General features: G+C 44.8%; 1 protein-coding gene and 2 pseudogenes across 1 annotated transcript; 2 read left to right on the top strand and 1 right to left on the bottom strand.

The window, feature by feature from the left end:
- Positions 1 to 30,245: 30,245 nt before the first annotated feature.
- Positions 30,246 to 31,246, bottom strand: LOC102144518 (nucleophosmin pseudogene; annotated as a pseudogene).
- Positions 31,247 to 33,008: 1,762 nt separating this feature from the next.
- Positions 33,009 to 75,313, top strand: PIWIL3 (piwi like RNA-mediated gene silencing 3). Its single transcript, XM_074004131.1, has 21 exons — positions 33,009 to 33,270; positions 34,600 to 34,732; positions 37,273 to 37,375; positions 39,216 to 39,347; positions 40,501 to 40,715; positions 41,288 to 41,409; positions 42,334 to 42,414; positions 42,998 to 43,201; positions 46,298 to 46,409; positions 47,571 to 47,697; positions 47,875 to 47,992; positions 48,387 to 48,501; positions 62,497 to 62,681; positions 64,514 to 64,586; positions 66,203 to 66,400; positions 66,848 to 66,951; positions 69,054 to 69,124; positions 69,585 to 69,735; positions 71,089 to 71,214; positions 74,770 to 74,917; positions 75,088 to 75,313. The coding sequence occupies exons 2-21, from the start codon at positions 34,622 to 34,624 to the stop codon at positions 75,202 to 75,204; spliced, it is 2,613 nt and encodes an 870-aa protein (XP_073860232.1). The 5' UTR covers positions 33,009 to 33,270; positions 34,600 to 34,621; the 3' UTR covers positions 75,205 to 75,313.
- A 17,251-nt stretch (positions 75,314 to 92,564) lies between these two features.
- Positions 92,565 to 103,515, top strand: LOC102143750 (beta-crystallin B2-like; annotated as a pseudogene).
- Positions 103,516 to 134,740: the final 31,225 nt, after the last annotated feature.

The following is a 134,740-nucleotide window of genomic DNA, read 5'->3' as shown; positions in this document are numbered from 1 at the left end:
GTCAAGACCAGCCTGGCCAACATGGTGAAACCCCGACTCTACTAAAAATACAAAAAAATAGTTGGGCATGGTAGTGCGCGCCTGTAGTCCCAGCTACTCAGGAGGTTGAGGCAGGAGAGTCTCTTGAACCTCGTAGGCGGAGGTTGTGGTGAGCCAAGATCGCACCACTGCACTACAGCCTGGGCGACAGACACTTCATCTCAAAAAATAAGAAAAAAAAAAAGAAAGAAAAATATTGACCTAGTTTTTCACTTAAAAATGAACATTTGGCCGGGTGTTGTGTCTCACGCCTGTAATCCGAGAACTTCGGGAGGGCGAGGAGGGTGGATCACGAGGTCAGGAGATCGAGACCATCCTGGCTAACACGGTGAAATCCCGTCTCTATTAAAAATACAAAAAACAAATTAGCCGGTCGTGGTGGTGGGCGCCTGTAGTCCCAGCTACCGGGGAGGCTGAGGCAGGAGAATGGCGTGAACCCGGGAGGCGGAGCTTGCAGTGAGCTGAGATCAGGCCACTGCACTCCAGTCTGGGCGACAGATCAAGACTCTGTCTCAAAAAAAAAAAAAAAAATTAAATAAATAAAATTTTTAAAAAAGGCAGAGCTTGGTGGCTCACACCTATAATTCCAGCACTTTGGGAGGTCGAGGCAGGTGAATCACGAGGTCAGGAGATCGAGACCATCCTGGCTAACACGGTGAAATCCCGTCTCTACTAAAAATACAAAAAAAATTAGCCAGGCATGGTGGCGGGTGTCTGTAGACCCAGCTACTTGGGAGGCTGAGGCGGTAGGAGAATTGCTTGAACCCGAGAGGCAGAGCTTGCAGTAAGCCGAGATCGCACCACTGCACTGTAGCCTGGGCAACAAAGTGAAACTCCGTCTCAAAAAAAAAAAAAAAAAAAAAAGAACATTTATGTCGGCCAAGTGCGGTGGCTCATGCCTGTAATCCCAGCACTTTCGGAGGCTGAGGCAGGTGGATCACCTAAGGTCAGGAGTTTGAGACCAGCCTGGCCAACATGGTGAAATCTCGTCTCTACTAAAAATACAAAAATTAGCCGGGCGTGGTGGCAGGCACCTGTATCCCAGCTACTCGAGAGGCTGAGGCAGGAGAATCACTTGAACCTGGGAGGCAGAGGTTGCAGTGAGCTGAGATCGCCCCACTGCATCCCAGCCTGGGTGACAGAGTGAGGCTTTGTCCCCCCCCCCCAAAAAAAAAAGAATTTATATCAATAAATATAGATCTAAAGCATTCATTTTCACATCTGAGAAAGGATTTCATAAGTATGGATGCTTCACAATTATATTTCTATAATTGAGCATTTTAATTGATTCCACTTTTGCTATCATGAACACTTTTGTAATTGAAGAGAACCCTTAATTACTTCCATAGGATATAATTTCAAAGGTTGAAACTGTTTAAAACTGTAACAGTTAGAGTAAATGGTGATGCAGTGAAGTATGTTATTGGTTCCTTTGGGGCTCAGACATCACTACAAATGTGAACAGAGATGCCTTGTTTTGAAATTGCACACCACTATCCACTAACATCCATGGACATGGCTGGGAGAGAATGGAGGGGCATGGGTGGTGAGGGCCTGAAGGAGGGCAGGTGTGCCCACCTCCCTGTATTGGTTGTGCCCTCAGGCTGTTTATCCTTCTGATTTCCAAAGATATTAAAACATTTTCATGGGCCCTTGAAATTATTGTGGGCCCCAGGCATACTGTGTCTAATGACTAAGTCACCCCATGAATTGTTCGCTGGCTGATTGAGAGCATCACCGACCCAGGCTTTGTGTTTTACTCCATCATTCTTGGTTTGTGGCTTGATGCCATATGGCCTCAAAATGGCTGCCACAAGTTCAGATCTCAAACCCAGTATCAGTGCAGAAGGAAAAGAATGGTATTAGTTGCATCTGTTTCTTTTACCAGAAAGCAAAAGCACTCCCAGAGCCCACTCACAGATTTCCTTTTCAGTCTTATTGGCCTTGATCACTTTTATTGCAAAAGATGCTGGATAATTGAACATCTGCTAAAGAAACAAGACGACCCTTAGCCAGGCGCGGTGGCTCAAGCCTGTAATCCCAGCACTTTGGGAGCCGAGGCAGGCGGATCACGAGGTCAGGAGATTGAGATCATGCTGGCTAACATGGTGAAACCCCGTCTTTACTAAAAATACAAAAAATTAGCCGAGCGTGGTGGTGAGTGTCTGTAGTCCTAGCTACTCGGGAGGCTGAGGCTGAGGCAGGAGAATGGCCTGAACTCGAGAGGTGGAGCTTGCAGTGAGCCGAGATCGCGCCACTGCACTCCAACCTGGGCTACAGAGCCAGACTCCTTCTCAAAAAAAAAAAAAAAAAAAAACAACAACAACAAGATGACCCTGACTAGATTTAACCAGTGATGGTTGAGCAGGTGGGGTGAGCCATCTCTGCATAAAACACAGAAATGGAAGTTTAGAGAGTATGCCAGGCCCAGAACTTCATCCATTAGCATTGGCTCTCCTGGGGCTCTTGCTGGTGATGTAAGAGCATAAGACGTCGCCTGGTGGGAGCCAGGACAGAAAAAAGTCAACATTGCAGATGCTGAGTGGTGACTGACACCAAAGTAGGTTTATGAATTTCTTTTTCAGGGCCTCCTAGGTATGGAACAAGGAGCATTTTGCAGAATGGGATGGTGATGCTGTGTGAGCATGTGAAGGAAAGAACTCAGTGGTAGGTGAATGATGTGAATATGATTTCACTGATTGCCAAGACCTGGTCATATGCAGTCATGGTGAGTAGAATCTGTGGGTCCTAAGAGTGTGGGAACCCTGGAGCCAAGGAATGAAGGTGGGAGGCTCCAGGGGAATTTTTAGAGAAAGACTGGTAGTTCCTTTTGATGAGCAGCCCTGGTGGGCAGCAGGTTGATGAATGAAGTGATTATGACCCGTTTCCAAGTCTAAAATCAAGGATAAAAAGGAACCCTGCTTCTCTCCGTAAATAGACAATCTCAACTTTTCTCTGCTTGATTTTCACTTAAGTCTAGAGTTTTTTTCTGCTTTCTCCCAGATGAGCTTCATTCATTCATTCATTCATTTTTTCAGTGTTTTGTTCAAGAGCCTACAACGTGCCCAGCATAGGGGACAGAGTGTGGATAAATCACATGATATTGTTTCTTGCATGGAGCTCACATTTGAGCCACGGGGAAGAGACAGGCAATAATCAAGCGATCACATCAGCAAAATACCAGATCGTAGTCAATGTGATAAACAAAGCATGTGAGCTGGGTGATGTGATAGTGAGTGTCCACAGGGTGAGGATACTGAGAAGGTAATGTTAGGCCCGAGATGTGACAGATGGGAAGAAGCCAGTCAGGCTTGTGGAACTATTTGGGGAGGTGAAAGCATGAATGAGTCATGAAAGGAGAGGGCAGCAGTGAGGCTGAGAGTTGGAGGAAGATCATTTTAGGTGCATGCAAGGGAGAACAGGTACGAAGTCCCCACGGTGAGGATGAGCATGCCTAGACAAAGAAGAGAAAGGGTGCAGTTATGACGGAAGTGAAGTGAGCACTTAAGGCCCTTTCAGCCCTTAACTCCCTAAAGGTAGCCAGGAAAGTCTTGATTTCCTTCCTGCACTCTTAGCCCGCATCTATCCATCAGCAACCCTTTTTAATTTATTACAGCAATATTCATATAAAATTCACCGTTTTAATCATTTTAAAGTGGACAAATCAGTGACATTCAGTACATTCAAGTGTTGTGCAACTATCACCACTACATAGTTCCAGAACACTTTCACTACCCCAGAAGGAAACCTCGTACCCATTAAACAGTCACTCTTGTTTCCCTGACTGCCATTAATCTGCTTTCCGTCTCTATGAGTTTACCTAGTCTGGACTTTCCATATAAGGGGAGCCATACAATACAACCTTTTGGATCTGGCTTCTCTCACTTAGCATTATGTCTTTGAGGTTCATACGTGTTGTACCACGTATCAGTACTTCACTCCTTTTTATGGCTGAATAATATTCCATTGTATGGCTAGATCACTTTTTTTTTTTTTTTTTTTTTTTGAGACGGAGTCTCTCTCTGTCACCCAGGCTGGAGTGTAGTGGTATGATCTTGTCTCACTGCAAGCTCCGCCTCTTGGGTTCAAGTCATTCTCCTGCCACAGCCTCCCAAGTAGCTGGGACTACAGGCGCCTGCCACCACGCCTGGTTAATTTTTTGTATTTTTAGTAGAGACGGGGCTTCACCGTGTTAGCCAGGATGGTCTCGATCTCCTGACCTCGTGATCTGCCCACCTTGGCCTCCCAAAGTGCTGGAATTACAGGCATGAGCCACCGCGCCCGGCCTAGATCACATTTTCTTTATCCATTCCTTAGCTCATGGACATTTGGATAGTTTCCATGTTTTGGCTGATGTGAATGGTGTAGCCGTGAATATTTGTGTACCAGTTTTTGTGTCTACAAATATTTTCATTTTCATTCTCATGGGTATAGACCCAGAAGTGGAATTGCTGGGTAATATAGTAAATTTATTTATTTATTTATTTATTTATTTATTTATTTATTGAGATGGAGTCTCGCTGTCACCCAGGCTGCAGTGCAGTGGTGTGATCTCAGCTCACTGCAACTTTCACTTCCTAGCTTCAAGTGATTCTCCTGCCTCAGCCTCCCGAGTAGCTGGGATTACAGGTGCCGCCACCACACCCAGCTAATTTTTGTATTTTTAGTGGAGACAGGGTTTCACCATGTTGACCAGGCTGGTCTCAAACTCTTGACCTCAGGTGATCCACCCACCTTGCCCTCCCAAAGTGCTGGGATTATAGGCGTGAGTCATTGTGCCCAGCCTGTAATTTTATGTTTAACATTTTAGGAACTTCGAACTCCCATAGTGACTACACCATTTTGCACTCCTAGAAGCAATGTACGAGGATTTCAATTTTTCCACATCTTTGCCAAAACTTTTAAAATTTATTATTATTACAGTCATCCTAGTGGGTGTGAAGTGATATCTCATTGTCATTTTGGTTTGCATTTCCCTATGAGTAATGTGTTGAACATCTTTTCATATGCTGCAAGCCATTTGTGTATCTTCTTTAGAGAAACATCTATGGAAGTCCTTTGCCCATTTTTTAATTGGATTGTTTGTCTTTTTGCCATTGAGTTATACAAATTCCTTATGTGTTCTGGATACTAAACCCTTATTACATATGTGATTCATAAATATTATTTCTTTCATTCTGTGAATTGCTTTTTTCTCTTTCTTGAAAAAGAAAGTGACCTGTTAAGATGGTACACAAATGTTTTAAATTTTCCTGAAGTCCAATCTATCTATTTTTTCTTTTTTGGGGGAGGGGGGGACGGAGTCTTGCTCTGTTGCCCAGGCTGGAGTGTGGTGGCGCAATCTCGGCTCACTACAAGCTCGGCCTCTCGGGTTCACGCCGTTCTCCTGCCTCAGCCTCCCGAGTAGCTGGAACTACAGGCACCTGCCACCATGCTTGGCTAATTTTTTGTATTTTTAGTAGAGACAGGGTTTCGCCATGTTGGCCAGGATGGTCTCAATCTCCTGACTTCATGATCCACCCGCCTCGGCCTCCCAAAGTGCTGGGATTACAGGCGTGAGCCACCGCGCCCAGCCCAATTTATCTATTTTTTCTTTTGTTGCTTTTAGCATTAATGTCATAGCTAAAGAAATTTTGCCTAGCCCAAGGTCATGAATATTTGCCTCTACCTTTTATTATAAGAGTTTTATAGTCATAGCTCTTGTATTTAGGCCTCCAATACATTTTAAGTTCATTTTTGTATATGGTATGAGGAAGGGTTTGACTTTATTTGCATATGGATATCCAGTTGTCCCAGCGCAATTTGTTATATTGTTTCCTCATTGAATGGTCTTGGCAACCTCTAGAAAATCAATTAATTATAGATGTGTGGGTTTATTTCTGGATGCTCAGTTCTGTTTAGTTTTCTATGTAGATCTCCTTCGGCCAGTACCACACTGTTCTAATTATTGCAGGGGACTGAATAATCCTATTTTGATCACCTTTTTCAAGGTTGGTTGGCTATTTGGCATCTCTTGATATTCTATATAAATTTTAGGATCAGCTTTTCTATTTCTGCAAAAATGGCTATTGGAATTTTGGTAGGAAGTCCACTGAATCTGGAGATAGTTTTGGGGAGTATCTGCCATGTTAATATTAAAGCTTTCAATCCATGAATACAGGATATCTTTCCATTTATTTGTGTCTTTAATTTCTTCCAGCAGCACCTTGTAGTTTTCAATGTACAAGCCTTGTACCTCCTTGGTTGGATTTATATTCCTAATCATTTTATTCTTTTTGATGCTTTTGTAAATGGAGTTTTTTTTTTTTTTGCAGATTGCCCATTGCTATTGTGTAACAATACTACTGATTTTTTAATGTTGATCCTGTAGCCTGTAACTTTGCTAAATGTGATTATTAAGAAATTAATAAATTGTTACAATTAATAAATTAATAAAACGATTAGCTTTAATAGTTTTATTTTGCGCTGTGGATTATTTCAGATTTGTTATATTTAAGGTTGTATTTCAGTCCGGGTGCAGTGGCTCATGCCTGTAATCCCAGCACTTTGGGAGGCTGAGGTGGGTCAATCACCTGAGGTCAGGAGTTCAAGACCAGACTGGCCAACATGGTCTCTGCTAAAAATACAAAAATTAGCCGGGCGTGGTGGCAGGTGCCTATAATCCCAGCTACTCTGGAGGCTGAGGTGGAGAATTGCTTGATTGGTTCTTGCTCTTAGGAGAGAGCACTGAATTTTCCACCATTGAGTATGAGCGAGAATCCATCTCAAAACAAAACAAAACCAAAAGAAAAAAAGAAAGAAGAAAAAAAAACCCAACAGCAACAACAACAAAAAAATAAGGTCGTATTTCATTTTTCTTTCTTTCTTTCTTTTTTTTTTTTTGAGACGGAGTCTCGCTCTGTCACCCAGGCTAGAGTGCAGTGGCGCAGTCTCGGCTCACTGCAAGCTCCGCCTCCCAAGTTCACGCCATTCTCCTTCCTCAGCCTCTCCAGTAGCTGGGACTACAGGCGTCCACCACCATGCCTGGCTAATTTTTTGTATTTTTAGTAGAGACGGGTTTCACCGTGTTAGCCAGGATGGTCGCGATCTCCTGACCTCGTGATCCGCCTGCCTCAGCCTCCCAAAGTGCTGGGATTACAGGCGTGAGCCACCGCGCCCGGCTGGTCATACTTCTATATATGCGTATCTATATTGTTTTACTTCTTTCTTTTCAACTTGGATGCCTTTTGCTTCTTTTTAATATAATATGATGTTTTCTGATTGGCATGCCTAAAACTTCCAGGACGATGTTGAATTGAAGTGGTGAAAGTGAGCATTCTTGTTTGGTTCCTGCTCTTAGGGGAGAGCGCTGAATTTTCCACCGTTGACTATGATTCAGCAAGCCTTTGGGCCTTGAACCTCTCTACTTTGCTCTATTCCCACTCCCACTCGCCAGCCCCGTACCTGGACGACTGCCACAGCCTTGTAAAGTGGATCTCCACTCTTCCCCCTGTTCTGAACCCCTCCTGTCAGTTCTCACACACGTCAATCTCTTTCTTCCCTCTGGGGTTCAGAGGATCCAGCTCCCTGCAGGCTCCCCCTTCCCATTTTGCTTCTTTCATAGCCCTTATCATGATTTTATTGTTTTTTTTTTTTTTTTTGAGACGGAGTCTCGCTCTGTTGCCCAGGCTGGAGTGCAGTGGCACGATCTCGACTCACTGCAAGCTCCGCCTCCTGGGTTCACGCCATTCTCCTGCCTCAGCCTCCCAAGTCACTGGGACTACAGGCGCTTGCCACTACGCCCCGGCTAATTTTTTTGTATTTTTAGTAGAGACAGGGGTTTCATCGTGTTAGCCAGGATGGTGTCGATCTCCTGACCTGCCCGCCAGGGACTCCCAAAGTATTGGGATTACAGGTGTGAGCCACCACGCCCGGCCTTAATTTTTGTATTTTTAGTAGAGATGGGGTTTCACCATTTTGGCCAGGATGGTCTTGATCTCTTGACCTCATGATCCACCCGTCTAGGCCTCCCAGAGTGCTGGGATTACAGGCGTGAGCCACCGCACCTGGCCGTGATAAAAAAATGTTAACAGGCTGCTGAAGCAGATCTTAGTGAACGTTCTTGCAATAGAAAAGACACCTGCTCCGACTCACTTAATGAGTATCTACTTGCTCAATTTAAGTTGATAAAAAGACATAGGGGAAGTTTGGACTGGGCACGGTGGCTCACACCTGTAATCCCAGCACTTTGGGAGGCTGAGGAGGGCGGACTGCCTGAGGTCAGGAGTTCGAGACCAACCTGGCTAACACGGTGAAACCCTGTCTCTGTTAAAAATATAAAAATTAGCTGGGCATGGTGGCAGGCGCCTGTAATCCCAGCTACTTGAGAGCTACTCGGGAGGCTGAAGCAGGAGAATCACTTGAAGACTGTCCTAAAAAAACAGAAAAGATACAAAGGAAATTTGCTAGAAAAAAAAGAGGCAGGCTAGACAGCATCCTGCAGCTTCTCCCTCTGGGCTGTGTAACGGTGTAATGGGTATCAATTTCCTTTACTAACATATGGGAGGGAGAATTACCTTCAGCTGGGCACCGTCTTCAACAGTTGCTTGCTTTCTTATTTATTTATTTTTTTAGACAGAGTCTCACTCTGTCGCCCCGGCTGGAGTGCAATGGCGTGATCTTGGCTCACTGCAAGCTCCGCCTCCCGGGTTCAAGCCATTCTCCTGCCTCAGCCTCCCGAGTAGCTGGGATTGCAGGCGCCTGCCACCACACCCGACTCATTTTTTGTATTTTTAGTAGAGACAGGGTTTCACTGTTGGCCAGGCTATTCTCAAACTCCTGACCTCATGATTCACCCGCCTCAGCCTCCTAAAGTTCTGGGATTACAGACGTGAGCCACCGTGCCCGTCCTTTCATTTTTATTATTAAAAACATGTGTTACCTTTTCACAAACTATAAAATAATAAATAATAAGAACTGTGGGGCAGAGTCTCAGCAGGAGTTGGAAGTGCTGGCCTGTTTTATGAATCTTCCTCCCAGTTGCCCCCTGATCAGCCAGACATTATCAGACAAGGAGCTGGGGTTGTTGTCTTCTGTGGAGCCTCATGCCCCTTCCATATCATTTTTGTCTATATCTGTAGAATTTTTATTTATTTATTTGTTTGTTTATTTATTTATTTGAGACGGAGTCTCACTCTGTCACCCAGACTGGAGTGCAGAGGCGCAATCTTGGCTCACTGTAAGCTCTGCCTCCCAGGTTCACTGCCTCATTCTCCTGCCTCAGCCTCCCAAGTAGCTGGGACTACAGGCGCCTACCACCACACCCAGCTAATTTTTTTGTATTTTTAGTAGAGACAGGATTTCACCGTGTTAGCCAGGATGGTCTCGATCTCCTAACCTCGTGATCTGCCCACCTTGGCCTCCCAAAGTGCTGGGATTACAGGCGTGAGCCACCATGCCTGGCCAGAATTTTTATTTCAATAGTGTGTGATAAAGGATCAACCTTACTCAAAGGGAAGTCTGAACTTTGTCCTGGGCTCATGGGGTATGATCTCTAAGCTCTTAGAATGTTCTGTCTGATAAGAGTGTCTTTGTGTACCTGGGGGCTTTGGGTCACAACAGGGAGTTCACGCTAACAGTGGATGCATGGTAGGGGCTTTGAGACGCATGGTATCATTCACCCTCTCCAGGCACTAAGGTCAGCCATGTAGATGGTCAATGACATCTATGTGAATGAGCCTCAGATAAATTCTCAACAGCACAGCTCAGGTGATCTTCTCTGATTGGCAATACTCAGTGTGTACTGTCACACACTATTGCTGGGAAGATTGGCTCCATCCAGGACTCCAGGGAGTGGACAACTGGAAGCTCCATCCTTGGAACAATCCTGAATTCTGCCCCATGCACCTCCTGTCGGGTTTTGTTGTCATTTGTATCCTTTCACTGCTATAGAGATAACTGGGCACATAACAGCTTTCGGTGAGTTTAGTGGGTCCTCACACTGAAATGTCAAACCTGAGGGTGGTCTTGGGAACCTCCAAATTCTGTAAATAGCAAGAAGTTGAGCTTTTGACAATCCACACAACACAATACATCTTGTGGGGTGAAAAGTTATCCTAACAGAATATATATGTGAATAGTAATTGACTAGATCACAGTGGGAGAAAGATCACAGAGTAAGCGCCATTTGTTCATATCATGTCAGGGGTACACGCATGGTTTTTATTTATTTATTTATTTTTAATTTTTTATTTTTTTTGTTGAGATGGAGTCTCGCTCTGTTGCCCAGGCTGGAGTGCAGTGGCATGATCTCGGCTCACTGCAAGCTCCGCCTCCCAGGTTCACTCCATTCTCCTGCCTCAGCCTCCCGAGTAGCTGTGATTACAGGCGCCTGTCACCATGCCTGGCTAATTTTTTTTGTATTTTTAGTAGAGACGGGGTTTCACCGTGTTAGCCAGGATGGTCTCGATCTCCTGACCTCGTGATCCGCCTGCCGCGGCCTCCCAAAGTGCTGGGATTACAGGCGTGAGCCACCATGCCCAGCCACAATTGAACAATTTTTCAAGTGAAAAATTGTTACAAGACAAAGAAGGACATTACATATTGTTACAAGGGTCAACTTCTTGAGAATATGTAACGATCATAAACAAATATATACCCAACAACAAATACGTGAAGAAAATGACAGAATTGCAGAGAGGAGCACACCATTAAACAATTAGAGTTGTCAATACCACATTTTCCATAATACGTATCATAACCAGAAAAATAAACATCAATTTAAAAAAAAGAGAACGTGAACAACACTACAAGCCAACTAGACCTAAGGGACATCCAAAGAACACACCACACCAGAACAACAAAACATACATTCTTCTCAATTGCACATGAAATATTCTCCAGGATGGACCATACATTAGGCAACATAACCAGTCTCGGTACATCCAAAAGTCTGAAATCATACAAACTATCTTCTATGCCCAGAATGGAATGAAACCTAGAAATTAAGAACAGAAGGAAAACTGAAATTTCAGAAATACATGGAAATTAAACACCATACCTTAAACCACCAATAGATCAAAGAATAAATCACAGGAAAAACCAGAAAATACTTTGTGATAAATAACAGCAAAAACATGACTTCCCTAAACTTCAGGGAGTCATGAAAGTTGTGCTTAGAGTGAAAGTTATAGTTATAAATGTCCCCCCTTGAAAAAGAAGAAAAATCTTATTAAAAAATCTAAAAACAATAATTTTACATTAGACCTTAAGGAACTAGGAAAGGTAGAGCAAACTAAGCCTAATCCTAGCAGAAGGAAGGAATTAATAACAAAGTGAAGACAAAGAAAATTTCAAAATAGAAAAACAATAAAGAAACAACAAGGCCGGGCACGGTGGCTCACATCTATAATCCCAGCACTTTGGGAGGCCGAGATGGGCGGATCACGAGGTCAGGAGATCGAGAGCATCCTGGCTAACATGGTGAAACCCCATCTCTACTAAAAATACAAAAAATTAGCCGGGAGTGGTGGGGGGCACCTGTAGTCCCCGCTACTGGGGAGGCTGAGGCAGGTGTGAACCTGGGAGGCAGAGCTTGCAGTGAGCTGAGATCGAGCCACTGCACTCCAGCCTGGGCAACAGAGCGAGACTCTGTCTCAAAAAAAAAAAAAAAAAAAAAAAAAAAAAAAAAAAAAAAAAAGAAAACCAAAAGTTGATACTTTGAAAACATCAAAAAGACTGAAAGCTTTCCCCTAAATCAGAACCAAGACGCGGATGCTCACTTTCTTCTTTTTTCTTTTTTTTTTTTTTTTTTTTTTTCTGAGACAGAGTTTCACTCTTGTTGCCCAGGCTGGAGTGCAATGGTGGGATCTCAGTTCACCGCAACCTCCGCCTCCCAGGTTCAAGCAATTCTCCTGCCTCAGCCTCCTGAGTAGCTGGCATTACAGGCATGTGCCACCACGCCCAGCTAATTTTTGTATTTTTAGTAGAGACAGGGTTTCTCCATGTTGGTCAGGCTGGTCTCGAACTCCCGACCTCTGGTGATCCGGCCGTCTCGGCCTCCCAAAGTGCTAGGATTACAGGCGTGAGCCACCATGCCTGGCTTTTTTTTTTTTTTTTTTTTTTTGAGATAGTCTTGCCCTGTCGCCCAAGCTGGAGTGCAGTCGTGCAATCTCGGCTCACTACAAGCTCCGCCTCCTGGGTTCACGCCATTCTCCTGCCTCAGTCTCCCAAGTAGCTGGGACTAGAGGTGCCCGTCACCACACCTGGCTAATTTTTCATATTTTTAGTAGAGATGGGGTTTCACCGTGTTAGCCAGGATGGTCTTGATCTCCTGACCTTGTGATCCGCCCGCCTCGGCCGCCCAAAGTGCTGGGGTTACAGGCGTGAGCCATGGTGCCCAGCCCCAGTTAAAGTTTTTGTATTTTTAGTAGAGACAGGGTTTCTGCATGTTGGTCAGGGTGGTCTCGAACTCCCAACCTCAGGTGATCCGCCCCCCCGGCCTCCCAAAGTGCTGGGATTACAGGCATGAGCCACCACACCCAGCCAATTTTTGTATTTTTTAGTAGAGACAGGGTTTCACCATGTTGGCCAGGCCAGTCTCAATCTCTTGACCTCGTGAGCTGCCCACCCCAGCCTCCCAAAGTGCTGGGATTACAGGAGTGAGGCACCGCACCCGGCCTAGGGATCCTACTTTCAGCCAAAGCCCCAGGAGCTTTGACAGCATCCCCTTATTGCAAGTGGGAGGCCCAACACCACCCAAAGCAAAGCAGCACTGAGATGTATGCACAGTCTTGCCTTTTGTCCTAGCAACCCTGCCTCTGGTGTGGACAGAGCAAGAAGCAGCTTTGCCTTCAGGCCTCCCTCATTGCCTGCCCAGGGCTTTGTTTGGCACAGAGGTGTTGGGCCACCAACCAGCTCATTCTCCTCTGGTTCAGGATGCACAAGCATGGGGTCTAAGACGCAAAAGTTGACCAGAAAGAACAGCTTGCTTGGGACGTAGCCAGTGTTATGTTCCCCCCATCCTGCACCTTGTTTCTGCTCTGTCTGGGTTTCCAACACAAATTCATCTCTGATCGCTGCATGCCTGTAATAAACTAGAGAGCCAAGACCTCTAAGGAGCTCTGAGGGGAAGGAAGCAGAATGAGACCAGAAAAAGTCTACCTTTTGCAGTGAGAGTTCCACTGTGGAGCCAGGAGACAGATGTGTTCATATTGTCAACCTGGTCTGTCCTGCTCCTGCTCCTGTATCCTGGGGGATCCCAGTGAGAGCATCCCTTCCTGGTTTTCACTGGAAGTTGAGCTGGCTGGAGGGTGGAGGGGATAGGATTCTCTTCCTTACATCATTGCAAGGGACCATGAGTCTCCCTAAACTTCTACCTTGCTTGTCCTAGCTATAAGAAGAGGTTCCCTTCCTCTGGCCCCCAGGGCCTGTTTGCCCAGGCTTTGCTGCATGTTCCTCATGGATGAGCACTGGGGTGGATGCCCACAGATCCAGCCTAGCACTAAGGAACAGCTCCTGAGGGAGCCCAGGGTACTGCTCCTATGGACCCTGCCCTACCAAGTATGCCACCTCTCTCCAGAGATACCCATTCCATTCCCACTACCTTCCCTGCAACCTGCAAACTTTTTCTCCTATAACCCTTTTTTTTCCAATGTATTTTCTAAATAAAGTCTTGTCATTGTTTCTTTATATAATTGCAATGCATCTTTGCTCTGTAAATCAAGTATGGAGAAATATTGACTTACGTTAAGTAAATGTGTGGCAGGTGAGCAGAGGCAGGTTTCTCGGTGTTGGAGTAAGGGGAGGATGGAATGATCCATGTGGTAATGGATTAGAGTCGGGGACATCAGTGTAAACTCATGTTTAACTTCATAAAGATACAGATGGTTACATATACCAATATTTATAGATATATATACAGTATACATGCAGGTTAATATATGCAGGTTAGCATACACTATTTTTACATTTTTAATTAATGTATTTATTTATGTAAAACCTGATCTTGCTGTCACCCAGGCTGCAGTGCAGTGGTGTGATCATAGCTCACCGCAGCCTCCAACTCCTAGGCTCAAGCGATCCTCCTGCTTTAACCTCCCGAGTAGCTAGGACTACAGGGATACACCACCACACCCACGCAGCTATTTCTTTTTTTAAATGTTTTTGTAGAGACAGGGACTCACATTGCTGCCCAGGCTGGTATCAAACTCGTGGCTTCAAGTGATCCTCCCATTTCAGCCTCCCAAAGAGCTGGGATTTTGTGCATGAGCCAAGGCATGCAGCCATATTTATTTCCTGGCTCTATCAGCTGACACAGCCTGGAAGCAACAACATCCCAGTAGCAACAACCACACCCAGCACCCAGATCCTGGTTTCTTTCCTTTCTTTTTCCTGTCTTTCCTTTCTTTCTTTCTCCTGTCTTTCCTTTCTTTCTTTCTGAGACAGAGTCTTGCTCTGTAGCCCAGGCTGGAGTGCAGTGGCACAACCTTGGCTCACTGCAACTTCCGCCTCCTGAGTTCAAGTGATTCTCTTGCCTCAGCCTCCCCAATAGCTGGAATTACAGGTGCCTGGCACCAAACCCAGCTAATTTTTTGGTTTTGTGTTTTTAGTAGAGACGGAGTTTCACCATGTTGACCAGGCTGCTGTCAAACTCCTGACCTCGTGATCTGCCTGCCTCGGCCTCCCACAGTGCTGGGATTACAGACAAGAGCCACCGTACCTGGCCAGATTTTGGTTTCTAACACCATTCTCCAAATTAAGAAACCAAGGCACCCTGGAGAACTAGTTGATCCTATGACAAGTGCAGCAAATACACAAGATGAACCTGGAGCATTATATATAGTACCAGAAAGTCAGGAAGTACAAAGAGAGACAGAGAGCGAGTGAGCGAGCGAGAGAGAACACCCACAATGAGAGGGTATCACAGGGAACCCTGCAGTCAACTAAGAGGGCCCAATAGTCAAAGCTAAAACAATTTGAGCCACAAAATAAAGTAGTATTTGATTATAACCCAAAGTATAAAACAAATATCCACGAGTCCAGGTTGATGTAAAAAATATATTGAGGCCAGGCATAGTGGCTCACGCCTGTCATTCCAGCACTTTGGGAGGTCCTCAGGATCACCTGAGGTCAGGAGTTTGAGAGCTGCCTGGCCAACATGGTGAAATCTCATCTCTACTAAAAATACAAAAAATTAGCCAGGCGTGGTGGCGAGCACCTGTAATCTCAGCTACTCAGGAGGCTGAGGCAGAAGAATTGCTTGAACCCAGGAAGTAGAGGTTGCAGTGAGTTGAGATCCTGCCATTGCGCTGCAGCCTGGGCAACAAGAGTGAAACTCCTTGTCAAAAAATATATATATTGAATAAATTAACAAACTGTAGAGAAGACACAAATGTACCATGCAGAAGAATTTTGAGTAACTTAAGTAGATACTTCACCCTTAATTACATGGAGGATAACTCCCCACTCAGTAAGTGCAGGCTGCATGCAGTGACTTCCTTCATTAGACTACAGTACGGAGGGGCGAAGGAAAAGAGAAACTTTACAGTAGAGAAACCTGACAAAGACTACATCAAGACAGGTGATCAAAGTCAATATCCACAGTGATAAACCATGCATGGCTGGGCGCAGTGGCTCACACCTGTAATCCCAGCACTTTGGGAGGCCAAGACGGGCGGATCACGAGGTCAGGAGATCGAGACCATCCTGGCTAACACGGTGAAATCCCGTCTCTACTAAAAAAATTTCGAGGCCGGGCGCGGTGGCTCACGCCTGTAATCCCAGCACTTTGGGAGGCGAGGCGGGCGGATCACAAGGTCAGGAGATCAAGACCACAGTGAAACCCCGTCTCTACTAAAAATACAAATAATTAGCCGGGCGCGGTGGCAGGTGCCTGTAGTCCCAGCTACTTGGGAGGCTGAGGCAGGACAATGGCAGGAACCCGGGAGGCGGAGCTTGCAGTGAGCCGAGATCGCACCACTGCATCCAGCCAGGGGGACAGAGCGAGACTCCGTCTGAAAGGAAAAAAAAAAAAAATTTCGATAATGTCCCACACATTTCTGAGGTTCAGAGAATTACTGCTCAATATTTATTTCTTTGTTCTTCATATTGTATCATTTCTATTTAACTGTCTTCAATTTCACTGATTATTTTTTCTCCAGTCTATAATTGAGTCCAATCAGTACATTTTTCATTTTAGATGTTGTACATGCATTTAAGATTTCCATTTGCTTCTTTTTTAAAAAAATAATTTCTTCTCTTCTGATGAGGACTTGAATCTTTCCATTAATTTTAAGAGTACTTACCTTTATTTTATAGTTTTGAGAATGGTTATAATAGATGCTTTCTCTCTAAATTTTAAATCTCATTATCACTTTAACTAGAATTAAATTTTTTTTTCTTTTTTTTTGGAGATGGAGTCTTGCTCTGTTGCCCAGGCTGGAGTGCAGTGGTGCAATCTCGGCTCACTGCAAGCTCCTCCTCCCAGGTTCACGCCATTCTCCTGCCTCAGCCTCCTGAACAGCTAGGACTACAGGCGCCCACCACCATGCCCAGCTAATTTTTGTATTTTTGGTAGAGACGGGGTTTCACCTTGTTAGCCAGGATGGTCTCAATCTCCTGACCTCGTGATCCGCCTGCCTCGGCCTCCCAAAGTGCTGGGATTACAGGCGTGAACCACCGCACCTGGCCAACTAGAATTAAATTTTAACCAAACTTCTAATTAAAGCATAAATTGTTCCTTCATGTGGGTCATTTCAAGGCTGGATTGTTGATTATCTTTTCCCTTGAGAGTTTGTCAGAGTTGTCTTATGTTCTACTGCATAATTGTGGAGAGTATCCTGGACAGTTTGCTTATTATGTTGTGAGATTCTGGTTCTTACTAAAATTTGCAAGAGAATGTTCATTTTGTTGTTATTGTTGTTGTATTGCGCATTCAACATAGTTTAGGTTAAACCACATGTTCTGTCTTCTTTTCTTTTCTTTTTTTTTTTTTTTTTTCTGAGACGGAGTCTCATACTGTCGCCTGGGCTGGAGTGCAATGGCACAATCTCAGCTTACTGCAGCCTCCACCTCCCGGGTTCAAGCGATTCACTTGCCTCAGCCTCCCAAGTAGCTGGGATTACAGGCACCACCACCATGCCTGGCTAATTTTTTGTATTTTTAGTAGAGATGGGGTTTCACTATGTTGGCCAGGCTGGTCTTGAACTCCTGACCTTGTGATCCGCCCACCTTGGCCTCCCAAAGTGCTGGGATTACAGGTGTGAGCCACTGCACCCAGCCCTGTCTTGTTTTCTTTGGCAGTTGTTCCAGTCTCAGTGCAGTTTTCAAGCCATTGCTATGCTGGTGTGTCCAAATGGCTCATGTACCACTTGGGTAAATCTGGGAGTTGAGTGGTGGTTTATATTATAGTTCAGTTCTCAAAGCCCTTGCTCTGCTTCTGTGCATGCATAGCTCAGGGTGATCGTAAGTCCATTCTGTGCATGCATAGCTCAGGGTGATCCTAGGACTTACGTTAGCTCATACATCCATTTAAGTGATCCCGTTTAGCTTTCTCCTCTGCGGGATTCTGCAGGGCTCCATTTTCATGTATCTATCAGTGTTGCAGCCCCCTGTGCTGCTGTGCAGTTACACGCATCTGGGTCAGCCTTTCAAGTGAAGTACGGGAAGAAACAAAAAGAGATTTCCCCCATACTTTTCAGACACAGAAGTCTCTTTCCTCTTCCTCTGCCCAGTGAGCCAAGTGATTTCTCAGGGCTTTAGGTCCCTCTGCCACTGTTGAGGCTGCAGGACAGCTTTGCAACTGGGGGGAGAAAAACAGAACAAACCAAGGATGATCCCCTTACTCCTTGATGTTCAGGAGACACCTTTCCCACTAGCCTAGCTAGACATTTAGGTGGTTTATCACAGCCTTTTTACTTTCAGTGCCTGCTGGACAGTTCTGACTCCACCTGCCCCCGGGTAAACCAAAAGAAAGAGGAGGAAAATTAACTTGCTGTAGTCACCCCGTTGAAACGGCCTTTGCAAAACTCATAACTGAGAAAATTATGACAGTGAAACAGATCAGACCTAGCCGACCACACCTTGCTTCTAACCCTCTAAGGTGTCTTTGTTCATTCCTGGCCATAGGTCAAACTAGCCTTGGGGAAGAATTGTTTATAGTTTAAATTCTGAAATAAAACTGGTAATAGTCCTTTCCTGAAAAAATAAAACCTTCTTGTCTGGGGACTGTCCTGCCTTTGTAGGACTAACAAACCAGCTACAAGAGGAGAGATTACGGTTTAGGCGCCATGCAGCCTCTGGCTGCAAGAGTCTGAACCTCCCCAAGGTGCTTCTGGGAATAAAATCACTGTTGCAAAACTTAAGATCAGTGCTTGAGATATTTTGCAGACCCTGAATTCCGATGCAGCAGATGACACCACCCAGACTGAAAATCTGGCCCAACCAGTCCTGTGATCCCATCCAGGAAGAGAAATCAGCAAGAACTCACTTCCACCCCCATGGTTCCATCTCCAACCCAATCAATAAGCACTCCCTACTTCCTGAGCCCATAACCACCAAATCATTCTTAAAAACTGTGATCCCCGGCCGGGCATGGTGGCTCACGCCTGTAATCCCAACACTTTGGGAGGCTGAGGTGAGTGGATCACTTGAGGTCAGGAGTTTGAGATCAGCCTGGTCAACACCGTGAAACCCCATCTCTACTAAAAATACAAAAATTACCCTGGCGTGGTGGCACGCGCCTGTAATCCCAGCTACTTGGGAGGCTGAGTCAGGAGAATTGCCTGAACCCGGGAGGCAAAGGCTGCAGTGAGCCGAGATTGCACCGCTGCACTCTAGCCTGGATGACAGAGCGAGATTCCATCTCAATAGATAGATAGATAGATAGATAGATAGATAGATAGATAGATAGATAGATAGATACATACAATAAAATAAAATAAAATAAAATGAAGGTTCTTAAAAACAATAGGAAACCTCCTGAAAACCTCTTCAGAAAAATAGCCACAGGTGCATGTTTGGCTCGTGTTTTTCCCAGAAACAACCTAAATCTGGCTTGATAAACCTCAATTGATATATTTGCCCCAGTCACTCACGTTGTTAACTAGCCAAAGGGCCCAGCTGCTCACTGCTTGTAGAAAGAAGTCAAAATAATAATGACATGTGATTTTAAAAAGCAAGAATTTTATAATCTGTGCTAGCAAGAGCAAGAGCAGAGAGCAATTCCACTCTTCCATGTGAGAAAAACACAGGTTTTTTTTGGTGTTGTTTTTTGTTTTTTGAGACGGGGTCTTGCTCTGTCGCCCAATCTGGCTGGAGTTTAGTGGTGCAATCTCAGCTCACTGCAACCTCCGCCTTCTGAGTTCAAGCAATTCTCCTGCCTCAGCCTCCGGAGTAGCTGGGACTACAGGCACATGCCACCATGCCCGGCTAATTTTTTGTATTTTTAGTAGAGACAGGATTTCACTGCGTTAGTCAGGATGGTCTCCATCTCCTGACCTTGTAATCCTCCGGCCTCGATCTCCCAAAGTGCTACGATTACAGACGTGAGCCACTGCACTTGGCTGAAGCCACCGCACTTGGCTGAAAAAAAAACCAGGTTTTTGTTTTTTGTTTTTTGGCATATGAAAGAGAGGATTTGGAAGGCAAAAGAGGCAGGGGGGCTGGAAGGTGTCAGGTGGTATGATCAGTGGCTTGTCTTGAATTATTTTTCCATCTGTGGAAATGGCCGGCGCCATCATGGCTGGAGGAGGTGCATGGTTCATATCAGGATCTGACTACTGAAACTTCTAAGGAAATATGTGACCAGATAAGTGAGTATGGTGTGTGCTTACCAAACAGCTAGGTAAATAAATGTGCATAAGGCCTGGGTACATAGAATAGGAAAAGAAAGCGGGTGGAGGTTCACAGCACATTCCAAGGCTGGATTTCTTTTTGTTGTTGTTGTTGATTTCAAGAGGCGAGGAGACACTTCTGCATTTGTCTCAAAGTTACATCTTCAGATTAGCAGGGGAGAGGAAAGCGGAAAGGAAAGAGAGTTTTAAAATGCGATTTGAGGTTAGGCTGCTAAGCTGCTGGATTACGGGTTCAGTTTATATTTGAGCATGTGGGGTATGGATATTTATTTTAAAAATCTAGAGTATCTTGGTCAGACACAGTGACTCATGCCTGTAATCCCAGCACTCCGGGAGGCTGAGGTGACTGGATCTTGAGGTCAGAAGTTCAAGACCAGCCTGGCCAAGATGGTGAAACCCTGTCTCTACGAAAAATGCAAAAATTAACTGGGTGCAGTGGCGAGCGCCTGTAGTCCCAGCTACTTGGGAGGCTGAGGCAGGAGAATTGCTTGAACCCAGGAGGCGGAGGTTGCAGTGAGCCGAGATTGCACTACAGCCTGGCAACAGAGTGAGTGAGACTCCATCTCAAAAAAAAAGAAAAAAAAAAATCTAGAGTGTCTTGTACATATCCTTTAATAACCTACTTTTCAAAACTTAATATGTTTTAGATACATATGTATATGTGTATATACTTGCATCCTTAAAACCGACTGGCGGTGATAAATAAAACCAAGGAATTTCTATCAATATATAAACGTTCTTCTCAGAAAAGGCGGGCTCTTTTCTCCTCGGGTTGATGGGAATGAGGCAGATGGTGGCAGAGGCTTCCATTTTTTGAGCATTTGTTGTGGGACCTGCCTGTGCTTCAAGCTCAATACAACTTCTCCCACTTAACCATCACAGCTCATGAGGGGATCCTGCCGGGACCTCCGCTGCAGACAGCAAAAGAGGAGAAAGTTGGTATCTTCTGAATTCTCCTAACAGAAGGAGGAGGGTAGAGGGCTCCTGTGCAGGGCGTGCAGGAATGCAGAAGGAATGTGGAGCAGGGGGAAAGGACAGTGTGTAGTGCCCCATCCCTGCTGAACCACATGGTTGGAATGGAGCATCACAGCAGAGATGGCAGAGCCAGAAACCCTGGGATCTGGTGTCAGAGGGACACAGGGCCCAGCTGCCAATGTGTGACCCAGAGCAGTGGAGGACACCTAGGTTGTGCCCTGGCACAGAGCTTTCTACTGTCCTGGCATCAGCCCTGGGGACTGGGGCAGCGTGGTCAGTGCCCTCAGCTGGACACAGACACGTGGAGCAGAGCTTGAAAAAGAAGGGCCCCTGAGCCCATAGGATCCAGAGGCCTGAGAGAGGGAGAAGGACGCCCTCGGCTAGCACATGGGGGCTTGAGGTCCTGATGACTGTTAAGGGACCTCCTCTGATCTCCCCACTGGGGACACCCAGCACGTGCAGGCCTCCTTCCTGACTTCTCTGCCAACCTTTTCCCCAGCCTTAAAATTTCCTCGGCTGGGCACAGTGGCTCATGCCTGTAATCCCAGCACTTTGGGAGGCTGAGACGGATGGATCACGAAGTCAGGAGCTCATCCTGGCTAACACAGTGAAACCCCGTCTCTACTAAAAATACAAAAAATTAGTTGGGCGTGGTGGCGGGCACCTGTAGTCCCAGCTATTCGGGAGGCTGAGACAGGAGAATGGTGTGAACCCGGGAGGCGGAGCTTGCAGGGAGCCGAGATCGTGCCACTGCACTCCAGCCTGGGCGACAGAGCGAGACTCCGTCTCAAAAACAAAAACAAAAACAAACCAACAGACAAAAAAAACTTCCTCTTCCCAATGTTATTGTGACACCTCATCAGTTCTCCTTCTAGTCCACTAGATGCTGCTGTGTACTTACCTAAGCACCACCATCTCTAATTCCTGGGATCCTAGTTTGGGAAAGACAGGGGAGCTGATCAGCCCTTCGGATTTCTCAGTGGGGAAAATGGAGACTGCAGCGTTTGCCAGGGCTCTTCACCATTATGGTAGTGATTTTAACTCCAGTGGCTGTAACTTCCTGAGCACTCAGCACGTGCTGAGCTCGTTGCACAGATTGACTTCCGTACCCCCACAGGCCTCTGTAATGTGAGTTTTCACCACCCAACATACTAGGAAACGGTGTCAGAGAGATGACGTGACCTGCTCAGGGTCACACAGTGCATACCTGGACAGGCTGTGATTCAACAAAGGTGTTTGTCTAAGTCCAAATGCCAGGGACATAATATTGTCCTGTTGCTCATAGAAGTTGCTATTTACTGAGCTCTTATTACGCAGACTTTATCTATTCCTTCAATATAAGATTTACTTATATTGTGAAATATACAACTACTTAGTACTTAATACTTATATTGATAAGATTTATTTCTCTTTATTAAATATATTAATCATATATTTCTCTATTTAATATATGATTATCAAATAATCCAAGGGCTTAATCTTTCATTCTATTTAAAATTTAGCACTGCTTCTTCTGTAATTGCTGCAATTATTCTGTTTGGTGCATTTATGATACACACTGTGTTATCGGATGTATTCCAGTAAGAGTAGGCTACCAACACAGTTCTGTTGGCCAAGTATGAACCTGAATGTCCTCCCAACTGAGCACTATAGCTTGTTCATTAAGAGAAATAGGCCGGGCACAGTGGCTCACGCCTGTAATCCCAGCACTTTGGGAGGCCAAGGCAGGTGGATCATGAGGTCAGGAGTTGGAGACCAGCCTGGCCAACGTGGTGAAACCCCGTCTCTACTAAAGATATAAATATTAGCCAGTCATGAGGCAAGAGAATCGCTTGAACTGGGGAGGTGGAGGTTGCAGTGAGCCAAAATCATGCCATTGCACTCCAGCCTGGGCGACAGGGCAAGACTCTGTCTCAAAAAAAAAAAAAAAAAAGAGAGAGAGAGAGAAAGAGAAACAGTCTTCAATCCTGAATCTTTTGGGCCTGAAAACTGGAAATAAAAAATTATAGAATAGTACATTTTAAAATGTTGATTATGAAGGACAAGAAAACCTCACACATCCACTGTCTCAATTATTTTCTAAAAGAAAGGCCATCTTTTGGGAGGCCGAGACGGGCAGATCATGAGGTCAGGAGATTGAGACCATCCTGGCTAACATGGTGAAATCCCGTCTCCACTAAAAATACAAAAAAAAATTAGCCAGGCGTGGTGGCGGGCGCCTGTAGTCCCAGCTACTCGGGGAGGCTGAGGCAGGAGAATGGCGAGAACCTGGGAGGCGGAGCTTGCAGTGAGCCGAGATTGGGCCACTGCACTCCAGCCTGAGCGACAGAGAGAGACTCCGTCTCAAAAAAAAAAAAAAAAAGAGAAAGGCCATCTTAACGTAACCGAACACAAATCTGGCTGCTCACCAGTCAGGAGCCAAAATGCAAGAAGTGAAGCGTGGTGAAAGGAAAGTAATTTTCTTTAAATGTTAGCAGTTAGGAAACGACCACGCTCATGCCTCCCAGAGACCATTTTAAGTTTTAGGGCTGAGTGAAGGGGTTTAAAAAGGGAAACTTGGCATGGGGAGCACGCAGGGGTAGTGAAGGGTACAGAGTCTATGTGTCTTCTCCCGGTGGCTATTTTGAGTTATTGTCCCCCAGAGCACAGGTGGGGGCCATCATGTCTGGCTGAAGTGTAGCTTATCCACCTTGAGACTATCCCCCTAGATAGGGGAGAATTCTGTAGCTGGATCTTCATGCCTGGTTTATTTTCCTCCCTCCCTCCCTCCCTCCCTCCCTCCCTCTCTCCCTCCCTCCCTTCCTTCCTTCCTCCCTCCCTCCCTCCCTTCCTTCCTTCCTCCCTCCCTCCCTCCCTCCCTTCCTTTTTATTTATTTGAGACGGAGTCTCTCTCTGTCACCCAGGCTGGAGTGCAGTGGTACGATCTCGGCTCACTGCAACCTCCGCCCCATGGGTTCAAGCGATTCTCCTGCCTCAGCCTCCCTAGTAGCTGGGATTACAGGTGCCTGCCACCATGCCTGGCTAATTTTTGTGTATGTGTGTGTATATATATATATATATATATATATATATATATATATATATATATATATTTTCTCGTAGAGATGGGGTTTTGCCATATTGGCCAGGCTGGTCTCGAACTACTGACCTCAGGTAATTCACCCTCCTCGGCCTCCCAAAGTGCTGAGATTACAGGCATGAGCCACCACGCCGGGCCATGCTTGGTTTATTTTCAAATTAGCCCCCCCTGGAGTTTCTAAACAGGCACATAATGAGATAAGCTAGCATGGTACAAGGAGTATCTGAGGGGAAGAGAGTGAAACAAAGGGTTTCAAAGTACATTTCTTTTTCTTTTTTTTTTTTTTTTTTAGACGGAGTCTCGCTCTGTCACCCAGGCTGGAGTGCAGTGGCCTGATCTCGGCTCACTGCAAGCTCCGCCTCCCGGGTTCACGCCATTCTCCTGCCTCAGCCTCCCGAGTAGCTGGGACTACAGGTGCCCGCCACCTCGCCCAGCTAGTTTTTTGTATTTTTTTAGTAGAGACGGGGTTTCACCGTGTTAGCCAGGATGGTCTCGATCTCCTGACCTTGTGATCCACCCGTCTCGGCCTCCCAAAGTGCTGGGATTACAGGCTTGAGCCACCGCGCCCGGCCTCAAAGTACATTTCAAGGCTAAGGCTAGAAAATTTTTTAAAAAAAGTTTAAAATGTATTTTAAAGCTGAGCTACTTAGTCATATTAACACCGAAAGAGTAAGAAGGACATACTTCAGAAAAACCTATGGCTCTGTCCAGGCAGGGACCAGTTGATGTCCTCACACTGACACTTTGCGGAAAACTTCTGACGGATCGGAGTCTTGTCTTCAATACTTGCTAGCTGCGTGACTTTGGCTAAGCAGCTTCATCCCTCGGTGCTTCACTGTCCTTTTCACAAAGCTGTTACGATGAAATGCTTTGATCTACATAAAGCGCTTAGCAGAGTGGGGCGGCAAGCCACAGTGGTTAGAATACAGTCGGTTCTCTGTATCCGTGGGTTCTGCATCTGTGGATTCAAACAACCAACTGAACATGTACAAACACTTTTTTTTTGTCATTATCCTTTAAACCAAGCTTGTCCAACCCACAGCCCTGTGGGTCTCATGTGGCCCAGGACAGCTTAGAATATGGCTTTGAATCTCATAAACTTTCTTAAAACATTATGAGATATTTTGGGGATTTTTTTTCTTTTAGCTCATCAGCTATCATTAGTGTTGGGGTATTTGATGATGATGATGATTATTATTATTTTTGAGACAGAGTTTTGCTCTTGTTGCCCAGGCCAGAGTGTGGTGGCATGATCTCGACTCATTGCAACCTCCTTTTCCACGATTCAAGTGATTCTCCTGCCTCAGCCTCCCAAGTAGCTGGGATTACAGGCGTGTGCCACCGTGCCCGGTTAATTTTTTGTTGTTGTTGTTTGTTTTTTAGACGGAGTCTCGCTCTGTTGCCCAGGCTGGAGTGCAGGGGTGCGATCTCGGCTCACTGCAAGCTCCACCTCCCGGGTCCATGTCATTCTCCTGCCTCAGCCACCACGCCTGGCTAATTTTTTGTATTTTTAGTAGACATAGGGTTTCACCATGTTAGCTAGGATGGTCTCGATCTCCTGACCTCATGATCCGCCCGCCTCGGTCTCCCAAGCTGCTGGGATTATAGGCTTGAGCTACGGTGCCTGGCCGTGTTAGTGTATTTTATGTGTAGCCCAAGATTCAATGTGGCCCAGGGAAGTCAAAAGATTGGACATTCCTGCTTTAAACAACACAATATAACAACTACTTACAAAGTATTTACATAGTATTAGGTATCACAACTAATCTAGTGATGATTTAAAGGTATATAGGAGGATGTGCATAGGATGTATGCAAATACAATACCACTTTGTATCAGGGACTTGAGCATCCACAGATTTTGGTATCCGTGGGAGACTGCGGAACCAATCCCTGTGGACACCTAAGGGATACCCAGTGTTTGACCTCGTTTTTATTAACCTGAGACAATAGCACCACCTCGTGGCTCTTTGTCCCCAGCACAGACAAGCTGAGCCCGTGGAACAAAAATGATCCTTCCACAGATGGTGAAGGGGAAACTTTGTCTCATGGCCAAGGCTGAGGCTGGAGCAGAGAGAAAAGTCCTATTTGTTCACGTAAACATTCCAGGCTCAGACATGCCCATCTCCTTGAGAATAAAGTTTGTTTCTAGGAAACTACTGTCCAAGCTGTCAACCCCTAGACGAGGGACAAAAAATGAAATCTCTCTCTTTGGGCCTCCTCTACCTGCAGAGCTCCATTCTTGGGGCAGGTAATGCTGTCTGTTCACAGTGGCTGGCAGGACAGTGGGGCTTTGGCCCCATCACCCATAGAGGTAAGGGCTGAGGGAGACACTGCTGTCAGCCACAGCCCTTCCTGCCTCTTGTTTTCCTTTGATGTCTGCAGAATGAAAAAGGGAAAACAGGCCAGGCATGGTGGCCTGTAATCCCAGCATTTTGGGATGCTGAGGTGGGTGGATCACAACGTCAGGAGTTCAAGACCATCCTGGCCAAGATGGTGAAATCCTGTCTCTACTAAAAATACAAAAATTAGCCAGGCATGGTGGTGTGCGCCTGTAATCCCAGCTGCTTGGAAGGTTGAGGCAGGAGAATCACTTGAACCCAGGAGGTGGAGGTTGCAGTGAGCCGAGATTGTGCCACTGCACTCACTCCAGGCGGGCGACAAAGCAAGACTCCATCTCAGAAAAACAAAAAACAACAACGACAACAAAAATGAAAGAAAAAAGAAAAAGGGAAAACAAACGGAATATGGGACTCTTTTTGTGATGGTCACAAAACAGTGGCAACTGTCAGCTCTGTATGGTTCTCAATAAGAGTTTTACACTAATGAAGGCATCAGCCATTGGAAACAGCAATTTGTCCTCCAAAAAGTAGTTGCAGGAGAGTCTATCAGACCTGAAAGTGAATGTGAGCACTCCTTTTACCTTCCTTCCCCAGAGTGGGAGATGGACAGGGATTTTTCTCTCCTGACTCAGTTTGCAGGCTTTTGGCCTGTGAGCTTGGGAAGGAACCCAGGTGAGGGGCAAAGGAGGTTGGCTCTGGGGATAGGTAAGCTTGCCTTCTAATCCCACTTCTGTCACCTGCTGACTGTGTGACCTTGGGCAAGTCACTGTCCTTTCAGTTTGAATATTATGCCTAGACTATAATTTTTGGTGTTTATCTTGCTTAGTGTTCTATGAACTTCCTGGATCTGTGATTTAATTTCTGTTTTTAATTTTGGAAAATTTTCGGTCATTATTATTTCAAATACTTGTTCTGTTCCTTTCTCTCTTTCTTTCCTTATGCTACTCCCATCGTGCACGTTACACCTTTTATAGTTATCCCAGTTCTCGGGACATATTCTGCTTTGTCTTTTTATTCCTTTTTCTCTTTGCACTTTGTTTTTTTTTTATACAGAGTTTCACCTTTGTTGCCCAGGCTGCAGTGCAATGGCTCGATCTCAGCTCACTGCAATCTCTGCCTCCCAGCTGCAAGCAATTCTCCTGCCTCAGACTCCCAAGTAGCTGGGATTACAGGCATGCATCACCATACCTGGCTAATTTTTTTTTTAAGTAGAGATGGGGTTTCACCACATTGGCCAGGCTGGTCTTGATCTTCTGACCTCAGGTTATCCGCCCGCCTCGGCCTCCCAAAGTGCTGGGATTGCAGGCACGCATCACCACACCTGGCTAATTTTTTTTTTTTTTTTTTTTTAAGTAGAAACGGGGTTTCAGCATGCTGGCCAGGCTGGTCTCGAACTCCTGACCTTCAGGTGATCCACCTGCCTCAGCCTCCCAAAGTGCTGGGATTGCAGGCCTGAGCCACCCCACCCAGCTGGCCAGGAATTTTCAAGTGCTTAGCAGGTTCAGGCTTTTCAAATATTTTCAAGATATAGTAAACAAATATGTTACTGCTGCCCCACAGACAGTGCAGAATTTTTTGAGACAGAGTCTCACTCTGTCACCCAGGCTGGAGTGCAGTGGTGTGATCATAGTCCACTGCAGCCTTGAACTGCCAGGCTCCTCCTGTCCTCCTGCCTCAACCTCCCAAGCACCTGGGACTACAGGTGTATACCACCATCCTAGTTAATTTTTTATTTTTTATTTTTTTTAGAGATGGTGTCTTGATATGTTGCCCTGGCTCGTCTTGAACTACTGGGCTCAAACAATCCTCCTGCCTCAGCCTCCCAAAGTGCTGGCATTACAGGCATGAAACACTGTGCCTGGCCAACAGTGCACAACTGAGTCTGGAATTCAAGCTAAGAACACGTGGAGATGTCTATAGGATAATGGTGCAATTTCAAAGCAACAAGACAAAGATTAGTCAAGAAACGGTGCGAGATAACTATTTCTCTCATGATTAACAGGTATTCAGTGTGTACATCAAGGATCTGAATGTAACTGTGATAAAATATTAAAGAATTGGTGATTTTAAAAAATATATCGGCCGGGCGTGGTGGCTCACGCCTGTAATCCCAGCACTTTGGGAGGCCGAGGCGGGCGGATCACAAGGTCAGGAGATCGAGACCACGGTGAAACCCCGTCTCTACAAAAAATACAAAAAAATTAGCCGGGCGCGGTGGCGGGTGCCTGTAGTCCCAGCTACTTGGGAGGCTGAGGCAGGAGAATGGCAGGAACCCGGGAGGCGGAGCTTGCAGTGAGCCGAGATCGTGCCACTGCACTCCAGCCAGGGGACAAAGCGAGACTCTGTCTTAAAAAAAAAAAAAATAAAAAATAAAAAAAAATAAAAAATAAAAAATATATCTAGGCTAGGCCGGGCGCGGTGGCTCACGCCTGTAACCCCAGCTCTTTGGAGGCTGAGGCAGGCAGATCACAAGGTCAGGAGATCGAGACCATCCTGGATAACACAGTGAAACCCCATCTCTACTAAAAAAAAATACAAAAAAATTAGCCAGGCCTGGTGGCGGGCGCCTGTAGTCCCAGCTACTCGGGAGGCTGAGGCAGGAGAATGGTGTGAACCCGGCAGGCAGAGCTTGCAGTGAGTGGAGATCGCACAGCTGCACTCCAACCTGGGCAACAGAGCGAGACTCCGTCTCAAAAAAAAAATCCTGGCTTGGCATGATGGCTCACACCTGTAATCCCAGAAATTCGGGAGGCTGAGGTGGGATGATCACTTGAGCTCAGGAGCTCAAGACCAGCCCAGGCAACATGGCAATACCCCGTCTCCACAAAAAATACTAAAAAATTAGCCAGGGATAGTGGCAGCGCCTGCAGTTCCAGCTACTCTGGAGGCCAAAGTGGGAGGATTTGTTGAGCCCGAGAGGTTGAAGTGGGAGGGTTGTTTTTCTTTCCCCCATTAAGTTGTAGGAATTTATTTTAAATAACCTACAGTTGATTAAAAGGGAATTCATGATAAAAATAGAAGAAACTTGAGGAAAGATGTAGGAAATGGACTCTGCACACACACTAAACTAACAATGCCTCTAAAACTAGTGATTAGAGCAAAAAAGTCTTCACATTAAAATTCTGCTTTGTATGTTTTTTTTCCATTTTTTACACAATTACGAAAGAAAAAATAAAAGCCCTAAAATCTTGATTATTTTTCCTTTTTTTTTTTTTTTGGACCAAATACTCATTTTCCTCTAAATTTATTGACCTGTAGAACTTTTTATACAATAAAATCTTTCAAGTGAAAGATTAGGGTTAAAAAGAAAAAGATGGATATCTTAAAGTACAGCAAATGCTCAGAAAAAAGGATGATGGGAAAATGGTTTCAGTTACTGATTATTGCATTATCCTTAGACTCACTCACCCTTCATCCCTCCCCAAACCCAATCTACACGATCTTTAAGATCAAGAAAAAGGTTTATATATATATATGTATTTATTTATTTATTTTTTTGAGACGGAGTCTCGCTCTGTCGCCCAGGCTGGAGTGCAGTGGCACAATCTCAGCTCACTGCAACCTCCGCCTCCCTGGCTCACGCCATTCTCCTGCCTCAGTCTCCTGAGCAGCTGGGACTACAGGTGCGTGCCACCATGCCCAGCTCATTTTTTTTGTATTTTTAGTAGAGATGGGTTTCACTGTGTTAGCCAGGATGGTCTCGATCTCCTGACCTCGTGATCCACCCGCCTCGGCCTCCCAAAGTGCTGGGATTACAGGCATGAGCCACCACATCCGGCCTCAATATTTTTTTAAATTGATTCATTCAAATATTTATTGAGCAGCTAAGGAGATACAAAGGCAATTTAAAACATTGTCAGAGGTGAGGCAAATGCACAAGTAATAGAAAGCAAAGGGCAAGGTTCACTGAACCACAGCAGTCAGAAGAAAGTGCTTTAGGGAACCAAGAGTGAGATTGTTTCCAGCCTGAAGAGGCATGGGTGGCAAATCAGAAAAGGGGATTGAGATTAAACTAGAAGACTTCAGTCTGGATTGTTGATGACACTCAAAATGGACTATATTTGTCTCTCCTTTTCCTTTCTCCCCATCTTTGGGCTTAATTTACATGTAGTGCCCAGGGCTGTTCAATGTGCTTTTTCTACACTTGCTTGCATTTTTGCTTTAATGTCTTCTACAGAACCAGGTCCTTTTGGTGTTTTAGGAGTTTTTTTCCTGTTTTTTTGAAGGATTCTTGTCCTTTTGATCTTGGTGTTGATGATGGTTTTGCGTCTTTTCCATTCTGATTTGACTTTTGTGCATTTTTGCCTGAGTATCTAGTATAGATTTCTTCAGTGGTGCTTTTTCTTCAGCTTCCTCATCATCAAAATCATCATCATCATCTTCATCATCATCATCATCTTCATCAGCAGCAAGTTTTACTTTTTTCTGTGGAACCTTGCTACCACCTCCAGTAGCAGATCGCTTTTCAGATATACTTAAGTGTTTCACGTCCTCCTCCTCTTCATCTTCTGACTCTGCATCTTCCTCCACAGCTACTAAGTGCTGTCCACTAATATGCACTAGCCCTGAACCACACTTCAACCTTAAGACCACTGGGGGGTTATTTCAAAGCCCCCAAGGGAAACCATTGGCTGTACAGACATTTTCAAAGTTGCCAGTGTTACTTTAATTGGACTGCCTTCGTAATTCATTGCCTCTGCTTCAACAACGTGCAATTCATCCTTTGCACCAGCCCCTAAACTGACCGTTCTTAAAGATAACTGGTGCTTATTTTCGTCATTATCCACCTTAAAGTGATCATCTTTGTCGGCCTTTAGTTCACAACCGAAAAGATAGTTCTGGGGCCTCAGGGGGCTCATGTCCATGTCCATTGAATCTTCCATCAGGAGGCGGCACGCACTTAGGTGGGAGAGAAAGCGGATGGAGATAAACTAACGCTGCTCCAGAGAACAGCCGCGCAGGACGGCATCACACCAGGGCTAAATATTTTAAAATAATTAAAGAGAAATAAAAATTCGCATTTAAAAAGGAAGACTCAAGTCAGGAAATAATTTCCCATCATGCTTTTCTGTGAACAGGTGTCTGAACCAAAACACTGCCAAAGCCATGACTGCTTCAAGTTTAATGAAAATTGATCCCCATGATAATAGAGTGATGACTCTAACAGATGCGCTGGGGTTTTTGTTCTACTTAATTTTAAATTCCTGAAATGGGGGAGAGGGGAGGGAGTTTAGGAATTTATTTATATTAAAATACAGAAGTTACTGCAAAACCCTAACTGTAAAAACGCACCAATATAATCGGACTTTGCATACAGTAGCTAAGAAAATTCAAACATTTCAGTGAAACAGTGAATTTGCCTGGTAGAACGCTGACAAATTCCCATCCACTTGCCCTCTTGAAAATAAAAACCAAATTCCAAACAAATCATACAGCTAGAATTTTGACATCTGAAATATTTTTAAATAAGTTGTCCATAGGCCAACTGGCTCAGCTCTCCCTTATATTATTATCTCCAGGTTTATCTTTTCTCAAAGATGTTGGTTTGTTAAGACTTGCTGCCTCTCTCCCCCACGCACGAGGGCAAGCGAGGCTCAGTTTATCCATTTTTCCAAACCACACCGTTCCTTTTCACAGAACTCTGCCCCTTGAGACTGGCTAAAACTCGTAGTCTTCATCAGCCATGTCAATGGCAGGCAAATTTTCCCGCTGGGTTTTGTTGTAAATCTTCTCAACTGGGACGCCCGGAAGACGGAGGATTTCTTGAGCCCGGGAGGTTGAGGTGGCAGTGAGTGGAGATTGCATTGTTGCACTCCAGCCTGGGCCAAAGAGACAGACCCTGTCTCAAAACACACACACACACACACACACACACACACACACACACACACACACGGCAAGGCCAAAAAGAATGACAGAAACCTGGAATAAGCCAGGTGTGGTGGCACACTTTGGGAGGCAGCAGTTTGGGAGGCAGAGGCGGGTGGATCATGAGGTCAGGAGTTCGAGACCAGCCTGGCCAACGTGGTGAAACCTCATCTCTACAAAAAATACAAAAATTAGCCAGCTGTGGTGACGCGTGCCTGTAGTCCCAGCTACTCGGGAGGCTGAGGCAGGAGAATGGTGTGAACCCAGGAGGTGGTGCTTGCAGTGAGCGGAGATCACGCCACTGCACCACTCCAGCCTGGGCGACAGAGTGAGACTCCGTCTCAAAAAAAAAAAAAAAAAAAAAAAGAAAAGAAACCTGGAATAAATAGATGAAAAAAGGGATACAAGAGATAAGGTTTTTAAAATTTTATTTATATTTATTTTTATTTTTAAGAAATACTGGAAAGCTTACCCATGACAGTGGATCCACTTGTAGAGATCTGTGCTTATGAGATGAGTAAGGGTGCATCTAGGTTTGAGTCCATGGACGGTCATAGCAGCTGCATTTAGTTACACAGGCCACACCAGGGAGTTGGTTAAAGCTACTAAGTGGTAATGGCTGCATCCTGGGGCTCCAAGTGCACATCATTTTGTAAGGGCACCTGGCAGGTAAATCCGGGAATGGTTAATGGGTGAGACATGGTGAGGCAGGAAGGCAGGGCGAGCCGGCCCCACTCCTATCCCTGGGAGACTTGGCGGCATCTCTGAGCCCGCCAGGTGCAGTTCATCGTGGCCTCTTTGGGCCGGACGGAGGCGGCGCCAGAAAAGGCCGGGACCCCAGGGTTGAAATTGAATTGGGGCGGGGGCGATGCCTGCCTTCCTGAGTGTGCGGCACGTCTTGCTCGGGAGGCTGGGCTGGTCAGTCTGTTTCCCTGGGCCCTTTTAGTGACCGGTGCGGCGTACGGGACTGCGTGCCCAGAAAGGCAGGAGGCTCTCCCTCTTGGAAAGGGGCTTTGCGCCTCTGACCCCGCGGAGATCAGCGCCGGCACGCTGAGGGGTAGGAACCAGGGACTCGAGGCCATAGAGCACCAGTGCGTAGCGCACAGATCTCCCTAATTCTTGTGAAAGGAGGGCAGGTGAGCTGTGGGAGCAGAGTCCAGAGGGCCCAGGCCAGAGATGGGTGGGCAGAGGACCCACTCAGGATGCGGGAGCTCAGGTTTAAGTGTAGGGTGGGAGGGCCTGGGGGCACCTGGGCTCCTTGCTGTGCTTGTGGCGATGCCTGGGAGGTGAGAAGAACCCATTACTCACCCGACTCATACAGACAAGTGTAGTAACCCCCAGTGTCTTGTGAGTCTGTGTGTGGAAGATAACCATAGTTTCCTTAAATTTCTAGAAAAGTTTGGCCGGGTGCGGTGGTTCACGCCTGTAATCCCAGCATTTTGAGAGGTTGAGGCGGGTGGATCACCTGAGGTCAGGAGATCGCGACCAGCCTGGCCAACATGGTGAAACCCCGTCTCTACTAAAAATACAAAAATTAGGCCAGGCGTAGTGACGTGAGCCTGTAATCCCAGCTACTCAGGAGGCCGAGGCAGGAGAATCGCTTGAGCCTGGGAGGTGGAGATTACAATGAGCCAAGATTTCACTACTGCGCTCCAGCCTGGGCAACAGAGTGAGACTGTGTCTCAAAACAAAAAACTAGTTGGGTGCGGAGGTGCGTGCCTGTAATCCCAGCTACTCAGGAGACTGAGGCAGGAGAATTTCTTGAGCCAGGGAGGCAGAGGTTGCAGTGAGCCAAGATTGCGCCATTACACTTCAGCCTGGGTGACAGAGCAAGACCCTGTCTCAAAAAAAGTTTTACTAGGTCTCCTGTCTTTTATTACAGGATGCTTCTCTGCTGACTCGGGGCAATCAGTCTTTTTGGTGTCCTAGGAGAATGTGTGTCATTAGTAATCAGATGCTTTATTGAAAGTAATAGTCATATAGGAAGAAAAACGTTACCAGTTGCTATGGTTTGGATATGGCTTGTCCCCACCAAAACTCAGGCTGAAATTTGATCCCCAATGTGGCAGCATTGGAAAGTGGGGCCTACTGGGAGGTGTGTGGGTCCTGGGAGTGGAATCCTTAAGAATAGGTTAATTCCCTGCCTTGGAGGTGAGTTGGATTAGTGCCTGCCTGAGCTGGTTGTTAGGGTCCAACTTCCTCAGTTTTTCTTGTTTCACTTCTTGCCATGTGGTCTTTGTCCACACCTCTTCCCCACTTTTGCTTTCTACCATGAGTTGAAGCAGCATGAGACCCTCACCAGATGGGCTGCCCAGTCTTGGACTTTCCAGCCACCAGAATGATGAGCCAAACACACCTCTTCCTTTATAAATTACCCAGCCTCAGATACTCTGTTGTAGCAGCACTGAAAAGAGTAAGACACCAGGCAACTCCACAGAGATGTCTAATATAACTGTGTTCTTCAGAGTCATCACCTTCAGGACCACAATGCCTGGTAGGGCCAGGACTCGCGCCCGAGGCAGAGCCCGCCGCAGGGAGAGCTACCAACAAGAGGCACCTGGGGGACCCGGAGCACCTGGATCAGCTACAGTGAGCCCTGTAACATTCATTGTTTTCTTTCTGCAAGAGATACGTGCCTGTACTGAAAAGAACATAGAATTGGTGGTTGAGCCGAGCTAGTTCAGGTATAGTGCTAAGTGAGGACTAATAAAAGTTCGTAAGAAAAGTCAGGCTCTATAGATGGCAGCATGGGGAGGCTTTACTCGGATGTACTCTCTACCGCTTCCTTCTCACATTTTCACATGTGCAAGCAGACTGACTTGCAGCCAAAAGTGGATGCAAAGGTTTCTAGATCTCTTGGCTTCAGCCAGTGTCTCCTCTTTGGAAGTGACCCAGAATGAGTGACTTCCTGAATGTCCTGGCACAGCCTGAGTTAGGCAGAATTTCCAGTCGTGTTGAAAACTTGTTATGCCTGCTCTGTTTTGTCTTCTCTTACTGCATATCCACTTTGCATTGACACAATAGGATCCATGGTGGCACTGAGGGGCCCCACCTCACAACCTCCAGGGCGACCCTATACTGCATGGAAGCAGCATGACGCCCTCCAGGTCCACTTATTCTGCTGTGTGATTGTTGCTCCTCTCTCCTTCTCCTAAGCCCTCCAACCTCAATTCCTCCTCCTGGTCCTAATTCTCAGTTTTCAACATCGACTTCTGCGTCACTGAGATAAAGCATCCAGTGAGAGTGTCAGTGGCTCCCCGTCTTGTCTCCTCACTCATGAGCCATAGTCCAACCCCTCACCGGAGATCCTAGGGCACCATCTTTGTTCCTACCTAAAGCAAATCTCTCTACTTAGCCCCTTAGCCAGTCCTCTGTCTAGGGCATGTCTCCTGCAACTTTCCTTTCTGTCTCCCAAGTCAGCAGGTGTGTTCTCCTAAATCATTCCCATCGTCTACAGACTCACTGAGTTCACTCCCATTCATCAGGAAACCTTCCCTGGGCCCTTGCACTCTGCCAGATTCACAGGGCAGCTCTCCTCAGACTTGCCCCTTCACATTTCCTTGGCACATTTGCGACCTCTTTTCTCCTGATCAACTCCCTCCGCTTGGCGTTTAGGTTACCTCCTTCATCACTGACCGCCCGTACTTGCTCTCCTTTGCGGAGTTCTCCTCCATGACCTCTTTTTTTTTTTTTTTTTTTTTTGAGACAGAGTCTCGCTCTGTTGCCCAGGCTGGAGTGCAGTGGCCAGATCTCAGCTCACTGCAAGCTCCACCCCCGGGTTCACGCCATTCTCCTGGCTCAGCCTCCCGAGTAGCTGGGACTACAGGCGCCCGCCACCTCGCCCGGCTAGTTTTTTGTATTTTTTAGTAGAGACGGGGTTTCACCATGTTAGCCAGGATGGTCTCGATCTCCTGACCTTGTGATCCGCCTGTCTCGGCCTCCCAAAGTGCTGGGATTACAGGCTTGAGCCACCACGCCCGGCCCATGACCTCTTGATATTGCAAGACCCAGCCCTTGAGCCACATCTTTTTTCTCCATATTCTCACTCCCTTGGTGAAGTTACCCAGTGTCCAAATGCTATCTGGTGTGTGGACAGATCCCCATATTTATCTCCTTGGCCAGAACCTCTCCTGCACCACCCAGCACCCCCACGGGTGTCCATGAACACCTCACACTCCCAACCCACCCTATCATGCCATATCCACCTCATCAGAAGGACTTCCATTCTTCTGTATGCTCAGGCCAAAAGTCTATGGTTTCATCCTATCTCCATGACCTCAAGCCCTTCTCAAAAACCACCACAGGGTTTTTCTCTCCAAAATTTTTTTTTTTTTTTTAAAGACAGAGCTTCGTTCTTGTTGCCCAGGCTGGAGTGCAATGGTGTGATCTCAGCTCACTGCAACCTCTTGCCTCCCGGGTTCAAGTGATTCTCCCGCCTCAGCCTCCCGAGTAGCTGGGATTACAGGCATGCACCACCAGGCCCAGCTAATTTTGTATTTTTAGTAGAGACGGGGTTTCTCCATGTTGCCAGGCTGGTCTCGAACTCCCGACCTCAGGTGATCCGCCCACCTCAGCCTCCCAAAGTGCTGGGATTATAGGCATGAACCACCGCACCTGGCCTCTGTCACAGCTCATTTTATCAGTCAGAAGCAATTTCCTTAAAATGACCTTCCCTTCATCTCACTGACATCTCTCTCCATTTCCTTCTTCCAGCCATACTGGCTGCCTCATTCTTCCTTGAACATTCCCAGCTGCAGAACTCTGCTCTTTTTCCTTCACCTCTGGCTTGGGTAACTTTGCTAATTCACTCAGCACTTCTAAGTCTTGGGTTCAATGTCACTTTCTCACTGAGGCCCTCCTTTGCCCTCATCAGCTAGTGAAACCTGCCCCTTCACACCCCACCTTCCCAATAATTTTTCTCCTCGGTTTGTTTTGTTCTTTTTTTGTTTGTTTCCTTAGCAATTACCACACAAGGTGCTATGTATGTTGCTTATTACAACTTAGTTTCTGTCACTGGAATGTGAGCTTTGCAGAGGAAGTTCCTTTGCCTTGTGCCCTGAGAGTGCCATTTTGAGGGAGAATGAACACAGTGGGGCGCACTGCTCTTTATTTCTATTTCCAAAAACATGCAGATCCAGGAGCCCACTCAGTTGCAGCGGACGCCCCGGCCACTGCGGGAGGAAGTCCCAGTGGTTAGACCTCTGCAGCCAGGAGGAGCAGGAGGAGCAGCACAGTCTCAAGGTGAAAGGAGGCAAGGAGGACATGAGGGGCAGGGGATGCTTCATGTGTGAAGGGCCACCACAGCAGTAGAAGGTTCTAGACAGAGCCTCAGGACCCCTGTGAGGTTTGGTGGGATGGGAAGTGTGTGCAGCTTGCAACTGTCTCTCTTCATGCAGTGAATTATCTGATGGTGTTTTCTTCACCTATGTCTTGTGGAAGAGAAATGGAAGTCACTGTTTATTGGCCAGATCAACATAATTGCTTTTCAAATTTAGATGACACATTTGCAGATGATAACTCTAAGTTAACTTAATGGAATCTTAAGAACACCATTTTCTTGCCTTTTTAAATTGTGGCATTAACAGGTTGAACTTGTTACCTACATTGCAGGCTGACAGGTTATCCTCATTTATACAAGCGCTCATGCACACAGGCTCAGATATTGTCATTTGCTTAGGATTTGGCTAATGTGATTCAACTTTAGTGTGGATTCTCCACTTTGCTTTCTATAGCAAAATAGCTTGTGATGAGTCAAAACTTGAAACACTAAAAAATTGTTTTATAATTGATTATAAATATTAAACCAAAACAAAATCCAGAACCTATAAAATGAGCTTATATATTTGAATATATAAAATTAAAACATATGTTTAATAATCAGATCCTATCTGAAGGGTTGTTATATTAAATAGTATGTATAAATTACATGGACTGGGTGTGGTGGCTCACACCAGCACTTTGGGCGGCCCAGGTGGGTGGATCACTTGAGGCCAGAAGTTTGAGACCAGCCTGGCCAACAGGCAAAATCCCATCTCTACTAAAAATGGACAAGTTAGCCAGGCATGGTAGCACGTTCCTGTAATCCCAACTACTCATGAGGCTGAGGCAGGAGAATCGCTTGAACCCAGAAGGCAGAGGTTCCAGTGAGCTGAGATGGTGCCACTGCACTCCAGCCTGGGTGACAGAGTGAGGTTCCGTCTCAAAAAATAAAAGTACATGGTTTGTAGCAAGTGCCAAGGTGCCAAGCTAGGATAACCTGTTTTTCTTTTGCTGACATTTTAATATGATGAATTTGATTGCTGGATGGGTCAGGAACTAGTTGGGAGTTTGATAAAATTGTTTCAAATTTTATGTGTAAAATGTAGTTAGTCTGTCATAGAAATGGAGACACTTACTTTGTAAGATCATCATAAACTAAAAAATAGCCTCCAGAAGTAAAATTTTGAGGAAAACCATTATTGTAACCCAAGGCACAGACGTCCTGGCCATTCAGGGGTACAGGATTTACAACAATGTGTGCATATTCCTTCAGGATACCTCTCTTGTCACTAAAAGACTGTGTTGTGCTGTCATTTAAATGTTAACTTCGTAGAATACCTACATCAATATGAACCTTAGAATGGAAGTTAAAATAGTGTGATCCTTTCCTAGTTGCTCTTAATAGAAAGGATAGATCAGTTTTGTGTTAAAAGCCAGTTTTATAGATTTTTTAAATGATTGGCTTATTTGGCATTTTATGATGCCCACTAGGGGGCAGTGTAGTGCCAGGAGATAGGCTTAGAGACAGAGTCAGAACCAAGGTTTCTAGAATCTTGTACCATGAACAAATACACAAAGAAATGGGGCAAATATGTAGCAGGAATGAACAAAGTGCTGAGGCAACCACGGATGTGAATTGGGGACTCCTTGGGAAAGGTTTCTGGGTAAGATTACGCTTTTGTGGCAACACGTCACTGAAATGTGTTTTGGAACCTTGGGTGGCATCTTTTTAACCTCCAACAAACTTATGCTGGGTGTTAATACTGTCTTTTCTATTCTTCCCTTTTTATTGTTTAAACTTCTGGCATTTACATTTACGCAGGAGTGAAGGAACCTGGACCTGAGGCTGGGTTGCATACAGCACCCTTGCAGGAGAGGAGGATTGGTGGAGTTTTTCAGGACCTGGTGGTGAACACCAGGCGATATATGATGCATGTTAAAGACTCAAAAACAGGTATGTTGGCCTAGAACTCAATGTTTATGGAGCTGTTGGTTTTTAACTTTTTTTTTTTTTTTTTTTTTTCGTTGAGAGACAAGGTCCTGCTGTGTCGCCCAGGCTGCAGTACAGTGATGTTCACTTCAGCCTTAAACTCCTGGGCTCAGCTGTTCCTCCCACCTCGAGTAGCTGGGACTATAGGTGGGCACCACCATGCCCAAATAGACGTTATATATTTTTTAATTTTGTAGAGACAGGGTCTTGCTGGTCTAGAACTACTGGCCCAAGCCATCCTCTCACCTGGGCCCTCCAAACTGCTGAGATTACAGGAATGAGCCACCACACCTGGCCTATTTTAAACTTTTGATAAAAGCTTTGTTTAATAAATTCTGGAAAGCTTTCTGTCATCACTGTAAGTAGAGGTGCCTCCCACCTGGCCCAGGCTGGTCTGGAACTTCTGGCCCAACCCATCCTCCCACCTGGGCCTCCCAAAGGGCTAGGATTATAGGTGTAAGCCACCATGCCCTGAAGGGTTGTTATTAAATAGTATGTATAAATTACATGGACTTTAAAAAGTCTGTGATGAGACTTTTTAAAAAATTACATAAGGTGGCACTTTTTCTCCTTTTGTAAACCACCAATGTTGTAATTTTTAATCTATTGTTCAATATATTAAACTTCCTAAATGTATGCTTGCATAAGGGCTCACTGAAATTGATAGGCATTCTGGACATAGGTACATTACAAATGTTATTTATTTCCTTGTCTGACCTAACTTTGGCTTTTTTTTTTTTTTTTTTTTTTTTGAGATGAGTTTAGCTCTTCTTGCCCAGGCTAGAGGGCAGTGGTGTGATCTCAGCTCACTACAGCCTCTGCCTCCTGGGTTCAGTGATTCTTCTGCCTCAGCCTCCCAAGAAGCTTGGATTATAGGCACCCGCCACTGTGCCCAGCTAATTTTTTGTATTTTTAATAGAGACAGGGTCACCATGTTGGCCAGACTGGTCTGGAACTCCTGATCTCAGGTGATCCCCCTGGCTCAGCCTCTGAGTGTTGGGATTATAGGCGTGAGCCACTGTGCCCAGCCCTAACTTTGGCTTTTAATATTGTACTGTCCAAACTGTTTGGGCCCAATCAGTCTGTTTCTTTATAGTCACGTGGCTCAATTTTTCAGGTTCAGAGGGTACAGTGGTACAGCTACTCGCCAACCACTTCCGAGTGATTTCTCGTCCTCAGTGGGTTGCATATAAATACAACGTTGACTACAGACCAGATATAGAAGATGGAAATCTCCGTACAATTTTACTTGATCAACATAGAAGGAAATTTGGAGAGTGCCATATATTTGATGGAAACTCTTTATTGTTATCTCGGCCACTAAAAGAGCGGGTTAAGTAATGTTATTTCACATTTTCCTGTGTTCTTTCTCTTGTTTTTACTTTATTATAATAAAATACCTATTTTTGTGCAGTTGTTTGTTGAGACGCCCCAAAGATCTCTTGCCCATATGACTTGTAGTGAAACCTACGTGCCATGTTTGGTTATCACTGATATTCAATAATGCCTCTGATTTTAATGCTTAAATGAAATTTAATAGCACAACATGGCTCACAAATGCTGACAAAGTTTTAGATCCTTTTTTTTTTTAAATTCTATTTGTTTCCTTTGAAACTTCAGCCCCCCACTCCTAGCAGAAAAAAAAATTAGAGAACTTATTTTCTTCTATAAATTTCTGTATTAACTGAACAATTAAATTTCAGGAGCTTAAGTAAAATATTTCAACTTAAGTGTTTAATTCCAACTCTTCACTCTTGCGACTCATGTTTTCTACATGCACGTACTTCTGTGGGAAATACTGCTCCATCACGATGGTGTTGGATAGCCAGGTGACATGGTGATTTGCCATGCAGGCAAGCTGAGTTTTTTGGAAGAATATCTGGACTTTCTGTTTTTAATCTCAGAGAGTGGAATGGTTGAGCATGACCAAAGACAAAAAATTTGTGAAGATTACAGTTGAGTTTTCCAAAGAAATCAGGCCCACGTCGCCAGATTGCCTACGCTATTACAACATCCTCTTTAGAAGGTATGTGACCGGGGTTGAGTTTCTTTGCTATTCATTCGGTTGTTTCACTGTGTAGTGGTGTGGAACACGGCCATTTGCTTCCAGCACTTTGTGTTCTTCATAGCCCTCGTGTATTAAGAGAGTGAAGGGTCTTGGAGACGAAATGATACTTGAGGCTCAACTAGCATATGCAAGTTCATGGCTTATCCTCAATGTTCTCCTCCTGGCCTATCCCTGCTCTTTGTCTCATACCTGCCTAGAAAGAGTAATAGACATCAGCTATGCACATCTGTGTATATCTCTGTAGGATATACATGTTTTATTCCGTGGTCACTGCGATGACTAAATATTGAAAGGTAAAATTTGAAAGGCAGAGTTTGAGGCCGGGCATGGTGGCTCACGCCTGTAATCCCAGCACTTTGGGAGGCTGAGGCGGGTGGATCATTTGAGGTCAGGAGTCCCAGACCAGCCTGGCCAATATGGTGAAACCCTGCCACTACTAAAAATACAAAAATTAGCCAGGCATGGTGGCGGGTGCTTCCGAGAGGAAGCTACTCGGGAGGCTGAGGCAGGAGGATCACTTGGTCCCAGGAGGTGGAGGTTGCAGTGAGCAGAGATTGTGCCACTGTACTCCAGCCTGGGTGACAGAGCAAGACTCTGTCTCAAAAAAAAGGCACAGTTTGAAAAAGATGCCTTAGTTCAGTTTTGAGAATGAAGAACATTTTGATAACCTTTCTATAATATTGTGTTTATAAGGAGATGGAACAATTGAGGTTAAATGAACCTTAATATCCACCTCATAATGTAACTTAGTTATCAGGTACTTTGTGTTCATTGATAATATAAACAGTCATGGGCAGATTTTTTTCTTTCCCTTATGTGTCTTACCAAATGCTTAATGATGTACCTGCTACTTTCAACAAAGTCTATTCTTTCCATTTCTAGAACTTTCAAGCTGCTGGATTTTGAGCAAGTTGGTCGCAACTATTATACCAAAAAGAAGGCAATTCAGTTGTACCGTCATGGGTTTGTATAAAGTAGAAAATTTCATATTCTGCAGACTTCAGCATAGGATTTTTTGAGAAAGTTATTCATTTCACATCTGAAGTGGTATGCCTTAAAAGTGATGGCCTTTTAAATAATATCCACTAACCATGAACAATTTAGTATAATGTCAACTCAAAGTAAGGGTCACTTTAAAAATCTTAGCATGATAAATATAAACCTTGAGGTATTCAGTTGTTGCATACACATTGTTAAGCCTAAACAATCATCCAAAATGGGTAATTTGTCTTTGAAAATATCTTCAACCATAGCAACTATATCTCTCTATATTACTCATGGGTATATGTGTATATTACATGTAAATTATGTTACAGATAAATATGGATGTAATACTTTAAGCCTGTGGGTGATAAAAAATAGTTTAACAAAAATGGTATAAATAGCACATCCAACAAATGTTTATCTGAAAGTCCTTCAGAAGACTAAGAACAAATACTTAAAACTGACTCTTAAGTACCGATTTTTAGACCCAGAGCTTAGGCCCAGAAGCCCTTGACTTTATGTGAAGAGCTCGGACTTAATACTCTCATGTAATTTATTCTAGTACCAGTTTGGAAATCTGGCTTGGTTATGTGACTTCTATTCTTCAATACGAAAACGGCATTACCCTCTGTGCCGATGTGAGCCACAAACTGCTCCGAATAGAAACTGCTTATGATTTCATAAAGAGAACATCTGCCGAGGCCCAGACGGGAAACATCCGAGAGGAAGTAACTAATAAATTAATTGGATCAATTGTTCTGACAAAGTAAGTCTGTCTTTTAAAAACCTATCCAATCACTTTAACTCCCCCCCCACCCCCTCCCAAGATATGGTCCTATAGTTTTCTGATCACTAAATGTTGAAGTTCAGGAGTAGAAATGGCAAGAACAACTGGTCACGTCTCTCCTCTGGTTATACAACTTGGGAGAAGAATGTGTCAATTGTAGACCTCACTCTCTTGTAATCCCAAATGCCAGTCCATTTGTTCTGAACCCTTGCACATAACACTAAGCTGTTTCTGAATTTCTTTCCTTTTCCTCTTTGTTGTAGGCATTTAGCTAGTTTAAAAACCAGTGCTTAGTTATAATCCATCAGCCATTTCCCATTTGAAGGAAGTTTTAAAATCTTTCTACAACAGAAATCTTAAATTGATGAGAGAATGGATTTAAAGAACCAGTTAGTTAGCCAACACAATCTTACATGGACGCAATTGGAGGACTCGCACTTCTCAATTTTAAAACTTACCAGAAAGCTCTAGTAGTCAAGACAGTGTGATGTTGGCCTAACGATAGACAGAGACCAATGAAATAAGTCCAGAAGGTTAACCCTCCACTTAGTTGACTTCTGACAAGTATGTCAATGCAATTCAAAAGGGGAAAGAATAATCTTTTCAATCATGTTGCTGGGACAACTGAATATCCACCTGCTTCTTCCTCATGCAGTTCACACAATTCCAATTTAATTCAAAAGCCAACTCAGTAGATCTAGATTTAAGAATTAAAAGCATAACATTCTTAGAAAATGTAGGACTGAGTCTTTTTTACTTTGAGCTAGGCAAAAACTTAGATAAGCCACTCAAAGCAGAAGTGATAACGAAAGAAACATAGATACACTGGACTTCACCAAATTAAAAACTTAAACTATACTATCAAAATTGTGAAAACACAACTGGAAAAAGTGGGGAAAATGTTTGCAAATCACATAAGTAACCTGTATCTAGAATATACAAACAATACTTAATCGAGAGACAACATACTTTTTTAAATGGACAAAATATTTGATTAGATACTTCTCCAGATATATTTCTTTAAACAAAATGTGCAAGTGGCCAATGCATGAAGGTGTTCAACATCAGTAGCCATCATGGAAATGCAAGTGAAAACCACAATGAGATATCATTTCATACCCACTACGATGGTTAAAATTAGACAGATGTTGACAAGTGTTGGCAAGGATGTGGAAAGATCAGAAGCAACCCTAGTATGCTGCTCGTAGTAACATTAAATGGTATGGCTTCTTTGGAAAATAGTCTGGCACTTTCTTAAAATGCTAAAGATGTGCATTACTGAAGTGGCCTTGTTTGAGGAAATTTACTAGGTTTGTTGTCTCACACTAAGGAAAGCAAAGATGCAGATGCAGGAGGTGTGGGTTTAGGAGCAGAAAGCTGAGTAGGTTAAAAAAGAGAAAATCCCCCCCTTGCAGGGGGAGGGGCATTCCAAATGGGTCTCCCCCTTTGCAGAGGGATGAGGTTGGTTTCATAGAGGGGCTTGAGGAGGTGGTGTCTGATTTACGTAGGGCCCAGAGGATTGGCTGGACCAGGTGTGCTATTTACATAGCCTGCAAAGAGGCTGGCTATCCCACTCTAATCTTTAATGTGGATGTGGTCTCCACCTGGCCGGCACCATAACACCTGCGTACGTGGCAACAAGGAGAAGGGAAGAGAACCTCCACGTTGGATATACTGGCTTCTGGCATAACTGCTGACATTCAACTATGCAAGCTTCCAGCTTGCTTACCTATGCTTGCAGCTTGATTTTTCAGGCTGCGTTTTGTTAGAAAATAAATGGTTTGGGGGCTGCTTTCTTAAGAGAAAATTCCACCGAGAACTTTTACTAACCACCTAAATTCCTTATTAACTCCTATATCATCACCATATGAACCAGTAATTTTATTCCTACTTAAATACACAAGAGAAATGAGAACATGTTTACTAAAATTGGCACACAAATGTTCGTAACCTTGTGGTAACCAAAAGTACATAACAACCATAATGTCTAGCTGGTGAATGGATAAACAAAAGGTGGGATATCATACAATAGAATACTATTTGGAAATGAAAAGGAATTAAGTGCTAAGACTTCAGCATGGACAAACCTTAAACATGATGCTAAGTGAAAGAAGCCAGTCGGGAAAGAACACACGTTGCGTGACTCAGTTTAAATGAAATGAATGAGCAAATGTGTTGAGACAGGAAGTAGACTAGTAGTTGCCTGAAGGCTGGTGGATTAGGCTAAAATGGGAAGTGACTGCTTATGTTTCTTCTTTGTCTTGATGATTGCACAACTCTGGCTATAGAAAAAAACAGGTGATCGTATGCTTAGGTGGGTGAGTTGTGTAGTATGTGAATTACATCATAGTAAATCTAATATATCCTGCAATTCCTTGCAGGATTAAAAATGTCTTATTTTCGGCCGGGCGTGGTGGCTTACACCTGTAATCCCAGCACTTTGGGAGGCCAAGGTGGGCGGATAACAAGGTCAGGAGATCGAGACCATCTTGGCCAACACAGTGAAACCCGTCTCTACTAAAAATACAAAAAATTGGCCGAGCGCGGTGGCTCAAGCCTGTAATCCCAGCACTTTGGGAGGCCGAGACGGGCGGATCACGAGGTCAGGAGATCGAGACCATCCTGGCTAACACGGTGAAACCCCGTCTCTACTAAAAAATACAAAAAACTAGCCGGGCGCGGTGGCGGGCGTCTGTAGTCCCAGCTACTCGGGAGGCTGAGGCAGGAGAATGGCGTGAACCCGGGAGGCGGAGCTTGCAGTGAGCTGAGATCCGGCCACTGCACTCCAGCCTGGGCGGCAGAGCGAGACTCTGTCTCAAAAAAAAAAAAAAAAAAAAAAAATAGCCGGGCGTGGTGGCGGGCGCCTGTAGTCCCAGCTACTCAGGAGGCTGAGGCAGGAGAATGGCGTGAATCCGGGAGGCGGAGCTTGTAGTGATCCGAGATCATGCCACTGTGCTGCAGCCTGGGCGACAGAGTGAGACTCTGTCTCAAAAAAACAAAAGTCTTATATCCTGTGTGGATGGTTCCATGCAATGAATAAGTCGGAAATAATACCATATTGTAATTATTCCACAGATACAACAACAAAACCTACAGAGTGGATGATATTGATTGGAAGCAGAATCCTGAAGACACATTTAACAGATCAGATGGCAGCAAAATCACCTATGTAGACTACTACAGGCAGGTATGAAACTGTATTTCTTTAAATATATTTAAATTGGAAACCTTCATGTATTTCAGTTTGTCTTATTTAGATACTTGAACATATTTGTCATATAAACATACGTATTTTCCTTTTAGAGGATTATAGCTTGACTGATCTATTATCCATGCGTCCAAGTGCCTTGTATAGAGGATAATGTCACATAACTGGAATGGTGCCAGTGTGACCCCTTCTTTCCCTTCTTCCAGTCTTAAAAGTGGCTACTATCATACTCTTTATTTTTTATTTTTCATTTTTTGAGTTGTAGTCTCGTTCCATCTCCCAGGCTGGAGTGCAGTGGCATGATGTCTGCTCACTGCTGCCTCCACCTCCCAGGTTCAAGCAATTTTCCTGCCTCAGCCTCCCAAGTAGCTGGGACTACAGGCGCCTGCCACCACACCCGGCTAATTTTTGCATTTTTGGTAGAGATGGGGTTTCACTATATCAGTCAGACTGGCCTTGAACTCCTGACCTCAGGTGATCCATCCGCCTCGGCCTCCCAAATTGGGTGAAATGAAGAGTAATGCAAAAAAAAAACTGAGTCTCAGTAATGACTACGATTGCTGTTCCCTTTCCAGACTGCTCATTCTTTCTATATTGAGAGAATAAGAAACACCAAGCATGTAAGGTGCTTGGCACATAGTAAGCTCTGTATTATGTCTAGCCAATTAATATTCTGGACACTTGCTCATGGCATTTGTGGGTACACAACGTGAACCTGTCCTGCTGATTCCTCAGTTGTGCTACATGACAGGTACTGATGGCTTACAGCCCTTCTTTAAACTGTCCTCTTGACAGTTTTCAGTATGCTTTGAGAGTTTTCAAGGCAAGCCTGGTGAGAACTACAGATCCTGTCTCACCCACTCTCATATACAATGTTAGAGTAGCTTGACGATTCCAGTGTCATGTTTCATGGGAGTCCTGTCTTTGGCCACGTATGCTCACAAGAAAAGATCCCCGGCGTATCAAAGGTAAGAGAATTTTGAGAGTATTCATAGTACACTATTAAACTTGGGGAAGCTATGTCACCAGCACGCCTGTGGCCTTCATTTGTAGTCTCACATATGCACTTGTGAACCTGTGTGTGTGTGATGTTTCTGAGGTTTCACTGGTGGTCATGCTGGTCTCTTGTTTGTTGAGCAGCAACATAAAGAAATTGTCACTGTGAAGAAACAGCCACTTTTGGTCAGCCAGGGCAGATGGAAAAAGGGCCTAACGGGTACACAGCGTGAACCTATCCTGCTGATTCCTCAGCTATGCTCCATGACAGGTACTGATGGCTTACAGCCCCTCTTTAAAGTCAGGTATAACTATGACTTAGTGCAGGCTTTTCAGGGAATTCGAAGTGTGTCTCCTTGGTAAGGTAGTAGGTTCCTCCAGCTGTTATAATTTAGTCCTCACACAAATTCATGCTTGTTCAGATGTATCTTTTGGATTTTTTTTAAAGGTCTAACAGATGAAATACGTAAAGATTATAGCACTATGAAAGAATTGGCTAAACATACAAGACTGAGTCCGAGAAGAAGGCATCACACATTAAAAGAATTCATCAATACTATACAAGAGTAAGTGCTGCTTTTCTGGCTGAGTGTTTGTGTGTGCATGTGCCATAGTGTTGCAATGAAGCTGATGGCATCTCAACCCTGGCATCTCAGTTTCTTCTATTAGCAAGTGACAATGGGAGGAATTTTGTTGTTGTTGGGACACGACTCTAGCTTTTCTGTCATTGCAGTTAGGAGGCTAGGCAGGGAAGAATGAAATCGAAAGGCTCTATGTACCTTTATGAACATGAGAGCAAAAACTAGATGTCAGAGTTTCACGGAAGGTACTGCCGCATCTCAGTGCTGCGGACAGGTCATCATGAACCTTGGAATAGAAGGAAATTGCCTTGCACAAATGGCTAACTGCTTTTGGTTACCTTACTTGGTTTGATCATCTTGGCGATATTTTAATTTTCAGTAATAAAAAAGTACGAGACTTACTTCAACTCTGGGATTTGAAATTTGATACCAACTTTTTGTCCGTCTCAGGAAGAGTTTTGAAAAATGCAAACATCGTGCAAGGCAGAAGAATGGTAAGACAGTTTCAAAATCATCATGTCATAGTTGGGTCAAATGAAGAGGAATGCAAAAAGGAACTGAGTCTCAGTAATGACTACGATTGCTGTTCCCTTCTTAGACTGCTCATATTTTCTATGTTGACAGAATAAGAAACACTAAGAATGCATGTAAAGTGCTTGGCACATAGCTCTGTATTATGTCTATCTAATTAATATTCTGGACATTTGCTCATGGCATTTAGAAGATCCATTTTTCAAATATATCCTGAAGAGTCAAGTACCTAGAATCAAAGTAATTCACTAACCTATGTAAAAACAAAACAAAACAAAAACAAAAAAAAAACTTTATTTAAATTTTGTTATCTTTCAGTTTTTGTGGGTACATAGTAGGTATGTATATGTATGGGTTACATGTGGTATTTTGATACAGGTATGCAGTACATAATCACATCAGGGTAAGTGGGATATTTGTCCCCTCAAGCATTTGTCCTTCGTGTTACAAACAATCCAATTATATTCCTTTAGTTATTTTAAAATGCACAATTAAATTATTTTTGACTTTAGTTACCCTTTTGTACTAGCAGATACTAGGTCTTCCTCATTTCTTCTATTTTTTGTACCCATTAACCATCGCCACGTTCCCCTCCAACCTCCCACTACCCTTCCCAGACTCTGTAACCATCCTACTCTATCTCCATGAGTTCAATTGTTTTGATTTTTTTTTTTTTTGAGACAGAATCTCGCTCTGTCACCCTTGCTGGAGTGCAGTGGTGTGTTCTCAGCTCACTGCAAGCTCTGCCTCCCGGGTTCACGCCATTCTCCTGCCTTAGCCTCCCTAGAAGCTGGGACTACAGGCGCCCACCACCACGCCCGGCTAATTTTTTGTATTTTTAGTAGAGACAGAGTTTCACCATGTTAGCCAGGATGGTCTTGATCTCCTGACCTCGTGATCCGCCCGCCTCGGCCTCCCTAAGTGCCGGGATTACAGGCGTGATCAATTCAAGCCATTTTAATTTTTTGATTTTTTTAGATCCCACAAATAAGTAAGAATATGCAAAGTTCATTTGTCTGTGGCTGGCTAATTCCATTTAACACAATGACCTCCAGTTCCAGTCTTGTTGCAAATGACAGGGTCTCATTGTTTTTTGTGGCTCAGTAGTACTCCATTGTGTATATGTATCACATTTTCCTTATCCATTTATCCGTTAGACATTTAGGTTTCTTCCAAATCTGGATTATTGTGAACAGTGCTGCAATAAACATGGAAGTACAGATATCTCTTCAATATCCTAATTTCCTTTATTTTGGCTATATGCCTAAGAGGAGGATTGCCGGATCACATGTTAGCTCTGTTTTTAGTGTTTTGAGGAACCTCCAAACTGTTCTCCACAGTGGTTATAGTAATTGACATTTCTACCAACTGCGTATAAGGGCTCCCTTTTCTCCACATCCTTACCAACATTTGTTATTGCGTGTCCTGCATAAAAGCCATTTTAACTGGGGCGAGATGATACTTCATTGTAGTTTTGACTTGCATTTCTCTGATCATTGATATCAGCACTTTTTAATATGCCTGTTTGCTATTTGTATGTCTTCAGAAATGTCTATTCAAATCTTTTGTCCATTCTTCATTGGATTATTTTTCCCCTATAAGTCATTTGCTTTCCTTAGATTTTGGTTATTAATCCCTTGTCAGACAGGCAGTTTGCAAATATTTTCTCCCATTCTGGGATTTGTCTCTACGTTGTTTCCTTTGCTACATAGAAGCTTTTTAACTCGATGTGATCGCACGTATCCGTTTTTGCTTTAGTTGCCTGTGCTTGTGCGGTATTGCTCAAGAAATCTTTGCTCGGCCGGGCGCGGTGGCTCAAGCCTGTAATCCCAGCACTTTGGGAGGCCGAGATGGGCGGATCACGAGGTCAGGAGATCGAGACCATCCTGGCTAACACGGTGAAACCCCGTCTCTACTAAAAAATACAAAAAACTAGCTGGGCGCGGTGGCGGGCGCCTGTAGTCCCAACTACTCCGGAGGCTGAGGCAGGAGAATGGCGTGAACCCGGGAGGCGGAGCTTGCAGTGAGCTGAGTGAGATCCGGCCACTGCACTCCAGCCTGGGCGGCAGAGCGAGACTCCGTCTCAAAAAAAAAAAAAAAAAAAAAAAAAAAAAAAGAAATCTTTGCTCACTCTAATGTCCTGGAGAGTTTCCCCAATGTTTTCTTGTAGTGGTTTCGTAGTTTGAGGTCTTGGATTTATGTCTTCAAGCCATTTTAATTTTTTTAATATATGGTGAGAGATAGGGATCTAGTTTCATTCTTCTGCATATGGATATACAGAAGAGACTGTCCTTTCCCCAGTGTATGTTCTTGGCTCCTTTGTCGAAAATGAGTTCACATTAGATGTATGGATTTATTTTTGGGTTCTCTATTTCTGATCCACTGGTCTATATGTCTGTTTTTATGCCAGTACCAGGCCATTTTGGTTACTATAGCTCTGTAGTATAATTTGAAGTCAGGTAATGTGATTCTTCCAGTTTTGTTCTTTTTGCTTAGGATAGCTTATGCAATTCTGGGTCTTTTGGTTTTAAAATAAGTTTTAGGATAGTTTTTTGTTTCTGTAAAGAATGTCCTTGGTATTTTGATAGGGATTGCTTTGGATAGTATGGTCATCTTAATGATATTGATTCTTCTAATTCATGAACATGGAATACCTTCATTTTTGTGTGTGGCCTCTTCAATTTCTTGCATCAGTGTTTTGTAGTTTTCATTGTAGAGCTCTTTCACTAATTTGGTTAGGTTAATTCCTAGGTATTTTATTTGTATCTATTGTAAATGGGATTCCTTTTCAGATTGTTCACTGTTAGCATGTAGGAATGCTACTGATTTTGTATGTTGATTTTTGTATCCTGCAACTTTACTAAATTTATCAGTTCTATGTGTGTGGTTTTTTTTTTTTTTTTTGAGTCTTTGGATTTTTCCAAATATAAGATCATATCTTTGCAATTTGAATTACCTTAATCTTTTGTCTGATGGCTCTAGGACTTCAGTACTATGTTGAATAACAATGGTGATGGGGCATCCTTTTTGTGCTCCAGATCTTGGAGAAAAGACTTTCAGTTTTTTCCCATTTAGTATGATACTAGCTGCGAGTCTGATGTATATGGCTTTTATTATGTTGAAATATGTTCATTCTATACCCAGTTTTTGAGAGTTTTTAATCATGAAGGGATATTGAATTTTAATAAATGCTGCTCAGCATAGGTTGAAATGATCATATGAGTTTGTCCTTCATTCTGTGGATGTATCGCATTGATTTGCCTACATAGAACCATCCTTGAATCCCTGGGATAAATCCCACTTGGTCATGATGAACTTTTTTAGTGTGTTAGTAAATTTGGTTTGCTAATATTTTGTTGAGGATTTTTTGTATCTGTGTTCATCAGGGCTATTGGCCTGTAGTTTTCTTTTTTTGATGTGTCTTTGGTTTTAGTAATACTTCATGAAATGACGTGGAAGCATTCCCTCCTCTATTTTTCAGCATAGGAGTAGGATTGGTATTAGTTCTTTAAATGTTCTGCAGAATTCAGCAGTGAAGCCATCAGGTCCTGGGCTTTTCTTTGGGAGACTTATTACGTCTTTGATCTTATTACTTGTTATTGGTCTGTTCAGGTTTTGAATTTCTTCATGGTTTGATCTTGGTAGGTTGTATATGTCTAGGAATTTTTCCATTTCTTCTAGATTTTCCAATTTACTGACATACAGTTGCTCATAGTAGCCAGGAGTGATCCTTTACATTTCTGCAATATTGGTTGTAATGTCTCCCTTTTCTTTTCCTTTTTTTTTTTTTTTTTTTTTTTTTTTGAGACTGAGTCTCACTCTGTTGCCCAGGCTGGAGTGTAGTGGGGGTGATTCTGGCTCACAGCAGCCTCCACCTCCCTGGTTCAAGCAATTCTTGTGCGTCAGTCTTCTGAGTCCCAGCACCTGGGATTTTGCCATGTTGGCCAGGTTGGTCTTGAACTCATGACCTCAAGTAATCTGCCTGTCTCAGCCTCCCAAAGTGCTGGGATTACATGTGTGAGACACCACATCTGGCCTTGCATTTCTAATTCTTTAAGATGCATCATTGGGTGGTTTGAAGTTTTGCTCTTTTGATGTAGGCACTTATAGCTATAAACTTCCCTCTTAGTACTGCTTTCACTGTATTCCATAGGTTTTGGTATGTCATGGTTTCATTATCATTTGTTTCAAGAAAAGTCTCAATTTCCTTATGACCCATGACTGGTGGTCATTCAGGAGCATATCGTTTAGTTTTCATGTGTTTGTATAGTTTCCAAAATGCCTCTTGTTTTTGATTTCTAGTTTTATTTCATTGTGATCAGAGAAGATGCTTTATGTTTGTCTTTTGAATGTTTTAAGACTTCTTTTGTAACCTAATATATGGTCTATCTTTGAATGATCCATGTACTGAGGAAAAGAATGTCCATCATGCGGCTGTTGGCTGAAACATTCTGTAACTATGATGTCCCTCTAGTGTGTAGTGCAGATTAAGGTCAACGTTTCCTTTTTTTCTGTCTGAAAGATCTGTCCAGTGCTGAAAGTGGGGTGTTAAAGTCTCCAACTATTATCATATTGGGGCCTATCTCTCTTTAGCTCTAATACTTGTTTTATATATCTGGGTTCTCCAGGGTTGGGTGCATATGTATTTACAATTGTCATATCCTCTTGCTGAATTGACCGTTTTATTGTTACATAGTGGCCTTCTTTGTGTCATAGTTTTTGTCTTGAAATCTATTTTGTCTAAGTTTAGCTATTCCTGTTTTTTCTTTTTTGTGTGCTTTTTCATGCCTTTATTTTCAGTCTATGTGAGTCTTTATAGGTTAAGTGTTTTTTGCAGGCAGACCTTTTTTTTTAAATTAATTCAGTCACTCTTTCGATTAGAGTTTAGTCCATGTACATTCAATGTTATTATTGAGAAGTAAGGATTTACTCCTACCATTTTATTATGTGTTTTCTGGTTTTATGGTCTCTTCTTCCTCCTTTCTTTCCTGCCTGCCTTTTAGTGAAGGTGATTTTCTCTAGTTTGATATAACTTGTTTTGTTTTGTGTATCCATTGCATATTTTTGAAGTTCCCATAAGGCTTGCAAATCCTGTCTTATAACACCTTCTTTTAAGGTGCCAACAACACTGATTGCATAAGCAAACAAGCAAAAAGAAAATGAATAAACTCTATTTTACATTTGTCCTTTGCTTTTTAAAACATTTTTCTTTTTTTAAAAATTTTATTTCAATAGGTTTTTGTGGAACAGGTAGTTACATGGATAAGTTCTAGTGGTATTTGTACTTTTGGTGCACCCATCACCTGAGCAGTATACACGGTACCCAACACGTAGTGTTTTATCCATTACCCCTCCCACCCTTCCCCGCAGTCCCCAAAGTCCGTTGCATCATTCTTACTCCTTTGTATCCTCATAGTTTAGCTCCCACTTATGAGTGAGAAGATAACAATGTTTGGTTTTCCATTCCTGAGTTACTTCATTTAGAATAATGGTTTCCAACTCCATCCAGATTGCTGCAAACCCTTTTTATGGCTGAGTAGTATTCCATGGTGTGAATATACACCACATTTTCTTTATCTACTCATTAACTGGACATTTGGGATGGTTCTATATTTTTGTGATTGCAAACTGTGCTGCTATAAACTTGCATGTGCAAGTATCTTTTCCATATAATGACTTTTCCTCTGGGTAGATACCTAGTAGTGGGATTGCTAGGTCAAATGGTAGATCTTTTAGTCCTTTAAGAAATCTCTTCACTGTTTTCCAGAGTGGTTGTACTAGTTTACATTCCCACCAGCAGTATAAAAGTGTTCCCTTCTTGCCACATCCATGTCAACATCTGTCTTTTGATTTTTTTTATTGCCATTGTTGGAGGAGTAAGGCGGTATTGCACTGTGGTTTTAATTTGCATTTCCCTGGTCATTAGAACATTTGTTCATGTTTGTTGGCCATTTGTATATCTTTTGAGAACTGTCTATTCATGTCCTTGCCCACTTTTTGATGGGATTATTTTCTTGCTGATTTGAGTTCCTTGTAGATTCTGGATATCAGTCCTTTGTCATATGCATAGTTTGGGAATATTTTCTCCCATTCTGTGGGTTGTCTGTTTGCTGATTATTTCTTTTGCTGTGCATAAGTGTTTTAGTTTAATTAAGTCCCATTGATTTATCTTTGTGTTGCATTTGCTTTTGGGTTCTTGGTCATAAAGTCTTTGCATAAGCCAATGTCTAGAAGAGTTTTTCCGATGTTATCTTCTAGAATTCTTATGGCTTCAGGTCTTAGATTTAAGTCTTTGATCCATCTTGAGTTGATGTTTGTATAAAGTGAGAGATGAGATCCAGTTTCTTTCTGCTACATGTGGCTTGCCAATTATCCCAGCACCATTTGTTGAATAGGCTGTCCTTTCCCCACTTTGTTTTTGTTTGCTTTGTCAAAGACCAGTTAGCTACTAGTAGTTAGCTTTATTTCTGAGTTCTCTATTCTGTTCCATTGGTCTATGTGTCTATTTTTATACCAGTACCATGTTGTTTGGGTGACTATAGCCTTGTAGTATAGTTTGAAGTCAAGTAATGTGATGCCTCCAGATTTGTTATTGCTTAGTCTTCCTTTGGCTATGCGGGCTCTTTTTTGGTTCCATATGAATTTTAGGATTTTTTTTTCTAGTTCTATGAAGAATGATGATGGTATTTTGATGGGAATTGCACTGAATTTGTAGATTGTTTTTGGCACTATGGTCATTTTCACAGTATTGATTCTACCCATCCATGAGCATGGGATATGTTTTCATTTGTGTCACCTATGATTTCTTTCAGCAGTGTGTTGTAGTTTTCCTTAGAGAGGTCTTTCACCTCCTTGGTTAGGTATATTCCCTTTTTTTTTTTTTTGGCAGCTATTGTAAAAGGGGTGGAATTCTTGATTTGATTCTCAGCTTGGTTGCTGTTGATGTATAGCAGTGTTACTGATTTGTGTACATTAATTTCGTATCCTGAAAGTTCACTGAATTAACTTCTCAAATCTAGGAGCTTTGTTGGATGAGTCTTTAGGGTTTTCTAGGTATACAATCATAGCATGAGCAAACAGTGACAGGTTGACTTCCTCTTTGCTGATTTGGATGTCCTTTATTTCTTTCTCCTGTCTGATTGCTCTGGCTAGGACTTCCAGTACTATGTTTCATAGAAGTGGTGAAAGGGGGCATCAGTGTCTTGTTCCAGTTCTTGTGGGGGAGTGCTTTCAACTTTTCATTGTTAACCCAATGATCATTCAGAAGCAGGTTATCTAATTTCCATGTATTTACATGGTTTTGGGTGTTCCTTTTGGAGCTGATTTCCAATTTCACTCCACTGTGGTCTGAGAGAGTACTTGATATAATTTTGATTTTTCTTAAATTTGAGACTTGTTTGTGTCCTTTGCTTTTTAACTTATGTTTCTATTTATATCCTATGGCTTTTATTACCTTAAGGTATGTCCCTTCTATGCCGATTTTGCTGAGGGTTTTTTTTTTTTTTTTTTTTTTTGAGACAAAGTGTCACTCTGTCACCCAGGCTGGAGTGCAGTGGCAGGATCTCGGCACACTACAACCTCTGCCTGCCAGGTTCAAGTGATTCTCCTGCCTCAGCCTCCCAAATAGCTGGGACTACAGGTGCATGCCACCAAGCTTGGCTAATTTTTAGTAGAGACTGGGTTTCACCGTGTTAGCCAGGATGGTCTTGATCTCCTGACTTCGTTATTGGCCCACCTGAGCCTCCCAAAGTGCTGGGATTACAGGCGTGAGCCACCATGCCCGGCCATGAGATTTTTAATCATAAAGTGATGCTGGATTTTATCAAATGCTTTTTCTGCATCTATTGAGATAATCATGTGATTTTTGTTTTTAATCCTGTTTGTGTGGTGTATCACACTTATTGACTTGCATGTTTTAAACCATCCCTGCATCCCTGGTATGAAGCCCACTTGATCATGGTGGATTATCTTTTTGATATGCTGATGGATTCATTTAGCAAGTATTTTGTGAGAATTTTTACATCTATGTTCACCAGGGATATTGATCTATAGTGTTGTTTTACTGTTTTCTTCTTTCTTGGTTTGGTATTAGGGTGATACTGGCTTCATAGAATGATTTAGGGAGGATTCCTTCTTTCTCTGTCTTTTGGAATAGTTTCAGTAGGACTGGTACTAACTCTTCTTTGAGTATCTGATAGAATTCAGCTGTGAATCCACTTGGTCCTGGATCCTTTTTTGGTGGCATCTTATATTACCATTTCAATCTCACTGCTTGTTATTGGCCTGTTCGGAGTTTCTGTTTCTTCTTGGTTTAATCTAGGAGGGTTGTATATTTCCAGTTCCAGGAATTTATCCATCTCCTCTAGGTTTTCCAGTTTGTGTGTGTAAAGGTGTTCATAGTAGCCTTGAATGATCTATTGTATTTTTGTGGTATCAGTTGTAATATCTCCAGTTTGGTTTTTTTTTTTTTTTTGAGATGGAGTTTCACTCTGTCACCCAGGCTGGAGTGCAGTGGCATGATCTCAGCTCACTGCAAGTTCTGCCTCCCAGATTCATGCCATTCTCCTAACTCAGCCTCCTGGGTAACTGGGACTACAGGCACCCGCCACCATATCTGGCTAATTTTTTGTGTTTTTAGTAGAGATGGGGTTTCACCGTGTTAGCCAGAATGGTCTTGATCTCCTGACCTCATGATCTGCCCGCCTTGGTCTCCCAAAGTGCTGGGATTAAAGGCATGAGCCATTGCGCCCGGCCTCCAGTTTCATTTCTAATTGAGCTTTTAGAATTTTTTTTTTTTTTTTTGAGACAGTCTCCCTCTGTTGCCCAGGTTGGAGTGCAGTGGTCGCATGATCTCGGCTCACTGCGAACTCTGCCTCTCTGGTTCAACCAATTCTCTGCCTCAGCCTCCTGAGTAGCTGGGATTACAGGCACCCGCCACCACTCCTTTTTTTTTTTTTTTTTTTAGACGGAGTCTCCCTCTGTTCCATAGGCTGGAGTGCAGTGGTGCGATCTCAGCTCACTGCAAGCTCCGTCTCCCAGGTTCACACCATTCTCCTGCTTCAGCCTCCTGAATAGCTGGACTACAGGTGCCCGCCACCACATCTGGCTAATTTTTTTGTATTTTTAGTAGACACGGGGTTTCACCGTGTTAGCCAGGATGGTCTCCATCTCCTGACCTCGTGATCAGCCCACCTCGGCCTCCCAAAGTGCTGGGATTACAGGCGTGAGCCACCACGCCTGGCCACGCCTGGCTAATTTTTGTATTTTAAGTAGAGACGGGGTTTCACCATCTTGGCCAGGCTGGTCTTGAACTCCTGACCGTGTGATTCACCTGCCTTGGCCTCCCAAAGTGTTGGGATTACAGGCGTAAGCCACCATACCCAGCCCAATTTTATTTAACTTTTAAAAGAATCAGCTTTTTGTTTCATTTCTCTATTGTGGGTTTTTTGTTTCAATTTCATTTAGTTCTATTCTGATGCTGATTATTTCTTTTCCTCTGCTGGGCTTGGGTTGGTTTCTTCTTGTTTGTCTAGTTCCTTGAGGTGTAACCTTTAGACTGTCTATTTTTGCTCTTTCAGACTTGTTGATGTAGGCGTGTAATGCTATGAGCTTTCCTCTTAGTACTGCTTTTGCTGTATCCCGGAGGTTTTCATGAGTTGTGTCACTATTATCATTCAGTTCAAATCTTTAAAATTTCCATCTTGATTTCATTGTTAACCTAGTGATCATTCAAGAACAGGTTATGTAATTTCCATGTATTTGCATGGTTTTGGGTGTTCCTTTTGAAGTTGATTTCCAGTTTTACTCCACTGTGGTCTGAGCGAGTACTTGATACAATTTTGATTTTCTTAAATTTGAGAACTGTTTATGTCCTTTTGCTTTTTAACATGTTTCTATTTATATCTTATTGTATGTCTTAACGTTGTTGCTATTTTTGATTGGTTCACCTTTTAGTGTTTCTACTTAAGAGTAGTTTACACACCACCGTTACTGTGTTTTTCTGTGCACTTACTATGACCAGTAAGTTTTGTACCTTCAGATGAATTCCTATTGCTCCTCAACATCCCTTTCTTTCTGATTGAAGTACCCCTTTTAGCATTTCTTATAGGGCAGATCTGGTGTTGAAATCCCTCAGCTTTTGTTTGTCTGGAAAAAGTCTTTCTCCTTTTTTGAAGGATATTTTTACCGGGTATATTATTCTAGGGTAATTCTTTTTTCCTTCAGCACTTCAGATTATCTCTCCTGGCCTGTATGGTTTCCACTGAAAAGTCTGCTGCCAGATGTATTGGAGCTCCATTCTATGTTGTTTTTCTCTTGCTGCTTTTAGGATCCTTTATCCTTGACATTTGGGAGTTTGATTATCAAATGCCTTGAGGTAGTCGTCTTTGGGTTAAATCTACTGTAACCACCTTATACTTAGATATTGATATCTTTCTTTAGGTTTGGGAAGTTTTGCTATCTCTTTGAGTGAATTCTGTACCATTATCTCTTTACCTCGTCTATAAGGACAGTAACTCTTAGATTTGCCCTTTTGAGGCTATTTTCTAGATTTTGTAGGCATGCTTCTGTGTTTTCTTTCTTTTTTTATGATACTTTAAGTTCTAGGGTACATGTGCACAACGTGCAGTTTTGTTACGTATATATACATGTGCCATGTTGGTGTGCTGCACCTGTTAACTCGTCATTTACATTAGGTATATGTGTTTTCTTTTATCTCCTCTATGTATTTTCAAACAGCCTGCCTTTGAGCTCAGTAATTCTTCTGCTTGATTTAATTCTGCTCTTAAGAGACTCTGATGTATTCTTCAATATGTTAATTGTATGTCTCAACTCCAGAATTTCTACTTGAATCTTTTTAATTATTTCCATCTCTTTGTAGAATTCATCTACTAGAATTCTCAATTCTCTGTTATCTTGAATTTGAGTTTCTTCAAAATAGCTATTTTGAATTGTCTGAAAGGTCACATATCTATTTCTCCAGGATTGGTGCCTGGTGCCTTATTGAGTTCATTTGCTGAGGTCCGTGTTCTCCTGGATAGTCTCGATGCTTGGGGAAGTTCATGAGTGTTTGGGTGTTGAAAGTTAGGTTTTCGTTATTGTCTTCGCCGTCCAGGCTTGTTTGTATTCATCTTCCTTGGGAAGGCTGTCCAGGTGTTCAGAAGGACTTGGGTATTGTGATCTAAGTCACATCTGCATCAGGGGACATCCCAAGCACAGTAATACTATGGTTCGCGCAGATTCATAGTGATATCACTTTGGTGATCTTGGTATGATCCGGAAGATTTCTGGATGACCAGGCAGAGAGTCTTGTTCGCTTACTTTCTGTCTCTCTCTCTGCTGAGCCACCTGGATCTGGGTTTGGGGTGACACAAGCACCCCTGTGGTGATGACCAATGGGACTGCACTGGGTCAGACCTGAAGCCAGCACAGCACTGGGTCTTTCCCAAGGCCCACTGTGACCACTACCAGGCTACCACCTACGTTGGATGAAGGTCCTAAGGCTCTGCAATCAAGTGGCAAAGCAGCCAGACTGGTGTCCTTCCCTTCAGGAGCAGTAAGTTCCCCCAGGCCCTGGGCAGGTGCAGAGAATGCCATTCAGGGGTCAGGGACTGGAGTCAAAAATCATAGAAACCTACCTGGTATTCTGTTGTACTGTGGCTGAGCTGGCACTCAAACCACGATGCAGACCTTTCGCACTCTTCCCTTTCTTTTTTTCTTTTCTTTTTATTCATTTATTTTTTGAGACAGTCTTACTGTGTCGCCTAGGCTGGAGTGCAGTGGTGCAATCTCGGCTCACTGCAACCTCCACCTCCTGGGTTCAAGAGATTCTCGTGCCTCAGCCTCCCAAGTAGCTGGGATTGCAGGCGCCCACCACCACAGCCAGCTAATTTCTAGTAGAGATGGGGTTTCACCAGGTTGGCTGGATCTCCTGACCTCAAGTAATCCACCCGCCTCAGCCTCCCAAAGTCCTGGGATTCTAGGGGTGAGCCACCGCATCCTGTCCCCTTCTCTTTCTACACATAGAGGAGCCTCACCCCATGGCCACTACCACCACAGGCCCATAGGGAGTACTGCTAGGCTACTGCCAATGTTCCTTTAAGGTCCATGGGCTCTTCAGTCAGCTTGCGGTGAACGCTGCCAGGCCTAGGAATTACCCTTCAGGGCAGCGTGCTCCACCTTGGCCCAAGGCAGGTCCAGAAATGCCATCCACGAGCCAAGGCCTGGGATTAGGGACCCCAAAAGCCCGCTTGGTGCTCTACCCCACTGTGGTTGAGCTGGTACCTAAGGTGCAAGACAAAAGTCCCCTTTACTTTTCCCTCTACTTTTCTCAAGCAGGAGTCTCTCCCCATAGCCACAACAGCTGGGAATATGCTGGTTCTCACCTGAAACCAGCATCTCTGAGTCCACTCAAGGCCCTTGACATTCTACCTGGCTATTATTGCTGGTTCTTCAGAGCCCAAGGGCTCTTTAATCAGTAGGTGATGAATCCTGCCTGGGCTGGGTCCTTCCCTTCAAAGCATCAGGTTTCCCTTCTGGCCCAGGGTATGTCTAGAAATGTCATCCAAGAGCTAGGGCCCAGAATGGGGGCCTCACAACCCTGACTCTTGTCCTATCCTACTGTAGCTGAGCTGGTATCCAAGATACAAGACAAAGTCTTCACTCTTCCTTCTTTTCTCCTGAAGCAGAAAGAAGGGGCCATTTTTGGAGCTTTGAGCTGTGCTGCCTTGGGTTGGGGTGATGTAAGCACTCTCTTAGCTACCCTGACTGGTGTCTCAGTAGATCACGTCCCCTACCCCTCTACCCCCAGTTTACAAGCTCTGAGCTCAGATCAGCATTAGGACTTACCTAGGGATTGCAGTCTTTGTGGCCTAGACTGTTTCTCAGGTTCACTTAGGGCCACAGAGCACTCCAGCCCATGGTGGCGAGGCTTTCCAGAACTCGAGCTCTGACCACTGGGGTGGGCAATTCCCCTCTGTCTAGGGCCAGAATCAAATGTTCCCCCTGTGGGTGGCCATCAGCTGAGTACAGCCCAGGTCTGCTTTCTGCTGTGACAGGGCAGTGCTGATTTTAATGCAAAGCCTCACAGTTGCTGTGCTCTCCCTCTCCCAACTGCACAGATTCTCCGCGCCATGCAGGGGTGGGAGAAGGGTGACGTCAGCAATTCAAGACTGTTTTTCCCACCTTCAGTGCCTCTTTCAGCAATAGAAAGTAAAAACCAGACGCTGAGTGCTCACCTGATGTTTGGTTCCTATGAAGGTGCTCCCTTTGTACAGATACTTGTCAAACTTAGTGTTCCTCTTGTAGGGATGATCAGTGGAGGCCTCTATTTGGCCATCTTACTCTATCTTTGGTTAAATGTTTCAAGTGTCATTCCTTGGAATAGAGTTCCCACCAAAAGACTAAATTTTTAGGGAGCACTTGCTGTGATAGAACAGTATGAAGAGCCAATCTGAGTCTAACAGCATCGAAAAGCTCCAAAAGAAACTTCACATCAAATACAATTAAGTTTATTGGCACTAAGACTGATTCACAAATTGTGCAGCACTCAATCAGAAGGGGTTCAGCGAGCTCTGCTGCAGCAGTGTGAGCAGTGAGCTTTTATAGGCTGATGAGAAATAGGACAAAATACATTTGCTCTATTTAAGTGGAAGAACTCTAGTTGGTAACTGGTATTTTCTGATTGGTAAAGTCTCTGGCTTTGCTTTACTGTTTACATTGGGCTTTGCTTTGCCTGCATGGGAACCTAAAGCTCTGGAGTCATCTCCCCCGCAATGGCCTCTCAACGAAAATTTTTTGCACCTAGGATAGAATTCAGTTATGTTAACCTATATCTTATTGAAAAAAATACCTAAATTGGCCATTCAAGTTTATAATTGTAACATTTCAATAGGAGATAGCACAGATTTACATAAGTTGATCTTTAAAGTTTTATGCTAGGTCTTATAATTCTTTTCCAGGTTAAAGCCAATTCACAAGGAGACTGGTCAAGAGAAATAAGAGAATTACCGTTACTTAATGCAATGCCGCTACATAGTTGGCTCATACTCCATAGTAGGAGCAGTCACAGGGAAGCCATGTCCTTAAAGAGTCATCTACAGAGTGTCACAGCCCCCATGGGCATAACTATGAAACCAGCAGAAATGTAAGTAGAGCAGAAATTACTTCCAATTTGAAAATCAGTTAACAATCTTAAAGTATAACAACTAAAATATTGTAGGAATTGGTCACTGTATCAAAACCTTAAAAGTCTGTAAAGTCTAATCTCTAGTCAAAAAATATTAAAACAGACTTTGTGATATATGGTTTACGGCTATTAAGATACATGTTGTAGAAGGTATGAGAATTAAGAACTTGATGTGAATGGATGGAGAATATTAAGAATTCTCAGTCATGTTTCAAAAAAACTGAACCGAAACTTTCTAGAGCAGTTTTAGGTTTACAGCAAAATTAAGAGGAAGTTACAGAGACTTCTCATATATATCCTGCCCCCAATAATGCATAGCCTCCCCCATCAACATCCCCTACCAGTGTGGTACATTTGTTACAGCCAATGAGCCCACATTGAAATATCATAATCACCCAAAGTCCATAGTTTACAGTAGGGTTTACTCTTGGAATTGTATATTCTACTGGTTTGGACAAATGTATATGACTTGTATCCACCATCGGTTTCATGCAGAGTATTTGTCACTGCCCTAAAAGTCTTCTGTGCGTCACCTAATTATCCCTTTTTACCACCACCTACCCCTTGCGCCACAACCTCTGAGGACAATTTTTTTTTTTTTTTTTTTGTTTTTTTTACCATGTCCATGGTTTTGCCTTTTTAGAATGTCATCTAGTTAGACTCACACAGTATGCAGTGTTCTCAGCCTTGGCTTCTTTTGCTTCGACCTTGGATGATAAAATCTGTAGAACAAACCATCAGGGCACAGGTTTACCTGTATAACAAACCTGCATGTGTATCCCTGAACCTAAACGTTTTCTTTTTTTTAAAAAAGGGTTAGGTTCTGGTTAAGTAGCGTCTCCTGAGGGCAGGGCCTGTTAGGAACACAGGGCCCTGGTGTATTTCACAATAGTTTATTTTCTCCTTTCCTTGCTGGAAGCACGAAACAATTTTCCTCTGGTATTTATTGCGAGGACCTGGTCAAGCTCCTAGAGGTAAAACTCTCAAAATTGTGGGAGCCTCCTATGACTGGGTATACCTGGAGTTTTCAACCCTCACAGTTGTCCATGCTGAGCCTGCAGTAATTCATCAGTTACAGTTTAGATCACCTGACACAGGAACTGTTATCCTGGGAAGTTTCTTGAGTCTTTGCTCCAGCTAGCCAGGACTCCCTGTTTTGCTTATTTGTCTCTTCAATATAGGAGGCAGTGATTTGCCTTGTGTCCTCACCTCTCTTGAAAATCCTAGGAGAACTGTTCATTTTTTTCAGTCTGTTTAGCATTTGACTTGTTAGGACAGAGTAGTGACTTCAAAGCTCCTTACAAGTAGAATCGGAAACTGAAAGTCTACTGTCTTTTTTTTTTTTTTTTTTTTTTTTGAGATGGAGTCTCGCTCTGTCGCCCAGGCTGGAGTGCAGTGGCCAGATCTCAGCTCACTGCAAGCTCCGCCTCGCCTCCCGGGTTTACACCATTCTCCTGCCTCAGCCTCCTGAGTAGCTGGGACTACAGGTGCCTGCCACCTCGCCCGGCTAGTTTTTTTGTATTTTTTAGTAGAGACGCGGTTTCACTGTGTTAGCCAGGATGGTCTCGATCTCCTGACCTCGTGATCCGCCCGTCTCGGCCTCCCAAAGTGCTGGGATTACAGGCTTGAGCCACCGTGCCCGGCTGTCTTTTTTCTTTTAAACATATTTTCTACTGAAATGCATATCTTGCCTTTTTATCGTGTCTTACTTTATATTTAATTAGCTGTCTGAGATGTTTATCATGTTTCACTGGTCAGTACCTTTTGAATATGCATGCTATATTTTTTAGGATTGAAGTAGATGGGGATGCTAACTCCTATATAGACACATTACGGAAATATACCAGACCAACACTGCAGATGGTAAGTGTCTTGTTGATACATGTACAGTCTTTAGTTATTGTTCTAAACCATTTTGATAAGTATTTTAGAATTCAAAATGTTGTTGTTGGTTTCCTGAACTTGCCAACGAAAGCAGATTAACCTGCATAATATAGCTGAATACAAACTTTCATGGTTTAGCTATTCCTGAATATCACAATCTTAAGCTAATTTTCTGAGGCTTGGGGACCTGTAATTACTTTTAAAATCTCCTAACTTGAAAAAAACACACCATACAAGTGTAAAGTAGTGTGGGTATTAACAATCACCACATTCGTTAACTTTCATCCCCAGATGTAACCTGCCAAGTCTATGATCACTATCTTCTAGCCTGTGTTATTCTTCTTGCCTGGTGTTTTTCTTTTCTTTTTTTTTTTTTTTTCTTTTGAGACGAAGTCTTGCTCCATGGCCCAGGCTGGAGTGCAGTGGTATGATCTCAGCTCACTGTAACCTCTACCTCCTGGTTCAAGCAATTCTCCTGCCTCAGCCTCCCGAGTAGCTGGGATTACAGGCGCCTACCATCACACCCCACTAATTTTTGTATTTTTAGTAGAGATGGGGTTTCACCATGTTGGCCAGACTGGATCACCTCAAGTGATCCACCCGCCTTGGCCTCCCAAAGCACTGAGATTACAGGCATGAGCCACCGTGCCTGGCAATTCTTGCTTGGTATTTTTCTAGGAGCTTGTTCTTTCCTTTCTTCCATTCAGTGTCTTAGACCAAGTTGTCATTATGTTTTATCTGAATTACTACAGCAAATTCTTCTTCTTATTATTTTTTGAGATAGAGTCTGGCTCTGTCGCCCAGGCTGGGGTGCAGTGGTGTGATCTGGGCTCACTGCAAGCTCCGCCTCCTGGGTTCACGCCATTCTCCTGCCCCAGCCTCTCAAGTAGCTGGGACTACAGGCGCCTGCCACCATGCCCGGCTAATTTTTTGTATATTTAGTAGAGACGGGGTTTCACCGTGTTAGCCAGGATGTCTTGGTCTCCTGACCTCGTGATCAGCCCGCCTCGGCCTCCCAAAGTGCTGGGATTACAGGCGTGAGCCACTGTGCCCAGCCCCTTGAGCCTGTTTTTAACCCATCCTTGTCAACACGGTGATAAGTTCCTGGAAACTGAATAGGATGGAAATGATATTGCAGGCTTAAGCAATTGATGTATATTGCCAAATTGCCTCTTGCAGCAATTGCTGTAATTTATAATTATAATTTATAACATTAATGTTAACTATAATTTACATCAGTATTAACTATAATTTACAACACTATAATTTAAACACTTAATAATTTAATGTTAATTATAGTTTGTAATGTTAATTATAATTTGTTTCTTCCACATATTCGCCCTTCCAATTGTTTAATGTAACTAATAATTATAACTAATTATAATTTTCTAATAAATACATACCATATAATTGATATAATTGTTATAATTTATAACATGGCTCTAGATCCTTCACCCTCTTGGGTTCAAATATTTTCTTAATAAATTGACTCTAGCTTGTCAGTCTTCCACCTAAGTTGCCTGCTCGAGATGGTTTTTCTTTCCTGTATCACTGTTGTTGTATCTTATGGAATGTCATGTTGGCTGGTTTTCAAGGTGATTTGTATCCTGCCCAATGATGACAAACACAGATATGACAGTATAAAAAGATACCTATGTACCAAATGCCCGATTCCAAGCCAATGTGTAGTGAAAAAGACCTTAGAAAAAGTCCAGGCAAGGACCATTGTCACCAAGATCGCCCAGCAGATGAATTGCAAGATGGGAGGAGCCCTCTGGAAGGTGGAGACCGACGTACGTTGTATTTCATTGACTTCATTTAACTTATATCTAATAAAACTTAAGATTCTCTTGTTTTTTCTGTTTTGTTTTTTTTTTTTTTTTTTTTTTTTGAGACAGAGTCTTGCTCTGTCACCCAGACTGGAGTGCAGTGGCCGGATCTCAGCTCACTGCAAGCTCCACCTCCCGGGTTCACGCCATTCTCCTGCCTCAGCCTCCGAGTAGCTGGGACTACAGGCGTCCGCCACATCGCCCGGCTAGTTTTTTGTTATTTTTTAGTAGAGACGGGGTTTCACCATGTTAGCCAGGATGGTCTCGATCTCCTGACCTCGTGATCCACCCGTCTCAACCTCCCAAAGTGCTGGGATTACAGGCTTGAGCCACCACGCCCGGCCTCTTAATTGTTAATGCTTAAATTTTGCTCACGTTCTAACTCTACTACCTTTTCAAAAAAAACTTAAGGTACAAAGAACAATGTTCGTTGGCATTGATTGTTTCCACGATATCGTAAATCGACAGAAATCAATAGCAGGATTTGTGGCAAGTACCAATGCTGAATTAACAAAGTAAGTAAGCTCTGGTAGATATTGTTTAGTTGGTAGCTGACTGTGGACCAAACAGAAAAGATGAACCTAATTAATATTTGTTAACTCAAGAGGTTGGGAATTTGACAGATGAGTTATTCTTAGTCATGTGCTCTCCTGATTTTGCTGGCAAAGTTATGTTCCCAGAACATTTTTGCACGATTGGCTGCTCTACATCATTTTCCATTGCTGCCTAACATACCACAAACGTGGCAGTTGATGACAATGCCCGTCTCTATCTGCACAGTTCTTCTCACCAGACACCTGGTAGTTCACAGCTCTCAGGACCTTACAAGGCATAAATGAAGGTATCAGCCAAGCCACATTATCATCTGGAGGCTGGGCAGCCCTCCCCTTCCAAGCTCATGTCATTGTGGCTGAATCCATTTCTTTGTGGTTGGATGACAGAGGTCCTTGTTTTTTTTGTTTTGTTTTTATTGTTGGCTGTCAGCTGCAGGCCAGTCTTGATTTCTCTCACATAGCAAACCCCTCTCCATCTTCCAACCAGCCAGGGCACATTGAGCCCTTGTTCTGTGTTGAATCTGACCACCTCTTCTGCCATCAGCCAGAAAAAACATCCCTGCTTTTAAAGGAGCTCATTTTCCCATTTGGAAAACCTTTATCATAAAGTCAATGGAGCCATATAGCATAACATAATCACAGGGGTGGTATCCTGCCGTGATCACAGGCTCCAGGGATTAGAACAGGTAGAGTTCTGTCTACCATAGGCTCTGCTCAGTAAATGGGTATCACTAACACATAGTGAAATATTTGAGATGTGCGTGGGTAAAGAGACATTGAAACATAATAAGTGGTCAGAGATCTGTAAGTATAAGATCTTGTCTTCATATACTTGCATGTGATGTACTTCTGAGAGGAGACGTACGTCTATATCCCATGCTCTTGTTTTCTCCCAGGGCGCTTTTATTTTCTGTTCTCAGAGTAGAAACCACGCTGTACCTTGAAATAAGTTTGCAGTCTTAAGTTTGCCGTCCTTTGCGCATTACTTGATGTGTGACCATTGCAAATTACCTCTATGTTTAACAATGATCGTGGCCCACTAGGTATAATTCAGGAATCTTTTAAGGAAGATCCATCTTTATTTCCATAGATGATTACTTTTTTTCCAGTCATATTCTGCTTCAATATGATAACACTGTTTCGTTCTACTTTTTGTTTGAAAATAACAATCATAGGGAAAAATTATACTTTCAATTATTCAACAGATGCTTTTTCAAGTAATACACTTATTTTAATAGTGTAAAATCTGCTTTCCAATCAATGAAAGAAAAACTTCCAGAAAAATTATGAAAATAGCCAATACCTTGAACAAAGAGAAACACACATAGCTAAGTAAATATTACAATTACGTACTCCAAACCCAAGAAAGCAGAGACCATCACGAACCAAATCATTCTTGGAGCTGTCAACAGATTTTTCTGAGTGGCTGCCATGTTCCGATGCTGACACTGGCAGTGAAAACGTGGAGCCAAGACGCCTGGTCATACCCTATGAATTAAATCCTAGTGAGAAGAGGCAGACAGACAGATACATCACAATATGTCAGGTGGTCAGATGGGGTTACTCTGAAGTAAACAAGAATGCAGTAACGGGATAGAAACTTGAGACAGCATACCATTTTACTGGATATGTTGAAGTTGTCACAACAGCTGCCACCATTCCAAAGCAAACCCCTTCCTCAGTGAGGGGGAACATGTAGGAGCCACTGTTGAGAGCATTGATCCCAAAGCAGGAGCCATGGGGAGCACCGGGTTTTCATTTTATTGCACTCCCCCGTAGGCGAAACTGCAGTCGTCTTGTACAATAAAGCATGACTAATTTGTAGTAATGTGAATAAATGCTTCCATTCTATTTGACTATTTGTATGCACTCAGAATTTTCTAAAATGCCTAAGATCAAAAGAGACCAACCAAGACTTTGATCTCTGTGGCGATATGAATTGATGGTAAAATGTCCTCAACTACTGATAGTAATATTTTTTTGCTCGTAGTTTAATGCAAACTCAAAATGAGATTTTAAGAATCTTGTTTTCCAAACTGGTGGTTTGTTTTTTCTGTGAACAGGTGGTACTCTCAATGTGTCATCCAGAAAACAGGAGAAGAGCTTGTGAAAGAGCTGCAGACCTGCTTGAAAGGTCAGTGTCTTGTAGAGGTTGGGGAACCCGACACTATACAAGTAGTTCTCTACCAGTGGACCTGTTGCCTCCAGAGGACACTTAGTAATGACTGAACCTTTAGTGTTTGGGATCTCAACTGGGGTGGAGGTGGTACTGCCATTGAGTCTAGTGGGTAGAAGACAAAGATGCCGCTAAACATCCTAGCATGCATAGGTTGACCCCATCTCCACCACCTCCACCACAAATTTTCCGGATCAAAACTTCCATAGTGCTGTTGCTGAGGAACCCCGGAATAGACAGGACTCATGCAGTAAAACTGCCCTGAAAGCTGCAGTGTTGGGAATAGACAGGACTTAAACAGTAAAATTGCCCTGAAAGCTGCAGTGTTAAAAGATGGACTTAGAATTTGTCAAAAGCAGCAAAGGCTAGTTTGTTCCAAGTTACGGTTTATTTACACAAGCTTCTGATTTCCTCTCAGCTGCCCTGGATGTCTGGTGTAAAAACGAATCATCGATGCCGCATTCTGTTATTGTGTATCGGGACGGAGTGGGAGATGGTCAGCTTCAAGCATTGCTTGACCATGAAGCGAAAAAGATGTCGACCTACTTAAAAACCCTCTCTCCTAACAAGTAGGTTGTATTAATTGTAAAGTGTAGTGACTCATCCCTGTAATCCCGGCACTTTGGGTGGTCAAGGTGGGCAGATCACTTAAGCCCAGGAGTTCAAGACCAGCTTAGGCAACGTAGAGGGACCCTGTCTCTACAAAAAATAAAAAAATTAGCTGAGCCCGGTGGCGTGTGCCTGCAGTCCCAGCTACTCAGAAAGCTGAGGTGGGCAGGTCACTTGAGCCTAGGAGCACTGCACTCATACCTGGGTGACACAGTGAGACCTTGTCTCAAAAAAAATCGTACTGTGAAGATTTTAGCTTGACAGTTTAGTCTTTGAAAAAAAATCTGATGTTTTTTAGGGGAAAACACCAATACAATATGTGATGAGAGCAGGCGCTTGATATAAATAGTGGCTTCTGTGAATGAGAGTAGGAGCTTGATATAAATAGTGGCTTCTGTGGATGGGTGGAGGGAGCGCGGGGAAGACCCTTCTGCTTTGATTTTGCGTTCCACGCCCAAGTCAGAATGCAAAGCAGAATTGGACCTGGCAGGAGCAGACTGCTTCCACCATAAAGCTCCAGCTGAATCTTCCTACTTTATTTCAAGCCTTGCTTTGGGAGGGCTTGTTAACCTCAGATAATCATAGAGATCCATGAACGGCCCGGCATGGTGGCTCACGCCTGTAATCCCAGCACTTTGAGAGGCGGAGGCGGGTGGATCACTTGAGGCCAGGAGTTTGAGACCAGCCTGGCCACCATAGCAAAACCCCATCTCTGCTAATAAAAATACAAAAATTAGCCAGGCGTGGTGGCGCACACCTGTAATATCAGCTACTTGGGAGGCTGAGCCATGAGAATCGCTTGAACCTGGGAGAGGGAGGCTGTAGTGGGCTGAGATCATGCCACTGCACTCCAGCCTGGGGGACAGAGTCAGACTCCATCTCAAAAAAAGAAGAAATCCATGAACGTAGCCTGCCAACAGTTCACACTTATCCTGGACTTTTGTGTATCTCCAGACTGGAGGAGCCAGCGGGAGGGAATCTCCAGCCCTAAGACTTACAAAACCTGGAAAACTCCACTTTTGTAAAACTCCTGTTTCCTGAGGGCCCGCTGCCCAGCCAGGATTGTAGGAATGATCCTAAAGTTGTGAGGAAGGGACCCTTCCCCTGGGATGTGGGTGGCTATGAATAAATACCTCCTCATTTACTGCTTCAATTGGGCACATGGAGCTTAGACAGTAAAATTAGGGTGTAAGGAGGGCTGCTGTCCATTCTTCTTAATGGGTCCTAAATGTAAAACAGATGTTTTAATACACTGTATACTTCTGAGGTAAGACTGAGTAAACCTAGAGACACTTACCCTAAATTTTTTTAAGTTTCACTCTAGCTTTCATTGTGGTGAAGAAACGAATAAACACTAGATTTTTTCTTAAGCGTGGAAGCGATTTTCAAAATCCACCTCCAGGAACAGTTATTGACATAGAGTTGACTAGGAATGAATGGTAAGTCACCTGTATTTTTTGTATCTGGATCTATAATTTTCTCAATTTGCTTCAGTTCAGTACAATCACTTAATTCCAATAAATTTACCTTAAAGCGTTTCTGATTCTTTTTTTTTTTTTTTTTGAGACGGAGTCTTGCTCTGTCACCCAGGCTGGAGTGCAGTGGCCAGATCTCAGCTCACTGCAAGCTCTGCCTCCTGGGTTTATGCCATTCTCCTGCCTCAGCCTCCCAAGTAGCTGGGACTACAGGCACCCGCCAACTCGCCCGGCTAGTTTTTTGTATTTTTTTTAGTAGAGACAGGGTTTCACTGTGTTAGCCAGGATGGTCTCGATCTCCTGACCTCGTGATCCGCCCGTCTCGGCCTCCCAAAGTGCTGGGATTACAGGCTTGAGCCACCGCGCCCGGCCCATTTCTGATTCTTTAGAACTAATTTGGTCTGTTTTTTTACTATTGGGTAGAGATTCCTCATTTGGATCTAGAAATTGCAATTAGTCTTTTGGTTGTCGAAGTTCCTTCATCAAACATTTGTAAATGTCTGTGACCACATAAGAGTTAACTTCAGTGTGGCCCTAAAACCCTTTAAATTATGAATACAAAAGATAGCAAGTGATGTTTATATTAACAATTTGGAGTCATCACAAATCGAATTATATTGAATATATCATGACCATCAAAATGTGTATGCAGTAGCCTAAGAGGTTATCTATCTGTCTGTCTGTCTGTCTGTCTCTGTCTATCTATCTGATGGAGTCTTGCTCTGTCGCCTAGGCTGGAGTACAGTGGCGCAATCTCAGCACACTGCAACCTCTGCCTCCCAGGTTCAAGCAATTCTCCTGCCTCAGCCTCCTGAGCAGCTGGGATTACAGGTGCCTGCCACCACGCCCAGCTAATGTTTTGTATTTTTAGTAGAGATGGGGTTTCACCATGTTGGCCAAGCTGGTCTCGAACTCCTGACCTCAAGTGATCCACCCACCTTGGTGACCCAAGGTGCTGGGATTACAGGTGTGAGCCACCACGTCCAGCCAGAGGTTTCTATTTTAAAAATGTCTTTCTGCTTTAAAACAGCAGTGTGGGGCTGGGCGTGGTGGCTCATGCCTGTAATCTCAGCACTTTGGGAGGCCAAGGCGGGCGGATCATGAGGTCCAGAGATCAAGAGCATCCTGGCTAACATGATGAAACCCCATCTCTACTAAAAATACAAAACATTAGCCGGGTGTGGTGGTGGGTGCCTGTAGTCTCAGCTACTCAGGAGGCAGAGGCAGGAGAATGGTGTGAACTTGGGAGGCGGAGCTTGCAGTGAGCGAAGATTGCACCACTGCACTCTAGCCTGGGCGTCAGAGCGAGACTCTGTCCCAAAACATAAAAAAATAAAAAAATAAACAGCAGTGTGAAAAAAGAGACCAGTTTCTTTCATGTGAAACATTTTGTATGACACTTATTCTTTGTTATCCTGAACAAAGAAATGATGTGTTCAGAAAGTAATACTGAATAGGCTACAAAATAGTTTCATATAGTCAGCCCTGTTGTTCATGGATGCAAGGAAAGTAATTCCAAACAGTGATTTAGAAGTCTTTTTCTTGTTATGAGGATGTAAGTCATTATGAGTGAGAGCCAGCCTTTAAGACATTAAGATTAGACATAACTTCCAGAAGATGAAATGGTTAGAGACATTCTATATAAAAATGTACTGAAAAAAGAAAAGATATAAAAAGGAATAAAGGCCATAAGAATGTCTAATGAAAAGGTCAATTTGTATTTGAATATCTAACAAACATGAATATAGTCAAAATGAAGAAAAATCAGTGGAAGGGTTAAAAGAGTAGGTTAGACATAAAAGAAAACAAATTGTTAACTGGAACATATGTTCACAAAATTTCCATAATGCAGTGGAGAGCCATAAAGATGTGGAAGATATAAAAAAATGTTTAGAAAAATGTAAGGCAAAATAAGATTTGCTCTATATCTAATAGAAGTTTCAGTAGTAGATAAGATATGATGGGGGTGTGGTGGGGTGGAGCAATATTCAAAGAGAAAGTCTGAGATTCTGAATCCTCAGATTGAAGAATAACAAGATTTGGGCAAAGATCAGTAAAAGTTCACACTTAGAAATGTTATAGCGAAACTTCAGCAGGCATAAGAAAATCTAAAAGCAACCACAGGAATAATATATTTACAAACAATAAAAATCACATTCAGCAAGAGTAGAAACAAGAATACTATGAAATATCTTTAAAATGCTTTAAAATAGCCATCAAGCTAGAATTTGATACCCAGCTAACTTATCAAGGGTGACAGTGAAATACAAACACGCTCAGTTTGTGCATATACAGTATATACATTAGCAGATCCACCAGACCCTCACTGAGAGAACTACCCCAAAAGACTGTATTTTAGGAAGAAGGAAATCGAACAGTGAAGGGAGAATGAAATGCAAGAAGCAATGCTGATGAGTTACGATGGCGCATAAAAAAGCCTTGATTTCATAAATGACAATTTATAGGGTATATTAAAACAAGACCTGGCCGGGCGTGGTGGCTCACACCTGTAATCCCAGCACTTTGGGAGGCTGAGGCGGGTGAATCGCGAGGTCAAGAGTTCGAGACCAGCCTGACCAACATGGTGAAACCCTGTCTCTACTAAAAATACAAAAATTAGCTGGGCATGGTGGTGGGCACCTGTAATCCCAGCTACTTGGGAGGCTGAGGCAGGAGAATTGCTTTAACCCAGGAGGTAGAAGTTGCAGTGAGCTGAGATTGCATCACTGCACTCCAGCCTGGGCAACAGAGCGAGACTGTGTCAAAAAAAAAAAAAACCCTAAAATACTGGATATAACACTTACATAGAAAAGGAGTTATGAGGTTAAAGCATAATAAGATTCTTCAGTTATTAGGGAAAATGATAAAGCTTCTGGTGCTTTATACTTAAAGCAGTTACATAAATGAAAGACTTAATGTGAAACCACAGTGGAAATCATGACATTCATACCAAGAGTTAGGAAGAAATGAAGTAAAATGAAGGAAAGGCAGAAACATTTGATCAATCTAGTGCAAGGCAGGAAAGGATTAAAGGAAGGAGCAAATAAAAAGTATCATAAACATAAAGTACAACATAAGATTGTAAACATAAAAATAAATTCAATATTTATAACACACACATAGATCAATCTTATGGGTTGTATTAAGAAGTTTAAATATAGTCCAGTGATCCTCAGCGAGGCAGCAGGCCTTCATCCCAGGATCTCTGAATGGAATTATCTACGGCCATATCAGATCAAATGCGCCAATCTTGTTTCTTCCTCTAGGTTTCAGTGCATGTACTTGAAGTCAAAATCCCACAAGAGTTACTATCTCTGTCAGTGATTTAATTGCATTCTATAAATTTGATCTCTCAAATCATTGCTCAGTTAGACAGGTTTCTAAATGCAAAGGAAACTTAGTCTATAGAATAGATTTTTGTAAGCTATTTTACTAAATGTTTTCATTTCAGACATTAGGTTTACTTAACTGTACCCTCTTTCGAAAATGAGCTGATACCCACATGTCCTATATTTCCAGGTATGACTTTTTTATTGTGAGTCAGTTTGTGCAAGATGGAACTGTTACCCCCACTCATTATAACGTCATCTATGACACGATTGGCTTGAGCCCAAATACAGTACAGCGTTTAACATACTGTCTATGCCACATGTATTATAATTTACCAGTAAGTACTTTCTGTTACTTTTTTCTTCAGATTTTTAAAATGTACTATTCAAGATTGAACAATGTTGGACCTCTGAATTGGCTTCCATGAATTTAAATTTAGGGAAAGTAGATGTAAAGTGAAAAAAATTTAGTTGTGTTTTTGTTTTTGTTTTTTTTTTCCTACTAAAGGGCATCATTCGAGTTCCAGCGCCTTGCCACTATGCGCACAAGCTGGCTTACCTCGTGGGACAGTCCATTCACCAGGAACCGAATCGTTCCCTGTCAACCCGTCTCTTTTACCTTTGACCTGCAGAGGAAGACCTGATGTGATACTGAAACCACAACGTGTAAGCCTGTCTTCCTTTTGAAGCAGGATGTCTGAAATATTTTCCTAGGTCCATAGCTTTAAATTCCCATTGTTCTTGATTGGACATGGGAGAGATTCAGAGTGATATGTTCTACTCTCAGTACTATCACAGACTGATTTTTCCAGAAAGGAGAAATGACAGGGTTTGGCTTGCAGTTTCCCTTTCAAATATGTGACAGAGATCTCATAACTAAACGTGACTGAACATTTTTCACCCCAAGCAGGGCCACTCTAATAATTAAAAAGACGGGACATTTGTCACAGAGAGTACATCTGTGAACAAGTAAACTCTACTTAGAAAACTACATCTGCTTTATTTTTGAAACTTTTTTTGTTAACGGACAGGAAAGGAAGACATAAAAGTAACAACACCGAATTTCTTTCTAATATTTTGTATTTAGAATTAACCTATTACTGATGAGCTACATAGGAAGCATTGTGCTATTCCTTGTACTGGGGTGAGAATTTGGATGTATTTTTGGTGGAAAGGTCATAAAGAAAGCTTGATTACGCCTGTAATCCCCAGCACTTTTGGAAGCCCGAGGCAAGCGGATCACCTGAGGTCAAGAGTTCCAGACCAGCCTGGCCAATATAGTGAAACCCTGTCTCTACTAAAAATACAAAAATTAGCCAGATGTGGCGGTGGGTAGCTGTGATCCCAGCTACTCGTGAGGCTGAGGCAGCAGAATCGCTTGAAGCTGCGAGGTGGAGTTTGCAGCAAGGCAAGATCTTGCCATAGCACCCCAGCCTGGGCAACAGAGTGAGACTCTGTCTCAAAAACAAAACAAAAAATTGGCAGCTTAGGAACACAAATATTTGGTTTTTCCACAAAGAAGGAAAACTAAGCTCTGTTAATGAACTTGTTTAATTCATTCTATTGCATGGTCCCAGTATGTTATGTTAGCCGGATCAAAATCCAAAGTCTTCAGTAAGTTATTTAAGTGGAGCTATTATGTTTTTCTTGAAAGTGGACTTTTTTCTCTCCACCTAAAACTATCCTTAATTAGACTCAGGAAACAATTTTTTTTTTTAAATAATGTTGTTGTTGTTGTTTTATATGGAGTCTTGCTCTGTCACCCAGGCCGGAGTACAATGGCGCGATCTCGACTCACTGCAACCTCGGCCTCCCAGGTTCAAGCGATTCTCCTGCCTCAGCCTCCCAAGTATCTGGAACTACAGGCATGCGCCAACACACACAGCTGATTCTTGTATTGTTAGTAGAGACGGGGTTTTGTCATGTTGGCCAGGCTGGTCTCAAACTCCTGACCTCAAGTGATCCGCCCGCCTCAGCCTCCCAAAGTGCTGGGATTACAGGTGTGAGCCACCACGCCTGGCCTTGTTTTGTTTTCTTAGATAGTGTTATTGTGGGGGTGGGTGTAGGGGTGGGGATTAACTTCAAATAGACAAGAAAAGGTATATTTGGAAACATAATTGCTTGATTACATATTAGGTTTATAATTTGAACTGGTCTTGTAAGAAATAAAATGGAAAGACTTTAGAATCTAAACGCATTGTAATCTAAGTAATGTCCTCCTGAGCAGTTATTGCCAATGGCAATAAACATTGAGATGGGTCTGTAATTTAAGAAACACTAAGATAACATGTTCTTAAGTTAGAATCTGATTTATAATGATCAATTTCTAGAGGTCTAAAAATGGTTTCTTGGAAAGAACAAACTGAAAGTAGGTATTAAAACTTTCTGAATGTTCTCTCTAAATACAATATATCATTTATTCCTAACACTGTTAAATTTAAGATGATGTGATTCAATAAAGTTATTCATGTTAAAATCAGTGATTTTAACATGAATTAAACATGACTGGCTCTTGTTATTTTTTAAATGTTTTTAGCCTTCCTAATATACTAATTTGTTGCTTTCTAAGATAACTAGAAATACTGCTGTGACCAGGGAAATATCCAATTAGCCTATTAGTTCTTTATAAATTGGGTGAAGGAAGCTGGGTATCCAATATTTCCAGGAAAAGTCTCATTTCAGAGGCTTACAGATAAAAATGTAATGTATCACAACACCTCAGTTTCACATTGTTGAGCCAGGGTTGGGAGTGCTAATTAAAGGTCTGTCAGGGCTGGGCATGGTGGCTCATGCCTGTAATCCCAACACTCTGGGAGGCCGAGGTGGGTGGACCACTTGAGATCAAGAGCTCAAGACCAGCCTGGCCAACATGGTGAAACCCTGTCTCTACTAAAAATACAAAAATTAACTGGGCATGCTGGCACATACCTGTAATCCCAGCTACTGAGGAGGCTGAGGCAGGAGAATCCCTTGAACCTGGGAGGCAGAGGTTGCAGTGAAGCAAAATTGCACCACTGCACTCCAGCCTGGGTGACAGAGTAAGACTCCGTCTCAAAAAAAAAAAAAAAAAAAAAATCATAAGAAATCCATTTGGCCTATGAAGTAGCAATACAATAATTCAAAAAATGAACTTGACTCTGGCAATAACATATCGATCCTTGCACTGAATACAGCTCAAAGCTGGACAAAATATTAGAATGTTGAACAGCATCAAAGTGTTAGAAACAAAATGCTTGTTCCCTGGTGCTGCAAAGAAATAGCACTCAAACATAAATTTAATTTTCTCAGCAAGGCAGTTTTCATTTTCTGCAGAAAGGGTGCTCATTGCAGATGGAACAATGGTAAGAGCACACCTGGACAGGGGAGAGGAAGGAGTTCTTATTCCTGATATAGGTGGCCCCTTCTGCTGTATTGTTCCCTTATTGGCTATGGCTGGACCACACAGTCTAAGCTAATTCCAATTGGCTGTTTTTGTTTGTTTGTTTTGTTTGTTTTTTGAGACAGAGTCTCGCTCTGTTGCCCAGGCTGGAGTGCAGTGGCCGGATGTCAGCTCACTGCAAGCTCCGCCTCCCGGGTTTACGCCATTCTCCTGCCTCAGCCTCCCGAGTAGCTGGGACTACAGGCGGCCGCCACCTCGCCTGGCTAGTTTTTTGTACTTTTTAGTAGAGACGGGGTTTTACCGGGTTAGCCAGGATGGTCTTGATCTCCTGACCTCGTGATCTGCCCGTCTCGGCCTCCCAAAGTGCTGGGATTACAGACTTGAGCCACCATGCCCGGCCTGATTGGTTGTTTTTTAAAAAGAGCAGGAGTATGAACTGGAGTGGCAGGGTGAGTAGTCTGGCAGGAAGGAAGGAAGGTTAGCAACAGGTAACTAAAGGTGACTTAGGTCAGAGCAAGTGACCAGGGGTGAGTCAGGACGGAGCAGGTGACCAGGGGAACAGATGCGAACTACTGATTAAGACTGGTGGGAAAGTTGTTTACCGAAACTAGAAACAAGTGGCCAAAGGGAACCAGGAAGTTAAACTTTAAAATGGAGAATCTAAGAGCTGAACATAGTGACATATTGATTCTCTGAAGAGAAACTTGGGGTTCACTATATTTAACAAAAGGAATGGAAAAGCAGAGAAAACAGTGCCAATATCTGGCAGAAGGAAATCCAGGAATATGACCCTGGTATTTGGGACTGCTTCTTATGCCACAGATTCTGGAAGGGGCCATTGAGTGAGAAGTCAGGTTTGTTTTGACATATTTGTGAGTCTGTTTGAAAAAAAAAAAAACTGAAGTCCAGCAGCAGTATGGAGAGTTGTAGGTTACTTGCACACTCTGGTTTGAGACTCTCAGGGATACAGTATAGTAAGGAGCTTGATAAAGATAAGGCTTCCCAGGAACAGAACTTACCTTTAAACCACCTGGATCGTTAATACCCCACAGTCATCAGCCAGAAGCAGTCTCGTTGCAGGATAATAACATCTTTGTCATCAATCTAACATTTCCATGCAATATATAGTACTCGGTCAACAACAACCAATATAAGAGGACAATAAGACAAAGCCAAGGGAAGCAAGACAACAGAAATAGAACCATAGGTGCTCAGGTCATGTGAGTTATCAACAGTATTCCAAAAAGTAAAATATAAATGTTGAGCAAATTGTAGAAAAGAACCAATTTGGAGATTCCAAAACTGAAAAACATAACTGAAATAGCTCAGGATGGGTATAGCAGCATGTTTGACACAACTTAAGGAGAGAATCAATGAAATGGAAGATAGGACATGAGAGAGGCTTCTTGGCCTGGGACCAGCGTGGCCAACATGGTGAAACCCTGTTTCTACAAAAATACAAAAATTAACCAGGCATGGTGGTGGGTGCCTGTAATCCCAGCTACTGAGGAGACTGGGGGGAGAATCGCTTGAACCCGAGAGTCGGAGATTGCAGTGAGCCAAGATGGCACCATTGCACTCCAGCCTGGGTGACAGCAAAACTCCGTTAAAAAAAAAAAAAAAGAAACCAATAAACGTTTTTTCTTTCGGACAAAGCGGTGCACCTCACCTGCATAGATAAGGTGTCCTCCATATGCTCCTCAGGGGAAACTAAAAGAACACAGAGCAACAGTCCATTGGTGCTGCTGAAGAATCCTGCAGAGAGCTTTGGGGGATGTGGACTGGGGCAGGAGTGTAGGGAGGTGGGTGGTTAACAAGTGTGGACTGTGCTGCTGCTGAGCTATTCTCCTTGGTGAAGGAAGGCAAAGGAGAGGAGCAGGAAGACATGAAAGAGCCTTGGCTTTCTAGCTAGCGCAACCTCACCAATGGGAAACTGTCACCTTAAGAACCAGTTAATACAGAAAAACACTGTATGGTTCAATGAGTGCATCTCATCACTCCTCTTGTCTGTTTTGAAGCCCAGGCAAATTCCTACATTTCTTGAAATAATATGGGATCATTCAGTTTCCATGAATCTACAGCCGCTGCTCTTGCATATATCTTCTATTGTATTTTTGAAATTTTTTTATGGTAAAATAGACATCACATTTATCTTCATCATTTGCAAGTGTCTAATTCAGTGGCACTGTTGACATTCACAACACTGTACCCACCAGTATCTACACCACTCAATTTTTAATCAGACCCAATATAAACTCTGAACCCACAAAAAAATCTCCCTCGTACGGGTGTGGTGGCTCATGCCTGTAATCCCAGCACTTTGGGAGGCTGAGGAGGGGGCATCACCTGAAGTCAAGAGTTCAAGACCAGCCTGGCCAACATAGTGAAACCCCGCCTCTACTAAAAATACAAAAATTAGGCCATGCGTGGTGGCTCACGCCTGTAATCCCAGCACTTTGGGAGGCAAAGCTGGGCAGATCACAAGGTCAGGAGTTTGAGATCAGCCTGACCAATGTGGTGAAACCCCATCTCTACTAAAAATACAAAAATTAGCCAGGCATGGTGGTATCTGTAATCCCAGCTACTCAGGAGCCTGAGGCAGGAGAATCACTTGAACCCAGGAGGCAGAGGTTGCAGTGAGCGGAGATCATGCCACTGCACTCCATCCAGCCTGGGCAACAGAGACTCCGCCTCAAAAAAAAAAAAAAATCACAAAACAAAACACTCCCTCTCTTCTCTCCTTCCTTCCCTTAGTCATCTATAGTTTCCGTCTCTTTGAATTTGGCCTATTCTAGACATCTTGAAAGGTGACAACGTACTGGCGGCCCTCGCTCGCTCTCAGCCTCCTCGGCCTCAGTGTCTGCTCTGGCCAGGCTTGAGGAGCCCTTCAGCCCACAATGCACTGTGGGAGCCCCTCTGGGCTGGCCGAGGCTAGAGCCGCCTCCCTCGCTTGCAGGCAGGTGTGGAGGGAGAGGCATGGGCGGGAACCAGGGCTGCGCGCGGCGCTCGCGGGCCAGCAGGAGTTCCGGGTGGGCGCGGGCTCGGCGGGCCCAGCACTCGGCGCGGCCGCCCGGCCGGCGCCTCCGGCCCCGGGCAGTGAGGGGCTTAGCACTCGGGCCAGCAGCTGCGGAGAGGGCACCGAGTCCCCCAGGACTGCTGGCCCGCCTGCGCCGCGGGCTCGAATTTTCCCGCCTCCCCGCTGGGCAGGACTAGGGACCTACAGCCCGCCATGTCCAACCCTCCCCCCGCCCCGTCCGAGCGCCCCCTCTCTCTTGTGGTGGGCTCCCGCGCGACCGGAACCTCACCTACTGGCGCCCGCGCCCGGTCCCATCGACCGCCCAAGGACTAAGGAGTGCAGGCTGTGGCGCGGGACTGGCGGGCAGCCCCGCCTGCAGCCCTGAAGCCAGATCCACTAGGTGAAGCCAGCTGGACTCCTGAGTCCGGTGGGGACTTGGAAAACTTTTGTGTCTAGCCGGAGGATTGTATATGCACCAATCAGCACTCTCTGTCTAGCTCAGTGTTCGTGGATGCACCAATCAGCACTCTGTATCTATCGAATCTGGTGGGGACTTGGAGGACTTTTATGTCAAGCTAAAGGATTGTAAATGCACCATTCAGCACTCTATGTCTAACTCAGGGATTGTAAAGGCACCAATCAACACCCTGTTAAAATGGACCAATCAGCTCTTTGTAAAATGGACTAATCAGCGCTCTGTAAAATGGGCCAATCCGCAGAATGTCGGTGGGGTCAGATAAGGTAATAAAAGCAGGCTGCCCTCGCTGGCAGCGGCGACCTACGGGCGTCACTTTCTGGCTGTCTGGGTCTACAGTGCGTTTATGAGCTGTAACACTCGGCGCGGAAATCTGCAGTTTCCGTTCTTGAAACCAGTAAGACCACGAACCCGTCGGGAGGAATGGACAGCTCCAGATACGGTGCCTTAAGAGCTGTGTGACACTTACCGGAAGGTCTGCATCTTCACTCCTGAAGCCAGCGAGATCAGAAGGAAGAAACTCCAAACGTGTCCAAACATGAGAAGGAACAAATTTCGGATACACCATCTTTAAGAACCGTAACACTCACTCCGAAGGTCCGCAGCTTCATTCTTGAAGTCAGTGAGACCAAGAACCCACCAATTCCGGACAGAATCTCATGTAAGTAAAAACATGCAGTATTTGTCCTCTCGTTGTTTTATTTCATTAAGCATATTTTACAAGGTTCATTCATGTAACAGCATATGTCAACATTGAATTCATTTTATGGCTGAATAGTATTCTGTTACATATATACACATTATTTGGTTTGTCCATTTATTTGTTGATACTGGGTGTCAGTCAAGATTTTGTTTCCACCTGTTAGCTACTGTGAATAATTCTGGTATGAGCTTTGATATATAGATCTATGTTTGAGTTGCTGCACTTACTATATATATATTTATATACTTTGCAGTGGAATTACTGGATCAGAGTAGTTTTATATTTACAGTTTTGAGGCTCTACCAAACTTTCTCACAATGGGTAAATTAGTTTTCATTTCCACCAGCAATACATAGTTTTCAATTTCTTGGCATCCTTGTGAAAAGTTACTTTACTTTTCCTTTTTATCCCCCCACTACAACCACCCCAGAGTGTGAAGCTGTGTCTCACTATTGTTTTTGATACATATTTCCTCATGCCTAATGGTGTTGAGTATCTTTTTTTGTACTTGCCCATTTGTAGGTGTTTGGAGAAATACCTACTCAAGTCTTTTGCCCTCCCCCCACTTTTTTTTTCTTTTTTTTTTTTTGAGATGGTCCATCGCCAGGCTGGAGTGCAGTGACTTGATCTTGGCTCGCTGCAACCTCCGCTTCCCGGGTTCAAGCGATTCCTCTGCCTCAGCCTCCTGAGTAGTTGGGACTACAGGCATGCGCCACCACACTTGGGTAATGTGTGTGGTTTTTTGGGTTTTTTTTTTTTTTTGTATTTTAGTAGAGATGGAGTTTCACCATGTTGGCCAAGATGGTTTCCATCTCCTGACCTCGTGATCCACCTGCTTCAGCCTCCCGAAGTGTGGGGATTACAGGCGTGAGCCACCGTGCCTGGCCCTTTGCCCATTTTTTAACTGGGTTGTTTTCATTGTTTGAGTTATGGGGTGCTTTACATACTGCGGATATGAATTCCCTTGTGAAATATATAATTTGCAAAGGTTCTGTTCCATTGTATAAGTATAGGTTGTCTTTCTGCTTTCTTGTTAGTCCGTTGATGCACAATACTTGGCAAAAAATGTTTATCACATGTTACAATATGTTACATGTTAACAGTTACAAAAATACAGCTAATAATTCAAATATACTAATAATCACTTTAAATGTGCATGGTCTATATACGCTAAAAGACATAGAAGAGTGGATAAAAATATGCAAATATGTGTTCTCTATCAGAAACCCACTTCAAATATTAAAGACTCAGCAAAAGAGTTTTTTTTTTTCTTTTGTTTTTTGAGATGGAATCTTGCTCCGTTGCCCAGGCTGGAGTGCAGTGGCGCAATCTCTGCTCACTGCAAGCTGCGCCTACTGGATTTATACCATTCTGCCTCAGCCTACGAAGTAGCTGGGACTACAGGTGCCCACCACCAGGCCTGGCTAATTTTTTGTATTTCTTAGTAGAGATGGGCTTTCACGGCGTTAGCGAGGATGGTCTTGATCTCCTGACCTTGTGATCCGCCCGCCTGGGCCTCTCAAAGTGCTGGGATTACAGGCCTGAGCAGCTGCGCCTGGCCAGGAACAGATTTAAAAAGACTACTGGGCGTGGTAGCTCATGCCTATAATCCCAGCACTTTGGGAGTCCGAGGCGGGCGGATCACCTGAGGTCGGGAGTTCAAGACCAGTCTGACCAACATGGAGAAACACCATCTTTACTGAAAGTATAAATTAGCCGGGCTTGGTGGCACATGCCTCTGTAATCCGAGCTACTTGGGAGGCTGAGGGAGAGGAGAATCACTTGAACCTGGGAGGCGGAGGTTGTGGTAAGCCGAGATGGCGCCATTGCACTCCAGCCTAGCAGCAGAGCAAGACTCCTCAAATAAAAAAAAAAAGGCAAAGGCAACACTGTGGGCCATAAAATACCACAACTTATGTAAATGAGTAAAATTTCTTTTTTTTTTTTTTTTTTGAGACAGAGTCTTGCTCTGTCACCCAGGCTGGGTTAAACTAGAATTCAGTAATAGATAAATGGAAAACCTCCAAGTATTTGGACATTAAATCATGTACTCTGCAAAATACATGGATCAAAGAAGACGCCTCAATGAAGTTGTAAAAAGTACATACATGTTTTTTGAGATGGAGTTTCACTCTTGTCACCCAGGCTGGAGTACAGTGGTGCGAACTCAGCTCACTGCAACATCCCGCATCCTGGGTTCAAAGCGATTTTCCCACTTCATCCTCCCTACTACCTGGGTCTACAGGTGCACACCACCACACCCAGCTAATTTTTGTGTTTTTAGCAGAGGCAAGGTTTCACCATGTTGGCCAGGCTGGTCTTGATCTCCTGACCTCAAGTGAATCCACCTGCCTTAGCCTCCCAAAGTGCTGGATTACAGGCATGAGCCACCATACACAGCCGAAAAAATATTTTAAACAGAATGAAATAAAAACGTGCCTCGTTAAGATCTGTGGGATGCAGTCAAAGCAGGGCTCGGAGGGAAATTTGTAACTGAATGCCATGTGATAGAAAAGAAAGACCTAAAGTCAATAACCTAAGCTTTTATTTTTGAAAACCAGAGAAAACAGAGCCAGTGCAATAAAAAGCAGACGGAAGAATAGAAAATATCGTATAAATCAATGGAATGAAGAAAATCAACAGAAAATGATCAAAACCAACAGCTATTTATATGAATAGATTAAAAAAAAAATCAATAAACCTCCAGTCAGGCTAACCACGAAGAAAGGAAGTCATAATGTACTAATAACTAAAAGAGAAGTCATCACTTGTGATTCTATGGGCATTGAGAAGACAATGAGGGGAATACTTTGAGAAAATCTATGCCCACAAATTTGATAAACTTAGGAACTGATTCCTTCAAAGGCAGAAACTATAAAACTCACCAAGGAGAAATTGATAAACTGAATAGACCTGTATCAGTTTTAGACATTGAATCGATCATTAGTAACTTTTCCAAAAAAAAAACAAAAAAAAAAACGGCTCAGATGGTTTTACTGGTAAATCCTACCAAATTTTTTTTTTTTTTTTGGGAGATGGAGTCTTGCTATGTTGCCCAGGCTGGAGTGCAGTGGCACAATTTTGGCTCACTGCAGCCTCCGCCTCCTGGGTTCAAGTTACTCTCCTGCCTCTGCCTCCCGAGGAGCTGGGACTACAGGCACACGCCACCATGCCCGCCTAATTTTTGTATTTTTGGTAGAGACAGGGTTTCACCATGTTGGCCAGTCTGGTCTCAGACTCCAGACCTCGCGTAATCTGCCTGCTTCGGCCTCCCAAAGTGCTGGGATTAAAGGTGTGAGACACCATGCCCAGCAATCCTACCAAATTCTTATGGTAGTTTTATCACGTAAGTAAGTGATCACAATCCTAAGTATTTATCCAGTTTAATTAAAAAATTGTCTGGGCTGGGTCTCCCTCCTCAGGAGGCTGAGGCAGGAGAATTGCTTGAACCTGTGAGACGGAGGTTGCAGTGAGCTGAGATCACGCCACTGCACTCCAGCCTGGGTGACAGAGCAAGACTCTGTCTCAGGAGAAAAAAAAAATTATGTCTACTAAAAAGTCCACAGGAATGTTTATGGGAAGCTTTATTCATACTGCCCACATTGAAAGCAACCTTGATGTCCTTCAGTAGGTGAATGTACCAACAAACTTTGTTACATTGCTCAATGAAATATTATCCAGTGATAAACCATTGAGATACATTTGGATTTGATTTAATCTGTTACCTCCTATTCTGACATTTTAGGAAGGAGATAACTGTTTCTAATGATGGATAAACTTGTGCTGGTGTTTTGGATCTTATGATGCTGAGCATGTTCTACACTGATGCTAATGTCTAATACAATTTTATATTTACAAACATATCTGCTACCCAGAGATTAATTTAGTCCATATGGACTATTGACCCCTTTTGAGACTGCAACATACACACTCCTAAATCAGTGTTTAGACTTTTCAGGTATCTAACTCATTTCTAAATGTGTATCATGTTTATAAACCTCTGGATTTCCAGCAACACACGATAGAAAACACCTATTAAAACATTTCACAGCTTCTACTCAGTGTCACCCATTGCTGTTGTGAGAGACAACACAGCAATATCTCATATGTTGCAAGCTTTCAAGATAGGCGGAACTTAAAAAGTTGCTCCAGGCCGGGCGCGGTGGCTCACGCCTGTAATCCCAGCACTTTGGTAGGCTGAGGCGGGCGGATCACAAGGTCAGGAGATCGAGACCACAGTGAAACCCCGTCTGTACTAAAAATACAAAAAATTAGTCGGGCGTGGTGGCGGGCGTCTATAGTCCCAGCTACTCGGGAGGCTGAGGCAGGAGAATGGCATAAACCCGGGAGGCGGAGCTTGCAGTGAGCCGAGATCGCGCCACTGCACTCCAGCCTGGGCGACAGAGCGAGACTCCGTCTCAAAAAAAAAAAAAAAAAAAAAAAAAAAAAAGTTGCTCCATTGGTTGTATCCAATGGATCTAAATTTGCCTCCTATTTCACTTTGTGTCAAGAGCCCAAACTGTGAACCTAACTTTCTTTTACTGGTAGATAATAGAAAATATTTATTTTCATGCTCACTTTTTTTTTTTTTTTTTTTTTTTTTTTTTGAGACGGAGTCTCGCTCTGTCTCCAGGCTGGAGTGCGGTGACACAATCTCGGCTCACTGCAACCTCTGCCTTCTGGGTTTAAGTGATTCTCCTGCCTCAGCCTCCCGAGTAGCTGGGACTACAGGCAAGTGCCGCCACGCCTGGCTAACTTTTGTATTTTTAGTAGAGACGGGGTTTCACCATGTTGGCCAGGCTGGTCTTGAATGCCTGACCTCATGATCCGCCCGCCTGGGACTCCCAAAGTGCTGGGATTACAGGCGTGAGCCACTGCACCCGGCCATGCTCGATTCTTAAAAGTCATAAAAACAATCGAATAGGATCCTGGGGGGGAAAAAAAAACGTTGAGATAAAAAGGCACAAATATGAAAAAGTCATAAATGTAGATTAAGTGAAATAAGTCAATCTGAAAAAGCTCCATACTCTACAATTCCAAATCTATAAGCTTTCTGGGAAAGAAAAATCAGAGGGACAGTACAAGCATCGGTGGTTGCTGAGGGATCTGGAAAAGGGGGAGAGAAGTTAATAGCTGAAACTCAGGTAACGTTTAGGGCATAAAACTATCTTGTAATGGTAATGAATGGCATTATTAGTTTGTCAAAACCTTTAGACTACCAAAACACAGACTGAACCTTAATGCAAACTCTGGCCTTTAGTTACTAGCAATGTATCAGTAATGGTTCACTCATTGTAACACATGGACCACACCCATGTAAAAGGTGGTTAAGAAAAGAAACGGGGAGGAGGGTCTGAGAACCTTCTGTACTCTGTTCAATTTCTACGTTCGTATAAAACTGTCCTACATAAACTCTTATTTTTTTTTTTTTTTTTTTTGGAGACGGAGTCTCGCTGTGTCTCCCAGGCTGGAGTGCAGTGGCGTGATCTCGGCTCACTGCAAGCTCCGCCTCCCGGGTTCACGCCATTCTCCCGCCTCAGCCTCCCAAGTAGCTGAGACTACAGGCGCCCGCCACCACGCCCGGCTAGTTTTTTGTATTTTTAGTAGAGACGGGGTTTCACCATGTTAGCCAGGATAGTCTCGATCTCCTGACCTCGTGATCCACCCGCCTCTGGCAACACTTTCAGGAAGAGCTCCATCTCAGCTAATGTTTAATGTGAGCTAAATGTTCAGACTTTCAATTGAGATGTTTTCTGTTTAAAGTGAATGAAACTTGTAGTTGTAAATATGCCATTACTTCTATAGTTGTAGTAGTGGCAAGTGACTTAATAATTTAAAGTTGCACATATGAAATAAAAGAAATACGACACAACATTTTTAAAGTTTTGTGTAGGCCTGGCGCGGTGGCTCACGCCTGTAGTCCCAGCACTTTGGGAGGCCGAGGCAGGTGGATCACCTGATGTTACGAGTTTGAGACCACCCTGGCCAACAGGGCGAAACTCCGTCTCTACTAAAAATATAAAAATTAGCCAGGCATGGTTAATTTTTGTCTCCTGGATGACAGGCGGATGCCTGTAGTCCCAGCTACTCAGGAGGCTGAGGCAGGAGAATCGCTCGAACCCAGCAGACAGAAGTTGCAGCAAGCCGAGATGGAGCCACTACACTCCAGCCTGGGCTACAAGAGTGAAACTCCATCTCAAAATAAATAGTTTTGTATTAAATGTGAAATGCTTAACCAACTGGAATCACTCTGCTTGAATGAACTTAATAACCGCAGTACCTTTGATTGATATGCACACTCATTATTTGCCTAGTCAGAAGTTTTTGGATGGTCTGCTTCCAGGGAGAAATATCGACTGCACTGATTACTGGTGAGCGTTGTTGGGCCAGAAGTGTCGGATGCTCAGATTGGAGTCAGCAGAGGCTTTGCCAGTTCCTCAGGAATTATTTTTATGTTCGGGATGCAAGATCCTAGGAAATTACAAAAAAGATAGCTGTTGAAATCTTACAGGCAGAAGACCATAGGTAAATTAGTAATACTTGACGCACAGATCAAACTTTTTTTTTTTTTTTTGAGATGGAGTCTTGCTATGTTGCCCAGGCTGGAGTGCAGTGGTACAATCTGGGCTGAGTGCAATCTCTGCCTCCTGGGTTCAAGTGATTCTCCTGCCTCAGCCTCCCAAGTAGCTGGGATTACAGACATGGGCCACCACACGCGGCTAATAATTTTATATTTTTAGTAGACATAGGGTTTTACCATGTTGGCCAGGCTGGTCTCGAACTCCTGACTTCAGGTGATCCACCTGCCTCAGCCTCCAAAAGTGCTGGAATTACAGGCATGAGCCACCACGCCCTGCTCAGAGATCAAACTTTTGATGCAATTTTTTTACCACCTGCTTAGTACAGCCACCTGAATCAGAGTTAGTCCCTACAGAGAGAGAGACTTTCTTTTTGAGATGGGGTCTTTGTTACCTAGGTGGCAGTGCATTGGCATGCTCATGACTCACTGCAGCCTTGACCTCCAGGGCTCCAGTGATCCTCCCACCTCAGCCTCCCAATTATCTGGAACCACAAGCACACATCACCATACGGGGCTAATTTCTAAAAGTTTTTTGTAGAGGTGGGGTCTCCCTAAGTTGCCCAAGCTGGTCTTGAACTCCTGCCCTCAAACTATCCTCTTTGGCCTCCCAAACTGTTGGGATTACAGGTGTGATCCACTGTGCCTGGTCCTCCTAGAAAGACCTTGCAGTGTGGGTAGCACTTAAAATGGAACAGACTGATGTTACAGGCAAATGCCTTTCTTTAGATGAGAATGTAGAAAGGAAGCAGAGCAGACTGCCAAAAGCACAGAACCTGGTGCCTAATGAATGGCCTGGATTCAAATTCTATGAGAAGTTGTGCATACCTAGGAATGTTATATAAATCTTTCTGCTTCAGTCCCTGTTCTGAGATACACAAATGTTAGGCCGAGCACGGTGGCTTATGCCTATAATCCCTGCACTTTGGGAAACCGAGGCAGACGGATCACCTGAGGTCAGGAATTTGAGACCAGCCTGATCAACATGGTGAAAACTCGTCTGTACTAAAACACAAAAATTAGCCGGGCGTGGTGGCAGGCACCTGTAATCTCAGCTATGTGGGAGGCTGAGGCAGGAGAATGGCTTGAACCCAGAAGGCGGTGGTTGCAATGAGCCGGGATCCGTTCATGGCACTCCAGCCTGGGCGATAAGAGTGAAACTCTGTCTCAAACAAAAAATAAATGTTAATATGGTCCCTCTTACGATACAAGGTTAACATTGAATTCAGGGTAAAGCCTTAAGAAGACTGGTACCAGCCCGGAGTGGTGGCTCAGGCCTGTAATCCCAGGACTTTGGGAGGCTGAGGCAGGTGGATAATGAGGCAGGTGGATAATGAGGTTAGGAGATCGACACTATCCTGGCTAACACGGTGAAACCCTGTCTCTACTAAAAATACAAAAAAAGTGAGACCCTGTCCGGGGAAAGAAAAAAAACTTCACAGGGGGAGGTCTATATGCATAGGTTGGGGAGTTCCTGCTCTCTGGTGTCACACAACGCACCCTTCTACCCTACCTAGACTGGCGTGGGGTGATGCCCACCCTGAGGCTGATCATCCCACACTGACTGGCAGGGGGCGCTAAAACAGCCTTTTCTGTCCCACATGTTGCGCATGCGTATTCTCATCGCAGACACTGCATGGAGTGCGTGGCGTGGCGTCCGGAATGAGTAGGAAAGCGGCTCCGGTTCCTTCAGGACGCGCTTTAGGGGTCACCGCGGCGGTTTGGGGACGACTTGGAGCCCCGTCCTAGGGAGAAAACAGCTCCTGTCTGTGGCCCTGACTGCTTAGGCGGGAGCTGTGCGCGGCTCAGCTTCTCCGGGGCATTGTTTTCTACGAGGTGAGTACAGAAGCTTGGTTCCTCCAATGTTCCCTTTATTCTCATCTTCTCCATAGTTTTCCTCTTTTCTAGTATTCTGGTATTTGTCTTACCACGAGTTTTGTTCCCCTGAGGGCTTTTGAGGGTGGCAAGTGTAGCAGACTGTGGTATTTTTGGGGTTTGAGGACTTTTTCTGAGGGAACCTGTCCCGTATAGATGGGGAGAGAGGAAAGCCCCAGGAGGAAGGGGAAGCCCGGCCCAGGTGGGATTTGGGACCAGGCCTGGTGTTTGGCTGCCTCCTGGCCAGGCCTCAGACAGAAGAGAAAAGATCCCAGCGGCCTCCAGGATTTGATGAAATTTTAAATTTGCCTTCGCGCCACCGGGACACATCGGGACCCCCCCCCCCCCGGCCTTCAGGGAAGCCTGTGTCCCCTTCAGTCCCTCTGGTCACGACCACCGGGGCGGGGAGGTACACCCGGGTGCGAGCCTGACGGGGAGTTGAGCACCTGGTTCTCTCCATGCTGCTCAGTGTTATGTCCCCTGTGCAGAAATGTCTATGCTGGGTCCCTGCCCACTTTGGGGTTGATGATCTTGTTATTGCTGTTGAGCACTGTGAAGGTATTGCATATTTTTTGTAACAGTCCCTTAGGAGATACATGCTTCCCCCAAAATTTTTCCCCAGTTGTAGGATTCCTTTTCATTTGGTTCATTATTTTCTGTACCGAAGTTTTCCAGTTGGATGTAGCCCCACGTGGTTGTTTTTGCTTTTGTTACCTGTGTTTCGCTTTCCCAATTTAAAAGATAAATATATTCACAAGCCATTCCATTCTCGATGAGGTTTTACTCTGTGCCTTTTTTTTTTTTCGTTTTCTCTTGCTGCATTTCCAGCCTGTGAGCCTAGGTGCAAGTTGCCCCAAAACTTAAGTGCTCTACCATCCCCCACCCCCTTTTTTCTTACAGACGATGATGATGATCTATAATTTCAAGTCTTGTGTTCAGGTCTTCAATCCATTTCGAGTTGATTTTTGTGTATTGTATACCAGGACGGTCGTATTTCATTCTTTTTCGTATAAACATCAGTTTTCTCAAAACCATTTAATGAAGAAAATCCTATCCCCCATTGAGGCTTTGTGATCTCTGATACTGTTTTCATTTGCTTTGGGAGATATACCCAGTAGTGGGATTGCTAGATTGTATGGTAGTTGCATTTTCAATTTTTTGAGGAATTCACTTTTTTTTTTTTTTTTTGAGAGGGAGTCTCACTCTGTTGCCCAGGCTGGAGTGCAGTGGTGTGATCTCAGCTCACTGCAGTGTTTGCCTCCCGGGTTCAAGTGATTTTCCTGCCTCAGCCTCCTGAGTAGCTGGGACTATAGGCACATGCCCACCACGCGCGGCTAATTTTTTGTATTTTGAGTAGAGATGGGGTTTCTCTGTGTTACCAGGATGGGCTTGATCTCCTGACCTCGTGATCTGCCTGCCTTGGCCTCCCAAAGTGCTGGGATTACAGGCCTGAGCCACTGCACCTGGCCTACAACTTTTTTCCATAGTGTATATCCTAATTTATCTTTACACCAACAATGCATGAGATTTTCCCTGTATCCAAATCCACACCAGCATTCTTTTACATTTTTAAGATATTTTCAGTAACATTTATTCCAGTAGGTGTGGGATGGTACCTGGATGTGGTTATGGAGTACATTCTTTTCTAATGAATAGTAATGTTGAGGACCTTTTCTCTTACGTGTTTGTGCATTTTATGGCATTTTTGCAGCGATGTCAATTCAGGTTTTCTGCCTGATTTCAGTTTGGATGTGTATTTTTTATGCTATCTGGTATTTCTTTTTTTCTGTGTACATGTTTGATAACAACCAGTTATCACTTCTATGATTCCCTCCTATTTTCTCATAATCTTTCTCTTTTTTGAGACAGGTCACTCTCACCCAAGCTGGAGCACCGTGGCACATCACAGGACCATGTATATTGGAATATTGGCTACCTACAGCTTTGCAGCGCTATTTGATATCAGGAATTGTGAGTCCTCCAACTTAGTTTGTATTTCTCAGGTTCCTTAGATGTTCAGGACTATTTGTGGTTCCATGTTAATATTAACATTGTGTATTTAAACTTTTTTTTTTTTTTTTGACGGACTCTTGCTCTTTCGCCAGGCTGGAGTGCAGTGGCGTGATCTCGGCTCACTGCAACCTCCACCTCCTGGGTTCAAGCGATTCCCCTGCGTCAGCCTCCTGAGTAGCTGGAACTATAGGCGTGTGCTACCACACCTGGCTGATTTTTTTTTTCTTTTGTATTTTAGTAGAGACGGTGTTTTATCATGTGTTGGCCAGGATGGTCTCTATCTCTTGACCCTGTGATCCACCTGCCATGGCCTCCCAAAGTGCTGGGATTACAGGCGTGAGCCACCGAGTCCACTCATCCCCACCCCCACCCCCTACCCCCTGGCTTTTTTTTTTTTTTTTTTGAGATGGAGTCTCATTCTGTCAAGAGGCTAGAGCACAATATCATGACTTCGGCTCACTGCAACCTCCGCCTCCTGGGTTCAAGTGAGTCTCTTACCTCAGCCTCCCAAGTAGCTAGGACTACAGGCATGCGCCACCATGCCCAGCTAATTTTTGTATTTTTAGTAGAGACGGGTTTCACCATGTTGGGCAGGATGATCTCGATCTCCTGACCTCCTGATCTGCCCGCCTTGGACCCCCAAAGTACTAGGATTATGGCGCGAGCCACTGTGCCTGGCCTATACTTCTTAAATGTTTTGTCTATAATAAAGCACATAAACAGAGGGTATACTGGGACTTTTTTTTCCTCATCTGAGACTCTTGTTTTTGTTTCTGTCTGTTTTGAGACAGTCCTGCTCTGTTGCCCAGGCTGGAGTGCAGCAGCATGATCTTGGCTTACTGCAACCTTTGGCTTCCGGGTTCGAGTGATTTTTGTGCCTCAGCCATCCTAGTAGCTAGAATTACAAGTGTGTGCCACCATGCCCAGCTGATTTTTGTATTTTTTAGTGGAGACGGGGTTTTGCCATGTTGGCCAGGCTAATCTTGAACTTCTGGCCTCAAGCAGTCCGCCCACCTCAGCCTCCCAAGGTGCTGCGATTCATGCTGACACATGAGTCACCTCGCCCAGCCTCATCTGGGATATTTGGATACATGTGTATTTTTGGTGATGATCAAATCAGGGTACTTAGCATAACTATTTCCTCCTACAGGTGTTAATTTCTCTGTGGTGAGAACACTCAAAATTGTTCCCTTCTAGCTTTTTTGAAAAATTCAATATTGTAACCAGAGTCACCTAGCTGTGGAACAGGACACTAGAATGTGTTCCTCCCAACTAACTAACTTTGTTTCCATAACCAATCCCTCCTATCTCCCCTCCTTCCCCAGCCTCAGGAGACCACTCCTGTTCTTTCTGCTTCTTGAAGGTTAAGTTTTTGGATTCAACATAAGCGAGGTCATGCAGTGTTTGTCTTTCTGTGCTTGGCTTATTTTAACAGAATGTTTTCTAGGTTTGTTGGTGCTGCCCTAAATGAAAATTGTATTTTTTTTTTTTTTATGGCTGAAGAGTATATCATTGTATATATGTACTACATTTTCTTTATCCTTTCATCTGTGGGTGAACAGGTAGGTGGCTTCCATCATCCTAGCTATTGTGAATAGTGATGGAATAGACATGGAAAGGCAGATGTCTCTTCAAAATACCAATTTGCTTTGACTGTATAGCTAGTAGTGGGATGAATAGATAGTATAGTACTGGACTTTGAGTTTTTTGAGGAATCTGCAACTGCTTTCCATAGTGTATGTAGTAATTGACCCTCCTATGAACACTTCTTTTTTCCTGGAAATTCACACCAGCTTTTGTGTTTGTATTTTTATTTCTCATATTCATTTCAAATAAGAGATGCTTTTTATGGTTTTGATTTCCACTTTTTGCAGAAGTAGTAATGTTAACCATGTTCTGTAAAGATAGAGTCAGTCTTATAGACCGAAAAATCTATTCCGGCTCTTTGCCCAATTTTGGTTCGGTTACTAGTTTCTCTTTTGTTTAGTTTTTTTGCTAGTTACTAGTGTTAGTAGCCTGTGCCTTTTGTAAAACAAGGCCTTATCAGCTGTATGTTTCCCCAAACTTTCTTCTCATCTTTGCGATGCTGGTTTTGTTTTGTTTTTTCTCTGCCCCCTCCCCACGATGGAGTCTTGCTCTGTCACCCAGGCTGGAGTGCAGTGGCACAATCTCAGCTGACTGCAGCTTCCACCTCCCAGGTTCAAGCAATTCTGTGGCCTCAGCCTCCTGAGTAGCTGGGATTACAGGCACGCACCAGCATGCATGGTCTAGGATGTCTTCTCTCTGGATTCATTTGTTCTCTCCTGCGCAGAGGCTCTAATGTTGTACTTAGTCTCTCATGTTTGCATTTGCATTTGTTAGCAGTGATTTCAGTGTGCCATCCAAAAAAGATCGTTAAGCCATTTTATTGTCTATGCATGTTTTCCCCCTAATTTTTCCTTTTCTTTTTTCTTTTTGCAACCTGTGTACACAGGGTCAAGTTTCCCCCAAACATACACTTATCCCATGTTATCTCCTTGGAGTGTTTTGCTTTCAGGATTGAATTTAACTGTTCAATTTATTTTTTGTAAATTTTTGTGTATTGGGCAACATGGGGGTGCTATTTCAGTCTTTTGCACATGACTTACCCAGTTTTTTCAATTGTCGTGCCTTTGGTGTGATTTTGAAAAATGTGTGCCCTAAATACAATTTTGGGTTGATTACCTGGCTGCCTCATTTTGTCCATTCAGTTGTCTTTCTATGTTTATGCCAGTCCATGATTGCCTGGATAACTGTAGGTTTTGTCTATCATCCACCTATCTGTCTATAATATATCCTAATCCTGTTATGTATTTACTTTTTTTAAGACAGATTATTGCTGTGTCACTCAGGCTGGAGTGCAGTGGTACGATGTTGGCTTATTGCAGCCTTGACCCTTCCATGCTCAAGTGATCCTCCCTTCTCAACCTCCCAAGTAGCTGGGACTACAGGTGTGCACCACCATGCCCCACTAATTTTTTGTACTTTCTGTAGAGGTAGGGTTTTGCCATATTGCCCGGACTTCTCTCGAACTCCTGGTCTCAAGTGATCTGCCTGCCTCAGCCTCCCAAAGTGCTGTGATTATAGGCAGGAGCCACTGTGCCCGGGGCAACCCTGTTTCTTTTCTTTTCTTTTTTTTTTTTTTTAGATCAACTTTTATTTGGATTAAATTGCAGGCTAGTTACATGTGAACCTTTGACATTGAGGCTTGTGGTCATTGACCACATCACCCAAGCAGGGAGCAAAGTGCCAGTCAGGTGGTTCTTCCGCCCGCACCCCCTTTCTGCCTCCTTTTTTCATCTGATAGTCCCCAGGGTCTATTGTTTACATCTTTATGTTTGAATGTATTCACTGTTTAGCTCCCACTCATAGTGAGAACATGGAGTGTTTGGTTTTCTGTTCTTGCCTTGATTTGCTAAACATGATAATCCCCAGGTCTATCCACGCTGCTTAGGACAGAATTGTGTGTTCTTATGGCTGCGTAGTATTTTGTGGTGTGTATGCACCACATTAAAAAAAAAAAATCAAATCCACTGTTTCTGGTCACCTAGGATGCTTCCAAGTCTTTGTTCTTGTGAATGGCACGGCCATGAATGCAGGAGAGCATGTGTCTTTTTGATGGAAGGATTTGTTGTCCTTTGGGTAGATACCAAGTAATGGAATTGCTGGGTCTGATGGTAGTTCTGTTTTAAGTTCTTTGAGAATCTCTACACTGCTTTCCACAGTGTGAACCTTTTTTCACATTCCCCAAGAGTGTAGCAGTGTTCCCTTTCCTCTGCTGCCTCACCAGCATGTTTTAATTTTGGAAAAATGGCCATCTGACCAGTGTGGGATGGTATCTCATTGTGTTTCCGAGTTGCATTTCGCTGATTAGTGAGGTTGTGCATTTTTTCATGTCAGTTGGGCACTTGAACGTCTTTTTCTATTTTTGAGACAGTATCTCACTCTTGCCCAGACTGGAGTGCAGTGGTGCGATACTGGCTCACTGCAACCTCCGCCTCCCAGGTTCAAGCGATTCTTCTGCGTCAGCCTCCTGAGTAACTGGGATTACAGATGTCTGCCACTATGCCCAGCTAATTTTTGTATGTTTTAGTAGAGATGGGGTTTCACTATATTGCCCAGGCTGGTCTCGAACTCCTGACTTTGTGATTCACCTGCCTCGGCCTCTCAAAGTGCTGGGATTAAAGGCAATGAGCTAACATGCCTGGCCAGTGTTTTTGTAGTTTTAGTAGAGATGGAGTCTCACCATGTTGGCCAGACTGGTCTTGAACTCCTGACCTCAGGTGATCCACCTGCCTCAGCTTCCCAGAGTGCTGGGATTATAGGCGTAAGCCATGGTGCCCAGCCCCTTGACAACTGTTTCTCTAAGGACCCTTTGCTAAAGGAGAATTGCTGGATCAAGACTACTCTTCCAAAAGAGGATAATAAACATTTCCTCTTTCGTTAATAACTTAGATTATTCCTCTGAACAGCCGTTACTGCACATTGCTGAAATGTTTGCCTCTGCACTGGCTGGCCCCAGAATGCTAATCATTTTGAGATTTGTGTTTTCTTTCTTCTGTTTTCTGCCTTCCTCTATTAGCCATGCCCGACCTGAAGGCCATCCCTCCCTCTTTAACGTACTATTTTTCTTCTAATGTGGATCTACAAAACCAGAGTTTGGGCAGAGTCTAACAACAGGGACAAGAGAAGAAACAGATCCAAAGAGAGGGGTTTGGGCACAACAGAGGGGTTCTGGGTTCAGTTCTCAGTGGTGAAGGCTGACTGTGCATCTCTCTCCCCAGCTCCACTTGCAGCCGTGCCATAGCTTGAAATCTGCCACAGTGGGAGCATTTACACCATGGAAATTGGCAAACGCTGCAAATCAAGAGTGTTAATTTTTGTTTTGTTTTTTGAGAGTTGGCTGTTAACTTACCAGTATACTATTGGCTTTAGTGCATGGCCTCTATATGTTGGTATTTGTTGCGGGCCGTTATTTAGACCGCCTTCTTATTTCTTAACTGTGTTCCAGGTGGTTAAAGGCAACATAGCACTGAGTTCTGGATAACTGGGGGGACTGTGCGCTTGGATTTGCCGTGCTTAAGGTTCGGGTGGGGCTACTACATCTTGCCGGGTTGGGCAAGAGTGAACCCCAGGGGCCAATGTGAGTAGCCAGGATCCTGCCATAGGAAGCTTGGAGTGGAACTGACCTGCCCCCTTTCTCTCTGTCTCCATGGCAGCTGGGTGGGCTATGAACAGGCCAACTGCAAGGGTGAGCAGTTTGTGTTTGAGAAGGGCGAGTACCCCCGCTGGGACTCGTGGACCAGCAGCCAGAGGACGGACTCCCTCAGCTCCTTGAGGCCCATCAAAGTGGTGAGCCCCCTGCCATTCTATTTCCTCTCTCTGCCCATCATCCTACTTTCTGTCTCTGCCACCTTGGATCCGGAGGTCCTGAGACCAGGAAGGAGCCTGCCCCTCTAGCATTGTGCCCCTTCTGATTGGTGAGGAACCTCCTCCCTGGGTGACCTTGCAAAAGTCATTTTACTTCCCTGAGCCTCAGTTTCTTCATCTGTAAAATGGGCATATTGGTATCTACTGTCCTGAGATTCCAATGTGCTTATTAGCTTGAGGGTTTTCACACTGCGCAACTCCAGGGGGCTCCAATCACGAGACTATGAAATGCTCCAGAGGGCACCATTCACATTCTATTTTACGTGGTTGGTGCCCCCCACCCCGCAGGGTTGGGCAACTCCCATCACAGAGTCACTGCTCAATAATCAGTAGCCATTAGAAATACAAGAAATTCTGAGTTCAGGACTGGAGGAGAAGGTGGTTTAGCTCTTCTTTAAGACTCGTGCCAGTGTGAGTTTTCAGTGCTTCTGAGATCCCGATTCTTACTAGTGTGTGAGTGTGTAAACTGTCGGGGAGGGGACAGGGCCCATCACTGCTCAGTTACACTCCCAAACCCTCCAAGCCCAGTCTAGCTCCTCCCAGGACCTACTGGAAGGTTGGAGAACACTGGACTTCACATCCCACAGACCCAGGTTGCCATGTTGGCTGTGCTGCTCCCAGCTCTGTGACCTTGAGCACGTCATTTGACCTCTCTGTGCCTTGTTTTTCTCGTCTGCGAAATGGCATAATTATGAGTGTGCCTGTGTGTGTGTGCCTGTGTGTGCGTGTGTGGGTGTGCACTTGTGAGTGGGTGGTAGATCATAGCTGCCATTTATAAAAGAGAAACTTGAGGCATAGGAGGAAAAAATGACATTTCAGAATCAAATATTCCCCAAAGTGTAGCATTTCAGAGTGTCTGTTACATGAAAATGGCCCAGTAGAAACTTAACAAATGGCTGCGATCCAACAGCAGTTGTCATAGACACGTGGTAGGTGCACTGGGCAGAGAGTGATGTGTGGGACATGGGGATCCCAACTCTGGGGCATGAGCATGGGGTGGGAAGGCCAACCCTGGGCCCCATCACCCATACTTACTTCCCCACATCCTCTGCCAATAGGACAGCCAAGAGCACAAGATCATCCTCTATGAAAACCCCAACTTCACCGGGAAGAAGATGGAAATCATAGATGACGACGTCCCCAGCTTCCACGCCCATGGCTACCAGGAGAAGGTGTCATCTGTGCGGGTGCAGAGTGGCACGTAAGCGCATTGCCAGCCCTGGCTCACCCTGCCCCAGGAACTGAGACTCTGGGGTCCTAAGTCCTGCTCTGCTCTGTGTACACTGGTGATCTTGCACACATCAGTGTACTCTGCTGACCTCTGGCTTCCCACTGGAAAGTAAATGGGAATTCTCTGCCCACAGGGAATTCTGTGCCCCTGAATTTCTCTCTAGAGCTGCCTTTGGGGAAATGGCCTTTGGAGTGGAGAAACCTTGGCCTTTATCTCAGCCCCAGTGAGCAAGACATGTATGTCAGAGGGGCACGTTGAGGCAGAGGGAGGATTAGGTTGAGGCAGGAGGGAAGGAATGAGTTGAGTAGTCTGAAAGCTGAGAAGCAGGAGGACCAGCCCATGCTGCCTTTGACCGCATGTGTCCCTAAGTTTGGGAACAGGAGGTGTCATTTTCCTCTGAATTGAAGTTCCTGGGCACATCGACCCTGGCCATCAGCAATGGGGGATTTCTCATGGTAAAAAATTTGGATTCCATGGGGGGTCCACAGATGAGCTTTGGGCAGCGGTATGCTGAACAGCTTATACCAGCTTGTAAAACCTTTTATTTTTTTTAAATTGAAATGGAGTCTTGCACTGTCACCCGGGCTGGAGTGCAATAGAACAATCTTGGCTCACTGCAGCTTCCGCCTCCCAGGTTCAAGCAATTCTTCTGCCTCAGCCTCCCAAGTAGCTCCAATTACAGGTGCCCACTACCAAGCTCAGCTAATTTTTTGCATTTTTAGTAGAGACGGGGTTTCACTGTGTTGGCCAGGTTAGTCTCAAACTCCTGACATCAAGATCTGCCCGCCTTGGCCTCCCAAAGTGCTGTGATTACAGGCGTGAGCCACCGCGCCCAGCCTGGAACCGACTCTTACATTTTCAGAATTTGTGTGAACTGGTTGACTAATCATTGGTAGCTTGAAACCAGCCACAGTGGGTGCATTTACAGCATAGAAATCAGCAAGTGCTACGAATTAAGGCTCTTTCCCCCCAACAGAACCAGTTTAGCCAAACATACTGGCTTCTTGGGGTTTGTCAAACTCCTAAAGTGGTGTGCAAAGTTCTGTGCTCCTGTTCCCCTTCATTCCCTCATTCCCTTCATTCATTCATTCATTCATTCATTCATTCATTCATTCATTCATTCAATTTGTCAGTGCTGTCATATGCCAGGCATTGTGTTAGGTGCCCAGAGTGAAGGAGATTAAAGAGATCTGGCTTCTGCCCTGTGTAGCCAACAGTCTAGAAGGGGCAGCTGTTAATAATTTAAGAATCCACATAAGTCTAAGCTACTTCCTTGAAGAAAAGATTCTTGAGCTGAGATCTCAAGGAACAGTAGGAATTGCGGGGGTAAAGAGGCCAAGGAAGAGCGTCCCAGACAATGAGAGCAGCATGTGCAAAGGCCCTGTGGTGCATATGGGGGGAGCCTGGTAGGTCTGAGAAACTCTACAAAGGCCACTGGCTGGAATGCAGAGATGTGGGAGCGTAAGAATGCGAAGGTAGTGCTGGATATGTCCATAGAGACTGGCCAGGCAGGTCCTTGCAGGCCAGGCCTGTGTGACATTTTCTGGAGAGAAGACCAGTACTTTCATTAAGTAGCCCCTGGAACCTCTTTTCATCAGAAGACCCCTGGAACCTCCACCAACTCTTTGGCCTTGCAGCTGGGCTTGGAGGTGGAATAGGAGTGGGTGGAGATGGTTCAAAGGTCTGACTTATTCTAAACTTCAGTGAGCTTAAGATACCACCCCCTTGCTCTGACCCCAGTACCAGGCCTTCAGTCAAAATTTGCTTCAGGAGGCAGTGAGCTCCCCATTAAGAGAAGGAAGAAAGCAGAGGCTCAGTGCTGGAAGGGTGGGGTGGAAAGGGTGTCCTGCTTACTCCTGGGAAGTGGCAATGGTTGGCAGGCTTCACCGTTCCTAGTGGTTTATGGATGCTCTCTCCCCTCGCTTCTCTCGTTTCTCTTCCTGTTCCCCCGCTTCACCCTCCCCTCACCTCTGGTCCTGCAGGTGGGTTGGCTACCAGTACCCCGGCTACCGCGGGCTGCAGTACCTGCTGGAGAAGGGAGACTATAAGGACAGCAGCGACTTCGGGGCACGTCACCCCCAGGTACAGTCCATGTGCCACGTCCGCGATATGCAGTGGTACCAATGTTGGCGCCTTGCACTCTTCCAACTAGTGCCCTCCCTACCATGCCTTCTTCCCAGGACCCAGGCCTGCTGCCCAGGAACCTTCCAGACCAACCAGAGTGTGAGTGAAGTATGACTTGCAACTTGTCTGCTGTGGGTCTTTGATCTCCCCTGGCAGCTGGGGGGTGTGTGTGTGCGCGTGCACGCGCGCGCCTGTGTGTGTGTGTGATAGAAATAAGAATTGGCAAGTATCTGGGCTAGGAATAGGGCAACAGAACCCTTAGGGAGTCTTATGGTTCTTTGCAGCTGCTTAGCTCTTAACTGTGTGACCTTGGACACAGTACCCAACCTCTCTGAGCCTTTGTTTCTTCACCTGACTTGCAATTCCCTTGCCTCTTGAGTGACTGGCTGGTCTTGGGATCCCTGAACATTTGTGATCTGCCTGCCTCAGCCTCCCAAAGTACTGGGATTACAAACATGAGCCACTGCACCCGGCCACCCTTGAAGAAATTATTTCTAATCCCCAGTCACAAATTCCCTAATACATTTATTTCTGTAAACTTTTTAAACATTTGCTCTTTACATTTGCGTTCTTAATCCTTCTGGAGCTGATTCTTGTATATGGTGTATGGTAGAGATTCAGTGTTTTGTTTTTTTTTTCTCTTTGGAAGTCCAGTGTCAATTCATGAAGGAGTCCATTTGCTGCACTGCGGCGCAGTCACCTTGCTGTCCTATCCCCTTCCCCACAGATGGGGTGATTTTATGGGCTGTCTTTTCTGTTCCTGTAGTCTGTGTATCCCTGCACTCTTGCCACATTGTTAACGACTATTGCTTTGTAGTCAGTGTTGAGGTCCCTAAAACGGGGGCCCTCAAACCCTGGGCCTCCCAGGGCCTGAAATGGGGGTTGCACAGCAGGAGGTGGGCATTACAGCCTGAGCTCCGCCTCTTGTCAGACCAGCGGTGGCATTAGATTCTCACAGGAGTGCAAATCATATTGTGTGAACTGCACGTGCAAAGGATCTAGGTTGCATGCTCCAATGAGAATCTAATGTCCGCTGCCCACAGCCCGTGAAAAATTGTCTTCCACAAAATCGATCCCTGCTGCCAAAACATTTGGGGACCACTGCCCCATAACATGATTCTTTAGGAATGTTTTAGATGTTCTTTCCCCTTTAGGACTCCATTTAGAAGCGTTCCCTCACATTTGGAAAAGTGGAAAACCTTGTTGAATGAGCCAAAGTGGTTAAAATGATTATCATAAAGGTAGAAACCAGTAAGTGCTCCATATACACCGTAGAATACTATGCAGCCATAAAAAAGAATGAGTGCATGTCCTTTGTGGAAACATGGATGAAGCTGGAAACCGTCATTCTCAGCAAACTGACACAGGAACAGAAAACCAAACACCACATGTTCTCACTCATAAGTGGGAGTTGAAAAACGAGAACACATGGACACAGGGAGGGGAACATCGCACACTCAGGCCTGTCGGGTTGGGGGGCAAGGAGAGAGCATTAGGACAAATACCAAATGCATGCAGGGCTTAAAACCTAGACGATGGGTTGATGGGTGCAGCAAGCCACCATAGTACATGTATACCTATGTAAGAAACCTGCACGTTCTGCACACGTATCCCAGAACTTAGAAAAAAACAGTTAAGTGCTCAATAAATGTTACTGTCATCTATTTCTTCATTCTTCAACCAATACCTACTGCGTGCCTATTTGGATACTTGGCTTAGTACCTGGGTGATGAAATAATCTACAACAAACCCCCATGACACGAGTTTATAACAAACCTGCACGTGTACCCCCGAACTGAAAAGTTAAAAAAACAGAATCCACACAAGTCTAAGCTACTTCCCTTGAGGAAAAGACTCCAGCTGAGATGAGATCTGAAGGAAGAGTAGAGGTTGCAGGGCTAAAGAAGAGTGTCCCAGATGAGAGCGGCATGTGAAAGGCCTTGTGGTGGGAGGAGCCTGGTAGCTCTGAGAAACTCCACAAAGGCACGGTGGTGGCTGGAATGCTCAGAGATGTGGGGGCACATGGAAAACCTTGTTAAAGTGGTTAAAATGATTATCATAAAGGTGGAAACTAATAAATGCTAAATAAATGTTACTCTCATCCATTTCTTCATTGATTCTTCACCCGATACTTGGTGCCTATTTCACTCTTGGAACTGGGCAGAGTAGGGGTACAAAGTAATAGATTCTACCCCTAGAAGCTCTCACTTAGGGGGGTGGGGGTGATTGTAATAGTTTGAGAGTAGAGCACTGGTGATTATTATGGATTGAATGAGAACCTCTCAAATTCATATGCTGAAATCCTAATCCTTAGTACCTCAGAGAATGTGACCTTATTTGTAAACTGGGTCATTGCAAGTGCAATTTTTTTGAAGCGCTACGGTCTCTACTGTCCAGGCTGGAGGGTGGTGGTACAATCATAGCTCACTGCATCCTCCAACTCGTGGGCTTTCAAGTGATCCTGTTGCCTCAGCCTCTGGAGAAGCTGAGACTGCAGGCGTGCATGACCACACCTCTCTAATTTTTTATTTTATGTAGAGATCGGGGGGTGGGGGGCGGACTCACTGTGTTGCCCAGGCTGGTCTCCTGGTCTTAAGCAATCATCCCATCTCCGCCTCCCAATGTGCTGTGACTGCAGGTGTGAGCTACCATGCCTGGCCAAACGTAATTAGTTATAGTAGTGGATCATACTGGAGTAGGGTGGGCCCCTAATGGAATGTGACTGGTGTCTATGAAAATGGGAAACTTGGAGAGAGCCACGCACACAGGGAGAATGTCATGTGAAGATGATGCTGGGGTGATGTTTCTGCAAGGCAAGAAGTGCCGCAGATTGTCGGCCACCCAGCAGAAGCTAGGGGAGAAACGAGTGTCACTTGCAGCCTCCAGAGGGACCCGACCCTGCCAATGCCTTAACCTCGGACTTCCAGCCTTCCTGGGGACTTCCTAGAGAGTACCCTGCCCGTCCCCTCTCTTCCTCCCCCTCTTTCTCGCGTGAGGAGTGCTCTGTTCGTGTCCCTACTCGCCTCCCCTGGGGGCCTACAGTTTCCTCCTCCGGTCTGTGCAGGACCCGGCCGATTCTTCCAGTCGTCAAGGCTCCACTTCCTCCTGCAGCCACTAGGTGTCAGCAAAGCGTCATCCTCGGGGCTCCCGGCTGGGCGACCAGAGCTGCGCAGGCTCTGAAGCGCCGTCAGTGATGGGCGGGCAGCCCAAGCTTGGCGGGGCCACCGCACCTCCTCACCCTCAGTAGGGGAACTGAGGCTCAGCCCGGAGCCCGAACAGTGTGGCCCAGAGTCCCATGTCTTTGCTTTCCAAAACTCGGGAGGGGGAGAAAAAAAAATCCAGCAACCGTTCTTTGCCTTAGGAAGGTGATTCCAAGATTTCAAGGCCCTTTCTCACCCATGATGTCACTGGAAGCCACGGAGCAAAACCCCAGTCCCGCCACTTGGGCATCTGACAGACCAACCACTCCGTGCTTCGGTTTCCTTTAAAATAGGAGCAATAATGCCGCTCAGAGGATTGCGGTGAAGAGTCCAGAAGATGACACTTAACAAAGTTTAGGGCAGAGCCAGTCACACAGCAAGGCCCTGGGTAAAAGCACAGTGTGAGAAGTGGCTGTGGGGGCTGGGGTGTGGGCAAGGAAGGCTCCCGGGAGGAGTCGTCTTGGGTTTTGTAGGAGGAATAGGAGTTTGCCAGATGGCCTGGACGGAAACACCTTCCATATGTTCATTTACCAGTTCACTTATTCATTCCTGTCACAAAATTACAACAAATTTAGTTTAAAGGCCTTAATTGACTTTTTTTTTTTTTTTTTTTTTTTTTTTTTTGGAGATAGAATCTCACTGTCGCACAGGGTAGAGTGCAGTGGTGCGATCTCAGCTCACTGCAACCTCCACCTCCCAGGTTCAAGCAATTCTCCTGTCTCAGCCTCTGGAGTAGCTGGGACTACAGGCACATGCCACCATGCCCGGCTATTTTTATTTTTGTATTTTTAGTATAAAGGGGGTTTTGCCATATTGGTCAGGCTGGTCTTGAACCCCTGACCTCAGGTGATCCACCCGCCTTGGCCTCCCAAAGTGCTGGGATTACAGGCGTGAGCCACCGCACCCAGCCTTTAATTGACTTCTATTTGCCGTTGTAGAATTGAGCAACAACATCTCATTCTGTAAAATAGAATTACGTGTCCAGGTGAGTTGAACAGAAGAGATTTACAGACAGCAATGGGCAGAAGGAAGAAGATAGAACAAAAAAGCAGAATGGTCCTTTCAAAGTTACTTTCCCTGTAAAGGTTAAATCCTAGGGAACTTCGTTCTCCTGCCGGCTGAAACTGGAAGGCTGGGCAAACACCTTGGTTTGGGCTTGCTGGTGTGGCATGTCAGCACGAGTCACTCCATTTTGATTTGGTTAGTGGGGCCTAGGGCAGGAGCTCAGTCCAAACCAATGGTCTCTTATAAATTTGAGCGCTCCCATCTTCCTCCTGCCGCCCTTGCTCTGCTTCCGTCGTCTTCGCCCTTTTCCTGTTCCTCCTGGTCCTCTGGTTTCTCCTGCTCTGCACCCCCACTTTTCTCCAACCTCCACCTTCTCTCCTTCCTCTCCTCACTCATGGCCCCAGATGCAGCCACTGAGCCAGGCCCCAGCGTCACCCCCTAGCGTGATGGGGTGGAGGGACGGGCAGCTGGAGCAGGTGGGCTTATGAAGGTGGACAGACCACTGTCTCTAAGCAGCTGCGGAGGGCCTGCCTGTCCATCTGTAGGAGCCTTGGGTTTCAGGGGAACTAGTTCCTGGTGTTGGAGAGCTGGACTCAGCAGCCAGACTAGGCCCTGGGAAGTGGGCTGGAGTCTGGCAGAAATGGGGAGGAAGCCACAGGGCAGCCCTAACAGGCAGTGGAAACAGCCCCAAGCCAGGCAGTGGAGCCAGAGGCCCCCGAAGTCAGGCAGGGCTAGAGTCAAGTCCCAGATCTCCTACTCATTGACCCTGTGATGGCAGGCAAATGAGCTTACCTCTCTGAGACTCTGTTTCCTCATCTAACCAAGGGCCATGGGGTTTTTACCCCATTGGTAATTCTCAGACACCTGGTCACCGACCTGACACGAAGTAGTTGCTCAATAAATGACAGCCTAGTTGCCTTTTCGCTCTTCATTCATTCATTGAATAGTGATTGGGGACTCTCTCCTGTGCTGCCTGCTGCTCCAAAGCAAAGGAGCCTGCCTGTCAAGCCTGCCTTGTCACTTGTCAGGAACTCCTGCTCCCTCCTAGGGCAGCCCCTGGTTAATGGAGCTGAGAGAACGCAAGATGCTGAGCCGTGGGGTGTGCACAAGAACCGGGAGGGAGGCTTTATGAAAATCAGGGTCCAGGTGCAGCCCCAGGCCAGGTCAGCTCACAGTGGGCAGGCAGGTGAAACTGGAGGAAATTGGAGAGACAGCAGGAGGGAGGGGGAAAAGGTAAAACCTTTCGCCGCCTCCTCAATGCCTATAAAGGTCTGAAGCTTGCTCAAAGCTAAGAATTTTAAACCCAAACTCAGACATCAGCCAATACTAAATGTTTGCAAGGCTTGGAGAACAAAAACTCTAAAGCGCTTCTGCAGTGATGTACACTGGTGCCATCACTTTGCAAAAATTAGAATTTGAGGCCGGGCGCAGTGGCTCAAGCCTGTAATCGCAGCACTTTGGGAGGCCGAGACGGGCGGATCACGAGGTCAGGAGATCGAGACCATCCTGGCTAACACGGTGAAACCCCGTCTCTACTAAAAAAATACAAAAAACTAGCCGGGCAAGGTGGCGGGCGCCTGTAGTCCCAGCTACTCGGGAGACTGAGGCAGGAGAATGGCGTAAACCTGGGAGGCGGAGCTTGCAGTGAGCTGAGATCCGGCCATTGCACTCCAACCTGGGTGGCAGAGCGAGACTCCGTCTCAAAAAAAAAAAAAAAAAAAATTAGAATTTGACAGATTCTAGTAATGTTGAAGATGCAGAAATCTGGAGACCCAGCTATTTCTTCACTGGGTGTTTACCCTGGAAAATCTCTCCCACATCTGTACAGGAGATAGGCTCAGGATGCTCAGAGCAGTGTTGTCTGCACTAGCAAAAAACTGGAAACAACTTACATGTCCGTGAGAAGGAGAATGAGTAAATAATCAGCATGCAATAATATTATCATGCAACAGACAAAAGGGATACACAAGACCTTATGTATTCAACATGGGCATATCTCAGAAACATTGCCGGAGGTAAAAAACAAAAACCAAAAAAAACAGGCAAGTTACAGAACAATATTTGATGTTTATAAGAATGTTTTTAAAACACAAATTATCTGCAGTGAAGGATCAGTTTTTGTATTTTACTATTTTTGACCCCTTATGGACTGAAAAGTTAGTAGAATATAATAAAAATGACCAGAAATGCAGAATGAAAAATACAACAAACATCCCCAATTTAAAATTTTTATATTTACAATTAAAACAGACTGTCAAATTATTAAAAGTCGTCTTCTTTTTTTTTTAAGAGACGGGTTAGTAGGGGGGTGTCTCACTATGTTGCCCAGGCTGGTCTTGAACCCCTGGCCTCAAGAGGTCTTCCTGCCTCAGCCTCCCAAAGTGCTGGGATTACAGGGGTGAGTCCACCACGCCCAGCCAAAAGTTTCTAATCTTACTGTCAGTTTCTGTGTTTATCTCATCGCAGATTGATAACAAACAATTACCACCGACCAGACTTTGAGTAGGTGTTGGCAAACTTTTTCTGTAAAGAACGAGGTAGTAAACAGTTCACATTTTGGGGGACAATATGGTCTCTGGCAACTACTCAACCCTGCTGGCATCACATAGAAGCAGCTGTAGGTAAATGAATGGGTGAGGCTGTACCTCTGTAAAACTTTATGTCCACTGAAATTTGAATTTCATTGTCATGTATTAACACAAATATTTTTGTTACCTTTTTACATTTTAAAATTTATTTACTGATATTTTGGGGGGTAGATGTGATATTTTGATACACATACACAATGTATAATGATCAAGTCAGGGTAATCAGGATACCCATCCCCTCAAACATTTATCTTTTATCTTTCCTTTGTGTAGGGAACATTACCCAACACAAGTTTTCTCTTCTGGATATTTTGAAATCTGTAAGACATTATTGCTAACTATAATTTCCTTGCTGTACTATTGAATAAAAGAACTTTTTTTCTTTTCTTTTTTTGAGGCAGGGTCTCACTGTGTCGCCCAGGCTGGAGTGCACTAGCGTAATCTTAGCTCACTGCAACCTCCGCCTCCCGGGCCCAAGCAATTCTCCCACCTCAGCCTCCTCAGTAGCTGGGATTACAGGCACACACCACCACGCTTTGCTAATTTTTGTATTTTTTTGTAGAGACAGCGTTTTGCCATGTTGCTCAGGCTGATCTCAAACTCCTGAGGTCAAGTGATCCACCTGCCTCTGCCTCCCAAAGTGCTGAGATTACAGGCATGAGCCACCATGCCCGGCCTGAATACAGAACTTATTTCTTCTATCGAACTGTATTTCTGTACCATTATCTAACTTCTCTTTCATTCTTCCCTCCCCACCTTCCCTTCCCAACCTCTGGTAATCACCAATCTACTCTACCTCCGTGAGATCCACTTTTTAAGCTCCCACGTATGAGTGAGAACACGCCTATTTCTAATCCTTTGATTTTTTCCCCCAACTATTTAAATATGTAAAAACTATTTGTAGCTTGTGGGTTGTATAAAATGAAGTATTGGCCAGGTTTGTCCTACAAGCCACGGTTTGCTGACCTTTCCTTCAGCTTATCCAGCAATAGACATAAATCAACGTAATCTTTGTTTCTTTTTTCAGGAAGATTTAACATAGCTGCTGTCCAATTTTCTTTTTTAAACAAAATGCTAATGATTTTGATTGAGTTACATAATTTTTTTTAAGTATGCACATAGAAAAAAGACTGGAAAACATGGCAGATTATTAAAAAATGTTGAATTTGTGGAATGGGCCATTTAGGCAATTGTTACCATTTGCTTTATGCTTTTCTGTATTTTTTATTTTAATTTCCAAGAAGTTTCTCTTTTCATCATCGTGAGTTCTGGAAGGGTGCTGTGTTCTGTCCCTCTCACTCCTGACTGGCAGTGACTCTAAAAAACCCCCCACCCGTGAGGAGGCCTTGGAAAGTAGAAGTGGAGATGTGGTCACTGCTCTCAGGGGAGGCTGAAAGCGCAGTCATCAGCCCTGGGAGGGGGGTTTCTGCACTTCCTTGGCCATCTCTGACCTCTGGGGTGTTTCACGTTTTTCTGGCAAACAGGATCATTCTGTGGAGTGAGTCTCAGGACCTTGGGATGGGGGAACAAAACTTTCTTGCTTTTTTGGTGCCCCCTGGGTGAAATAAGAAAACCACTAGGGGTGAGTCTTCAAAGCAGAGACAACCCAGGTGAGCAGAGTGGTGGGGAGGGTTTAAAAAAAAAGGTGGAGAGGAGCACTTTCTGTCAGATAAGACCTCATCCAGTGGGGAGAACCATGCCTGCTCAGGATGGGATGCCGGCCTCAGAATCCCCTGGGACGTGGACTCCACCCCACCCATCTTCTTCAGCAACGGAATTGGTTTCTATCAAGGTGGGACCGAGGTGCTGGGCAGGTTGACCATCACCTCCCAAGTGATGAAGCACCTGGCTGGGGATGTGGATGGGAAGGAGCTCACAGGCTGCCCGAAGATCCTCCCAGCACGAAGCTGAAAACCAGACCCTTCTGCCCCTAAGAGGCTGTCGAGTGCTTCCTGGCTCCTCTTGTGAGAAAAGAGACTCAGCGAAGCAGGGTTAATATTAGTGAGTCCCCAAAGGTATTCCCAGCTGCTCTGAAGCTGTGGTTCTCAGCGTGTAAACCACAAACCAGCATCACTGGCATCACCTGGGATCTTGTTGGAAATGCAAGTTCTGATCAGGAACCGTGGCTCAGGCCTATAATCCCAACACTTTGGGAAACTGAGGTGGGAGGATCGCCTGAGGCTGGGAATTCGAGACTAACCTGGACAACATGGTAAGACCCCATCTCCATAAAAAATAAAAACTTAGCTGGGTGTAGTGGTGCACACCTGTAGTCCTAGCTACTCAAGAGGCAGAGGTGGGAGGATAACTTGGGCCTAGGAGTTCAAGGCTACAGTGAGCTATGATCTCGCCATTGACCTCCAGCCTGGGCAAAAGAGTGAGAATGTGTCTCAATAAATAAATAAAAAGAAATGCAAGTTCTCGGTCCTACCCAAACCTACTGAATCACAATTTGGAAGGGAGGGGTGTCCAGCGATCTTCGTTTAACAAGCCCCTCCCAACTGTAAACCCAAGTTTAAGAACCATTGCTTTGCCAAGATAGGGTCTTGCTATGTTGCCCAGGCTGATCTTGAACTCACGTGATCCTCCTGCCTCAGCCTCCCAAAGTGCTGGGATTATAGGTGTGACCCATTGCATCTGGCTACCATTGCCTTTGGGTTTTGTATTTCTTTAAATTGTTCACCTTTCTGCATCTTTCTTTCATTAAAATAAGTGGGTGATATGTTCATTTTCCAAGACCAGTTTATAGTTAATGCTGCTGCTTCATAGAGTTATTTTTTTCACTAAAGAAGGCAACATTGAGTGGATTGAGCATACATTTTCTTTCTCTCCATTAATCCAGGAATTAGGAAACATCAACCAGGTGGCTCATGCTGCCATTTCCTGAGAGAGCAGTTTCTGTCCAAAAGATTGGTCCACATATTGGTCAAATCCTCCTTTTCTTCCAGGCATGCTTTATATTCATCATTATTATATATTCAGGAGGGAAACTGTATTCTTCTTTCTAGAGACAGGGTTTCACTCTTGCCCAGGCTGGAGTGCAGTGGTGCCATCACAGCTCACTGAGCCCTGATCTCCTGAGCTCAACTGATCCTCCTGGTTGAACCGCCCATGTAGCTGGGACTACAGGTGTGCATCATCATGCCCTGATAATTTTTTGTTTTTATTTTTTGTAGAGGTGGGGTCTCGCTCTGTTGCCCAGGCTGGTCTCAAACTCCTGGGCTCAGCTCAAGCAATCTTCCCGTCTTGGTCTCCCAAAGCGCTGGGATTACAGGTGTGAGCCACGGCACCCAGCCTTCAATTTTTCTTTAACGTTGGTTTCTCTGTTAGAATGAAAGCTCAGTGAAGCACATCTTGTTCGCCATTGCGTCACCGTCACCGCCACCGCGTACCATGACAGGCTAACAGGAGGCATTTATTAAGTGATTGCTGGCTGATTTCCTCACACTCCAACCTATCACCACCTGTGGCTTACTCCCATTTTCTACGGGAGCCCCTGAGGCTCAGAAAGGGTGAGATGATTTGCTCAAGGCCATGCTGGTGGAAAATGAAAAAGCTGGGTTTGAACCCAGGGCTCTATCCCACCCAGGGTGGTCAGCCTCTCTGGCTTTCCTTGTACCATGGCACTCCAAAACCTGCTCCAACCATGCTGGAGGCCTCTCTCCTGGCTGCCCATGGTCACTGCACAGCCCTGTGTACAGAGCCTGTCTCGTGCTGGGCTGGCGGGAGGTGAAGTTTTTGAAGCTTCCAGTACTGGAAATGTTGGTGGGCAGGGCACCCTGACCCCAGCTTTAAAAATAGGAAGCCTGAAATAGCTCTTTCTGGGCCTCCCCCTTGCTGTGGTCTTTGATGCTGCCGGGGTATTCTAGGCTGAGAGTCCCGGCGTCTTGTGGCTGCTCTTGACAGCCTCTGTGAGGAATCCAGGCTGGAAGCTAGGCCCAGGTCGGAGCCACAGTCCACCACAATAGTGGCTTCCTAAAACCAAATCTTTGCTCCGCATCTTGAGTGGGGGAGTTGATTGGTGGTAGACACAGGCATCTGGGAGCCTTGGCAGGGCAGCCCTGAAGAAGAACCTAAAAGAAGAGTGTATGATTTCTTCATGCAGCTCTCCTGAACTTCCATCACCCATTTGAGCTCATGAATTTGTTAAATTCACACACTTCTCACCAATCCCCTGATCCAGGCCTGCATTCTGTCTTGTTCACACAACGCCAGCAGCCTTCTCACAGGTCTGTCTGCACTCCCTCTGTTCCCCTACAAATCCCACGCAGAAGTCAGATGGATCGCAAAATGCAAATCTGATCGTGAGACCCTCCTGCTTAAACCTGCCATGGCTCCCCTTCACCCGCTGGATACAAATTCTAATTACTGACTCACAAGACCTGTGTGAGCCAGCCCTTGCCTTGTCTTTTCAGCTTCCTACCATGTAAATAAACTTTTTTTTTCTGTCCTGTGTACCCTTGATGAGTCCTGCAGCCACAGGACTCTGGCACATGCTGTTTTCCTGAAACACATTTTTCCTCCAGCTTACCTAATTATCCCCATTAAGAGACAGAGTCTCGCTCTGTCATCCAGGCTGGAGTGCAGTGGTGTGATCTCGGCTCACTGCAGCCTCCACCTCCCAGGTTCAAGTGATTGTCTTGTCTCAGTCTCCCGAGTAGCTGGGATTACAGGTGCACACCACCATGCCTGGCTAATTTTTGTATTTTTTAGTAGAAGCAGGGTTTCACCATGTTGGCCAGGCTGGTCTGAAACTCCTGACAGATCAACTGATCTGCCTACCTCGGCCTCCCAAAGTGCTGGAATTACAGGCGTGAGCCACACCTGACCTAATTATCCCCCTTATGCAGGCTTCAAATCTCAGCCCAGTGTCCTCCCTGGCTTCAATGGCCAGGCCAATCCTCTGATGTGTAATTTTCTGCTGTGCTCACCTCTCTTTGGAAGCCCTAATTGCACATGTTGCTTTATATGTATTTGTTTAGTTCTTTGATTTCATTTCCATCTCTCTTCCTAGGCTCTATGAGGGCAAGGGCCAGGCCTAATTTTTCATTCAGTATATCCACAGAGCACAGTATGTAGTTGAGGCTTGATAGGTATTTATTGAATGAATGAACGATCTAATGAATGAATGAGTGGTCAAACCCAGAGACTAGGACTTGACTAACAGGAAAGCCTCCTTAGAATTAGTCATGTCCAAGCACGAGGCCATGGAGACACCTGTTATGCTAATGAAAATCAAGGACTCAGATAAAAAGCTTGTCTTGTTCTCTCCACGTGCTGATTTCTTCAGCTGAAAACAACTCATGGTTCAGGCACAGATGCTTCCCCCTCCTTGAGTTAGTGACCACCCCCATTCCTCCCTTCCAGAGCACAGACTCTAGAATCTGTTACAATAACTCTTTAGAACTGCGTGTCTTAACCAACCTCGTCTCAACATTCTCATCTGGAAACGGTGCATGTGGCTTGCTTGGCAGGAGATGTGGTCTGCAAAGTGAGGAATCCATAGCCTGGTGCCCAGGTGCTGTGTAAAAACATAATTTCTCCATTTTTAAACTTGTAATGCTTTCTTCTACCTTGGGTACTACCAGAACGCTCCAATCATCTCAGTCTTGAGAGTGTAAAGAAAAGTATCCAATAAATGCTTTCATTCTAGGCAGGGCTACTCATTCTCAACTTCACCACTTATTTATTTATTTATTTATTTGAGACAGTCTCATATCACCCAGGCTGGGGTACAGTGGCACCATCAGTGTTCACTGTAGCCTCAGCCTCCCTGGGCTTAGGTGATCCTCCTGTCTCAGCCTCCTGAGTCTCTGAGACCACAGATGCACCACCATGCCTGGCTTTTTTATTTTTTGTAGAGATGGGGTTTCGCCATGTTTTCCAGGCTCATCTCGAATTCCTGAGCTCAAGCGATCTGCCTGCCTCGGCCTCCCAATCAACTTCACCACTCTCGATGTGTGGTCGGGGCTGCCCTGTGCACTGTAGGATATTAACTGCATCCCTGGCCTCTACCAGCCGGTTGGCCAGTAGCAACCCCCAACACGTGATGACCAAAAATGTTTCCAAACATTGCCAGGTATCTCCTGGGAGCAAAATCACCCCAGGTTGAAAACTGTAGGGAATTAGGGATATTCATACTAGGGATAAGTACATTTCCAAAGAGGATAGTGGATGGGGTCACCAGTGGGATTTCCAGCAGGATTGTAGACAGGGAGGTGAAAATTTAGGACAAATTATGCAAAAAAGCAGGTGTTTGCCTCCACCTTCTATATGAGACAGACTCAGATAAACTGTCAGGGATGAAAGGGATTAAATTTCCCATTTTATAGATGGGAAAGTAGAGGTCCACAGGGAAAGGTTTTGTTATTGGTCAAGCAGTGAGACCTGGGTGCGTAAAACACACCCATATAAAAGCATATGCATGTAATATGTACATATGTATTAGATAAATATTTGACATGTATTATATGTAGCAACTCTATTAGAAATGTAGAACTCTTGAGGCCAAGACTTTGAGACCAGCCTGGCTTATGTTGTGAAACCCTGGCTGTACAAAAAATACAAAAATTAGCTGGGCATGATGGTGTGCACCTGTAGTCCCAGCTACTCGGGAGGCTGAAGCACAAAAATCTCTTGAACCTGGGAGGCAGAGGTTGCAGTGAGCCGAGATCACACCACTGCACTTCAGCCTGGGTGACAGAGCGAGATCCTGTCTCAAAAAAAAAAAAGGATATGGGGTCACAAATAGGAAAGGAATTTTTTAAGGTTTTTTTTTTTTTCTGTGTACCCATGTGTGAGCACCCATATACTGACATACATGCATGCACACACAGACACAGGTGTATCCTAACCTCCTTGCTTGCTTTTGTTCAGGGAGGAGAAAGGGGGGGGGAATTTGGGGTGCATTTACTACCCGCAGTCTTTTGGCTTTGGGAACTCAGGAGGAGGAGGAGGCAGGACAGAAAGAGCAGATGGAACAGGTACCCTTTTGGTTAGCCAGAGGGGACATTTTTGGACTTAGTGGGAAGAAAAGTGTCATTTTGTCCTTTTGTCTTACGAAGCTATTTTCATGACATTCATTTGGTATTGAATGAAAGAAGCTGAATTTTACCACTGATTGTACATGTGAGTTGTCAGCGAACAACAACAACCACAATGAGTCTGGGAACTCCGGGAAAGTGTGATGGGGCCATGGGAAATGGCCCGCTTTTCCTTCATCGAGTGGTGGCCGATGCCAATCTCCTGGCATGGCCTGTCGGACTTCTCCTAGGATGCACTGTGCATGGTGGTGAGGACTCCAGGCATCTGACCGACAAGGCTGGCAGGGGGTGAGGGCCTTTTCCAGAAAAGGGGGTCACATATGCAAAATTATCAAGGTGAGAAAAACTACTGGGCAAGAGGGAGTGGAGGTAGCTCTGCATGCATCTGATGTGGCTTCTGCAGGGTGTGGGAACAAGAATGGTGGCAGGTGAGGCTGGCAAGGCAGCAGGGCCCAGGTTGTGGAGGTAAATGTTGGTCCTGGAAAGGAGTGTGGGCTTGCTTCTGAGGGCACTGGGGAGCCATGGGAGAATTCTGAGGAAGGGAGTTGCCTGGCACAATTAGCCCTGAGGAATATTCCCTCTGGCTAGTGTGAGGAGTTGGGGAAAGAGGGAGAAGGCTAGAAGCTGCTCCCTTTGGTGAGTGAGAGACGCCAACCACCGGCGCTATCCAGGCAGGGGCATGCTGAGGATGGGGCAGGATTTCCCTGGTGCCCCCATTCCTTGTAAGGGGGACCTGGGATCACAGCAGTCTCAGTGTGCAATGTGGTCCCATCTTTTGCACCTTTCTTTTGACATAGAGTCATGCTTTGTCACCCAGGCCGGAGTGCAGTGGTGTGATCTCAGCTCACTGCAGCCTCTACCTCCTGGATTCAAGCAATTCTCGTGCCTCAGACTCCTGAGTGCTGGCTTTACAGGTGTGCGCCACCCTGCCTGGCTAATTTTTTGTATTTTTAGTGCAGAAGGGGTTTCGCCACGTTATTAATGGCTGGTCTCGAACTCCTGGCCTCAAGCAGTCTGCCCACCTCGGCCTCCCAAAGTGCTGGGATCACAGGTAAAAGTACAGCCATAGGGCCCAGCCTGTACTTTTCAAAGCACATTTGTAAATTTCTTGTCTCAGACATCCTTTTGATTAGAAACAAAATGTTACATATACAGTGGAAGCCTGCTGGGTACTTCTCTGACACCACTCCCTTTTTTCCTCCTACTTTAATTTTTGTATCTTTTTTTTCACTTTAACTACATGTGCCTAACCACAAACAATATATAGTATTGTTTCCACATTTTCCATAAGTGTTAAACTGTATGTATCATTTAGCAAATTGCAATTTTCCCTTCAACATTATGTTTCCAAGGCCGGGCCAGGTGGCTCACACCTGTAATTCCAGCACTTTTGGAGGCTGAGGTGGGCGGATCACTCGAGGTCAGGGGTTCGAGACCACCCTGGCCAAAATGGTGAAACCTCATCTCTACTAAAAATACAAAAATTAGTCAGGCGTGGTGGCAGGCACCTGTAATCCCAGCTACTCAGGAGGCTGAGGCAGGAAAATCTCTTGAACCCAGGAGGTGGAAGTTGCAGTGAGCTGAGATCATGCCACTGTACTCCAGCCTGGGCAACAGAGTGAGACTCTGTCTCAAAAATAATAACAAAAACATTTTGTTTCCAAAACTTATTTACAGTGGACTCTTGAACAATGAGGGAGGGAGGGGCACTGTCTCCTTCATGCAGTCAAAAATCCCCCTGTAACTTTTGACTCCCCCCAAAACTTCACTTCCATTGAACAGAAGACTTGCCAACACCATGAACAGTGGAACAACACGTATTTTGTATGTTGTAGGTATTCTATATTGTAGGTATTCTTGCAGTAAAGTAAGCTGGAGAAAAGTAAACAATATTTAAAAAATCTGAAGGAGGAGAATATGTATTTACTATTCGTTAAGTGGACGTGGATCATCATCAAGCTCTTCCTTCTGGTCATCTCTATATTGAGTAGGCAGAGGAGGAGGAAAAGAGGAGGCTTTGGTGTTGCTGTATTAGGAGTGGCAGAGATGGAAGAAAATCCAGGAATAAGTGGACCCACACAGTTCAAACTCATGTTTGAAGGGTCAACTGTATATTGCCACATATAGTAGATTTAGATCGTTCATCTTAGCTGGTGTGTAGTGTTTCACGCATAGGTATAATGCAAATTATTAATCCGGTCTCTCTTTGTTGTTGTTGTTGTTTTGAGATGGAGTCTCGTTCTGTTGCCCAGGCTATAGTGGCGTGATCTCAGCTCACCACAACCTCCGCCCCTGAGGTTCAAGTGATTCTCCTGCCTCAGACTCCTGAGTAGCTGGGATTACAGGTGCCCCACCACCACACCCGGCTGATTTTTGTCTTTTCGGTAGAGACAGGTTTCGCCATCTTGGCCAGGCTGGTCTTGAACTCCTGACCTCGTGATCCACCCACCCACAGTCCCGTTTTGATGGACACTTGCGTTGCTTCCAGTTGCTGCTGCTGTGCACCATGCTGCCATGAATAGCCCACATGCATATGGAGCTATGTTACTTCACCTCTCCTTGAGGGAGCTGTGACCCTGCCGAGAGCAAGAACTCTGCAACTGGGCTGACTGGGTTCGGATCCCAAATCTGTAATTTATGGGCTGGGCAACTGAGCAAGTAACTTAAGGACGCTGTTTTTTCATCCAGAAAAGTGGAGATACTAGCAGTACTTCCTTTAGAGGTTGTTGTGAAGATTAACCTGTTAGCGTCTGTGAAGCGCTTAGTACTATAAGGTGTTTAACATAATTATTATGCGGCTAAAACTTGAGCATGGGGCTGTTCTCACTTATTTGTGGGAGCTAAAAATTAAAACAATTGAATTTATGGAGATAGAGAGTAGAAGGATGGTTACCAGCGACTAGGAAGGGTAGGTGGCAGGGTGAGGTTAGGGGAGAAAGACAGGATGGTTAATGGGTACAAAAAAATAGAATGAATAAGATTTAGTATTTGATAGCACAATAGGGTGGCTATAGTCAACAATAATTTAATTGTACATTTAAAAATAACTAAAATAATATAATTTGATTTTTTGAAACACAAAGGATAATTGCTTGAGGGATAGATACCCAATTTGTACTGATATGATTATTATACATTGCATGCCTCTATCAAAATAGCTCGTATGCCCCATAAATGTGTACATCTACCATGTATCCATAAAAATTTAAAAATGGAAAAACATTGAGCATAGGAGAAGGTGTGAGTGGAGCTGTCCCAGCCTCATCTCTCAGGCTGTGCGACTTTGAACAGGTCACTGCACTGCTCCGAGTCTCACCTTCTACATCCATGAAACAGCGGTGTCATAAGGATAACATGAGATGATGTGTAGTCTGTAACAGACACTCAACCAAGATTCGTTTATCTTTTCCCACTTCTTTTCCTCACCCTTGTGAGGTCGTTCAGGCACATGTCATTCAGGCACCTTCTTTGACAGATAAGGATACTGTGGCTCAGAGAGGTGGAGAGACTTTCTGCAGGTCACCCAGCATGTCAGAGGTGAATAGACTCTTCAGGCAATGTTCCTGGGTGGGTCCCAGTGGTTGTGGTTGCCACACCCTGGAGCCAACCCATCTCCTCCTGCAGACCCCATTACACAGCCCTCATCCTTGACCTCCAATCCTACCCTCCTCACTTAGCCTCCAAGTTTGGCCACCCGCTGCGTTCTTGTGATGAGGTGGAACAGACACAGTCATCCACGTGGCCTCTTAGAAACAGCTACCAAATGCTCCCGTATCGTAGCAACCTCAGAATCAAAACAAGCTCTTAATGAAAGATCCAGGAAAGACAGGGAGCTGGAAAGCCCACTCCCCAAACCAGCCAGCCCTCTGAAGATTCCTGCTGCTGGGGTTTCAGTTCAGGGAGCTTATTTGATTTGCATCTTCAAATTTAAAGGAGTGCCCTCCCCGCTCCACATTGTTAACTTCTAGCAGACTGTGGCTGGGAGCCAGCAAGCGGGTTTTAAATACACAAAAGGAAACAGAGCATGGCGAGGTCTGGAGGAGAGAAGCCATCAGAGAGTGGGTGTTCCGGGGGGTGGCAGATCGCAGAGGCATTGCACCATGCCTGGAGCCAGGGAATGACCTTGTCTTGGCCCTTGAAGTTTCTGGAGGCTGAACTTAAGCGCTGCAGCCCCTTGTACTCACTGCTTAGCCTTAAGTTGGTTCCTTGCAATGAAATCCCAGAAGGGAAAGCCAGGAGGCCTTAAAGATCTCTTGATCCAATGGTTTCCAAACTTTTTTTTTTTTTTTTTTTTTTTTGAGATGGAGTTTATCTCTTGTTGCCCAGGCTGGAGTGCAATGGCATAATCTTGCTTCACCACAGCCTCCACCTCCCAGCTTCAATCAATTCTCCTGTCTTAGCCTCCCAAGTAGCTAGGATTACAGGCATAAGCCACCATGCCCTGCTAATTTTGTATTTTTAGTAGAGACAGGGTTTCACCATGTTGTTCAAGCTGGTCTCGAACTCCTGACCTCAGGTGATCTGCCCGTATCGGCCTCCCAAAGTGCCAGGATTACAGTCATGAGCCACCGCTCCCGGCCCCAAACTTTTTTTTTTAAGCAAAGAAAGTGTTTCCTGGATAACCTCACATAAAGCATCCCAGTATGTAAAGCAGGTAACAGTGTTGGAAGTGAGGAACCTGGAATTCTGTCCATGGGGACTCTTCCCCTCGTCCTCCCAGACACATAAACCCTTCAGCTTATGCTTCCAACGTCAGTGTCCAGAGTTCAGAGAAATCCAGCCCCTTCATTCATAGATGGAGACATTATTGTTAGTCTTAGTAAATATAAGCTAACTACCAGTATTTACACTTTAAACATGCCTGGCCTAGGAGAATGATTTTATGTGTCCGATAGGATCAAATCCCCACAACTACCTGAGAAGCTAAGTATTCTAATGACCCCCGTTTTGCAGGTGGGTAAACAGAAATCTAGAGAGGTACAATCACTTCCCAAAGTCAGCCAGCTGTTAAGTGGTGAGGGCAGAATTCAGAGCCCAATGTGGCTGACTCTATAGCCTGTGCCATTCATCCCTATATGGGTTGCCCACGGAGGTTAGAAACTGTCCCACAGTCTCACAGGAGCTGAGCTGGGACAATGAGGGGGCCCAGTGTGGAGGGAAGCTCACAGGTGTGTGGGGCTGGAGCTCTGGGTCCAAGATGTTTATCAGGCAGCCATCCCGGCTGGTAAGAGACTGAGGGTGAGTGGTCAATGAGCATGAGAGGAGGAAGGGAGCCTTGGGAGACCACACTGGGGAACCTGGAACTAGGGAGCTATAGCAGGTGTCTGAGCTAGAGAATTAAATCGTACCCTTGGTTGTACATCAATATTGGGACAATAGGCCCAGATGTGTCATTCCTAATAATCACAATGGTGCAGGATGGTGCTCAAAGCACTTTACCGGCATGATCTTAATCATCAAAAAGCCTCTATGAGAGAGGTGATGCCATGATACCCATTTTACAGATGAGGTCGCTGGGGGCTCAGGAAAGTGAAGTGCTTTGTCCAGGGTCACATGGCTGATGAGTCGGGGAGCTGACACTTGAAGCCAGGACTGGCTGACTTTCAAGCCCATGTGCCTCTGTCAGTTAAGTGTGGTGATGGTAATGCTGTGTAACAAGCCCCCAAATCTCAGTGCTGCAGGACAGTAAGTATTGATTTAGCTCACATGTCTAATGTGGGTTGGCTGAGCCAGGCTGAACTCAGCTGGGCAGCTGTGTGCTCATCCGTGTGTCTCTCATCCTCTCCTGGGATCAGTGGACCAGCCTTGGCATATGCCCCTCCTGCTCGTGGCAGGAGTGCAAGGGAATGAGCAGAAACACACAGAGTCACTCCTGCCTCATTCTATTGACCCCAGCAAGTCAGAGGGCCAAACCCAGTGTCAGTAGGTGGGAAATGGTACTCTCTTCCTTTAATAGGAGGAACTGCAAAGTCGCTTGGTAAGGGTGAGAATACAAAGAAGGGTAAAGAATTGGAGGCAAGTTTTGCATTATACCATATTGTCTGTGCTGGTTTAAAATATGTCCACACAGTCTTTGATAATCCCTTCAAAAGATGGAGCCTAATTCTACATCTCTTGAGTGTGGGCTAGCCTCACTGACTCCCCTTTAATGAATAGAGCAAGGTGGAAGTGATCGTGTGCAACTTCCAAGGCAAGGTCATAGAAGACATTGTGGCTCCCTCCTCTCTCTCTTGAGGAGCACCCACTCTAGGGAAGCCAGCTGCCATGTTGTGGGGATACTCAATCAGCCCAACGGAGAGACCCATGTGGTGAGGACCTGTGGTCTCCAGCCAGCAGCTGTGTGAGTGACCCATCTTGGAACCAGCTCCTCCAGCCCCAGTTCAGTCGTCAGATGAGACTGCAGCTGCAGCTGACATCCGGATTGCAACCTGATGAGAGACCAGAGTCAGAACTGCTCAGACTAAAGTTGCTCCTGAATTCCTGACCCACAGGAACTGTGAGACAACTGTTTATTGTTTTAAGTTGCCAAGTTCTGGGGTAAATTTGCTTGCAGCAGTAGATACGAATGCTGTGTCTAAATATTCTGCCAACTCACTGCTGCCATAGCAAGGCCCATCATAACAAGCGAGGCTTGGATGGAAGCAGCTTTGTCTTCTCCCCAGAGAACCAGCAAAATCCCAACAATTTACCAAGATTAGAGAACCAAAAATACTCATGGTAAACTATAGTTGTTAAGAAACATCTGTTTTTGAGCTGCCTAAATTGGGTAGTTCTCAAAAGGAATAAAAATGTATCAGAGGATGGGGACAGCTGGGTGGGGACCGATGCCAACTGCCTGGCAGGCTCAGCTGGTCACTCGGGTTCCTTCTCAGAGCTGAGGCAGGGAGAAAGATCCAAACAAAGATCTGATGGGGCAAATTAGACAGAGTTGCCTGTAGCAAGGCATTGAGGGCTGTGTCCAGCTGCAGGGGCAGTACTTATGCTCACTGCATTCCTACTATGTGCCAGGTGCGTGGTGGGCACCTGCATGTGAGGACCAGGCATTGGGGTGTTGGAAGATTTTGGCTTTAGGCCAGGACTAAAGGGTGAGAGGCAGTATGGAGAAGGAATTAAGGACCTGTGGAGAGGCCTGGGCTTGAATCCTCGCATTGATGCTTACCAGCTGTGAGGCTTGTACGTGGCCACTTAAATACTCTGGGCCAGTTTCCTCAACTGTAAAATGGGCGTAGTCACAGTGCCTACTTGACCCATCCTTGTGGTCCTCTCAGGCTTGCTTTGTAGGACTCCTCCCGGACTCCTCAGGTTTTATCAGTCCTGGTGCCCTTCCACTGTAGCACATCCCTGGATCACAGTGTGGGTTCAGGAATAGACACATGACCCAAGGGAGGCCAGTCAGGTGAATATAGGGAGATATTCTTTCTTTCTTAAGGTGGCTACATTTAGGACATGAGCCAGGGCTGCTAGTGTCACCCATCACGTGTACCATATGAAGAGCTCTTGTCTGAGACCTGGCAAGAGATGATGGAGCCTAATGACATTGTTAAAGATCCTGGATCGGCTGGGTACAGTGGCTCATGCCTGTAATCCCAGCACTTTGGGAGGCCGAGGCGGGCAGATCAGGAGGCCAGGAGATCGAGAGCATCCTGGCGAACACAGTGAAACCCCGTCTCTACTAAAAATACAAAAAAAAAGTTAGCCGGGCGTGGTAGCGGGTGCCTGTAGGCCCAGCTTCTTGGGAGGCTGAGGCAGGAGAATGGCATGAACCCAGGAGGTGACGGAGCTTGCAGTGAGCAGAGATCGCGCCACTGTACTCCAGCCTGGGAGATAGAGTGAGACTCCGTCTCAAAAAAAAAAAAAAAAAAAAAAAAAAAAAAAAAAAAAAAAAGATCCTGGATCCAGCCATACCTGAAGCGTATCCAGTATTCCTGCTGAGTATCTGTACTAGTCAATGTTCTCCAAATAATACGCACAGGCATAACTCAGAGATATTGTAGATTTGGTTGCAGGCCACCTCAAAACAAATACTGCAATAAAGTGAGTCATAGGAATTTTTGATTTCCCAGTGCATATAAAAGTTACACTATACTGTAGTCTATTAAGTGTGCAATACCATTGTCTGAAAACCACTGTACATACCTTAATTAAAAATACTTTATTGCTAGCAATCATCTGAGCCTTCTGCAAACTGTAATCATTTTGCTGGTGGAGGGTCATGCCTTGATGTTGATGGCTGCTGACTGATCAGGGTGGTGGTTGCTGAAGGTTGGGGTAGCTGTGGCAGTTTCTTAAAATATGACAACAATAAAGTTGGCCACATTGACGGACTCTTTAGTTAAAGATTTCACTGAAGCATGTGATACTGTTTGATAGCACTTTACCCCCAGTAGAACTTCTTTCAAAATTGGAGTTAATCCTCTCCAATCCTGCTGCTGCTTTAGCTATTAAGTGTATGCAATATTCTAAATGTGGCCAGGTGCAGTGGCTCATGCCTGTAATCCCAGCACTTTGGGAGGCCCAGGTGGGTGGATCACCTGAGGTCAAGAGTTCGAGACCAGTCTAATCAATATGGTGAAACCTCATCTCTACTAAAAATACAAAAATTAGCTGGGTGTGGTGGTGGGCATCTGTAGTTCCAGCTACTTGGGAGGCTGAGGCTGGAGAATCACTTGAACCCGGGAGGCGGAGGTTGTAGTGAGTTGAGATTGCACCACTGCACTCCGGTCTGGGTGACAGAGTGAGACTCCATCTCAAAAAAAAAAAAAAAAAAAAAAATATATATATATATATACATACACGCACTTTAAATGTTTATTGTCTTATCAACGATGTTTACAGCATCCTCACCAGTCGTAGATTCCACCTCAAAAACCACTTTTTTTGTTCATCTATAAAAAGCAGTTTCCCATTCATTTAAGTTGTTTTTTTCAAAGAGTTAGAATCTCACTTTGGCACCCAGACTGGAGTGCAGTGGTTGTGATCATAGCTCACTGCAGCCTCAAATTCCTGGGCTCAAGTGATCCTCCTGCCTCAGCCTTCCAAGTAGCTTAGGACTACAGGTGTACACCACCGCAGCCAGCTTAAAGTTGTATTATGAGATTGCAGCAGTTCAAGAACCAGCAGCCTGGATACTCAAGAAAAACTCATGTTTTTGTTTGATTTGGAAAACAGGAGAAGATCAGTGTCCCAGCTCAATGACAGTAGTCAGGAAAATTTCTCTCTAACTCGCAGGAGTATAAGCCATTTGTTCTATCCAGGCCTTTAACGGATTGGGTGAGGGCCACCCATATCAGGGAAGATAATTTACTCAGTCTACCAATTTATGTGTTAATCTTATCCAAAAACACCCTCACAGACACACCCAGAATAATGTTTGACCAAATATCTGGGCACCCTATGGCTCAGTCCAGTTGACACACAAAATTAACCATCACAGTGTCCAAGTTATGTGATCTAATACCTTCCCCGATTTTTTGTTGTTGTTGTTGTTGTTGTTTTGTTTTTTAGATGGAGTCTTGCTCTGTCGCCAGGCTGGAGTGCAGTGGCAGGATCTCTTTTCACCCCAACCTCTGCCTCCTGGGTTCAAGTGATTCTCCTGCCTCGGCCTCCCAAGCAGCTGGGACTACAGGTGCGCACCACTACGCCCACCTAATTTTTGTACTTTTTTAGTAGAGACGGGGTTTCACCATGTTGACCAGGATGGTCTTGATCTCTTGACTTCATGATCCACCCGTCTCGGCCTCCCAGAGTGCTGGGATTACAGCTGTGAACCACTGTACCGGGCTACCTTCCCCTATTTATTTTAAACACATTTTGGTTCATAGAACTTGCTCACAACCAGCAGTTTGAATGATAGAAATGCTTATTTCATAGGGATAGTGAAGCAACAAATGATCTCTCTCATAGCACAATGCCTGAGGGAGACAGTGAGTGCTCCAAAATAATGATCACTGATGCATGTTATAGAGAAATATCATGGGAACAGGATTTCCCCATTTTGCTCCCACTTCTCCCCACAATGCTGACACATAAAATTAACTATCAGTGTCCAGGTTATGTGTTCTAATATCTTCCCCTATTTGTTTTAAACATAGTTAAAAATACATTTAAACAGAAATAATAATCATTGATGTATGTTACAGAGAAATATCATGGGAGAAGTCAGAAAACAGGCAGACATTTTTTCTACTTCCACTATATCACGTCCTCTCTTTATCAGGGGTATCCAGTGGTTTTAGGCAGATGGGACAGACCCTGCAGTCCACAGACAAACTCTGTGTTCTAAGATGTTTGGCACAATTATTCATAAGCTCAAAGATGAGGAACCTGTAGAATTCTTCCTTAAGGCTATCGTCTGGTACATAATCTAATTTTGATGTCTAAAGCTTAACATCACCTCTGTCTTTGTATTTTCTGTAATAAATTCTAATCTCACCCAGACTAATGGATGCCGAGGGTGGTGGAGATAAAAATCTGTACTCAGAAAGCAAAATGAAATACACATTAAAAACTTTTAAACTAGGTATCCCTGCTACGTATCTTTTGAAGCATGCTGGATGTATTGATTTTGACTACTAGCGTCCCTTCCTTTATGAAACCATGCCTCCCTCACTCCCCAGAGGCTGTTAATCACTGTTATCTGCCTCCTGACCACAGTGGAGGGCCTATGACCAGGCTGAGCCAATTGTAGCACCCATGTCAGTGTCCTCTTGGGCTCAGTGATTGGTCCTGAGGTGAACATGTGACCCAAGCAGAGCCAATCCAAATCCTTAGTTGGATTTCTATATGGATGCTGAAAGAGAGAGCCACAGACAGATAGATAGATGGATAGATAGATAGACAGACACAGAAGTTTTGGATTACAAACCATAAGGATTCTGGGACTGCCTGTGACCATTCTTTCTACCTAGTAGAGAGAGTAACACACAGAAGAAAGATGGAGAGAATTGAGTGCCAGCCACATGGGTCAATAGCACGTGAGAACCTGGATCTAGCTACATTTTCCCCATCTTGCTTAAATTCATTTGAGCTAAAACAATGATCTCTGGCAGTTCCACACTCCTCAAATTCACTTAAAAATGATGAAGAAAGCTACAGACCTGTTTGTGCAAAAGAGTTCCAGCTTGGGCCATGCTAGGCTGAGCATCTCCATGCCAGGTGGCCAAGACTCCCATTACCCTTTTGTATTCTGGCAGTCTGCTCTGGTGCCCCAACCTGCAGGTCTTGGATGGAGAGGCCTAGGATAGGATCCCCAAATCCTGACTCTCTGAGCCTCAGTATTCTTATCAACTGTAGATATCAGTCTCTACCTCAAAGGAGAGTAAGAGAATTAAATAAGATTAATTTTATTAGTTAATAAATTAATGGGCTGGCACAGAGGAAGTGCTCCGTCGGCAGGAGCTGTCTAGCCCCAATTCAAAGTTCCCAGCCTGCTGCTCCCTCTCCTGCCTGACCCAGTTTTTCATCTAAATTTGGCCATTGGCCCAGGCCCTGGCCTATTTTAGGTACACCTCTTTTTGTTGCAGGAAAAAGAGACCCAAACAAGCTACCTTAAAACAAGGGGTTTATTGTAAGAGTGAATGGGAACAGGAACATGGAGGGGGTGGAGGCAGGGAAACCCTTAGGACTGAAGCTGTTTTGATGTGAGAATTCTTTTTTTTCTTTTTCTCCTTCAGAAGGAATCATTTCACCTGTCACATATCCTTGCAGAAAGGGCCTTTTGCAAGGCCTGGATGTAAACAAAACTCAGAGAGGTATTGTCAAAGGCTAAATCTCTCCTGCATTGGTAGGGAGAGAATGGATTTTGGTGGTTGTTAATAATTTTGGTTTTAACAGCTCTCAGGCCCACGAGGTCTGTAGTGAGAAAGGAAGTGAGCAGGAACGTCAAAATGGAGGGATGTGTGAAGTGACTGTCATTTATTATCCTAAGCAGGATACTTTGAGAATGAAAGAGGCACCATGAAGAATTACACAAGGACAATAGACATGAAAACAGTCCAGGGAAACCAGGACATAGGGTCGCCTTAAGAGTACAAGGGTCTGGGAAGGAACGGACGGGGAAAGTGGGTTCGCAGACTGAAAAGAGGTCCAAGAGTGTGGCTGCTGCCCAGGAAATGCCAGGTTCGTAAGTGGAGGGCTGGATGGCCAGTAAGGAAGCACCTGGGTACCCAGAGATCATTTTATATTGCCTGCCCCCTAGGTGGACAACCTTCAGGTATGGCTTGATCCGGGGGCCTGGATCAGGAGGTCAACAGGATCCTGTTTCTCTCTCTCTCTCTCTCTGTGCTCGTGGAACTTTGATTCATCTGCAACAAAGGCCGATGGCAGCCTGCAGCCTACACAGAGGGAGACCCAGGCCCTTCAACTCATCTTCTCAGACTTCCACTCTCCAATGTTTGAAACCATAGGAGACCTCTGTGCACTGACAGGTCATGGAGAGAAACTCCCCAGATACTTAGAGTGGGAAAGTGGGACTGGAGATGAGCATCCCCGTCCCATCCTGGATCAGTGTGGGCACCCTCCCTGTGACATGCAGAGCTCTTCATATCACATCTGTACACTCAGAACTCGATCCATGCTGTGAGTCTTCCCTGACCTCCCCCACTTTCTCCAGGTCTCTGCTTTCTAGTGTCTGCACCTCTCCTTGACTCTTCCCTTTGTCTTCCTGACCAACTCCTTGCCCTGATGCTTATCAAAGCTTAGCAATGCTGAGACAACCTTTTCCACTCCCCAGGTAGGCCCCAGAATGCTCTCACCCCTGGGGGACCATGGGCACCTCCCTATGGTAGACATGCATGGCTCTTCTCATCCAGCTTATTATCTCTCCCTTTTATGTGGCAACAATGCCCCAGTATTGCTAAAGCGAGAACCCCACCCCCACTCTCATTTATTCTCTACGCTTTCAAGGAAGCCATCTCCACCCCTAGATATGAGTAGTGGAACATAGGACCTACGCTAAGCCAGTCAGCACATTCTGTCTCTCTAGCCACTAACTAGTCTAGTTATGGGTCATTCAGAGTCTGTGCATGGCCTACAGTCATAAGGAGAGCCTGGGGATTCTTTTCTGAGGCTCTGGAGGGGTAAAGATGGAATGCAGAGCTGTCAATGCCATTTTTGTTGAGGATTTGACACGTTGTCAAATCCAAGGAACTGATGTTGACAAGTGGAGAAACAGGATCTTGGTGATATCAGTGAAGCTCCTGGATCAAGCCATACCTGAAGGTCTGCCCTTGGGCTGTTCAAACACAGGAACCAATAAATTCCCTTTTCTCAGGCCAGGTTCTCTGCTACTTGCAATTGACAGAAGATTCAGCTCTAACTGAAGATTAGGACCCTTGGCCAAGAGGTGCTCAAACCAAAGGGATAAATGAATTACATAGCTGCTCACACAAAGCTCTGAGCCTTGCCCTCCCATAGGGTAAATTTCGAGGATCTACTTAAAGCTATTGACCCACATCCTCCTATCCACTAACCCATGCTCTTACACAATCTAGTCCTGGCAATATTATGAAGTAGGTTAAGTCTGTTTCTGAAGCTCCAGTGTCCCACCTGACTGCCCTCTGTGCAGCCTCCAGCCCAAAAAGTGGGTCTGCACAGCCTGTTCATGCATATGTGGGTTCCCTGGAGCTACTTATTCCCCACCTCCCTCTGCTCAGGGTCCCAGATCCCACTGCTGTCTCCAAGACCCTGCAAGACTCAGCCCCTGACCGCCCTGTGCTTGTCCTGCACTGTATGCCCCTCACTCTGGGTGCTGGCGATGTGGGTGACCTCCGGGGTCCTTGACTCAGCAAGCTCTTTCCCACATTGGAGCCTTTGCAGATGCTGGTTTCTCTGGGCAAGAATCCCTTTTCCATATCTGTACCTAGTTATCTTCTAATCCTCCTTTAAGTGTCAGGTGAAATGTCACTCCCCCAGCAAGTCCTTTACAGCCTTTAATCCAGATCAAGCCAACCCATTTTACATTCTCATAGCACCTTCTGGCTTGTCTCTTGTAACTGTAATTCTGCGCTTAGTCGCTCCTTGGGGGCTGTCACAAAACCTGGCACATAGTAGGTTCTCAGAAACGTGGATGAGTGACTGTAGGAGGCACAAGCCCCACCAGCAGGCAGCACAGAAAGGAAACAAAGATCAAAAGGGAGGTGGTGACTTGCCCAGGGTCACACAGCAAATCTATGGTAGTGTGGACACCTGAGTCCAGACTCTTTAGTGCTCTTATGAGCCCAGAGGTGGTTGCCCATCCCTTTGCCTGTAGATGCTTGTTCTGTTTACATTCTGAAGGTCTCTTCTGAAACTCTGTGGCTGCCCGGCTGGTGGAAGGCCTGAGCAAGTGGCAGAGATGTGAGCCCGGCAGAAGGCATGGCTGTCTTGGGGCCCAGCAAGGATGAGTTGGGTTAAAGTTTATCCCATTTCCTGAATATCTGAGTCATCAGACCAACAGCAGGTGCAAAGAGCATGATTGTGTGGGTGAGACCCCTGTGTGTCAATGGCCCTGACATTGCTACAAGGCCCAGAACAAAAGAGGCAGAAGGCCCTGAATGCAGTAATTTCTCCTCCTGATCTTCCACCGTGATCAGTGGCTACACTTGGGTTTCAATCGCAGCTCTGATGCTTGCCAGCTGTGTGACCTTAGGTACGTAACCTCACTACTGCGAGTCTGCTTGCCTCTTTGTGAAACATGAATATTAATAGTAACAACCTCATTAGGTAGTAATGAGAATTAAATTAGAAGATAACATGTGCCTGTAACTGCCTTATCCAGAAAAGGTGCTCAAATTGCATCCCCTGGGCAATGGCTTAATATAATATACCTACCCAAAAAGCAATTGTAATATTGATTGCTTTGTTTACTTAGTGTCTGAACACCCCTCCAGAGTGTAAGCTGGACAAGGGCAGATTTCTTCTTCTTTTTTTTTGATACAGAGTCTCGCTCTGTCGCCCAGACTGGAGTACAGTGGCGCGATCTCAGCTCACTGCAAGCTCTGCCTCTGGGTTCACGCCATTCTCCTGCCTCAGCCTCCCAAGTAGCTGGGACTACAGGCACCCACCACCACACCCGGCTACCGGCTAATATTTTGTATTTTTTTTAGTAGAGATGGGGTTTCACCGTGTTGGCCAGGATAGTCTCGATCTCCTGACCTCGTGATTCGCCCACCTCAGCCTCCCAGAGTGCTGGGATTACAGGCGTGAGCTACCGCACCAGGCCAACAAGGGCAGATGGATCATGTTCACCAGTAAATTCCTGGCATGGTGCCAGGCACATAGAAGGCACTCAGTAAATGGTGAATGGATGGATGAATGGGCAGATGGCTGGGTGAGTGAATGGGAGAGTGGATGGGTGGGTGAAGAGATGCATGGATGAATGGATGGGTGGATGGGTGGGTGAATGGGTGTGTGGATGAATGGGTAGGTGAGTAGATAGGTGAGTGGATGGATGGATGGATGAGTGGAAAGGTGGGAGTAAGGTAGGTGGATGGGTGGATAGATGGATGGATGGGTGAATGAATGGTGGAAGGGTGGGTGGAAGGGTGGGTGGAAGAGTGGGTGAGTGGGTGGATGGATGGATGGATAGGTGGGTGGATGGGTGGGTAGATGGATGGATGGAAAGGTGCGTGGAAGGGTGGATGGGTTGATGGACAGATAAAAATGGATGGATGGGTGGATGGGTTGATGGACAGATAAAAATGGATGGATGGGTGAATGGGTGGGAGAGTGAGTGGGTTGATGGGTTGATGGGCAGGTGGATGGATGGATGAAAAGATGGATGGAAGGGTGGGTGGATGGGTAGATGGATGCATGAGTGGATACAAGGATGGGTGAATGATAGATGGATGCATGAATGGAGGCATGGATGAGTGGATGGATGGATGGGTGGGTAGATATGTGGGTGGATGGATGAAAGGGTGGATAGAAAAGTGGATGGATGGGTGGGTGGATGGATGGATGGATGGATGGACGGATGGATGGAAAGGTGGATAGAAGGGGGGGTGTGGGTGGATGGGCTGGTGGATGGATGGATGGAAAGGTGGGTGGAAAGGTGGATGGATGGATGGATGGATGGATGGATGGATGGATGGATGGATGGAAAGGTGGGTGGAAGGGTGGGTGGATGGGCAGATAGATGCATGAGTGGATACAAGGATGGGTGGATGATAGATGGATGCATGAATGGAGGCATGGATGAATGGGTGGATGGGTGAATAGGTGGAGATGTGGAAGGGTGGGTGGGATGGGATGGGTAGATGGATTTGTAGAAAAAATGTAAGCTTTGGTTTCTGAAAACCTAGGTCTCCAGCCTCGGCCTTACGCTCATGTCTCTAATTCTCTTCCCTCTCTCATCTCGGTGTGCATAGCCCAGGTAGCTGTGAGTGCAAAGAACGTTAGGATAAACATAGAGCACTCTCCTATGAGTATTATTTTTAGTTTCCATGCTGCAGAGGTCAGAGTGTCAAACAAAAAAGATAGACCTTTTCTTTTCTCTCTCAAGGAGAGAATCGGTCACATGTGTGTGGGCAGCAGTGGAGGTGGGTGTTAGTTTGTTTGGTTTAACAGCTATTTGACTCAGACCTCCTGCCAGCAGGAGTGGGTGACCTTTCCTTGGAGCTCTGGACGCTGAGCCAAGCCTAGGAGGGCAATTCCCTTTGCTCATGAGCTCTGTTAATGTAGCTGTGTCCTGCTGAGATTCAATTTCCCACTGACTTCACTTCCCTGTTGCCACCAAATGTGTGCATATGAGGGCTCTGCAGAAATAAGAGTCACAGGGGCCTGGAACGAGAGTGGAGGAGGAGGTGAAGAAATTGAAATGCCAGTCATACACACCCTGTTACATTAACTCCTTGTGGTAGACTAAGATGATAATAACCCCACAAAGAGTCTGTCTCTCTGAGTCCACACTCCTTTGCAATGTACTTTGTTGCTTTTCCCCTCCTGAATTTATGACTTGCTTTGGCCAAAAGGATGTGGCATGAGTGATGCTGGGTACTTTCCAGGGCTCAGTCTTAAGGGGTGCTGTAGTTTCTCTTGCTGTTTTGGAACTTTGGTTCCACCAGGCTGTGTAGAAGCCCAGTTGCACCTGTGTGGATGAGAGACCACATGAAGAAAACTGGAGATGGCCCAGTAGACAGCATCAAATGCCCGACACTGGCAGTTGGCCCCTTCAGCTCAGCGAATCCTTTAACTAAATGCAACCTTGTGAATGAACTCAGGCAAAACTGCACAGGAACTGCAAAAGCAACCCAAAGCATCAGAAGCCACAAGGCAATGTTGTCTTAAGGCACATTGTGGGGTGGTTTGCAACCCAGCAAAGGCCAATGAATTGCTTCTGTAACAAACATCCCCAAAACTCACAGCTCAAATGATAAAAGTTTTCTTCTTGCTTCCATCCCAGTCTGATGTGGATGAAGACTTCTGCTCCGTGTCATCATTGAGGAACCCACATTTCTTCTATACTCTAGCTTTGATCATATTACAAGGTTCCTCTACTGAATCCTTAGGCAATGAGGTAAGAAAGGGCATGGAAGATGTCCCAGGAGGCTTAGGGGTGAGGCCTAGAAGTGACCCATGTCACTCCTGCCTCTGTTCCACTGGTGGAACTCAGCCTTATGGCTATGTGGATAGCAAGAAGAGGGAAATGGTATAGGAAGCAACTAGCCAGTTCCAGCCTCTTCTTGCCAGACTCTGGGCTCAGCGCTTTGTCCTCAGCATCTCATTAAAGGCTCATAGCCACACTTCGGGATAGGGACTAGTCACCCACAGATTTGCACAGCTGTCCAACTTGAGCCAGTGATGAATAAAGACAGATAAGGTTGCTGTTCTCTCGTGGAGCTTACATCCAAGGGAGAAGTCAATCCATAAATAAGGAAACTAATACATAAGTAATTTCAGAGAGTGATACATTCTATGCAGCATGTATCAGAGTGGAGGTTTAGAGTGAGGGGTGCTATTTTGGATAGGGCGGGCAGGGGAGCTTTCTGCGAGGAGGTGACTAAATTAAGATCTTGCTGTGAAGCTGTTTCATTGCCTGCTACCCTCCACTTCTCCCTGAATAAAACAGCCATGATCTACTGTTGAGTTCCTCAATATCCTTGGCTATATAAGCATGTTTCCTAGCTTCCTTGCAGGAGGAGGGTTGGATAGGAGTAAGTTGTTATATGGACATTTCTTTTAAGTTCCTTAAGAGAGGAAAACTCAACTCAGAGGTGAGAATAATTTTGCCATTCCTTCCTTTTTCCTGCCTATAATGCAGATGTGATGGCTGGTGCTGCAGCAGCCATAAGGCACTATGAGGTGAGATGCTAAGAACAGCAGAGCAGAAAGACACAAGGAGCTGGGTCTTGTGTGGAAATGCTATACTGCCCTGGATGTCATAGAACAATACTTCTTTTGTGTGAGGGAAATAACCCTGGTATATCTTGTTTATACCATTATTATTTGGAATTGCTGTTGCTGAATGCAATTCCTAAGTAATACAGGCTGTATAATGGGATTTTATGATGAGCAAATTGAGACTTAGAATGGTTAGCACTTCTTGCAAAGTAACATAGTGAAATTGAGGAGTTAGGTTTTGAACTCAGGTCTGTGGGGCCCTAAGTTCAGAGTTTTGGATGTAGCTCAGCCTCCCTTGGCTGGGGGTGGGGGTGGACAGAAGGAGTTAGCCAACAGTATCAACTGTGGAAAGGAGTGTACTGACTGGATCAAGGATTGCTTCAAAGAGCCCCCAAATTCACTTTTGCGAGGTAAATTTTTCCTTCTTGACTTTATGATCCTGATCTAGGTTCTGGTATCCTAACTTCTCTCAGCCTCATTTTCGTCCACTGCCAGGTTGGTGCATCTGTCCTCTTACTGCTGTGTCAACACACTCTTGCAAGACCCTCACTGCAGCAGCACTTGGTGAACCGTCCTCCCAGGACCCTCACACAGAACATCTAAGCAAGCATCAGCCCAGCCCTTTGCTCCTAGTGCCAGGTTGATCCCAGGGAAGCCAACTTAAAAAACAAATGCAAGGACATTTTGAGGGAAAAATCTCACTGATGCCCAAGGTAATATAGAAGCCAAGAGAAGATATTTGCTGCCAAGCAACCAGGCTGAGTTTTATGGGAGTTCGGGGTAGTGAAATGCATGCATGTTGATCATTCGAATGCCTCTACCTCCAAAGCATGCTGCCTCCTGGAATCACTCCAGTTGACTTTCCCACCCACGATTCCTCAGGCTTCCTGAAAATTGTGGGGGCCTGCAGAAGTCACCCCAAGTTGCTCAATCCAAGAAATTTTTCTCTGAGCTGACAATAAACCCTTAGACTAAATTTTCTCAGATTGCATTCAGGAAGAGACTAGACACAGCTCGGCAGAAAATTGGATTTGTGCAGCTTAAAAAAGATGCTCTTGTAATTCCTCTAAAGCCTGTGAGCCACCTAAAGGGCCCTAGACATGTATAGCAGCCCATCTCCAGACCTTTGTCTGTGCTGTTCCCTCAGCCAAGAAGAATTTTGCCCT

This window comes from Macaca fascicularis, chromosome 10, assembly GCF_037993035.2.
Source record: "Macaca fascicularis isolate 582-1 chromosome 10, T2T-MFA8v1.1".
Taxonomy (NCBI): Eukaryota; Metazoa; Chordata; class Mammalia; order Primates; family Cercopithecidae; genus Macaca; species Macaca fascicularis.
This window is presented reverse-complemented; position numbering and strand designations above follow the sequence as displayed.

Excerpts from the sequence above, each read along its gene's own strand:
- PIWIL3 (XM_074004131.1), top strand. The coding sequence starts at position 34,622 with ATGCCTGGTAGGGCCAGGACTCGCGCCCGAGGCAGAGCCCGCCGCAGG. Across the intron at positions 42,415-42,997 it reads ATTCAGTTGTACCGTCATGG|TACCAGTTTGGAAATCTGGC; the intron begins GTTTGTATAAAG and ends AATTTATTCTAG. Across the intron at positions 62,682-64,513 it reads ACTATGAAACCAGCAGAAAT|GATTGAAGTAGATGGGGATG; the intron begins GTAAGTAGAGCA and ends TATATTTTTTAG.